Source organism: Phaseolus vulgaris, chromosome 5, assembly GCF_000499845.2.
Source record: "Phaseolus vulgaris cultivar G19833 chromosome 5, P. vulgaris v2.0, whole genome shotgun sequence".
NCBI lineage: Eukaryota > Viridiplantae > Streptophyta > Magnoliopsida > Fabales > Fabaceae > Phaseolus > Phaseolus vulgaris.
This window is the reverse complement of record NC_023755.2, coordinates 35,310,986-35,455,164: the sequence shown is the minus strand read 5'-3', so window position 1 is coordinate 35,455,164 and position 144,179 is coordinate 35,310,986. Positions and strand designations below refer to the sequence as shown.

The following is a 144,179-nucleotide window of genomic DNA, read 5'->3' as shown; positions in this document are numbered from 1 at the left end:
AAAGTTAAGTTTGAATTCAAAATCAATCTTTTGCATCTTTGAAAGTTCCACGCACTAATTTTAGTTGCAAGCCGGCGTTATTTATAGCTCACTCTCGAAGTTGGGTCCAAAATGAAATAAATAAACACATTTATATAAAATATATGAATGAACTAAAAATATTATCATCCATGCATATTATTTTATTCAATGCTAGACACTCCCTACGTGGGCATCACCAACTTTGAAACCTATTTTGTCTTTGTCTCTTTTTTTTTTTTTCTTTTTGTAAATCACTTCTCTTTTCAAAATTATGTCACTATCCAAATCAACCCATCAAGCTGCACTCTAAGCCGCCAACGTTAACAAGTGGCCTCCAACTTCATTTATACCACCTTATGTCACATTCAACCAAATATATTAATAAAAAAAATATTATTTTGACAACGATATAATTTCGAGAAACTCGTTAAGAAATAACATGTATTAAACTTTTTAATATATAAATTTTAGTAGTATTTAATTTCATATAATAATGATTTAAAACTATCTAATATATAGTTTCTATGGAGAGAGGCAAAGATTTCAGGCGTCTAGAATTCGAACACCGTCATATTGTAGTTTTTCAAACGATTACTGCTACATTTGACCACCCAACTCACCATTTAAAATGTTCAAGCATCTAGACTAGTAAAAGAAGGCAAAATGTATGTATCTAACTATATGTATGTATATATATATATATATATATATATATATATAATATAACACTTAACACTGTAATCAAGTTTCATCCACACAAAAAACACATTCATCAAAAAGTGTGGAATGCTCTGTGGCCAACACATATCAGCAAGATTTATATATTATACTAGCTAGAGATAATCGTCATTGGGGACTTTATATTCAATAGAGCCGATTTGTCTTACCAAAGAAAACAAACCCTTTTCTTCTTCTACTTCCTTTTCCTTCTTCAAATATTCCTATACCATTTTTCTTATGCTGTGTATCTGATACAATGACAGAAATTGAAATTCCTCAGTTTTTTGCTTGTCCCATTTCGCTTCAGATCATGAAGGACCCTGTGACAACTGTTACGGGCATAACCTACGACAGAGAAAGCATAGAATACTGGTTGCTCAAAGCTAAAAATTGCACGTGTCCAATCACACAGCAACCATTGCCGCGAAACTCAGAGTTCTTAACCCCAAACCACACGCTTCGGAGGCTAATCCAAGCGTGGTGTTCAGCGAATGAAGCAAACGGTGTTGATCAGATTCCGACACCGAAGTCCCCTCTTAGCAATGCCAACGTTGAGAAGCTCGTGAAGGATCTCGAAGTTCCTCCACGCTTTCAAAACGCAATCGAGAAGTTGCATGACCTTGCAGTAGAGAACGAGAGGAACAGAAGGTGTATGGCTTCAGCGGGTGTAGCAGAAGCTATGGTGCAAGTGATCACAAAGAGTTTCACGCAGGACAAAACGTCGTCGTGCATTGAGGAGGCTCTGAGGATTCTTCGTTTGCTTTGGAGCAGTGCCAATGTGATGGACAGTAACTACATGAAGCGCTTGCTGGGTCAGAACTTTGACTTTCTGAACTCGTTGACTCGGGTTTTGCAGCTTCAAACTAAGAACAACGTTAAGGTAATAAATGAAGCAATGCCTATATTGAAATTGACAATTGAAGCCAAAGATTCAACCCCTTTAGGGAACTTAGGGCTTGAATTCTTCAGAGTGGTTGTGAAGGTGATGAAAAATAGAGAACTCTCTCAGCAAGCTATTAAATCGGCATTGTATGTGCTCATAGAAACGTGTCCTTTGGGGAGGAATAGAACGAAGATAGTTGATGCAGGTGCCGTGGAGGAGCTCGTTGAACTTGCACTTGAAAACCCAGAAAAGAATCTAACAGAACTCGTATTCATCCTTTTGGCGCATCTGTGTTCATGTGCTGATGGGAGAGACCAGTTTCTGCAGCATGCTGCAAGCATTGCTGTGGTTTCCAAAAGGATCCTTAGGGTTTCTCCAACCATCGATGATCGAGCTCTTCATATATTTTCCTTGATTTCAAAGTTCTCAGCGTCTCATGAAGTAGTGCAAGAGATGCTGAGGGTTGGTGCTGTGTCAAAGCTTTGCATGGTGCTACAAGCAGATAGTGCTTCCTATTTGAAAGAAAAGGCAAGAAGTGTACTTAGGTTACACTCCAAAACATGGAATAATTCTCCCTGCATTCAAGTATATTTGTTTACCAGATTCCAAAGGTGATTGATATAATTGAAGCTCCAAATCCTTTTTTGTTCTCAAAAGTATTGCTGGGTTCTTTTCATACCCTTTATTTTTCAGCCTTCATAATCTGTTATAGTTTGTATCAAATCAAGTGTACATATTTTGAATGGATCATTTGTTGTAACCCAGTTTAATTGTGGAAAGATAGATCATTTGTGGAACAAATTTTGAAGGTTATCAAATTCTGGTGATCATTTGTTGGAGATTAATATGGAAGTATTGTTATCTAATCAGTATACTGGGAATCCATATTAGAATTGAACTTTTTCTGTGAAATTTGTTTTGGATTGATCTCAAATGGAATGTTGTATCTAAGTATGGTAGTTGGTCCTTGGATGTATATGTAAAGTTCAGAGTATAAGCCATCTTAATCTGTTCTTTATCTGGGATGCTCTTTATAGCAATTTCTAGTTCATTTATTATACAGTTCAAACTACCCTAATCTCAACTAAGATATGGAATGAAGTCTGGATAACTCATTTTAGAAACTAAGAAAAGCAATGATAAATGACATAATTAATGGGAATCAAAATGGTTCATACTTTTCAATAATTTGTGTTGTGTTAGTAGGTAGCAATTGGATACAGTTGGCAATTTTGTGTTTAAAGAGGGAGTTGATTGATTGGGCGGTTGATGAGCAGCCGGCAAGTATGACAAAAATGGTGGCTAAAGATTAACTTGGGTGGATGAATTGTTTGAAAGACAGAACCAAAATCTCACTTTAATATTTCATCAATGCGGTGGCCTTTTACATGTGCTTTAATTATCTAACCTCTTATTTTGCTGTGGTGCTGGGTGAAATCTGCTATGTTCCTTCTCTTCTACTTTCTTTCTGATAATCACTGTGAGTATGGGTTAAGAAAGGGATCAAATCCAATTGCATAAGGATATAAATTTTGGATTCCAAAAACTAAGTTTGGTTTTATTTAACCGAATTAGCTGACATGAATCAAAAATTGATTCATATTAATATTTGACTAAGAAATAATCCTTGTAGTGGATTTTTTTTTATGAGAATTAAGTGATAGTATTCCTCATTTTTGTAAAATAGATAAATTAAAATGTAAACTTATTTTAGTCAATGCCAATACAATTATTTTTATATTTTCTTAATCGACAATGAATAAATAGAATAAATTAGAGTATTTTAGAGATACTCTAGTAAAAAAAAATCCCACTCATTTTTTCAATATGTGATCCAATAAAAGAAAGTTACATCTTCAATGTACTAAGTATCCACAACTAAAATTGGGTAAACCTTGTATTACTTAAATATGGTCTTACAAAAGTAATAACAGTTATGTCTAGCTATTCATGAGATATTGAAAATATTTTTTGACAACCAATCTTTCCATACACCAGAATACAACTTCTATGAGTGTCTGGATTACTTACATGGCAAGAATATTTTTGTAAAATAGTGATGCATAGTAAAAATATTGTAATTTGGTGTATTGGTTCTCAAATAATCAGTAATCATAGTGCTGAAGAAAAACAAAGATTGTGGATGATCGTGTGTCACCGCTCACTACAAAAATATTAGTATTATTTGCGGATTTTTATCCATGGATTTGAATTTCATAGGAAAATTCAGCATTACCTACGGATATTACCTACGACCAACATTACCTACAGATATTATCTACATATCTGAATCCATAGATAAATTCAGCATTACTTACGAATATTACCTATGACCAACATTATCTACGGATTTTATCCACAGATCTGAATCCGTAGGTAAATTCAGCATTACCTACCAATTTTTACTCACGAATCTCTATTACCTACCAATTATTACGCATCTCTATACAAAATATTAAAAATATTATTATAATATGAATAATTATAAAATCAAAACTAATATCCATAAATAATAATATGTAAGTCAAAACATGAATGAACGTGAACACATACAATAATGAGTTCGCATATAGATCTTATCATATCATGATTCTCACACAAAACATAAAAGTGAGGAAGAAATAGGCACTTACCTTTCCATGAGTGATCCTAATTGAGCAGTTACTTTATCTCTTTTATCCCAATCTATCTCTTGCAATTCCGTTCTTGTCACATACTTTCGTGATGGTTAACAGTGAGACAACTATTATTTGCAGAGACAGAACCTTATAGCCTTTAGTACCCAATCTCCATCAGATGTAGGTTTTTCATTAGATATATCATCAAATATATATTTCTCACATTAACCAATGGGCCTTTATTCTATTATTATTATTAAATCATATTTGGGCCCAAAGCCCAAACTCTAAGTCATGTGAGTCACTTTATAGAAATTAATTTACATAATTTCTTACATTCTCCCACTTGACTCATATATGAGTTATAATACTTTCATGATTGAATAATGACATAAATGCGCATTTAAAAGGCCTTACATAAATTGGTTCTATCATTATTCATAATCAAGAATACAGAAATAATAAGAGTCATGGCGGTTACATGTCATTTGAATCAACACATTTCCTTCCATGTACTACTATATCATTCTTTCTCCTTAATATGACTTTATAGTGAGAAATCCATAATAGATTCAAACATAATGTCATTGTCATCAATAACAACATAATTTGTTTTCCACACCATAATAACATCATTTGCATGCATATACATAAAGTAGAAAACAACATAAATTTCAGAAACTTTATTTATCAATGAGCTCAGAGTGTCAAATAAGCATTAACAACATTCATAATTCACTAGTAGACATAATGCCCATATTTACAACATGACCAGTAAATGTTTTGGGCGGAAACCCTTTTGTTAAAGGGTCAGCAATCATAAGATCAGTGCTAATATGTTCTATTGACACTTTATGTTTCTGAACTTCTTCTTTAACGGCAAAGTATTTCAATTCCATATGTTTAGCACCTTTGGAATACTTGTCGTTTTTTAGAAAAGAAGACTGCTGCGGAGTTATCACAATAAATTTTCAGCGGCTTGGCAATACTGTCAACAATTCCAAGTCCTGAAATAAAATTTCGCAACCAATTAGCCTGAACTGTGGCCTCAAAGCATGCCACATATTCAGCCTCCATAGTGGACGCAGCGATGACTGACTGCTTCGCACTTTTCCATGAAATCGCTCCTCCGGCTAAAAGATACACATAACCAAATGTAGACTTTCGTGTATCCACACAGCCAGCAAAATCTGAATCTGTATATCCAATCACCTCAAGGTGATCAGATCTTTTATAAGTAAGCATGTGATCCTTCGTTCCTTACAAGTATCTTAAAACTTTCTTTGCAGCTTTCCAATGATCCAATCCTGGATTACTCTGGTATCTACCAAGCATACCAACTGCAAAACTAATATCTGGTCATGTACAAGTTTGAGCATACATTAAACTCCCAACAATAGATGCATAAGGTATATTCTCCATCTGTTTCCGTTCCAAGTCATTCTTTGGACATTGCATGAGACTAAATTTGTCTCCTTTTTGTATTGGAACAGGAGATGTCAAACATTTATCCATTCTGAATCTCTCTAAAACTTTATTAATATATGCTTTCTGAGACAAACCTAACAGTCCTTGTGATCTGTCACGGAATATTTCAATTCCTATCACATAGTATGCCTCACCCATATCTTTCATCTCAAAGTTATTAGAGAGAAACTTCTTAGTCTCACTTAATAGACCAAGATCATTAGTTGCAAGCAAGATATCATCAACATACAGAATCAGGAATATAAACTTGTTCCCACTGATCTTCAGGTATATACACCGATCAACGATGTTTTCCTTAAACTCAAAGGACACAATAGTATCATTGAACTTAAGATACCATTGCCTAGAAGCCTGTTTAAGCCCGTATATTGATTTCTTAAGTTTACACACCATGTGTTCCTTTCCTTCTTCAATGAACCCCACTGGTTGGTCCATATAAACATCCTCTTCTAAATCCCCATTCAGAAAAGCAGTTTTGACATCCATCTGATGCAACTCAAGATCATAATGAGCTACTAATGCCATGATAATTCTAAAGGAATCTTTCTTAGAAACAGGTGAAAATGTTTCTTTATAATCAATACCATCATTTTTTAGTAAAACCTTTGGCAACAAGTCGGGCCTTGTAACGTTCGATATTGCCATGAGAGTCACGTTTAGTCTTAAAGACCCATTTACACCCGACTCTCTTGCATCCTTCTGGCAATTCTATAAGGTCCCATACATCATTCTGTGCCATTGATTTAAGCTCATCTTTCATGGCATCTAACCACTTATCAGAATTATCATCATTGACGGCGTCTGAAAATGAAACTGGATCATTATCAATACTTAAGTCATTTTCTGACTCTTGTAGATAAACCACATAATCATTCGAAACAGCAGACTTTCTTTCTCTTTGAGATCTTCTTAATACTATTTCTTGTGGTTGTTCTGCTACAGGTTCATTGTTTTCTTCATGATCATTAATTTGTTGTTCTTCTTCATCGTTGAGTGACTCAACTACATTAGGAACAACAATACTTGAAGTAAAGGTACTAGTTAAAGGAACTTGTACTCTAACTTCCTTAATCTCCACATTTTGTGAAGTATTACTCCCACTGGTTTCACCATTTTCAATGAACCGTGCATTTTCAGATTCAACAATTCTTGTGTTATGGGCAGGACAGTAAAACATATACCCTTTTGACTTTGCTGGATAACCAATGAAATATCCACTGATTGTTCTTGCATCCAATTTCTTCTCTTGCGGATTGTATTTTCTGACTTCTGCCTGACATCCCCAAACATGCAAGTGTCTCAAAATGGGTTTCCTTCCTGTCCATAATTCAAAAGGTGTCTTTTGAACTGCCTTACTAGGAACCCTCTTCAACAGATACATGGCAGTTTTTAAAGCATACATCCACAATGAAACAGGTATAGTTGACTTACTTAACATTCTCCTGACCATATCCATTAAGGTTCGATTACGCCTTTCTGAAACACCATTTGTTGTGGTGTACTTGACATTGTGTATTGAGCACAAATACCACGTCTCTCAAGGAACTTAGCAAACAGACCAGGATGTTGTCCTCTTTCATCATACTTTCCATAATATTCACCACCTCTATCTGACCTGAAAAATTCCACCTTTCTGTCTAATTGCCTTTCCACTTCATTTATATAAACTTCCAAGGCATTCACCGCTTGCATAACGTGAAAAAAATCATCAATAAAGGTGATAAAATACCTTTCTTTATTGAAAGAACTTGCATCAAAAGGTCCACATGTGTGTATAATTTCAAGAAGCTGAGTACTTCTTGTAGCTCCCTTCTTTGTGTGTTTTGTTTGTTTGCCTTTAATACAATCCACACATACATTCAGATCAATAAAATCCAAACTTGGAAGTATTTCATACTTTACCAATCTCTCCATTCTTTCCTTGGAAATATGTCCCAAACGTTTGTGCCACAAGAAAGCAGAACATTCATTCACCAAACTTCGTTTAGTGCCAACATTATGATGCGAGGTCATAAGAGTTTCAGCATATAGTTTATCGAGATTCAATCTATATAATCCATCATAAAGAGTACTAGATCCAATAGACTTAAGTCTTGCCGCAATATTAGTCATTTCAATGACATATTCGTGCATAGTACGAGAACCATCAAATTCCATGGTGGTTAATATACTCATTAATGTCCCAACAAGAGACTTATTAGTAGTTTGGGAGCGCTCTTCCACAAATTTCATAAATTCTTTTGCACCATTAGTTTTGGGAAGAGCAGACTTAATATTACTTGCTATGCTCATTCGCATAAAGATACAGGAACAATACTTGATCACACATGCTTAACATTAATACTTTGAGTCATAAACTAAACATACTATACAGATTCAGAAAACATTATATGTATACTAATGTTCTCCTTTGGGAGATCCATTAATACACAAAACATAATGATGCTAATAGTATTAACTTTATTTGGTAAGATATATGCATTAACTAGAAACACTTGTTATCTTTGGATATACAAGCAAAAACTAATAACACATACTCACTACCAACAATCATATCCATTAATTATAAGGACAACTAATCAACCTTTGGATGATCCATAATGCCCTATAATAATGAATTTCCATTTACCCATATACTTCATAATTTAGCATTCATTCTATAGGTAATTGGAATAAAATTTATCAGTAATCTGGAATTAAATAAAACTTAAAGATTTGATTACTTTGGTGATTAACAAATCTATCATACAAATAATTCCAGAAATTATATCATTAATTGAAATAAAATTCATCCATAATTTGGAATTAAATAAAACTTAAAGATTTGATCACTTTGGTGATTACAAATCTATCATACAAATAATTTCATAAATAATATCATTATATGAAATAAAATTTCATCCATAATTTAGAATTAAATAAAACTTAAAGATTTGATCACTTTGGTGATTACAAATCCATCATACAAGTAATTCCAAAATTTCAATTTAAAATTAAATACCTAAAGCGAAAATATAATTTTTCATTCCTCACTTTCAATCAATTAATTAAACTTTAATTTAAATGCAAATTAAATTACATTATGACATAATAAAATTTCATTAAAACTTTAATTAAACTTTAATTTAATGCAAATAAAATTACATTAAAATATAATAAAATTTCATTAAAACTTTAATTAAACTTTAATTTAATGAACATAATCATTAAAACTTTAATTTAATGCAAATTAAATTACATTAAAAAAAATAATAATAAAAAATAATACATAAACAGAAAAATTAATTTTCCGCTACTCACTTTTAATTAATTAATTAAACTTTAATTTAAATGTAAATTGCATTACATTATAACATAATAAAATTTTAATTAAAACTTTAATGAAACATTAATCAAAATAAAATAAATAATAAAAAAAAAAAAGAAACATGACGTTAGGTGCAGAGAATTACTCTCACTATTTTATTTATTTATATATATTGTTTCATTATTTTATATTATAATACAATTATCATTATTTTATATTATAATACAAATATCATTATTTTATATTATAATACAAATATCATTATTTTATATTATAATATAATTCTCCATTCACTTTATCATGAAACCCTAGAAAAAAACACAACCACCATTTTTCACCTTATCATCAAAGGGTGTCAACCATAACTAAATGTGCCACGGGAAAAGATGACTGCAGTTTCATCTTTCTTCAATTGAATTAAAAAATGACATAAAGAGGCACACTCCATAAACCCCTAATTTTAAAATTAAGGGTTTTTCAATTGGGATTAATTAAAATTAGGGCTCTTTAATTTTGATGGTTTAAGACAATTAGGGAACTATCATAGAGGAATGAAAACCTTAATTTATAAACCCTAATTTTAAATTAGGGTTCTTAAATTGGAAATAATTTTTAAAATTAGGGTTCTTAAATTGGGAATAATTTTTAAAATTAGGAATAATTTTTAAAATTAGGGTTCTTCAAATTTTGGAAAAACATTAATGGAGAATCACAAAAAATGAGCAACAAGGCTCTGACACCACATGTAAGTCAAAACATGAATGAACGTGAACACATACAATAATGAGTTCACATATAGATTTCTCCTTTCCATGAGTGAGGAAGAAATAGGCACTTACATTTCCATGAGTGATCGTAATTGAGCAGTTACTTTATCTCCTTTATCCCAATCTATCTCTTGCAATTCCGTTCTTGTCACACCACACACTTTCCTAATTGAGCAGTCACACCACACACTTTCGTGAGACAACTATTATTTGCAGAGACAGAACCTTATAGCCTTTAGTACCCAATCTCCATTAGATGTAGATTTTTCATTAGGTATATCATCAGATATATATTTCTCACATTAACACCAATGGACCTTTATTCTATTATTATTATTAAATCATATTAGTCCAAACTCTAAGTCATGTGAGTCACTTTATAGAAATTAATTTAAATAATTTCTTACATAATAATCATAAGTAATAAGTATACGTATTATTAATATTATATATTTAATAATATTAATAATATTTAATAACATTAATAATATTTAATAATATTAATAATATTTATTAATATTAATAATATTAATAATATTTAATAATATTAATAATATTAATAATATTTAATAATATTAATAATATTAATAATATTAATAATATTAATAATATTAATAATATTAATAATATTTAATAATATTAATAATATTTAATAATATTAATAATATTTAATAATATTAATAATATTTAATAATATTAATAATATTTAATAATATTAATAATATTTAATAATATTAATAATATTAATAATATTAATAATATTTAATAATATTAATAATATAATAATATTTAATAATATTTAATAATATTAATAATATTAATAATATTAATAATATTTAATAATATTAATAATATTTAATAATATTAATAATATTTAATAATATTAATAATATTTAATAATATTAATAATATTTAATCATATTAATAATATTTAATAATATTAATAATATTTAATAATATTAATAATATTTAATAATATTAATAATATTTAATAATATTAATAATATTTAATAATATTAATAATACTTAATAATTTTAATAATATTTATAATATTTAATAATATTTATAATATTTATAATATTTAATAATACTTATAATATTTATTAATACATATAATATTTAATAATATTAAATATATGAATAATGTTAATAACTTTTATATTATTAATTATATTAATATTATAATCTTATTAATAAATATAATAATAATCATATGAAAAAAAAATTAAGTTTAAACATTCCGACTCTTATCCATGACAAATGAAAGTTCATGTGACAATTGAAAGGTTTTCTTTTTGCAGTATAAATAACAATTTAATTTATAAATAAAAATAATTAATCATTATATTAATTAAATATTAATTTAGGAATTAAAATATGTAAATTTATTTTTATTATTAATAAAAAAATAATAGATGAGTTGAACAAGGATAATATATAGTTGAATCATGATAAGTAGTCAATGAATTGATATGTGAATCAATTTGAATGGCTCTTATTCGACGGCATTTCTGAGGCTGTGGTTCTTAGACTATTCATAACACACTCAAACTTTCTTCTTCTTTTTTGACTTCACCAGGTCTTATCTCATTTGCATGTAGCACTTGCATCAAATATTTTGAACCACTATTTCCTTTATTAATTAATTAATGGGTTATATACAAAAGATAAATTTCCATTATTTTATGTTTCCTTATTAAATATAAATTATCATTGCAAGGCTGAAAATTAATTAAATAGTTCTTCCGTTAATTATTTATTTTATTTTATATTTTCTTAATTTAGTTACTATGAATGTTTGCAACAAACCCGTTATATTATTGAGTTTGATTGCCAAATAGTAAAAAAAAATAGTAAACTTGATTCAATCCAACTTAATTATGATATAATTATTTTATATTTTAAAAATAATTTCTCAGAGAAAAAATATTAAAAACTAATAAAATTAAAAGGACTATATATACAAATTAACTAATACATAAACTAATTTTAATTTTATAGTAAAATTATTTTTATTTTCTCTCTAAAAGGTCCTTTTTAGAATGAACTCTAAATTTGATTAACTAAAATCAAAGATTCGATTAAACTAAACCTGAGCCAGATCATTTAAACCTCTAATTTTCACTAGAAAATACGAGTTAAAGTCAAGTTTGCTAAATGATGATGTCCCTTTCCTTACCACACTTAAGTTTTTTCTATAGATATATATAATAAGTAATGTTTGATTCAATTTTTTTATCTTTGAAAATTAAAAAGCTAGATAAAACAAAATGTACTGTTGAAAACATTTTTTAAAAAGGTAGCATTTTTATTTTTTCAAATTTGTCAAAATCAACAATAACTAATTAACTATATTATCACATAAATAGCAAATATTACTTCATTAATTATTGAAATTATCTCGATTTCATTAAACGAATCTCTTATTTGGTTTATTTTAAGAATTGTGATTTTTTTTCTATAGGCAACATTTTGTTTTTTAAAATAATTTCATTGATTATGTTTTCTTTCAATTTTTAATAATTATTATTTTCAATTACTTACTAATATTTTTAAATATTAATGAATAACTTCACTATAAAAAAATCATGAAATAGAAACTAATTTTTAGAGACCAAAATAATTAGTTACAATAGTAACTAAATTAGAGATCATTTTAGAAATTAAAAGAAAAATTGGTTTCTAAATTAGTTTCTATTATTGTTAAATAGTTTCTAAATTGGTATATAATTAGCAACCAAAGGTTTTAGAGACCAAATTTAAAAACTAAATAATTGGTAGTTAAAACTTGGTTGCTAATTAGATACCAAGAAACTAATTTAGAAACCATTTTTTTTAGTTTCTAAAATGGTCAGTTACTATTACAACTAATTATTTTGGTCTCTAAAAATTGGTTTTTATTTCATCGTAGGACTTGTTTTTATTTCCTAACCTAATTTTTTAATAAAAAGTATTAATATTTTTAAAATTACACTTAAAAAACAATTTTGATATTATACTTAAAAAAATAACTTAACAACATTGATTTTCAATTAAACTTTTCACTCAAATTCATCGTTTTTACATTAAACAAAACCATTTCATTTATTTATTTATTTTCTTTTCAAATTACTTCAAACCAATCATAATACATAGAGCTAGTTCCACTCAATTTTAAAGACTCAGTCCAATTATATTTTTGTAAATTATGTTTTATTCATTATAAGTATAAATGAATCTACCTAACTCCACTACACAAAAATAATTTATATTTTATCATATAAATATTATGTATGTATAGTAATATTTTTCAATTTATAATTATTAAGAAATATTTGTTTTAAGGTAGTTTGTTTGATAAATGATTATTTTTAAAATTGCTCAACGTATTATATTGAGTTTGGCTGTTAAAAAGATAACTCGACTCATATAAACTCAATTGCCTATGGAAATATTTTTGAAATAATTTTTAGGAGAAGAAAATATGAAGAAATAATAAAAATGATTTATGGATTAACATTGGTTGACGTACAAATTAGTTTTAACTTATAGTTTCATTTTTTTTTTCTTCTAAAATCTCTTTTAGAATAAACTCAAAATTAAATTAAATTAAATTAAACTAAATTAAAAATTAGATTAAACAGATCATTTTCACTGGAAAGTACTACTTAAAGTCAAGTTTGGAATAAATGGAAGTAATTGAACCTTTACTCTTCTTAGTCAATGTTTGGTTGCAGAATTCAAACCATGGATGATCTCTTCCATCTTCCATATTAAGAAATTGTTAAATTTTCATTTTTTTTATATCATTTATATATATATATATATATATATATAATAAGTAATGTTTGATTCAAAAATTGTTATCTTTAAAAGTGACAAGTTAGATAATAAGAATTGTACTTTTGAAAGCCTTTTTCAAAAAGTTAAGCATTTTTACTTCATCAAATTTTTTCAAAACAAAAAATAATTATTAACTAGATTATCACATAAATCAAAATCAATTACTCCACTAAATGAATGCCTTTATTATTATATTTGTTTAAATATATTTACAGGTTACAAGATGAAATCACCCCATGGATCAAGCCACTAACAACATTAACAAAAAAAAGTCACTTCATATCCTGACTTTTTATTTTATTTTAATCTCATCTTAAAGATAAGTCACTTGCTAAAACTATTACATTTTAAAAAGTGAAATATAAGAATAGATTTATTCCAATAATAATTTTGAAATAATTACTCTTCATCTTCTTCATATTTTTATTTTAATCCAAAATTTTAAATAAAAAATAATAATTAATTTGTGATAGCTAGATTAAGAAAAATAAAATATGAAAATAAAGAGTATTTATTCTAGAATTACTTTTAGATCTAGTTATTTGAAGATATTTATATTTTCGTGATTTACTTTTCCATAATTTAATTAGTTTATCGAATAAAATATCATTCACTATTAGATCAGAATAAATAAAGAATGAAAACGAAGAACAAGAATTTGAAAGTTATCCTAGTAATAATTTTATCTAATGCTTCTCTTTTATATCTCGAGGCGGCGGTTAGTTTGAATGGGTCAATGTCTGGGCCCAACTAATGCAAACTACTTTTCCGTGTCCGACCCAGTGGTTGACTAAGATGGGGCCCAATATACCTACCATTGAAGTTCGGCTTCTTCTTCCTGCACCCTACATTTTTCTTCCTACACCCCCACAATTTTTAAAATCCTGAAACTGGCCTTGACCTTTTATTTGGAAAAGGGAACTGCGGTGGAGTGTGCTACGGATTCATCAATCCAGAAGTGAATATTTTTTTTGGATGAGGAGGTGTTCTGGAAGCAAATTGTTAATAGATTGTTGATTTCTAGATTGTTGAATCTAGAAACCTAATTTTTGTTACGGATTGATGGATCCAGAAGATTTACAAATTCTCCAATCCAGAATATTTATGCATTTCAAATCCAGAATGTGAAAAACCAAATGCAGATTCCTGATTCTGTAAAATTATCAAACTGCATTGTTTGGAATACTAAATATAAACTGTGGAAACGATAATCCAAAACACTATCGACCACCACCAAAATAAACACCTTCTTATGTTAAGAAATGGAGTAGTGCAGCCATTATTCAAAGAGAAATGGAATCCGTGTGTACAATCTGTGGGCAAACGAAGAAGAAAGAGTAGTGTGGGTCTTAAGTTCATTTTGAGGTTTTTAAAATATAATAGGATTATTTTTGTCTTTACAAAATATTATGGGGTGCAGGAAGGAAAAAGTAGGAGTGTAGGAAGAAATAGCCTTAAAATTTTGAGCTTTATTCAAATCTTCGTATCCTACATGATGGACTTCTAGGCTTTTCCTTCCTGCAACATATATTATTTTGGGGCAGTTTCTTCCTGCACCCCCACTTTTTTCTTCCTACACCCCCACACTCTTATGCAAAAATAAAATTACCTTTATTAATTTTTAAAATTCCAAAATTACCCTTAACCTAATAAAACCCTAAAAACTGGAAATGGGTTTCGTTTGTGCGTACAGGCACGTCGTCTTCCTTGCATTGTTGATAGGAGCGGCGCAACACTTTCAAAGGTCATTCTCCTTCCAAATCTCACACATCTCTCTTGTGATTTAGAGTGTTGTTCATAAAGGTAAGCAAAGTTTCATGTGTTTCGGATTTTCACATCCATTTTTGTCATGGATTATTGTTTCCATAAACCTTTTTTCACATTCCGAATCACAGAATCCGGTAGAATTTCGAATTTGTGGATCCGGTAGTGTTCCAAATTTGTTGATCCGGTAGTGTTCTGGATTTGTTGATCCGGTAGTATTCCAGATTTGTGGATCCGGTAGTGTTTATACTTTATGATTTATGTAGCAAAAGCTTTAATTCGTAGATGGTTATTGAAGTAGGAAAACCATTAGACCTCTGTCTCCTATTTCTCTATTATTTTTGCTTCGTTTAAATTGCATAGGCAAAAAGTTACACTTCCGAAACATCCCTTATCTGAAAAACACAATGTAATTAATTCCGGATTCATGAATCCAGAATATATTACCGGATCCATAAATCTGGGACAGTACCGGATCCACAAATTCCAAATTCTACCGGATTCTGTAATTCGGAATGTGAAAAAAGGTTTACGGAAACAAGAATCCATGACAAAAACGGATGTGAAAATCCGAAACACATGAAACTTTGCTTACCTTTATGAACAACACTTTAAATCACAAGAGAGATGTGTGAGATTTGGAAGGAGAATGACCTTTGAAAGTGTTGCATCACTGCCATCAACAATCTAATGAAGACGACGCTGCCTGCACATAAAACGGCACCCATTTCCAGTTTTTAGGGTTTTATTAGGTTAGGGGTAATTTTGGGATTTTAAAAATTAATAAGGGTAAATTTTGTCTTTGTATAAGAGTGTGGGGTGCAGGAAGAAAAAAGTGGGGGTGGAGGAAGCAATTGCCTTATTTTGGTACCTATACTATACAAAAACATTTAAATACCTAAAATATCCTTGCAATTTTGATTTGAAAGAGAACTGAGTGCATAACTTGATTTTTGGCAGTGGTTGATTTCATGGAAAGTGGAGGTAGGGATGAACTCCGACAAGGTGCATCAGAGATCGTGTAATTGGAAGGTAATTGAAGTAAAAATGGATGATTGAATATGAATTTTGGATGAAAATGACGAAAATAATGGCTTTTGAAAATTGACTTTTGAAAAGACCTTTCGAAATATTCAATCCAGAAGTATTTTTATGTATAGTTTGTGTTTTGACATTATGGAATAGATGAAATTTGCATAACGGAAAGTGCATTCAAAAAGAGGAAAAATGGAGAAAGTTCTATTCTGAAAAATCCATTCTGGAAGAGGAATATTGGCTTATGGGGGAGTTTTCAGACGTGAAACAAGACAACCCTAACAATTTTTAAAAAATTAATGAGGCTATTTCAGTCATTTCATCGTTGTGATATAATGCAGGTTCAAAATTGAATGATTGCCAGAAGCAAAAGCTGACTTCTATTATGTTATATATTCAATTTATATTTCACTTAGAGCATATACTTGGTAAAAAAATATTGAATTTCTATTAAAATTTATTTATCATTATTTTGAACTTTCCATGTCACCAGAAAAGAAAGAAAAAAATCAGTATTTTCCCTTACATTTGATACTATTCCAGAAGGGGTTTTGAAACAATTGGGAGAGTCATTAGCAAAAATAATCACCAATAAAAAATATGTAAGACTTCTTAGGAAACCAAATTGCAGAAAAAATGAACAAGATCCTTATAAGAACATTTCTAGGCTCAAGTTAATTATGGATAATAGATGCATATTCACCTTTGGAAGTGACATTGGTATGTAGTAATTAACAAATATATAATATAATATATCACCCAACCCAACCTTTAGGCAACGAAATATGAAATCTATAACTGTCAGCAACTTATGGTTAATTATTATATCAGCATTACATTGAGATAATTTATAAATGGTTTTTTTCTGTTCATATAAAAAAATATTTATTAGATCAAGTCAACTTAAATGATTTTGGAACATAAGACATTAATCTCCAACTTTCAATCAAGGAATACCCATGTGAAAAAAAGAAGTTATAGTTAACTAATACTACTGTTTAGATGAGTACAATGTTGAACAAAAATTTATCTAAGGATTTTCCCCTCCATAATAACTACGTGATTCATTTGTATAATTCCAAAACCTCTGGCACCAGACAGTTTCATGAGATGCATGTACACAAAAATTTGAAAAGCTTAGAAAGCATGACCAAATTAGATCAAGGAAAGGAAGACAACAAAGGCACAGGAATACATGGAGAATTCTTCCAAACTGAGGAATGCAATTTGAGTATCTCCTTGGCCCTCTCTCTAGTCTTGAAACCGCAATTCACTTGAAGCACCAAACACAACTTGGACACAGCACCAACCTGCAACATTTCATGAAGCACTCTGGCATTGGCGGAATACCTACAAATGGAGGCAAAAATTCTAACCCCTCTATCACTTGCCACGAGAGAGACCCTTAGAATTTTCTTGGACACAATGGCCAATCCTGCAGCATGGTTCAACAACTCTGCACGCCCTTCTGCACACCCACAAAGTTGATCCAAAGCTATTAAAATGAGTTCACATGTTCTTCTTTCAGAGGTACAAAGAAGTAGCTCAATGAGGACCGAAACTGCACCACCCTCAACCCCTTTGATCCTGTTTCTGCCCCACGGAAAGAGCTCCACAATCAGCTTCAATGCAGCCTTTGAAGCCTGTTGTGAAATCTGATCACGCAGCACGCGCAAGATTTCCACAAACAGCACTGTTTTGACACTGATCAGTTGGATAGGATCAGCAACCTCCAATGCTGATCTAAGCAGCATGGTTGCATAAGCTCTAGATTGGTAGTTTCCAAGCCTCAACACGTGGAACAATGACTCAATAAACTGAAACCCCTCGTTATATATGAGAGCTTTAAGCTGAGCCTCGGAAGGGTTAAGGTGGAATAAGACTTCGATGGCTGCTTCACAGAGAAGAACAGTTGAGTTTTCTTCTGTCTTGTGCTTCATGGTTGAGGCTAAGAATTCAACAACTCCTGCAGACTCCAAACAGGTCTTGTTCCTTTGACCCTCAAAGGCAATGGATCGAAGCCTTGTGAGACATTTGAGTTGCTTCTCTGGGAACCTCTTTGCTTCTGCGAGGAGTTTCACAATCTGAGTTCTGTCAATGGGTGACTTTGGAGTTGGAATGCGCTCAACTCCAAGTGAGGCATTGAGGGTGCACCAAGATTGGATCAGCCTGCGTAGAGTGTGGTTTGGGGTGAGATCATGGTCTAGTAGGCTCTGCTTGGTAACGGGGCATGTGTTGTTCTTGCATGAAAACAACCATTTCTCTATGTTCTCCCTATCATAAGTGATTCCTGTGCAAACAGTGACAGGGTCTCTCATGAGTTGGAGGGAAATGGGGCAGAGAAAATGAGCAGGAATTTCAACTTCATCCATGTTGAAAGGCTGGAAATGGAATGTCCTAAACTAAGAAAAAGCAAAAGTTGGGTTTGATGATTTGGTTATGTGAGAAGAAGGATGAGATATAGAAATGTGAAGAGTGTGTAGAGAATTGAATGGGGATAAGAAGTCAAATTTGTGAATTGGTGAGAAGAAGTAGCTGCTTCTGGTTGTGGCACATTTAGTTGTGTCATGAAATTTGTGGTAGAGGAAGATGCGAATTTTAATTGATGTTGTTATAAACGATAAAGTCAACACACGGAAATAGAGAGAGATGAGGAGGGTGAGTTAATAAAGGGTCTTTTCCAATGTTTGGGAAGGAGAAAAGGTGTTATATAATATTGGTAGAGACTTCTATTAGCTTCGATATGTGGGTGATATATAAATGATGAAGTGTATAGTAATTGTTATAAGGTGTTGAGGGAGTTAACGTCGGTGTAGGAAATTGCAATGCTAAGGAAAAAAAGCCTTTTATGGAGGCTTTTGACTTCCACTTATGTAATAAAATAGTATTGTTATTTAGGTACATTAGTTAACATCTCTGAGGATACCTTAATGTTTGCATGGTTGTTGCCGACAACTTCTGATCAGGCTCATGCATTTTGCCATGATTGGATCCTTTCTCACGCTTTTCTCGGCTGCATCCATTAATGCATTTTTCATTGTTTCCTCATAAACGTGTTGGGAGCTGGGATTCTGGGAATTGCTTTAGCTAAGGGCTAAGTAATGACTATTCTTACTTTTCTTGTTACGAGTACTATTAATTTCGTCCACCCTCTTTTACCCTTACTTTATACATCTCCTCAATTTCTTAAATTCATACACTATTCTCTTGCTATTAGAATTAGTTTGATGGAGAGAAATTAAGAATAACTCAGTTTTATAGAAGTTTACTTCCTAATAGTATAAGAGTAATTTAGAACATATTATACTAAACTACTATTGTTATTAAATTACTTATATATATATAATCACATGTGTAATGTATAAGTTGTAGAATCTCACTACGAGGAAATGTATTAAAAATTCTATTAATTATAAATATTTCATAGTATATAATATATATATATATATAGTATATAATATATAAGAAGGTACAAAAAAAAATTATTATAAAAAAATTTAGTATTTTTATGTTAGACTTTTAAGTTTAGGTAATGTTAAAATATGTGTAAAGATATGATTAACGAATTCAGAATTTTTTTTTATTAGAAATCAATAATGTAAAGAGATGTTAACACTAGAGTATTTAAATATAATTGATTGCAAAATGCGTAATCAAATATGAATTTGTCGAAAATATTGTGGTTTGTAAAAATGGCAAAACAGTTATTATCCATACTCTATTAAGGTAGTATTTGAAAGAGGCTATAGTAACTTGTTGAAACTTATGAAATTGTTTGACTCTAATAGGTTTTTTTGTTTAATTTATTTTTAATAAGTTTTTGTGTGTGTGTGTGTAACACACTTGTTTTTTCGTAGGCAAATATGCAGTAAAATTTTATGAAATAAAAAGTTTAGTTGTACATGTTGAATGTGCAAAAGATCATACTGTGATCACTTTTTTTTATATAGTTATTTTCTGTCTTGTATGGATGCTAATCTTTGACTGTATTTGGAGTCATTCAATGCCGTGGATTTAATAAAACCAGATGATAAAGGTTGGGGCATGCAAATTGTAAAAGGAATATCATGTTTGAAAAGTAGTAAAATAAATAACCAAATTTCTGTTAAAGTGTTAGTGTTATTTAGAGTTTAGGTTTAAAATACACTGAATTTGATATATTAAAAAAAATTAAACTCGTCAACAGGGTTATAACGCCTCAACATATTTTAATACAGTTGTCGCTCGCATTGATAGAACTGTATGAACTTTTTCTTACATTTCGACCAAAAAAAATTGCCATCAATCTTTTCGAAAAAGGTAAAGATTAAAGAAACATAATTTGGAAAACAAGTTTATGTTATAGAAGTCAATTTTGAAGATCTGATCTAGAAATCCATGTGCTAAAAATTATGATTATCGTCATTCACATGGCATTGGAAACTTCCCAACATTGTTGGACCCCTAACATTTCAAAGATGATTACCAGTTTCAGTTCATAAGATGGGTTTATACCCACTTATTTATATATAAGTATATATTATATATATGATAACACTTATCATAATCATTTTAAACACTCCGTGTTCTGTCACAGTTTTGTCCGAAAAAGATGAAAAGACACATCAGTGGATTAAGGGAGGAGGGAGTATATAAACTGTCATTGGCCTCGACTTCTGAGCGACGTGGGACTATATTAGCATACGGAAACAAGCCCCCAGTCGAGGTCTAAAGGGAGTGGATTCTCCCTAAATGAGGGACTAAGGAGCCTTTTCAGGCTCCACGATGGGCGTCAATGTTTCGACCTCAAGTCCGTTGGACAGCATCGTTAAGGTCAATCATCGCATCCAAGGTATTATCCGCTTTGGAGGTCGGTGCTCCGTCATGATTTTGTCCTAAAAAGACGTCTCGGTGGATTGAGGGAGGAGAAGTATATAAACTATTATTAACCTCGACTCGTGAGCGATGTAAGACTATATTGACATACAGAAACAATTATATAGAAAAAAAAAATATATTCCCTAAGCAAATAAAAATTGAAGTGAATGAAATCTGAAATATTAAATGTGTGTAACTAGTGGAAATTGGGTGAAGCAAGGTGAAGACAATGAATGGAGACTTAAAAAATAAAGAGAGTTTCTTAGTTGTGTGTAGTTTGTGTTTAGGTGATTTTATTTGAGAGATACATTAAATTGTGTGGAAATTAAAAGAGGGAATGGTCAAAGAGAGCTGCGATTAGGCTAAGATATATGGGTATGAGCTAACAAGGAATTATATATTCCAGTGCTGCTGAATTCGCTGTGAGCTGTGTACCTCGTGATCCTAATCACCACAACTTCATTCTTTTATTATTTTATACCAACCTAACAATTCAATACGCGGATTAATTGGAATTTTTTTCTTTCTAGGAAGAGATGCTCAAAAGATTTTGACATCAACGAATTAATTTATATAAAACAATATATAGTTTTTAATATAAGATTTTAAAAAATAGGTTTATAACTTTTTAAAATATTACTTTTCTTATTTGTTTTTAATCAATATAAACTCTAAATTATATTTGATTCCCATACAACACATAGATGTTACAAAATTATATATTTGAGTGTAGAAATTCATATTTTGAAAAATTATAGTGCTCGCTTATTTGTTTGTTTCATTCTTCTCAGATGCCTCTCATTAATGATTAATAAATAAAATTATAAACAACTTTTTTCTTTAATTTTCCTTACTCTGATAAACCAACAGTGATTATAAAAACAATAAAGAATAAAAACAGTAAGTAATGTTACTTAAAAAATTCTATACATTATTATTTTTCAAATTTTATATGTTTTTAAATATTTATATAGGCATATTTCAATTATAAAAGTGTAATTAATATTTAAAAATGTAAAATAAACTATAAATTAATTATTAACATATAAACTAAACTTATTGATATAATTAACTAAAAAATGCTATACTTTTTTAATTATAATAGTGTTATTTTTAAAAATCATGTTTAGAAATTTGATATTTTAAAGATATAATTACCTTTTTTTAGATACTCATTTTTTAATCTATATTTTTTTTTAATTTAGGCTTACTTAACACAATTCAAATAAAAAATATTAAATTATGGCAAATGTTTTAAATTATATTTTATTTTTAAAAATAAAGTAAAGTGCACATCGTATTTTAAAGTATACTTTAATTAAAAATAATGTATTAATATATAGATAAAAATATTTATGTAATTAACTAAATTTATTGATTTAAAATTAATTGAAACGTGTATATATGTATTGTTTTATCACAGGAAATCAAAATTCAAATATGGTACAATGTAAATTAATTTTACACAAGTAAAATGTTACAATATATGACATTCATTGGATATACCGACAATCACCATAATTATAACTTTCACTTGGCAAAATAACACTTTCTCGACCTATTTAAAAAAGGTTCATTTATAAGTTATAGTTGTCTTTCCTAATTATTGTCTCTTCATACTAGGGTCAAGAATAAAATGTACACATGTATACATAAACTAATAATTATAATTTCGAAGAAGTGAAACTGAACTTAATAAATCTTATAAAAGGTGTTCAACCTACAGATGAGATAAACAAATGTGTCAATTTGTAAATGAGAATCACTATCACCAATTATTTAACTTCTACTCAACTTATTGTTCATCTACTAAGTTTTAAAATTTCTAGCCCTTGAATAGCAAACTCAAAATTTTAGTGAATGTTGTTCGATGTGACACATGCCCACTCATTGTAGATTTTGCTTGAACAATGTAGTTATTTTTTAGGATACTCATTATATAATAAAATGCAATCTCTTTTTGTTTTTTCAACAAACAACGTTTTAGTTATTTTAAATATGGTTTTGACAAATACAATTATGGGTAAAGTTCTTGGGCTAATTCTCCCTCTTCCATAACAATTCAGATATACATTCAACACATTCACGTCAAATATCTATTTTGTCTTTAAAGATTTTAAATTTGTACCTTCTGGATATTCATATCCGTAAGTCAAATTACAAAGTTCTGGATATACAAATTTGGAACTAATGTCACTTATGAATTTCACCATCCAGAAGCTTATTTGGACATCATAAATAACCTTCTGGATGTCAAGATCCGTAAGCAAACATAAATGAGCTCTGGATCTCAATCCTCAACACCATTTACAGCACACCATTCTAGATATGAAAATCCAGAACTCATAACTCACTTTTGGATATGACCATCCAGAAGCTTAAATGAAATATGAAAATAACCTTCCAGATTTTAAAATCCAGAATGTATAAAAATGACTTCCAAATATTGATATCCGTAAGCAAATGTGTGAAAAGGACAAAATGGGGTTTTAAAATTTTTGTTGGGTGCGAGTCAAAATTGATTGGGTGCAGGAAGCAATTACGAAGTTCTTGTTCCCTTCAAATGGAGTTCATGATTTCTTAAAGAAGGCAAATATTTTTTTTCACCATTTCAATTTGAGCCTGCACCAATTTGCTAGTAAAATGACAAAAACATTCCTTCAAAATGAGGAAATGACCTTATATAAAAAGAAGATGCAGATAAAAAAAAAATACTTCCAGATGATACTTCCATAACTCTTTTCCAGAATATATTTATGGATTTGTATTTCCAGATAATGTGATCTGAATTTTCTTTTTAAAAATATATTTTTTATTTTGAATTCCAGATTTTTAAATTCAGAATAGAGGGTAATTTTAGAAAATTTGAAAGGTGATGGGGTGTAGTTTCAAATTGGTATGGTGCAGGAAGAATTTGCCCTTAAAGATTGATTTCGTATGCCTATATCTTTTATCTGGATTTCACTTTACCAATGATATTTGGACAGCTTCTTCCTACATCTCTACATCTCCATATAGATGTTATTGTGTCACCCTCATAAGTTTTTTAATTTCAAATATGTCCTTATGTAAAAAAGTTAAAATATATGAAATTTATGGTGTGGTGTAGTTTATATTCTAGATTACATAATAAAAGTATTTTTCAAACCATAGATTAACTTTCAGATTATGTAATAATCTTGAGACATTTTTCAAATTTCAGGATTAGATTTCGAATTACAATCCATAAGTCTTTTCTGGATATGAGATTAACTTCCAGATCATGTAATCCATAATATATTCAAATTATATAATACATAAGTTAATCCCAAATCCAAAAAAGACTTCATAGACTTCCATATCATGCAATACAAAATACAATTTTTTTAAAATATATTTAAGATTACATAATTCAAAAATTATTACGGGATTCGAGATTGGCTTTCATATGGAGAACACTTCCAAATTCAAAAATATATCCTAAATTATATAATCTGGAATGCTTTTAAAAGACGAAAAAAATGAAAAACATTCAAATCAGTGACAAACCAATGCAAGATAAAATGGAAGAAGAAAGAAGGTGAAAAAGGTGTGGGATTTCAAAAGTTAATTTATTTTTACTGAAGGGCAAAATGGTATTTTCATATTTAGAATGGGATTATGGAAGTGCAGGAAGGAGCTGATATTTGATAACCAAGACATGGCTTGGATCCACTTAGATTGTCAATTACATTATCGTGAAACCTTGTAATAAAAAAAAAGTAAATTACTTTATAAAATGTCACAAAATTAATCTAAACTTTTATAGAAGTAGAAATATACGAATAACTATGTTAGTAACTTGTCTCTTCATCTCTACATTGTTTTTGAATATTATGTTAAAAGTTTGACGCAGTACATCTAAGTCTAATCACTACATTGATATGTAAACCCTTCTAATTACCGACCAACGTTTTCAAATATTTAAGACTCATAATAGGTGTGCCTCCATATGTGTTCATGCATGTATTTTGTTCAAAAAACCGTATCCAAACATCATTTGTTTTATTTTCAACAAATGTTGGTGAAAATATGTTACTATTCTCATCTTGTAATTGCAATCAATAAAGTTGCATAATATTTGTCTATCAGAAAAATATAGTCTACTTGAATAACCGAATGGCAATGTTTGAAGCCTTCAATAACGTTGTATGAGTATGACAATTTGTGACAATACATAGCATCTTAATAAAACTCATGCATGATCACAAAAGCCCCATTCACAAATTTTTAAAATATTTTAGGAGATCCATATTTAAAATTATTGCACTAAATTTTAACACAATTATATGTGCAAGTTCTTAGTGTATAAACATTTTATTAAAACTAGTTCATAGTTTTAAGAATCATTTTCCTTATTGTCCTTAGTTTGATTAAGCCTTATGTATAATGACAAACATTTTATGATATGGATTTTGGAATTTAGCCACATTTAAGCACCCAGAGGAAAATGACACAATTAAAAGCTAATAGAAGATGAGCGCTAAGAAAATCTTCTACATTTTGGAATCAAAAGTGAGACAGGTTTTTTCAGTCCCCGCAATGGAAAGTTTTATATTTTATTTTATTTCATCGTTTTAATTTCAGAGGCGGTTGTGTGTTGGGCTGTTGAAGTTTTCGATCCGGATAGAACATAAATTATAACACTCAGCTTTTGTGGCCTAAATGTATTCTTACCTTCCACTTCCATCATTAAGGGTTTATATGATTGAGAGCTCAAACAACTATAACACTCAGCTTTCTATAGTCTGAATTTACATTGTCTTTTTTCCTTCAATTTCCATAATTAAGGGTTAGTTGATTAAGAACTCAAACAACATTTTGCAAGGTAATCTTCGAAAATACTTCGACAAAAAGAGAAGACTTACGGGAAGGAAATGTACGATTATCCCGCACAACAGTCAATCTCTGTTGGTTCACTCAAATGCTCAGCCTCAAAATTCTCCTTCTGCGGTCTTTGTTCTACACAGAGTCATGTGAATTTTAAAACGAAATCAGTAACTAATAAAATAATAAAACTGAGAAAGAAGTCAATAACACGTATACTAGTATCATACCTCTGCATCATTTATACACGTTTGGTTATGTTATATCCCATAAAAATTGTTGTTAGGACATCTCGTATTTCCAATCTGTTGATGAAGAGTACTTTTTCATGCACCGTATACTTACCATCGTTACTATTTCTATGCTACTGTTTTTAGTCTCAGCTGCTCCAGCTATTCATTTCCAAATGGATTTATTGTCTTGCTAGGATAATTTTTTGAAAAGAATCAAATATCAATTTATCATTCCAACATATCCATGCTGACAGTTTGAACAGTGCTACAACCAGCGTTATTTGAGATACTCTTAGCTCTCAATTGTTTCCTTACAGCTTCAACATCGACCCACCTTTCTGCTAAAGCATAAACATTTGACAGAGCTACATAGTCCTGACTCTTTGACGTCAACTCTGGACGACTCCATTCTTCTAACTGGAGAAGAAACTTCCCCACCTTCTCTCCCATCACAACATCCTCATGAATCTTGCATGCACCTAGCAGAATCCTCCATATTACATCATCAGGATTAATTGGCATCTGCATGACAAATTCATATGCTTCTTTTAACTTTCCAGCACGGCCAAGAAGGTCAACAATGCAACCATAATGTTGTATCTGAGGTGTCACACTAAATGTTCTCTTCATTTCATGGAACAATTGAAGGCCTTCCTCCATAAGCCCACTATGACAACAAGCAGACAAGAAGCTAGTAAAAGTTGCTTCATTTGGCTTCACACCATAATCTCCCATCTTATATAAAACCTCCAAGGCTTGTTTTCCTTTCCCATGGATGGCTAGGCCAGTAGTCATTGCCGTCCAAGTCAAGATATTCTTCTGGTTCATGCTCCAGAAGACAGACAGGGCACTATCAAGGCATCCACATTTTGAGTACATATCAACAAGAACAGTCCCAATAAACACATCATCTTCAGTACACAATGTCTTTTCTGCAAATGCATGCATGCAAGAACCAGTTTCCAGCAAACCCATTTGAGAAACTGCTGAAAGCAGAGCAACTACGGTTGTATCTGTTGGTTTAATTCCACGTACATCAACCAACATGTCATTAAACAATGACAATGCATTGACAGCATATTGCATGTTCCCTTCTTTAAGGGAAGAATAACCTGTTATCATAGCATTCCACGTAACACTGGTTCTAATTGGCATTTCATCAAACACTTGTCGGGCTGAGATAATATCTTTGTTACTCGAATAAAAGTATATTTTGGTAGTCGAAACCAAAATATTTGACCCAACCCCATGTTTTACTATAAGGGAATGTAGTTGTCTGCCTACCCACAATGTTGAAGCTGACGGAGAGCGAGCACAGGCTCCAAGAACAAAATTGTAAGTGTAATCATCAAAAAACATGAGTCCCCGAGAAAACTCATCTCGGAAAATTGTAATAGAATCATTGGGTTTAGCACATCTTATCAAAGTATTAAAGAGAAACAGGTCTGGCTTGTCAAAGTACTGGAACACTAAATGTGCATTATTAGTAATGTGTGAGTCTGGTGAGCCACAATAATTCTCAATTAACTTGGCCAAGAAGGTGGGCAGTTTAAGGCCATTAGTAATTAACTGGGCATGAATTTGCTTTATATTTTTGGACTCTTTGCGAAAAGAATATAAGAAAGAAATACATCTAAGTCTTGGAAGGCAGTTTAGCATGAGGTAAACTATGGCCCATAAAAGAATATTAAAAATGTCAGCTCAAGAGATCAGTTTTGATGTTTGATACTCCTTCCTTATCAAATTTCACCTTTCACCTTCATTTGACGCCAAACATTAAACTTCTCCTGAAGTTTAATGTGCAGATCACAAAAGGAAGATGATGATGATTTAGAACCCTACAAATCTGTTAGGATAGCACCATCCCCATACCCAAGCACTCTGATCATCTATCCAATTCTGATAAATAACTTCTACATGGAATTCATCCTCATTCATCCAACTATATCCTTAACTCAATTTAGTATAATGCTCCGAGGCTTCTCAGTCATTTCTTCGTTTGTAAACAAACTAATCACGAGTAATAACGTAAAAAATCCCTAGAATCAGATCTTAGTAGTTAGTGCCATATAAAATTGAAATTCATTTTTTCCATTAAAACGAATAAATGTGGAACATCCCCAACCCTATACAAGTTAATTTTGAATCAAAAGAACAAGCCACAGTAAAAAAGAAAATCCAATAAGCAATTTCCATCACTCAAGCAGTGCATATTTGCTCGTGCTTTCTCCCAGCCTTTTTGGGCCTCACTTCTGTTCATATACATTAAATTTGTCTATACTCTTTTTAAGCTATATACACTTAATTACTTGAAAATGACTTATTTTCATGTACATAAAATTTGTGTGTACTCTTTTTAAGTCATACACAGTCTAGGTAATTTTGCAGACTTATTTTATGATGCTTTACCACGAACTTTTAACTTCACTCAATAACTTCCTAATTTATTAGTTCTACCATCCAAGAAACATACGCAGCTAAATACATGATAACTCGTTCTTCACATGACAACAAATGACAGCATTTAGATATACGTCTACATTCCACCTCACTGAAAATGCTCATTCTGATTTTGCTGTATTATCATCTACGAATCATTACCATCACGAAACTAAAGAAAACCGGTGTTTTCAAATCCTAATCGTGACACATCCAATTAAGCATATTAACTAACTATGAAACGCAGACGAATTAAATCAACAGGACCACACAAATCAACGAACTCTTAATGCAGGCGGTAAGTGATAAATAACAGATAACAGATTGCAAAGAAGCATCGGAGAAAGAGAGAAAAATTACCTCTGTCAGGTACAAAGTATCGAGTGAGAACTTGCCAGTTGCAGCAAGGAATTGCAATGGATGAAGAAGACGATAGCGGAAGCAATATTGTTGCAGAGGAACTACAACATGTTCGAGAATTGAGATGCAGAAGAGTGTGGATGAAGCAGGGAAGGGACAAGACGGGTTTTTGGTTGCAACAACTGATCAACACCGCTAAACTTTTGTGCTTGTTTATTGTGAAGATTGAAGAATGGGCCCATCTTTGTAAGGTGTCCATTTCTCATGGACTTATGGCCCAGTTTCTAACTCATTAGATAAGCATTAATTTTTAACTATTCATTTTTTTTAAAAGACTATTGAAATTCAATTAAAGAAAAAGATAAAATAAAATATATTAAAATAACTAAGCAATTAATAATATTAACTGTACATGTTAAAGTAAAAAAAGTTTGAGATAATTGAGAGAAATTTTATAATTATGAATATAAAGGGTGAGATGCACTTCTAGGGTTGAAATATTAAGATAACAGGAGAGTGAAAATTAAAATTTTGCACTCTGATTTTTATTACAAGAATAAAATTATATATTTAAAAAATTCTTCCTATTTTAAATTTATTCTATTAACTAGCAAATACAACCATTTATCGTAAATACGGTTCCGTAATAAAATACTAATTAAAAGTAATTCATGAAAGAAAACAAATTATATTTTAAGTAGAAGGGTTCTCCCTACCAATTGTTTTGATCACATACATATGATATATTTAGTAAATTATTATTCTTATTATTTTTCTTTTTAATTTAAACTATTTATTTGATATTGATTATTTTTATTTTTCATTTAAAAATGTGTAAACAAAAATGAAAAGTGGAATATTTTTTGGAGGACTCATCATAATGGTTTGAAAACACTTTTTAATTCTTTTATGAGCTATGAGACTCAGACACTTCTCTTGAATGGACGTATCCATGTCGGACACACGTATCGGTGTCAACACTCGTAGGACACTTATCGGTGAAGTGTTCAATTCAAAAAATATTTGTTGGATTTTTGAAAATTCTAGCACGGTTTTAACACAATTTTAAAAGATATAAATACAATAATTTTCTAAAAATTCAAATTTATCGTATAAATTTTTATTATGATTATAAAAATAAGGAACAAATTCTTTTGAATTAGTCATGAAAAATATGCTCCCAAACGAATCTGAAACATACTTTTGCATATAAATATTTATTTTCAATTTATATAATTCAAAATTATATAATATATAGATCTGTGTCCCCGTATCCTACATTTTAGAAATTATACGTATTTCTGTGTCCATATCCGTATCGTGTCAGTGTACTATCCGTGCTAAATAGTTGATGAGACAATTAAGATAAGATTGCATCAGTAAATGGTTCACCAGAACCAGTAATGAGACTGTTTTAACTTTTATTTTTGTCAAAAACTAATTATTAATGTTTTGTGCAATAAGGATAAATTCTTGCAATATCTTCATCATGTCCTGGGCTATAACCAAGAAAATTATCTTTTAAGATTAAGGAGTATCCAGCATGCAACAGACATACAAAATGAGAGACAAAAACTGCACCAGACAAAGTAAAGTGATGTCTAATCTCAGCTACCCAATAATATATGTGAAGAGAATGGGAATGAATATGAATCCTTTCACGCTAGATTTTCATATGACAACACGTAAAATTATGTATTTTTTTTTATAAATATTAAAAAGTTGAATTATATTCAATCTATGAGTTTAGTAAACATATTTTATATATGTAAAAGATAACAAGAAACTATACCACCAAGAACGTAAGTAGTAAATTTACTCCATCGAGTTATGAATATGTAATTATATTAAATAAAACATTGTGTTGTAGATAATAATCTTATTCAACTAAAAGAGAATTATCTTTTCCTGTAAAAGATATCTAATGTTTTTTAAATAAAAAATTTCAAACTTTACATAATAAATTTATATTATTAATACATGTATTAATTCATATTTTTTAAAATGTTAAATAATATAGCCACAATTTTCACATGATATAATACTAGGTAAAAATATTATTTATTCCATAATGAATACTTTCATGCATAAACACGTAATGTTGAGTTTTGATTTTTGTCATTATCGGGTTAGATAATGTTCGTGTGATAACTCAAATAGTTTTGTTAATATAATCCAAAACTTTAACATATAATTAAATTATTTTAATGACAAATAAACTCTTTATTATTTTTATCATAGCTAAGTTTTAGTATGAAAAAAATGATAAAGAAGTATAAACCTAAAAAAAACGGTATGTCCTCTTAATATTATAATAAAAGATAATAAAAAGACTTCTAAAATATGTTAATCTAAAAAAAAAATTAATGGACATTACTCTTTGTTATCTTTAGGGACTTCCATCTAGATAATGTTTTTTTTATCTTCTTATGTTTATTTTTCTTTTTTTCTTAAACTCTCAAGGTAGTTACTCGTGTTTTCTCTTCAGAATTTCTTTGATTTTTGTTTTTCTTTGCATAGGTTTGGTAGATCCATGTTTATTTTTTATTTTTTTACTTTTTTGTGTTTTATATTTTTTTAAATTTTTTAATAAAAAATAAAAACAAAAACTCTTTATTAAATATTATAAAAATATATGTTTATTACACTCATTCTAAAAATTAACGTGACATAAAGAAAATTGATTCTTATATAATATTTGCACGTTTTATTTTTCTAAAGTAATGAGTCCTGTTTCTAGGTGGATGGAAACAGAATCTGGTTTTAAAATTGACGGAGTTGACTTTAATTCACCAATTATCATATATATAGAGAGATAAATTACTAATATTTCAATATGAAATTACAACTATACCCTTGATCTTTTAAAGGCATTTTCTCATATAGAAGATATATGCCAACAGAACTCAATTCTGTGCCTGTACTTAATGTTTTAAAGTGTTGAGTTTGGCTAAAAAAAACCACAGCAAAAAACACACAAAAAAATGAGATTGAAACAATATATTGAGTCAACCCTAACTAAGAGGACAAGTATCCAACAAAATCTGTTGGCATCCTCATTTTTCTCTTCGTACCACCCATAACTTTAGCCATTTTCATTTGTCCAATCCATAGTCAGCAACCACATATATTGTTCCTTGTCAATTGATCATTTCATGCACCGTGATTTCTTCGAATAATGTTTCAGAGACACGTATATAATAGATTCAAGATTTTTGTTAGATTTTGCCGTGAACAATTTGCTCATATATCCACCACCATTTCAGCCACTGTAAGATGGTAAAACCTTAGTATATATATATTGGAATCTGGTACGTCTTAGTTGTTATTCGGTGGAAAATCCACGCTGCATTTATGGATAATACTCTGTTTCAACCACAAATTTCTTCATTTTTTTTTCCTTTTTTTAATTCCCTTACAAAACATGGCTGTGATAGGCAACTAGAGCATATGTCTATTTTACCCCAAGAAGTAAAAACAAATAAAAGTTCTCAAATTCACTCATTCCTAATATCGAACACCTTTTCTAAATCAAAATTTTATATATACTGAAATAACTGAAGGTAGATAATGGGATATTTCATATCTACCAATATAAGATGAATTTATAGTATAAAGATGGATGCAAATTTTATATTAAGTATAAGTACGTTTAAAATTGAAATAAACTTATTATTTTTTAATATGATCTATCTAAACTCTATCCCAATAAGAATAAGGTTACTTTATTGGATATTAAAGTTATTTTTAAAAATGTATTCTAATAAGAATAAGATTAATTTATAATATATAATTAAGTCAAAATCTTATTTTATTATTAATTATAAAATTGAATTATGATTAGAGTTCATCTTTAATAAATTTCTATATCCAAGAAAATATTAAATAAAAATCAGTTTTAGAGATAAAAATAATTAGTAGTTATAGTAACTAAATTAGAGATCATTTTAAAGACTAAAAAAAATTCTAAATTAGATTCTATTATTGTTAAATGGTTTCTAAATTGGTATCTAATTAACTACCAATGTTTTTTCTACCAAATTTATAATATAAATAATTGGTAGTTAAAACATTGGTAGTTAATTATATACCAATTTAGAAACTATTTAACAATAATAGAAACTAATTTAGAAACCAAAAATTTAAATTTAATCACTATAGCAACTAATTATTTTTTATCTCTAAAATTGGTTTTTATTTCATCATTTTCTTGTATAATGGATATTGAGTAAAAAAGTGTAGACACATGTATATCTTTCTTCCTTTTATGTTAACTTTTTTTACTTATGTTAACTTTTTTTTATGACATATCAATGTATTCCTATCTCTCTCCCCCTCTAATTACGTGAAGACATGTTATGGACATGTGAGGATGAGAGATACAAATGTTACACAACATGTGAGATCAATTCTCTAACAATGTACGACGTTGTACCCTTTCTATAGAAGACAGTGTTCAAGCAACTGAAAAGTCGAGCTTAATTCGAGTTATCTACCACCTCTATTTACATGTATCTTCAACCCACTAGCAACCCTAAATCTTTGATAAAAAAAAAAAAACTACAGACCTATACAAAGTGCTAAAATGTTGACAAGTGGCCACTGCGTCGAACCTTTTTCTTGTTCTGACCAAACCTATCGATTTGGCTCTCACCCCTTGCACATACCTATTTTACCAATGTATCATGAGAACACAAAAGATTGTCTTGTGTAAAGGTGTACTTATCCTACTATAAAAGTGTGCACATGTATACACAAGCAATACACAATAAATGTCTTATCATGCATGATATTGGAGGAGGAAATGCAAAAATAATCATAAAAAGGAACCGAAACTTAACCAAAGAAATTCTAACGACACCGAAAGTAGGTACAAATGTTAGAACAGCAAGATTAAATATTGAATTTGTCCACTCTCTGTTTTTGTGTGTATAGAGTAAGAACAAGTGGGAATCAGGGACAGAACCCTATGCTCTCCAATTACCAATTTTCCATAACCATTGGTCTCTCTTTTTATGGCAATTGTTTATAAGGTAATGCAGCTCTGTGGCTAAAGTTTTCATGTTCTTATATTACGTGCCTCTTTCTTGTTGGTTGTTTGCTTCAATACTCTTGCAACTCGTGTGTGCATCTTACTCATTACGTGTTAGAATTACAATAAAATACAGTAAAGATAATTGCACAAGAGAGATGCTACTTTGATACCATTGCATAACTATAAATTAGCATTTTATCATAATATTTTATTAACTAAACTAATTGTAAAGTAAATGTGAGAGAAAAAGTAGCCGATAAACAATATTTTTGCATTGCATAAAAAATGAGTTATGCATATTCTTAGTAAAATTGAGAATAAGAATATAGAAGGTTGACATTTTTTCAATGTGCCTGTAATAATTATTTATTTATTGAAAGGTCTCGATTCAATTATAGTCTTCCAAATTTAATCTACAAACTTATTTTAATGGAGTGACTAAATTTTAGGTATATTTTCCTCGGTGATGTAGTGTTATTTTCAATCTAAAATAAAATATATATAAGTATTTACTTTATTTTATTTTATAAAAAAATTTACTATGCTACTTGACATCTCAAATAACAACCATCATTTATCATCACATGAAAAAAGTATTATTAAAAAAAGAAAAAGAAAGAAAATACAAAAATATGGGGGGATTAGACAAAAGTCCATATGTTAACAAAAACGATACATAGGTAGACTATACCTATTAATAAAGAATTCTAAGAACAAACTAGATGGAAACCTATTATACCAATGAAAGAATTCTCTATGAATAAATCCTAAATTAGTCAACTTATTAGCACACGCATTCCCTTCACGAAAAATATGAGTAACCCTAAACCTGATTTTTGCACAGTAATTAAGACAAGTATTTCAACGATTACGAAGCATCCAAAGAAGCATAACTGCATATAAAGGTCATTATTCCGGATTTCTAATCACATCCTTAAAAACATAACTTAAACAATACTTCATTCAGGTAATCTTTTTGTATTATTAGATATTGAACGGTTTTAGAGTGGACGATACCAATCAATCCTCATAAAAAGAATGTATTAAAAAGTATATTAACATAAGTTAATTTGTAAAGTTAATATAATCTTAATCATAGTACGTATGTAAATCTTAATCCAACATATAAATTGGTACAACAATCAAAATAATGTTATGTTATTATTACAATATTTATTGTGTTCTTATACGGAACATTTTACTTGAGGGTCGGATAATCTTCTGCAAGTACATTATTGAGCGAGAGTCGAAACTAAACATTAGGAAAGGAGTCTGAAAAAAAAAGAGATAATGATTGAAAGAATAACTTGTTTAACCGGTATGAGATATTAGTCAACCTTTTATACAAGAACACTTTCATTGCTACTTTTATAGATTAAACAATTTTTCTTTTAATTGTTTTTATAAATTATAATACACAAGCATATACAAATTTGGACTGACTGTTTAGTGACTTCTAGTACAGCCAAAAGTATTAAAAGAAAAAAAAGCTTAAGAAACAAATACAACAAATTATAAGACGAACATGCTACTTTAGCTTTATACTTCCATAATGAATAGCCATTTCAAAACAAGGTTAGGTCAAACACTATGCTATTTCCAACTTTTATAGGTTAAAAAATAATTGCTGAAAAATTCCAAGGGTGAATTAAGCAGTATTTCAAACATAGGACCACACATATTCATTTTAATGGTATTGCTTTGAGGTTTAAGTAAGATAGCACTTAGGTTGACGGAATCTTAAAGTAAAATAATCCAATTATCGCGAATGGTGTTAATTAATTAATTACCAACTTCTAATTGGTTACCGATTAATTAATCGAGACGTTTGATTAGCGCTATGAACCTTGGAATGTTTATGAATATAATATATAATATAATAAGGTGAATAGTGAATAATACATTATGCTTTTGCAAACATGATAGCTAAGTTGAAAAATAATTGCTATCCGAATCAATCGATCATTTTCATAACTATATACAAGGAATATATTGAACCAAAAATTCGAATTCCCAGAATGTTAAAATGTACAAACTGACAAGTCAAGTCCAAATCCATCCATCCATTTGAGCTATACATAATTAATGGCTTCTTTGGTAAGTGTAATTTGTTATTTATATGAATTTATGGAGATTGATTTAAAATTATCTGTGCGTATTTTGGTTTAGGTGATTTGTCTGAGGATTTGTAGGAAAATTTTTGATTGAAATAACATTACAAAGAAAATCATCAAATAGAAATAAATTTTAGAGACAAAAAATAATTAGTTGTTATAGTGACTAAATTAGATATCATTTTATAAACTAAAAAAAATGGTTTCTAAATTATTTAACAATAACATAAACTAATTTAGAAACGAAAATTTTTTTTAGTCTCTAAAATGATCTCTAATTTAACCACTATAACAACTAATTATTTTTTGTCTCTAAAATTGGTTTCTATTTGATGATTTTCTTGTAGTGGAAGATGTTTCTAAGATGAGAAAAAAGTGGTAAATTTTTGGGGATTGTTTAGTAAATTATTAATTTAGTTTTATGTTTAATATTTGGTTTTTAAATCATTTTTTATTGATTTTTTTATTTTTTATAAATATTATTGGAAATCAATAAATAATTTTTTTATTTTCTCAAGTAATTTGTTATAATAAAAAGTATTTATATTTTAAAAAGTACTTCTAAAAATAATTTTGACATAGCACCTTAAATAACTTATCAGTTTTTATTAATTAAATTAAATTAATAAAGTATATCAATGCATATCAATAAACTTTCTACTCAAATTGAATATTTTTTCATCAAACTAAACTATTCCACCTTTAATTCGTTTTCTCTTCAAATCACTACTAATCAATCATTCACTATATCTCTAACTAAACAAAGTATAACTCAAATTTCAGTATAGCATTGTAACTTTGGTAGTTTAAAGTTTATTCACACTTAGTCAATGCAAAACTATTATTCAATATTGTTATATAAAAATGGTTATAGAATTCAAGGTTAATAGTTGTACAATGATAAAATTTATGATAGTAATTTAAAATAATTTGAGAACAAATTATTTTTGTTTTCTTCTTATTCCTCTCCTATTGTTTTACTTTATCACTATAAGTCATGTCATCATTGTTATGGCTCGCCATTGAACTGGTGTTCTCATTTTTCGCCTACATATATTGTCTTCGTCGTACTTACCTTTGATTTATATGGGTGCTATTTGTGTTTCTCCTTTTATTTGCATCACCATCAATGCCTTCATTTGCTTATCTCTTTACAAGTTAAGTTCTCTTGTATTTTTTTATCATTTTTGTTTTTACATTTTTGAAATTTTTAGTTTACATTGTACCTTAGTATTATGATTAGTATAATTTCCGAATATATTTTTGTTGTATTGAGATTACTTTTATTGATTAATTTGTTCAACATATTGATATTGAGTTTGAGGAAGTCCAACTGCTAACAAATATCATTATTTCAATTAAGGAGTTTGTATTTTAAGTGTTATATCACAAAAAATTCTAAAAAAATACTATAAACTTGAAATTGCTGAATCAAAAGTTTATGTAAACTTTAAAGAGTTATTTAATATCTTAAACAAGTTAATTTTTCTTTGATTTACATATAATACAAAATATTCTTCTCATGCATTAACGCATCTCTGTCGGACTTTCTCCTCACCTATCACATCATATGTTTCCATGTAAAAATATGTTCTTCACAACAAAATGTAAGTTGTAATTAAAAAAAGTTGCATAACACATAAAAAAGACAATTCATTTAATGTCATAAATACTTAAAACATTTATACCAAACATAGGTTCATTCACATTATCAACTCAAATGTTTATTCATCTCATGTCAAAACCAACAAGCATCACTTGTCACATCCCACAACTAATCACACTATCTCATGTCAAAATCTGACATCAGTTACTACATCCTAAAGATAATCAGTCAATCCCACCACATAGACATTTACATAGACATTTGATGACTTTTGTAAAATGTATTATCTCGACTTTTAAAAAATTATATTAATTATTTATCTTTAATTTCAAATAAAAATTATAAAATCTTATGTTTTTATCTCTTATGATTAAAATCATATTTAAAATATATGCATATATATATATATTTATATATTGTGACTAAATAAAATAAATATAATAATAATAATACTAAAAAGTTCAAAATAAATAAATAATTACAAAAATATAATATTTAATTATTAAATAAATAAATAATTATTTAAGGAAACATTCTTATGGATAAAAAGAAATAAGAAAAATAAAAAGATAAGAAAGAATAAGATTATATTAATGAATGTAATGATGACTTTGAAAAATAAATTAAATTAAATTTAAATTATATATACTACAAAGTTGTGTATCTAAATTTTTAACTTACATCATAATAATATACATTATAAGTTTATAACAATTGTATTTTTTTAATTAATATATAATAAATTTACAAATATATTCCAAATTATAATATATATTTCTATATACTTATGTTTTAAAGAAGAAAAAAATAATTTGCAATGTAATAATTTTGAAATAATAATTAAAATATATTTTTTATATAATTTTTTTTTGTATGTGGTTTTTTATTAAAGAATTATTTGATTTTAAAAAAAAATAGTTATTTAAAGGGTAAAGTTGTAAGAAATTGGTTTTTTTTTTCAAATTCAAATTTCTCTAAACTTTCTAAAATTCAAATTTTCAATTTAAAATAAATAATTATTAATTTTTTTATATTTTAATATTATAAATGATAAAATTGGAAAACATACCTAGAGAAGACATGGAAAGAAATGGAGAGAATGAGAGGGAGAGAGGGATAGAAAGAGAGGGAGAGAGAGGGGGAGCGGGGATTTGGAGTAAAAAGGTTTTAAATCTTTACACTTTGTTTTACTTCTAGATATCTCTCCAATTAAAGGGAATGGAGAGTTGATCTTAATAAATTTAAGTGTTTTTTTTACTAATCATTTGATTCATATATCATTGTATTGTTTTTTTAAGTTATTTATTTATTTATATTTATCTTCAATTACGCACTGATCTTACTTATTTATTTATTTTTATCTTCAATTACATACATTGGTTCTATTTATTTATTATTTATCTATCTATTTTTATGTCATTTAATTTATTTTCAGTATTGCACCGATCCTATTTATTTATATCTCCAGTTACATTACATGGTCTTATTTATTTATTTTTATCTCTAGTTATGCATTGGTCCTAATTTTTTGTTTATTATTTTTATTATTTTATTTTCTTATAATATATTGATCCATATCTAATTGTTAAAGTTCATTTTTATTTTATTTCATTTCATATTATATTATTTAAAATATAATTTTTTTATAACTTAAATATACATAGAAAGTGAGAATAAAAATAGAGTAAAATTAATTATTATTTTTATTTAATGTGTTTGGATAAAAGAAAGTTACTTATATGATTTATGGATCATTGGTAAGACAAATGTGACATATCTTAAGAGTCATCATGTTTTGTGATTTTTGAAAGTGTAAAAGAATATACCACTTGAGAAAAAATCATTTATTACATTGAGTTAAAACCACCATGTTAATATATCTGTCTTTGTATTTAGGAAGTTACAATTTGGTATAATGTGGGATGAAAGGTAGGGATCGATTAGAGTCTAAAGGAGTTGTCAAGTAAGTGAATATCTGGATAGTTCATAATAGTGTCTTGGACTAGAATATTTCACAAGCCAAACTTAGGATTGTTCGATGCCTACTCAACATAGCCAAGATTAGGTAGTCAGTATTTTTTTTTTTATTGGCAAATGGCAAAATTTTTTGAGAAAAATGATTATGATTATACCAATGTTTTTTATGAGAAATATTTAACTACATAATCACTTCTCAAGCAACTTTTGATGTTCAGTGGGGATCATCAAAAGTGGAATATGGATCCATATGTGTCATAAAGTGAGATTGAGTCACTTGTTGATAAAGTGAGAACGAGTCATAAGTTTCATAAAGTAAGATTAAGTTTTATGGTTGTGAGTCAAGTCAAATGCCCCAATTATTACGGTTAGAGGTCAAATCATAGGTCATCATTGTCTTTATTGTGTGTTGAGTTTATTAAGATTAATATTTAAGGCTTACTAATGAATCCCTGAGAGATAGAGCATCCACTGAGCTAGCCCACCTTTTCATAAGGATGACCATGAGCATGACACAGAACCCAAGGCTATGTCAGGATCATTCCATAGCCAGTGCCTCAGAGCCTATCATTCCTGAAAGGATTACCAGAAGTAGAGCCCACATGATTGGAGCTAAGCACCAGCTAGTTTCCTTATTTTTAATTTCAGTAGATTAGAGTGTACTTAGTATAAATTGGGTTTGTGCCAAGCCCACATTTCATTTCATGTGTCGCCCTAGGTTTTAGGTTAACCTAGCTTCTATAAGAACTTCTAAATGGTGCGGAATTTCAAGGTTTGACCTAGATTCTAGAAGCCTTGGAAATGTCAAATATTGACATACATTTATATTTGAGGTTATGTTATGATTAATATTCTCCTTAAGAAAATCATATTTTAAAAAAATCTACTCCAAATTTCTAATTAAAGAACAATTTTATATATAATAGTCCAAGTGTTACATAAGATACATATATGTTGAATTTAAACACAAAAGATTTTGCACAATGCATAATATTTTCCTCTTTTAACAACTTGACTTACAAGAAACTTTATCCACTTGTGTGACAAAGTAAATTCTTATGAATTATAAGACCCAACTTTTATTTTAAGTCACAAGCTAAGTCATAGAAACACTCATCAACTCTTACCATCTAATATATTTCTCTATATGAGTTCACTAAACAATAGAACCAAGATAATCCTTTTACAAACATCCCAAAATTCAATACATTTCATCATTACATAACACTTAGTGTTACCTCTTTGATAAACATTATATTCACATCACACCATCAATCTCAAATCATATCACACCATCAACCCTAAGTCTCAACAATTTACTTTTCACAACTCATAATTGACGAATACAATTTTTATACAACAATATTTATATAACAAAAAAGTAATTTAATTAAATCATATTTTCTATATAAATAACAAACATATGTCTTTAAACAAATAAACACCTCTTTAAATTATTGTGAGTTAGTTTTTTTAGGGATTATTACTTGAGCGGAAATTAAGTCATATCAAACCTCTCTATCCTTTGAGAGATTTTTGCTTGAGTGAAAATACCTTTGCTTGAGAAAAAAAATCAACTTGATTTGAGTCTCTCCTCTTAATTGCATTTTTTTTATCTACCAAAGTGTCACTTAAGTGAAAAATGTAGACTATAAATACCTACAATCATGCATAAGACTTGTACCAAATTGATCCAACCAAAACTAATATGCTCCATCTTTATTAAAAAAAAATCTACACGTTTCCAACTCAATAATATCAAATTGGTTCAAGTTTACAACATTCCACATCAAATACCAAATACATATCATGCAACAAACCTAAATAAAAACATATATAAATTTCTAAAACTTTTAATCATTTACATCAAACAAAATTTATTTAAATACATTTATCTCTCAAATTACCACACATAACACATTCAAGTCAACCTAAAATGGTCAAACAAAATTTAATATTCACTTAATGTCATTAAATATTCAAATCCAAACTTGATCCCATTAAAATACAACTACAAAATTTAATTTAAATCAGTTTATCAATTCTTTAAAATAAATAAAAAAATATACCTTTGTCAACAACTTTAACTAATCTTTCATCCATCAACAATACAATCACATTTATTTAACATTTTTTAACAACTTTCACAATACCCAATCATAATTAAAATATAAAAATTATCATATTTTTACATTTTTACATGTTGAAAACATAAAAGTCCAACCGTCCATGTCAATATAGTATTCCTACATAAAATACATTACCATGACAAAGTCACATCCATGTAGTCCTGATCTTCTACATTAAGATATTATCAATTTTTAACTAACTTTCCTTATAAAAAAAATTCAATTATTTAAGTCAAACTTCAACAAGTCATTATTTTTTTTTTAACAAAGAAAACTTTGATCATCAAACTCTATGACTACAACTCAAAACTATCATAAATTCATATTTATCCATAAAAGTTCACATGCAAACAAATATCCTTAGACATATAAATAAATCAACAAGCAACTATAAGAAAAAGTAAAAAAAAACTTATTCTAAGTAAAATTTTGATGGATAGACTATTTTCTCACTAATAAGAAACTCAAAATTTAAAAATAATAGACAAATCACTCAAAAATTTAGAGAGAAGACAATCGAAATATGTTTTTTAAAAAATAATAATTTTTTTATGAAATAAAATTTGAATACTTACATTTTTTTAACTTAATTAATAAATAATCAAACTTTACCACGTTGAAACAACTTCTACTCTTCGAAAAAATTATCTTTACATTAAAATTATATGAGTGAAAAGAAATGAATTTTTTCCATGTTCTAATATCATATTTGCTACACAACAATTCCAAAATTCATATGAGACATAGAAATAAAGTTAACAAAATTTATATATTTTAATTTTAATTTGAGTAAGTTCAAAATGATGAGTTATATTTTAATGTTGGATTTCATCTTACACGAGGATGTCAAAGTATATCCAAATATCTTTAAATTTATCCATTATATTTTTAATCATGTTTTTATTAGTAGAATCTTCCATGATTACCTAATTTTAATATATTCTAAATGCAATGGTGTAGTGTTTGAAACAACAATTAATACTCTGTTTGCTTTAAATTCATTGCTAACGTTCTTAAGTAATATGGTTGTTTAAAAATATAAATATACATAGCAAAATTATTTTAATAAAAATGAAAAAAAAAATCCAAACTGCGATTGAAAATGTAAAATATTTTTCCTTCAAGCTTTTATCACACATCAAAATAAGTAGTACATTAACAAAACCTTAATTATAAAAGTGATAAAAGTTAAGAAATTGAATTTATATAATTAAAAATGAATAAACTAAATTCATAGAATAGATAAATTTAGGATATCAATAATTAGGGGTGGGTGAGGGAGTGGGATGGTCAAAAAGCTGATGATCATCCCACTTTTTGTAATTTATTTACTATATCATGTACAACAAATAATATGATTTTCTTAATATTTTAATTCTATTTTAGATTTAATACGTTGATTAGCATGTTTAATTTTAAAGATAATATTTTCTTTTTCTTTTATAATATTTAATATAGTTGTATATTTTTCTGCTCATAAAAAATATATTATTTTTTTTATAAATATCATGCATGGGAAAATTGATTTATTGTAGTCATATTGTTTTAGGCTGGTCCTTTAAAAATTCTCTTAGCTCGGCCCCTGCAAATAATAGTAGAAGTTATTCCTCATTTTTTTACGTTATTTGGCATTTTATAGTTTTTTTTTTTTTTTTATCAGCTGGCATTTTATAGTGTATTATTCTATTCCCCAAGTCTGAAACCTTGATCAACGTCAGCACCTTTTTGTGTGTATTATTAATTTGTGCATGTAATTGCCATTGTTATACGTATATTAGAGTATTAGACAGATGAGTTTCCACGAGGAAGGAGAAGGAATTTAAAAGGGTTTTTCTAAGAAAAGTGGGGCAATTTTCTTTTATTAAACTGAAGTTGTTTTTCTAAAAATTATTGACATGGAAAATTTATATTAATAAGATATAATTTTATTATGAAAAAATCGTATTAAGGTGACATAATTTTTGATAGATTAATGTGACTACTTCAATTTAAACTGATTACATTAAAAATTATGTTATATTGAAACAATTTTTTTATATTATTAAAATTTAAATTTTAAATTTAACTTAATTTTATAAAATATACTTATAAAATAATATTTATTTTTATTTATATATTATAAAAATCATAATTTATATTGATGTGACATTTCTAACACATAGATAAAAATATACTTATTTTGATAAAAAGAAAATAAAAATTGACCTATTTGCCAAAAATTCCAATTTAAAGGGAGTGAAAGACAAATGAAGGAAGTATTGTAACGAAAAGGAGGTCGAAAAAAGCAAGACATGACGCGCGTTCATTCGTTTCCACATACATTATTCCTTGTGATTAAAATATGTGAGTTTAAAATTAATATTGATATAAGTGTGAGATTCTCTCTGAGACAGTGGGATTGTGGGTTTCTAGCCGCCCAATCATATTGCTCTCTCCCAAAGTTGATTCCTTTGCTTCCTTCTTAAGCCATTTTCACCCCCATAAATGTCACTTTGTCTTTCCTAATTCGTATGCTACCAATGAGATGTGGATTTCCTGCAGTCACACAAAAATAAGAAGACAAGCTAAATAATAAAAAAAATGTTATAATTCTTATACCATTTTGTATACACACAAACCTGAATCCAATTTAACGGTTACTTTTTTCTTTCTTATTATTCTAGTTAAGAGAGATGTTTTTCTTTATTGTTCTAGTCAAGAGAGATTTCTCTTTTCTAGAGTATACAGTTAAAACACAAAGAGTGATTTCTAATCTTAAGAAATGTTGTCTCTTGATAATTGCTTTCTGTTGTTTTTTATGTCAGGTCGTTCCTTTTCGTTTCCTAGTCGTATTAAGTTATAATAATTTTAATCCGCGTATCTGTCAATTAATGATTTGGGTCCCATCATTCGTAAATACTATGATCGAAAATGATTCGGCCATAAATTCTACCAGACTCTATCCATGACCATACAATCCCTCAACCTCTGACGTAAAAGCTCCTCAAAACTCAAATTTTTACCCTGTCTGGATCAGTTCCTAATATGATAAAAATGATTCAACCATAAATACTATCAGACTCGACCTAAACCATACAATATGAACATTTTATTATGTCCCAACATATATAAATACAATTATCATTTCCAATCATGGCATGTTCTTGTTCTTATATATGATGGAATAGCTTTTTACCTTCCTAATAAAGTAAGTTTATGATATTAAACCACTAGGTCATCAACCATACTTTGTTGAATAACATAATGAATGAAAACGACATTGCATGTCACATACAAATACATATATTTATTAGACACCTCTTCTTCTTTTCTTCTATTTTTTTTTTCTTTTATCACATCATAAATTCTATAAATGTGTAAGAAAAAGAAATTTGCATGAGCATTTTAACTACCATGAACTATTTATTTTGTTCTTAGAAGTTGAGGATTGATTTTTTTTTCTATTTTTTTTAATGTCTCAGGGTTTCTAAGTTCATTTCAACATGTTTTTATTTTTAAGGGGTGCTACATCTCAAAAGACAATTGGTTCAAGTTAGTGTTTATGTTGCAATTAAAATGAATAATAATGTTAGTAATATATATCATTACCAATTATATTTAAATTGTTCTGATCTTAAGTTCGATGAGATAGTATCGATAAAATCAATCATCGTATTAAATGAATTGTCCACTTTGAAGCTTGGAGCTCTATCCTTGGAAATGGAAGAGTGATTCCAAGACGAATCCTAGTTTCCTTAATCCCCAACAGTTTGTTCCAGTACAACAAAGGGAAATTTAAATTAATCCTCTAATGCGTTTTAAGGACAAAATCTTGACAGAGTTTTGAACTTCTGAAAAATATCTCGGATACGGTGATTAACCCTATCGATGTCATCTAAATGGACTTGATATCAGAATAAAAACTAATTTAGTAACTAATTATATAGAAACTAATTTAACAACCAAATTTATTGAAACCAAATTTATTGAAACCAATTTAAAGACCAAATATATAAAAATTTAAATCTCTAATAATATGATAATTAAAAGCTAAAAAATAGTTTTTAATTTTATTATTTTTATGGACCAAAAATTAGTCTTAAAGTAACTAATGAAAAACTAAAAAACTTGTTTCTCTAGGATTCTAGTTACTGAAAATATTATATTTGTTAACAATTATAATATTTCATGCAAATTTGTTGGGACATAATAAATATTATATTCTAATTTGTTACTGAAAAGTAATCTCTTAAAGTAACAAATATTTGTTTACAATTACTAGTTACTGAAAATATTATATTTAATTTTATTATGAATTTTTATTAATAATAAAAACTATTTTATATATCAATAATTTTTAGTTTATAAAATATATTTAACTTAATCAATATAATGAATAACTATTTTTATCATTCCATTAGTTGATATTCAATAAATTTTTTAATATATATATCGAGTATACTAAATTCTTTCTATAATGATTTCTTTTTCTTCAGCTTATGGTTCTCTCAACCTCCAAGTTTAAGGTCTTTTAGCCTTTTAGTTCTTCTGCTTTCACCAAATGACGAAGGATGAATATGTAAAGATATTTCGACGTTCAAGTCAGTTCGAGTAGAATTTGCAGGTGTGTTTGTTTGTCTTTTCTATTTATACATTTTGATTGAATCTTTGTTATCATGGTCTATTCATAGGGTTCAAAAAAATTCCAATTATGCGTTAATCACGCTTTATAAATAAACTAACTTATTATTAACTAAATAATATTTTAGAATATTGTTTGAATTTAAATGTATCGAAAGTATGTGAATAATCCAGCAATCCGGCCAACCCAGTACACCGAGTAAAAAGAAGAAAATGTTGGGGGTTGGCTAAGCAAATTCCATATAATCCAATAGAATGTATTGACTGTTCTACAAGTATTTTTTAGCTGTACCCCGCTTATATTATTCCTGTTAAAGATTTCACACTGATTAGAGTTCATACCACTAAATTAATCACAGTATCTAGTAGTTACTGTCAATTAGCCATATTTAACTAATTGTTATTGATCAATTTGTAGAAGTTGAATTCTTGATATGACCAATTTGTTATGCCAGAAAGTATGACATGAATATTATATTGTGTAGTGATACATGATTAGATAATATGAGGATTTATCTCATGATTGTTTTTTATTAAGTGTAATATTACACTGCATACATGTTATTAATTCCTACAATAAATAATGTCTTATAAACTTCTTCTTTTTTACGTTGAACGCAAAAATTAATTTATCCATAAAGTTTGACCAACACTAAATAAATGATATTTTTTTTAATTTGATTTTTTTTTATATTTTCAAAAACTAAAAATTAAATTTCAATTACTACTGATTCATGTTTCAATCTAATCACTATTTTTTTTCTCACATAATAGCTTTCTAAAGGCAAATTTATTCCCTTTGTTTTTTTTTTAATTTTAAGATAACATTTTTAAATATATATTTTTCTATTTTTATTATACACAGAAAATTATTTTAAAAAATTAAATAATTTTAGGATTAAATATGTTTTCTGTTATTGTAACTTAAAATTAAAATTTGTTTTTATCCCTAATTAGTCTTTAGAGTCCCCTGAATACTTGTCTTAAAAGAAGTATAAATGAGTTCTTATCGTTTTTATTTTAAATGATAATATATTATAACATTATTACATTTACGTCAGCATGATATGTTAACATAAAAAAAATTACTATAAATATCTCGTAGATTTAAAATTTTAATTTAGAAAATCAATTTTGCATGAAAATTTTAAATTAGGAACATTTAAAATATATATATATATATATATATATATATATATTTAAACCATATTTTTATAAGTTTAGGTAAAAGATCTTGAAGAAGAAGTATTAAATAGGAATGATAATTTATAACTTGTGTATTTGAGTTACAGTCGTTAGTAGTATAAGTATAAATCAAGTATTGATATAGATTGAATAGTACATATACATATAAATAAGAGATAAACATTTTGAAGGTTTGATAAGACCCAAGTAATGATTCTAATTCTAACTAAGTTTGAATGTTTAAATTAATCATTGATACCCTTTTCATTTTAGTTCATGTCTCAGTGGTGTAACAGTCAGTACATTCTTTTATGGCTAAACAGCAAAATTATGAACCAATAAGAGTTTGATTGCATGAAGCCTTTTTATGAAATGGGAAATAATGAAAATATATAAAAGAATAAAAAAAGGAAAGCAATAAAGGGATCTTTTCATGGTGGCGTAGGGTATCAGTTGAAGAAGCTTTTTGGCACCTACAAATACCCCCCATTTCCCCTTCTTTCACTACCATCAACCACCACCATTCCTCTAACATCATCTCAAGCGTCACAACCCTCACCCTTTCCACCTTCTTCACAACTCTCACCCCCACTCATCTCAAAGTAGACCTCTGTTGAATGCTGTTCTGTTGCTTAAGGTAACTATTCATCCAAGAAATTGTTTTTTTTAGTGTTTTAAGCTTCCCATTTGTTTTTTTTTTCTTTAAATTTGCATGCGTATGTACCTAATATGTAACTTCAAATTCTGGTATCATCACTAGTTTAGTTTACCTGATTCTCAGGCTATATACATTTTGTTTGGCATTTTCTTATTGGTTTTTCTTGCCTTTCATGCAGATAAGTAAGTGTTTGTGCTTCTGTTTGTGTTTGGTACTAAAGATGTCAACTTGTACGAACAAGAAAATCCAATTACCTAAGTCTCGGAGAATAGACGAAGAGACTCTTCTGATGCAGAAGCAGGGCATTGTCACCATTTTGGGATCTAACAACGATTCTGCAACTTCTCTTCGACGCACTCTATCCGCAGACATGTCTTCCAAGAAATGGCTTTCTCAAAATGGGTTTTCTCCCAAGAAAAAGATCGCTTCCTCGGAAGAAATCTCTCGCTCGCTTACAGAAGCCACTGCCGCTGACTCATCGTCTTCGTCAGAAGATGACAACAGCGAAGAAATGAAACAAAACCGGTGCCAGATTTGGAAGACAGTTCAAAAGAAGGAGGAGAATGTGGACAAACTGGGAGAGTTTGACGTATGGAGTTCAATTTTGTCGAAGAAAGGAAACGAAGAAAGCTCCAAATTAACAACCCTTCCTTATGTTCATCCACTTGTGAGAAGGTCAAAGAGCTGTCTGAGTGAAAAGAGTCTCCAGATATGCACGGAGAGTCTAGGATCCGAAACTGGTTCAGATGGGTTCTCTTCTTATTCACCGTCTGAGACAGAGGATTCAGAGGAAGAGAAGGAAGAAAAAGAAGAGGAAGAGAGAGAGAAAGTGGAGCTTTCACACGAGGAAGATTTTCAAGTGCAAGAACAAAACCATGCAGTGAAAAAATCTTCTCCTCGTTCTTTTCCTCCGCCACTCCCTTCACTTCACATGCGATCCCACCGTGACAACGGAAGGTTGTTCATAGAAGCTGTGTCTGTTCCTTCTCTGAACCAATTTTCTGCTCAACGAGAAAATGGTCGCCTTGTCCTCAGTTTTGCTGAAATCTCCGAAGAAGAAGCAGAAGAAGAAGAAGAGGAGTTCGAGGAAGGTGATGATGAGGCAGAGGAATTTGAGTGTTGTGTGAAGGAGCAAGAGCATGCACCCATGTTGTTGTCTAGTGGGTTTGGCTTAGCATTAATGATGAACAAACCAAGTGGAGTAGGCGATTCTAACAGAAGTCCAAAATGGTCGGAGAAGTTCAACAATGTGGTCAATTTTAAGGATGTTGATGTGGCACAACATAGTCCTCTGCCACCAAGGCCAAGGGCTCGGATAGTTCCCTCATCTTCGGGTGCTTTCAGTTCTTATGAATACTATTGCAAAACCAAGCCCAACTCAAAAACCATTCCTTCTCCTACCACGATTACCTTACAACACAACAATTTCAAGAGTTGCAAGGATTCTAGGAGGTCTTTTCTGTTCGGGGAACCTTATTGCATTGCTACATAACCTGAGATCCTGATTTGGTCTCATTGCTAATTCAAAACTTGTTACTCAACTCAATCACTGTTTACTGCTGTAGCATTCTCTCTCCACCTGGTTCCACTCATTCAGGGAACTGTAGTCAAATAATACAAAATTGAGAGGGTGAGAAAAAGATAGTGAAAGAGTTTTAATACTTTTGTTTGTAATTGTAAGATCAGAAAAAAAAAATTTCTTGGACAGTGTCATGAATTATATCTGTGTTGTCTATGCTATCAACAACTCCATAACCAAAGTTTTTCTTTGACCATCCTTTTGCAAAATATAGACCAATGGGGTTTCAAAATTGGTCGTGCCCTTTCTAAGTGGTCTTATGTTTTGGGAACAACGTGATCTGTCCTGTGATATTTTTGCCTCTCCACCACTCCTGAGATTAATCAAAGATAGTGGCTGTTATGTGCTTGATTAGAGACATGAAAGATCGCAAGTGATATTGAACTTGATCTTTATAGTTTTTTCTCCTCAATTTCTCTAATGTGTGTCATCTCTAAAGTTAATTATCACCACTTGAACTTTCCACCATCTTTTAATGATGTGATTAAATGTGAAAAACAATTATGGAGAGAACAATGACCACATCATCAACTTTTAATTCAATTATATCTTAACTTCTATTTTTGCGGGTGGAAAAACAATACCACCACAAATTCAATTAGCCATGAGTGTGATTTTACTTTTTAAATATTTGAAATGATTTTTAGTATATATTATAAAACAAATTATTTTACCATCATTCAAAAGTAATATATAGAAAAAATAAATTGTAAAAATCTCAGCAAGTCATATTTTTTAATGAAACACAATATAAAAAAAATATAATTGTTTTGTCTTGTTTTTATTAAATAAAAAAATATATTACTTAATTGAATTACGTAACTATATATATTAATTTCAAATATTATTTGCTAGCTTGATTATATTAATTAATTAATTAATTTTAGTTTTAGTTTTAAACTAACTCTATTAATTAAGTAATAGTGTTTAAAAAATATTGAAAAATGTCAGGAGTTTAAAACTAACAAAAAAAATATTTTTTGTAATAATTAAAAGCATACATGTGTATTTATATAAAGAATTAGCATAGGAATATATTAAAAAATATTTTTATTTATGAGAAACATTTGTGAACAAGTCTGTTAGATAGACTCTTAATTGCATTTTACTTTAGTGATCTCGAATACCAACATACCTATGTTAAAAGATCGTAAGAGAAAATTTTATAACCCGTAATATTTATTGCTGTTTAGGATTAATGAGATGTCTAATGGGATTTTAAAATCGGTAATAATGCATTAATTATTTTTTTGTTTAGTTTTAAAATGGCAGGATATATTATTGGAAAATAAAGTGTAATTACTTTTTGTTTTTTTAACCCACCCACCCAATTCCCTTCACCAATAATGTTGGTCCATAGCACCCATTTCCCCCACATTATCATTATTTTTTTTCTTTTTCAGCCTTTTCAGTAAAAACAAAATGGATCTGACGAAAGAAAAACAACTACTACTCAATAGTAGTGCAAAAACTAAATACTGTACATTGGGTAATAAAAACTAATATATAAGTGTTTCGAGAAGGCTCTCTTAACAAAGATTTTGATGCCCATAACTTTGCTTTATACTAGTAGTATCCAACACGAAATTACACAAAATAGTATAATTGTCACACATGTGTAAAGCAAATTATATTTTGCTAGTTTGCTTCTTCAACTTTACTTTTAGTATAACAAAACTATATATTACTTTTGTCCAATTAAATGAGAAAAATATGAGCAAGTTTTATTTTTTTTATTCTTTCATAATATCTATATCTAATAACTAATCACATATCTCGATTAATTGACCCACCTGCTCAATCAATCAAGAAATTTTTCAAAAATATCTATACTTCTTTTTAGAAATGTTGCATACTAATCCACAAAGAATGAATCAAACAGTTAAGACTAATAAACACTAAAATGCTCTTACTTTGATATAAGTGAAAAAGTCTTAAACCTCCAAAAAGTTTATAACTCAGTTATGAATGTATAATCGTTCAATAATAAAAGTGTTTTTAGATTATTTGGAATGTCCAAATTAATTTTCAGTTTTAAACATTGTGTTTATATTTTATATTTTTTATATTTAACTAAGAACACATTTACATGTTATCTTCAAATATTTTGAAGTAAGTAAGATCACAATATGATTGAATTTCATTATTAGACCAACATCTACTGTCAAAATTGATAGGATTTTGCTTAAATCTTTTATAGTTATTTATGTTAGAATTTTTATTTAATTTTATCAAAATATATTTTCAATAACTTTTTCATGTATCAACAATGTTAATGTTAGATAGTTCATATAGACCAGAAAAAATATATTTTAATCACACTCATGCACAAATAAATAGTCATATTTCATTTCAAAATTAATTTTAATTATAAGGGTAAAATTGTAATATTATAATTTTATCAATAAAAAACAATTCATCAAGTACACTCATCATATCACTCATAAAATTTTCTTTCCTTACTTTTCAATTTTTTTTCTTAATTCAAACAACCTCGTTTTTTTTTTCTCAAATTCGTCATTTTCCTCTTCCTCAAATTTATCCCTTAATCCAAACAAAACATAAGTGCTTTAAAGAGGGGGAGGAATTAAAAATTGTTCTTGTTTCTTTTTTTTAAGGAAAATAAATAATGAGGAGGAAGAAAGAAGAAAAATGTGAATATATATATATATATACTTATTATTTTGTATCTTTCTATTTGTGAGTTAGGGTGATTTCTTTCTACACCTAATGATGTTGTCCGACATAATTTTTTTTTTAAATATTTATCCAGATTGTACAATCTAAAATACAAAATTTTCATTTTGAAATATACAATACTTATGCAATCTAGATATATTTCAAATTGTACAATCTATATGCATTTCATATTGTACAATTCAAAAATGCATATTTTGCACAATCCAAAATATAAAAAAATCACAAATTTTAATTTCGAATTCTATAATTAGGAAGTCTCCAAATTTCAATTGTTTAATTAAAAACATTAAAGAATAATTTAAATATTTTTAAAATATGGTATTATTGAAGAAAAACATGGAAGTGCAGAAAAAAAAAATCGTCATGAGTTGGCAAATAAAATGGGTATTTAATACCAGTTGGCATGTGCCCTCAAGGCACATAACCATTTTAAAAATATAATAATCTTAAGAAACACTCAAAAGCCCAAATTCAATTGAAGTGGGCCAATATACCATTGCTTTAAGAGTATTTCTTTCATGACTTTCATACATTTCTTTTACACTCTCTAAACATGTTTGTCATTTTCAGATTTTTTTTTTTCATGTTTATCGTTTTCAAATTAGATAATTTGAAAGTTAAAAATGTCTTTCGAATGGTATAATTTGGAAAAAAAATAATTTTTGCAATCTGAAGATCATTTCCTTTTAAAAAATAATTACATAATCAGCAATTTATTTTTGGTTTTTCGATTGCACAACCAATTCAGAAACCATATGATCTTCATAAAAAAATGGGAGTGGTGCCAGAGGTTGGTTCTAAAGATTGGTTTATCATTTATAAAAGAAAACTGTTATATGTATCATCTAATTTATAACTGATAAAATAAAATGGGTAATGTCAATTATATATAAAGATATTTAATGAGGGTAATATGATTGTTTAAGAAACAACTACACCAACCATTAAAGTGTTTCCTTTTTCGGAAATAAAATAAAAAAATGAAATATTAATAAGAGATATTAAAAGTGCATATTAATGTTTATCTCTTTTTTATAATAATTACTTGATACTAACTTGAACCAGCTCTAAAACGACGTTTCGTTTTAGTGATATAGGAGACGGAAGGGATATAGAGTAATAAGCGTAGTTTGATTGTTGAACTAGAGATAATAAAAGCCCTTTTTCAGGAATAAAGGGAAAATAAAACAAACACTGCGCTAGAATATTATGTAATTGTAAGCCATACATACGGCGTCAAAAACTGTGGTTCGTGAGTAGAGAGGTTCCAGAGGATTCTGAGAGTTACGATCGGCGAATCTCGTTTTCAAAGCTAAAATTGAATTGAATAGTGAATTCCACCGAAGCGAAATGGGAGACAAAAACCACGCGGCTACCGTCAGCGACGATTTGCTTCTCAAAAACTTCTTCGCCGAAGTTAGCGAAGTTGAGAGGGACAACGAAGTCCTCAGGTACTTCTACGTCTTTCTCTGTCTGCGTATGTTTCGCTGTCTCGTTGTGTGCTTCTGAATTTGTTTTTCTGCAATCTCTCTTTATTTCGTGTATTTTTTTTAATGTATGCGTGCGTTGATGTTGCATGTTTAGGTTAGGTCATGGTTAGGGTTTCTGGATAGTTGTTCCTGTTTAATTATTGTATCTGTTGGAGAATTTATGTTGTGGTTTTGAAGTGTTTGCTTTTTTAATTATTTTGATTTGGACCGCCGAAGCTTCCAGCTGAGATTTTTTGCGTGATACAAAATTCTGTCGGTTGATTTGTTGGAACGTTGATGATATGCGTCCGCGTGAGGATGGAGATATGTGATTGGCATTTTATTTTGCTTTCGTGTTTGAATTTCAGTTTTTCATAGATGCGATATTTTTGTCAGATTTTTCGTAATACCGGCGAATTTTAGTATCAACGTTTGGTCTGCCGTTATGTATTTATGCCGGGAAGAAGCAAATTCATTCGCATGAGTATATGATTGGCCTTTGATTACAACTTGAGAGAATTATTTGAAGTGTACATAATGCTAGCATTGTATGTGTTGTGCTCTTCGCTGGCTGGAATAAATTGAGTATTATCTTTGACGGAAGATGTAACAAACTTGCAAGGAGGCCTGAGGATGGAGCTGAAATTAGTAATTGATGGTTCATTCATTAATGATGAACAATGGCTGAAGAAAGGGCGCAAGCTTGTGTAGTTGTGAACTTTAAACAAATATATTCTTCAATCTGCAATTTTAAAGATAGTCTTGATTCGTAATCGCTATTACCAAATATTTATGTTGAAAACAATAAATTTGGTATTGTTTCTACTTTCTAATCAACATTCTCTGGGTTTTGATTTTCTTCACAGGATTCTCTCTTGTTTTAAGCTGAATCCATTTGAGTATCTAAACCTATCATTTGATTCATCAATTGATGATGTGAAAAAACAGTACCGCAAGGTAATGTCTTCCTCGTACTGAGGGCTGCTTCAACTCGTCTGCTGGCTTATCTCTTAACATATTTTTGCCAATCTTGTGTAGTTATCATTGATGGTTCACCCTGACAAATGTAAGCATCCACAATCAAAGGAGGCTTTTGGAGGTACATGACTACATGCTTTATGATAGCCTCCGAAGAATTAAATATTTTACTTGTTTATCTTTATTTGAACTTGTTGATTGTCCCATATTTTCTATGAACGTTGCCATTGTAGTCCTTATAAGACAGAAAATCCTCACCCCGTGAACTTGCTTCTTTGGTTAGGCCTAGTTTATATCTATTATGGTATCGCGGCATACTCAATCTAGATATTGAGCCACATTTCGATGTCCAGTGGTCTTGGAGTTGAGCTAAGATGTCCCACATCAGCCAGGAAAATAGACAAAGTAACCTTTGCATTAGACTAAGCAATTTTTCGCTCTTGAACTAGCTTTTGGGGTTGAGTTGGGCCCCATTCATTTCAAATAGAACTATGTTTTGTTACTTTATTGTTTAAAACATGTCTTTTTTATTTACTATCCAGAGTCCTGAAAGCAATTGCTGTGATCATACAGCAGAGAATGGTAAAACACTAGTAAAGTTCTACATACCTCTCCAATCAAAGACATAATTTACTTAGGGACTATAGCTTGAGTCCAAAACTTGTAATTTCCTTCCGGAAGACAAATAAGTGCATAAATGTACTGAGCCATGTTACTTTTAGAATAATTATTGACTAAAAGCTTTGACATATTGGGAGAGATTACTTCTTTCCTCGGCATATATGATGGAAAATAGGGTTCAAAATTAGTAATAGTGTGTGCCCCTATGAATGCATCCTTTTTCTCACAGTTACTTTGATATAGCTTCAGGAGACATACTACTGTGAATTTATAAACAGTTCTTTCAACGTATTCTTGTACTTACCTTTTTGTAGTAGATACTGTTATTAATTACCACTTTGTACTATCTTCTGTATCTACTTCAGCTTAACCTATTACCATTGGTATTTTATGTGTCATTCAACTGCTATTTGGTTCGATATTTACCCCTTTACTTACTGGTTACAACTACAATATTGGAGAGTCTGAAGCTGGATCCTATTTTTTTACTCTGTGTGTGATCAAATTGATTCTGTATTTTGAATGTGATTTCTAACATAATGATCTAAAGTAGTAGTTTTTCAGCTATAGGGTTCAGAAAAATAGAAGTTTATATTTTTTAATATTTGCTGTGGTATTTACTTGAATGGATGCAGCATTAGCAAAAGCTCAACAGTTATTACTGGATCAAAATGAAAGAGATTACCTTCTTAGCCAAGTTAATTCAGCCAAAGGTTAGTTTTATATTTGTCTTTTGTGCTTGGAATCTAGTTCTGAATATGTGTCTTAAAAGTGCTTATTGTTTCCGCTAAGCTTTGTAGCCTGTTCTGAATTATTGTGATACCTGGTTTACTATCTTTGTCGTTCTACCAAAAGTAGTGTTTTTCCCTCATTGCAAACCCCAAAATTGTGACTTGGGATCAAGCTTTCTTTTGTTGTGTTTTCTTTTCCCATTTATCTTCTTATTTTTGTTTCTTTTTATGCGCCCCCCCTAGAAGAAATGCTTATTCATGGGAAAGCTAGGTACATATTAAAGAAAAGAACTAATTTTATCATCGATATGAACTGCAGAAGAACTTAGAGCAAAGAGGAAGAAACAGCTCAAGAAAGATACAGCTTCAAAAATTAAGTCTCTGGTTGAAGAGGTATGCATAATTTTATAAAGGTTCTTTTGCAATTTTAAGATCTTTAACACCAGAATTTGCAACCTAGAATATTAGAATAGTCTCCCCTTGTGTGTGTGTTGCTTATTGGTGGTGTCTGTCTGTACCTCCCTAGTGATCCGATTACACACTCAATGCTACGATTACTAGACTTTGATATTGAAAACTCAGTCTATCACTATTTGTTAAGAGACAATACCCTTGCTTTTTAAGAAATTCATTTTATTTTTTTCTCAGGGAAAATATGATAAACAATATGAACAGTCAGAGGAATTCAAGCAGGATCTCAAGGTCAAAGTTCGTGAACTATTAACAGAACAAGAATGGAGGAGAAGAAAAATGCAAATGAGGGTATGCTCTAATCCACCCTTTCCAAATTTTCACGTGTCTTTGAAAATGTTAGTAACAAGTCAGCGGGATCATTTGGAGATAATTTATTCCTTTTAAGTTATTCGATATTATTTAGATATCTGAGGAGGAAGGCAGATTGAAAAAGGATGAAGAGGAACAAAAAGAAATGTGGAAAAGAAAGCGTGAACACGAGGAGGAATGGGAAGGAACACGAGAGAAGAGGGTTAGTTTTCTATGACTTCATCTTTAAACTTCATTTTATACATCAAACCTTTGGCTAAAGCATTTTTTTTTCTGATGTGTTTCTTTGATATCTACAATGAAGTTATAAAGATTTCCAGAATTTGGCAATATTTTGTTCACGTTCAACATATTCTTCTGGTTTTCTGTATTATGCTTATCTTTAAAGTGCCAGTATATCTGGTAAAATAATGAAAAGAATTTTTTAACATAAGTAACACCATCGCTGGGGATACAGTAGAAAATAGTTAAATGGTCTAGTAGTTATTACTAGAAAAATGATACATTCACAACCTTGTTCTAGCATACAACCCTTTTTCTTTGTCTAAAATTTCAACTTTTGTATGATATGACAATACCCTTTTTTATATTATCATAGAGTTTTTATATCATCATAGAGGTTGTATACTGAAGCAGGTTGTCAATGTATCATTCCTCTTATTACTAAGTTTAGTCACAACTGATGAGCAGCCTCTCCTCTCAACTGATACAAGGGTTCCGTTTTTAATTCTTGCACTTTAAGCCTACACCTGTCTTTTATCTGAAGCTGTTTAAAAGATAATCTGAATTTTATAGGCATGACTTGTTTTGATTCTTGCATTTACTTGCCTTGAAGCTGTTTAAATATTATCATGCTTTTTCATCGTCTGTTTAAAAAATAAGCTGAATTTTCTTGGCATGCCGTACTTTTTTCTTATAAATTAATGCAATTCATCATCAGGTATCCAGCTGGAGAGATTTTATGAAGGGTGGAAAGAAGGTGAGATATCTCGTATACTTGACTATTCTGTCTGACATGTATTGGAACTAAGATTAATAATATTATGTACCATTTTGTATGTATGCAGAATAAGAAAGGGGAAATTCGCCCTCCGAAGCTTAAGACGGAGGACCCCAACAAATCCTACGTTCAAAGGCCTGTAAAAAGAGGTTAGGGGTATGGGTTCTTCCATTTGTTAGAAGATGATGACAGCTATCAATTAAACCAGGTTATCTTTTGTATCAGTTTGATTGTTACCTGTATACGATTTATGTTAATGGAATGTACACCTCCAGCGAATGAATGTCCCTTTTTCGTGGGATGCTAGGACGTCGTTACATCCCCATACTGACACATAGGAATTATTAAATATAAAAAACAAACTTATGACTACTGGCCATCCGCACTGAAGCATTGTAATGTTACGTTAGACGTGTTTATGGAGAATTTCATTTATACGATGACAAATCAACGTTTGCGCACAAAGTAAGATGAAAAAACAGTGAGAAAAATTGAAGATTTTGTTTTTTGTATCCTATGAATGGATAAATAACTTTTATTTGTCGGCTGAAAACTCGATCATTAGCTACCAGGCACAGCAATAGTTAATATCAAAAGCGCAACTGGAAGATAAGTAAAAATACAGAGGTTTAACAGTGCAAAAAAAATGCAAAATCTATTATCAAAATTCACATTCTTCGTAGGACAATATCGATCCACGCAAAAATTAATTGTACAAAGATGAAAATTACAGAGCAACACCTATGATACATGACCCTCCAAAGAAGATTTCTGATTTATATATCTCACCATCACATAAAAAAAAATATAACCCTCCTGTCCTCTTGATTAACAAAACCTCAACAATAGCCTAAGGGCAGTAAAAAATATGTAAGAATAGAAGACAAAAATAGCCTTCATGACAGAACCATAACCTTGATTTGGTAACCTATGCTCAATTTACAAACGGGTGGGGGAACTGATAGCCTGGTCAAAGTAAACGTAGCGGTGGCTGCCAACCTTGCACACCGAGCGTGTATCTTATCAAGGCCTGCTGACGGAGTAGTGAGAACCAAAACTTTTGTGCGGGGATTAAGTTCACAGGTTCGGAGACTCCCGTAAATGGCATCATGCTATTTACAAAACACTAAAAACTAGGCTGATTAGCACGAGCCAGTAGGGCATAAATATTCTGGACACATTCTTTAATGATCGATCATTATATCCAAGCCAGCGAACCTCGGTCGTTTGTTACTGGGGGGCGGCCCCTAGTTGGTGTTGGTGGCCTGTTAGCATTCAACTCCTGTGTGCATTAATAAAAACGTGTTTATTTTACAATAAAAGCGCCATTGAAATCACATCAGCTCAAAATTATTATTAATTAAATATCTGCAACACTATTAAAAAACACTACTATTTAATGAAAAATATTTGAGGGAGTACCTGCATCCATGTATCTTCAATATGACGTTCTGGTGACGTTTCTGGTGAGGAAATTGCTGGTGGTAATGGATGAATCAGTTTAGGAACCACAACAAGGTCTCTACCCAAAACTAATATTGCCCCGGCATTATTTGCGGTACCTTTTGGAGCAAGCAGTGCCAACATTTAGATGAGAAGATAATCAAAGGAGTGAGAAAGTGCAATACAGAAGTCAATAACATACCACAATAATTTGTAGCTGAAAAAAGCGTGATCAAATGTCCCTGGGCAAAACGCTCAAACCCATCCATCACACATTCATGTGCACGAACAATTAGTTGAAGATCATTGTTGTTGCAAAATTCCATCACCCGATCAGGCTGAAGTAACAAATAATGATTAAATGATCACAAAAGATGTTCAAGAAGAATATCAGGTAAGATAAGTCAAAAATTACGATAGTCATTCAACAAGACCATGTGGAAAATACCAAGTGACGGCATTCATTACAAACAGCTGTTAGGATATTACTTTCTATTTACATTTTTTTTTTATTTCATCTACAAACACAAACAACCAAATTACTGAAGAAAATTGAAAAATTATTTCTAGAATGACAACAGGTAAGGAGCACTCACCCCAAAAGTAACTAATCCAGGACCTCTAGCATTTGGCCGCAGTCCTTCCACGCTGTCATTCTCTGTCGGATCAGACCTAGAAACAATTCATGATGTTATCAACCAGAAAGGCGAAACACAGTCACAATAAACTTGCAATAGCACACATGCACTAACCACAATAGATCCATAAGCACAATCGATCCCGCTTCCATTGGAATTGGACGCTGAATGTTTTCAATCTGCTCTACATGATTTATTGAACGACCAATACCACCATGCATGCAAATAATTTTTTTCTCAATTAAGGCTGCTAGAGGAAGCCAATTAAACAGCTTGTTTATCCGATGCCAGGTCCAAATTCCGTCTCTCTCACCCTGATAAGCAACAAACATGATTGTTGATGAGTTCAATATAAACAAGACATAATTTCTGGTACGTTAAATTCCTTACCATCCTCTCTATGCACTCAATTCGGAAACCAAAGAGTGCATTTATATCTGCAGCTTCATGATTTCCACGTATTAGATGTACGTTGTTGGGATACTCAACCTGTAATATTCACAGAACTATGCATAAACATGAGGCCACCAAACTTCACACAAAAACAGAGAAAGACAACCTAAACAATCAAGAGTACCTTTAAAGCAAGAAGAAGGGTTATAGTTTCCAAGCTGTGCTGTCCACGATCAACATAATCTCCTAGGAATAGATAATCGATATATCTGATAGTCGTTTATACAAAATTAGCAATAGAGAAAATCAAATGCCCAAGTAACTAGTATTATAATAGCCCTGTTGGTGTTATATTAACCAGATTAGATATAAATTTTTTTACAGAAGATGTATTTTATTAATGAGATTAAATATTGTTCTATAAATAATCTAACTCCTGTATTTATACTAAAACCATGTCTATGAAAAGACAATTACAAACTTTGGGCGAACTACAATTAGAAAAATCTAGAAATCTGGAATAATTTTAATATGAATTGAAATAAAATCTAGAAAAATGCATTATATCATTGTAGTAAGGTTGGGATTTGGTGACCGGTTGATCATAGTTTTGAATCCAGGAACAACCTTTTTCCATATACAAGACAATGACTTCCCCCCTTAACTTCACACAACAAGAAGCCTTCTACATTTAGTTTAAAGGGAATACGCGAATCATGCATTTTTTTGCTAACTAGGCATGCAAGACAAATTACTACACCCCACCAAGAAGCATAATTCTGGCAGACTAGAATGAGGTAATTGGGGGAAGAAAAACCAAAAAAATTAGATCCAATTTTGTGAAATGACTTGTAAGTTAAGGATTGTCTCCACTTATGTATTGTAAATCATTCTTATGTTTAGTTAACATGAGATCTCCAATACACTCTTCTCACGTCGAGACATGTACATATTGTGCACGGATCTAGATATTCGTGGGTGGTCCAATAATGGCCCGATAACGAGATTTGATGAGTCTATCGGACCACCCATGAATATCTAAACCCACACACGAGATATACATTCCTTGACACAATGGGGTATGTTAGAGATCGCACATCAACTTAAGATAATGTCAATTTATAGTATATAAGTGGAGCAATCCTCACCTTACAAGTCGGTTTTGTAAGAATGAGTTAGACTTCAACTTACTTCTTAATATGATATAAGAACCTATCATAATAAGTTTTGATGACCCTATTGTGTCACCCACAAATATCTAGTTCAATGCTCGAGATGTATATGCCTCGAGCTGAGGGGAGTGTGTTGGAGATTCTACGTCGACTAGAGATTAAGTCAATTTACAGTATATAAGTGGGGGTAATCCTTCCCTAACACGCCAGTTTTGTAAGGATGAGTTAAGCTTAAAAATCAAATGAGACATCTATATACTGTAAAAATTGCTCAAAGATTTCAACAATGCACCAAGAATAAACAACTACAGAAACAAAATGGTGGTAAATATAGAAAGCTGGTTGTGGTTTTGATTGAACATCTTTTACATCAACAAACAAGCCCAAATAAAATAACTGCCCTTATTGACCCAGAATAGCCAGCTAAATGAATAGTTGTCACTATCAGTGGCGGACCCAAGACCAGTGGGGACTATATATAAAAAAATATATATTATCATATAATATAATGGGTCTGCTCAATTTTTACACAGATTTTTATATTAATATATGAACTTGTCACTTGATAGTGGGGTCAATATATAAATTAAAAGTTGCAAAACGTGAAAATTTAACTTATTTAATTGTAAATTCACAAAATGACAGGGTGCAACTGCCCACCCTCATCTATATATGGGTCTGCCACTAGCAACATGATGCCACTATAACCATATCCATTATAAACAAATAACCATTAATGGAAGCTATGAAACTTACGCAATGTCACCAGCAGTTGATGGTGCACCATACTCGTCAAAAAGGCGCATGAGATCACCAAACTGTCCATGTAGATCACCAAATATTTTAATTGGTGCCCTAAGTTGTAAAACACTTGGTTCACCAGAAAATATCCGCTCAGCACTGTCACAAAGATCAGCAATTTCATTACAATCCAAAAAAAACTGTCGCCGTACTGGTGGTTTCCATCCACGAGGCTTTAAGAGGTGTGCAATGACCTGTAAAAGTGAGGAAAATCCATTACAAACAATTCTGAATCTGAATACAAGCCAAAGCAAGAATGCTTCGCAATCCAACAAAAGAGAATATAAATGTAAACATAGACAGAACCCCCTAAAAATAATAATCCAAAAAATGCAATGCGGAGTAAGCAATGGAAATGAATGAAAGATTAATAAACTTGACCAACCAAGTGACAAATTACAAAGTATTTTTCTAATATTTTTAATATGAAATACAATTATTTTATGTTCATTTGATAACTCGTTGTAGAGATGAATCTGTACCTTTTTAGGTACACTGTTGATAGACATCTGCCGATCTAATAACTTCCTGGCAGCAGTTGCACTTTCTGGAGTCCCATAACTAACCCGCCTGCCTTCATTTTCAAATTGATCAATTGAAAGCTGTCTAACCATGCCACCTAATGCACCGCCAGTCTCTGCAGCAACAACCACCTGGAGAAAATTCAACACAACAAAAAAATGTGCCTAAATACTTTATGTAAACTTCTCCGCAGAATACACTTTCCCTGTTAATGAAAATATATTACGCACAGCTCTGTGATGCAGCCGAACTCCACCAGGGGTAACGTTATTTGCACCAGCAGAATCAGGCTTGATCAAGGAAGATGTTTGTTTCCCACTTGGGGTAGCCTCTGCCCCACGGTCTCTATCAGGCACTTCAGCCTCTCCATTCTCCTGCCGTGCCTTGGCAGCAGCCAGTGCTGCACTGATAGCTTCAGCTTCTGCAGCTGATGCTTCAACCAGATACTCCACACCTTTAGCAGTTCGCCTGTTCAAAGTCCTTCAGATGAATGAAGCCAAACAAGTAACACAAAATACTTGCCCAATAAAATGAAAACAGCTATTATACCGAGGTCCCTGAAGCATGGCATTTTCGGTGCTGATATCTGTATAAATGTCACCATTCATTGGGGGTGCAACTGGATTTCCCAAAACAACAGAGCCATCAGCAGCTGCCTCAGGAATTGCTTGCCTCGTTCTATCATCAATAAATCCATATCGTCCAGGTAAGCGCCCAGCTTGTACATTAGATGCAGCTGCAGCAGCAGCAGCATGTGAAGCAGCAGCGGTTGTTTCAGCAGCTGCAAGATCTTCAGCAACAAGTAGGTCATCTAGCAAGACTCCTGAAGCATAAACACAATACATTGCAGTCAGTCCAGCTCTTGAAGTTATGAATTGATTAGATAATTAAACTATCATACAATAAAATTTAAAGTATATGTATTTACTAAAAACGATTACAACAAACATAAAGCTAGTAACTCAGATGAAGTCGTACATTTCAGCTTGCAAGATGAACATGGATTGAAGGACCATTTTCATGAACAGTAGTAATTGGGGCAAAACTTTTATCCACTTGATCAAAAGGAAAATCACTTTCGTTGTTAGAGAAAGTTGATAAAATAAATCTTAGGCTAAAGCAACTTTAAAGTTAAAGCTCAATAACTTCATAAATTTAAAAAATAAAAGTCATTTGAGAGCTTTAACTTGAAACCTTGTAAAACTAAAAAAAAAACAATTTGTCCTTCCTTGGCTAATTCTTGATGAGAGGGAGAGTAAGGCTAAGAAGGTGTAAAACTTATTTTTAAAAACCCTTTCAGTTAGCTTTTTTTTCAAAAGTTACTCCCTCCTTTTTTCTTTAAAAATTAAGATCCTTAATTTTTTATGACTTCTTCAAATGTCTTTTGCCCAATTTCTCTTATAGAAAAGGAAAGCTAGGAAAAAACTAGGTAAAACACAATCATGGTCAAATTATATCATAAATCTGTAATCCCAGATCACGAGGTTTGTTTTTCATCTAAGAAGAAATTATCCAGCAACTCAGATTATTGGAATTTTCTCTCACCTAGTTTTATTATATAACAGAACATGTAAATCAAAGATAACAGAAAAATAATCTCATGCAGTATTTGTAAGTAGGAGCACAAAGTAATAATTTGATAAAAAAATATCAAATTTCTTTTTCTGCTGAAGTGATAAAAATATCATATGATATCAATCAAATTGGAAATAAAATTCAGTAGGATGAACCCACAAAATGTTATATTTATATCTTACCCCCACGTAAACCACCATAAATAAAAATTAAGTCACCAACTGCAGCAGCTGCATGCCTACAACGTCGAGTCAACTCTACTGCAGCATCTCCTCCTGCTGCATCAGCACTGTACCTACCAGTTCTTGGACTGGTAACAACAGATTTCGTATCACACCAAACACCAGCAGCAGTGTCCAATACTATAAACAAGAAAAGGAATCCAAAAATACAGCTTAAATTAGAATAATGCTAAAAGTTGCCTCCAAGTAAAAATAAATTAAAATAATAGTCCATTAACACACAATCCATGTTATATCAAAAAAAGCACAGAAGTAGTGAACAAACAAAAACTTTAAGCTACACCATGATCAGCACCTGCAACACTTGATGAGTCTTCTACCATCCTTCCTCCACCAAGAGCCCCACCAGACACATGGAGCCTTGCATTGACAAATACCTATAATCATTAAATTAAGCATGATCCCTGAATGTATATTCAACTATGAAAAATGAGAATAAAATAAAATAAACTGAATCAAACCGCTGCATGCTGGTATCTTGATGATGGTGAGACACCTGGGGCAATTGCCCATTCCCAACGACCATCTCTATGTTTAGCAAGTCCATATGCACTTGCCAATGGCTGCAAACACAAGTGGTAAAATGATATTCTCAGCAAAGTATAGGAAGAAATAATTCAGCCACAACAAATAACTGACATTAAATAGGAATAAAATTAGAGTCAGTCTGAATAAGGATGGGCCCAAAACAGAAAGCAACAATGATAGGAGCAATTGCCTGCCAACATTTGAACTCAAACATAAAATGATCACAACTATGAATGCCATTTGTAAATAATTGAATTCTACAATCAGGTAAGAAAAGCTACTGGAACTTGAACACTCAATAACTCAAAAAGCACTCCAGTAGTTTTGGAATGTTTGAATGTTTCTCATCATTTAAATGCAAACATCAATATGAAAAACATTCAATTAACCATTAACAGATTTTGTTCTATTATGGACCAGTTTCATTAAACTTAAAATAAGTGTTTCTGAAATAAATTAAGAAAATCACTAACTTAATATGCAGATAGGATTTACTACTTTAAAAAGCAGAAAACTGTTTATTTTTAAAATAAACAGATTAGATAAACACATTAAAAGGTAAAAAAAATCTGCTTATTTTATTAAAAAAACTTATTTTAAAAAATAAAGCACAAACAAACTCAATCCTATATAAAGGAAAGTCGAATACTAGAAATATATAAAAAAAATAGAAGTCTCATGAATCAACAGAATGAATAGATAATAACTCACAACACTATTGGCATCTCTCCCTCCACAGAGCAGAAGAAGTCCATCCGAGCGTGCACTTGCAGTTGCGTACCTAGTCATGATTAAATGGAAATTAAGACAATCACACCATGACAAGTTGCACCAAACAATAGCCAACTTCATAAATATATGGTAAGTCTACACTACACATAATCCATTTGCTTATATGTTCTAAGGTAAGATATTTAAGTGTTCTCTTGTACTGATGAAAAGAAAGCAATAATGAGATAACTTCCTTTCAGAGAACAGTAATACTAAAGCTATTCAAAACTACCAAATTAAGATGAAGGTTCAATTCAAACAACCCCACTTGAGCTGCAGTTTAACTCTAGTTTTCGTACATAAAACCAACTAGAAGAGGAATGTGAGCCTACTCTATAATCACATTGCTCACACAAGGAATAAAGATTAAAGCAAACCCCAAATAACACCACAGTCCAACTTTACAAAGTAATAATAAACAAATGGACATTATTGCCACATGGAAAGACTACTTAATATTTCTGACAATTCAACTTTCATTAATTTTTGTATAAATATAGCCAAATTTTACTTGAAGAAAAGAGAGCGGGTGAAAAATATCAAATCCAGGACTTGACATGAAAATATTAAAAAAACTATGAATATGAAACCAATTTAATGAATAAAAAATAGATCTATAAAATCATCATTTAAATCAATTAATATAAAAGCAAACTGGAATGAAGTGTTTGATTTAGCCACTTAACAGTTTGGCTAATGCAGACAGTCTTCACAACGTATTTCATGATGTCAAAGGGTAAAAAGTACAGAAACCCTATCACGTGTTTTTAAGAATTTAAAATTATTATGCAGATAGGGACAACAAAATATCAGTCAAATAAAGTAGAATTCATGGAGGTAGAAGCACACATGCATGGAGGTGGACCCTCTCCTTCTGGCTCTAACTTGCGCCATTCATAAGGCTTGGCAGCTGTGTCCAAGGCCCATACATCCGCCAAAGGTCTCTTTCCTGGAAAGCAAAGACCAAGAAGTGTGACACCCAATAAATTTTTACTCACAAAAACAACCAAGGCACACATTGCAAAAGGAGTGGCATTTGAATAGTTACCATCATTGCCTCCAATTGCCATTAGATACCTCTGCCCCACCAAAGCCATTACATGTCCATAACGTGGTCCGGGTCCAGGGCCCTGAACAGACACTCTACATGAAATTCAAAACCCTAGATTAGATAAATAACATTGGTCACATTAAGTCGATAAGGGAAAAAACACAGGTTACAATCCAAACCTATGCCAGCGTGGCCATTGCTGAGTTAGATCAAGAACATGAAGGTCCTCAGCTGACAAACCAGCAGGACCAATGCCACCCTGTGTAACATTGCAATATTCCCTTATGAAGTAAGCTAATCATTTAAAGAAAGGAAATAAGTTCAGAAACAATAAGATACCCTTTTCATGCTACCTGAATAACCACCATAGTTCCCACAGCAGTCGCCACATGTGCTGCCCTTGGAGTCGGAGGTTCTCCAAAGGGAGTTAACCTGCATGATATTTCCCTTATTAAGCACTAATGCAAAGTAGGTAAGTCTATAAAAACACTAATTAAGTCTTAAAGGAGGTGAGAGAGAATGAATTGGTTAAGCTCACCTAGACCATTTATTAGTCAAGACATCATAACAGTGGACATCAGCTGTGGCACCAGCTAAACCTGAAAAGCAAATCATATACCATGATAAATTTTAAGAAAACACATTAAAACACTCAATTGTTAAAGGTAATTAATGCCATTTTATCACAGAAGAAGCTCCTCTACTCCAATCAAAATGAACTCTTCTTAAAAGGGAAACATGCAAAAATCTATATAAATTATAGCTTGTCTTGTACCACTCCTCTCAGGAAGATCCGCAGATGTAGTCAATTACTAAATAATCAAGAATGTTGGTGTGAAATCAAGGTTTTTTACCAACATCGATATGCACCACAAAAATAAAACATTGTTCTGAACATTTTTCTACTAGGATGACTAATTTTGAGATTTAAGGAACAAAAACCATTTGGCGCTTCAAATGAATAAAAACACGATATAGGGTGTGGAAACAATAATCGATTATTACTTCCATGAACTACTACTTACTTAGAACATTATTTGAAATGTATACTTTTCACAACACATACTGAAACAGAACCATTCTTTCTTTAATAAAACAGGGTTCATTGAGCTCCTTATACCACTGAACCAAAGATAACACTTCATATGGTTTATCATATATGATAACCAAAAATATTATATGAAAAATGAAAGGTATCAATCGAAACTCATTGACACATTCACGGACCTCCACCTCCTAAGTGCTTAGCTTTTAGCCCTTTAGTAGAGTTGGTCTTGATAAGGTACCAAAGCTTTTACAGTTCTACTACCACGTGGCCAAGAATTCAATCCTTGCCAGTTGCAATCACCATTCTCCAAAATTAGAGTAATTTATAAGTAAATTGAATTTGTGCATTGTCTAAAATTCAAAAGTGAGATTCTCTTGCTTGTAGGGCGCGTTAGATATAAAACCATCCATGGCCTTCCACCCAAGAGAGCTTATCTGCTAGGTGCATTAGTTCTTGACATCTTGTTTGAGTGAATGCAATTGCTATGAAGTGGAACCGAACAGACACTAACAAAAGTGTTCTCTACGACATATTTTTCCTTTACTTATTGTTCCCCTCAAAAATAGGAAAACAAGTGAGATTTATGGAAAGTCTTGTAAATAATTTTTTATGACATTTCAAATGACAAACAACCATAAAACAGAAACAAAGTTGTGATATAAATAATTCAATTCATTCCATTTAATTGCATCGCACAAACTCATTTTTTCCCTAAGATTGGGAATGAAATATTTGCAAAGAAGTAGGAGTTTCACTTAATATATAGAAAACAAGATAAACTAGACGGAGGTGGTTAGATCATGAGAGCAAAAGAACAACAAAGGCTAATGAGAAAAGTAAATCAAATTGAAGATAGTTTCATTAAAAGGGGTAAAGAAAATCCAAAGAAAACTCTACAATGGTTTTACTTCAAAACACATCAAGCATGCAAAGCCTGTAGTTAACAAACTAACAATACCAAAACTCAATTCTCAGCCACAAAAATACGGAGGAATGTTATATTAACTTCATAACATATGCTGGGGAAACTGAAACCAAGGTATAATAATTAAATACATACGTATGCCCGCATTTCCAGCAGATGAAGGAGTCCCTGAAGCGGCAGAATTTCCTTCAAGAGCAGTGGCACCGCCGAACAAAATCAGCCTCGGGCCAATGTACCCCGACGTCCCCTCCTCTCCGACCGCCGCCACCGCCGTCAATGTGTGGCCGCACCTCGGCCCCGGTCCGTCCTCTTTCTTCTCCAAAATTGCATTCACCACAGTATAAGTTGGCGCCAGCCTCGGTCCACCCGACGGACTCTGCGGCGCCGCAGCAGGCGCCGGAGATCCGCCTCCAGACGACGGAGGCTCCTCTAGCTGCTCTCCTTCCGTCTCAGCCGACGGCTGAGCAGCGGCGGCGTGGTTCTGCACAGCCGGATCGTGATCGGTCTCCGGCACCATCGAGGAATCGACATCCATTGCTTCAACCCTAAGATTCGAGCAATTTCAAAAGATCGGAGCTAAAATTCCGGCGAAATCAAATTTCGAACCAACATTTGAATTCGCTTCGCGGAATCCGAACGCCTCAAACGAACTCTCTACCTTCAATAACACGCACAGCGAACAAATAAGCCAACAAAATCAATGTTCTCAATAGAAAAGCCTCGGCTCGGACGATTCTCCAATTCGAAGACGAAAATCCGAAACGAGAAAATTTCAGAAACAGTAACCAGCGAAAGGAAATTAGTCTCTAGGTTTTCTCTCTCTCTTCTTTCTCTCTCTTCTGCGTTGAAAGTTGAAACTCTGAGAAAAGAAAAGAAAAAGAAGCGGTCGAAGAAACGGGGACGGAGACAATATCGAAACCACAGCAACAACGAAAAACACACACTCGCAGCCCCAAAGCCGAAAAAGGAAAAAAATTAAAATAAATAAATAATTCAAACACTTTCTTTGGGGTTGAGTTGAAGGTGTTGTGTCTTTCTCTCTCTAGAATTTATTTTTATTTGCCTTTTTGGTTTTCTACTTTTTATATAAAATATTTTTTTATTGTGTATATTCTGTTTTTTTAGAAAAGTTTAGAGGGTGACCCAAATGAACCGATTGGGACGTGTAGAGAGGGGCTAGCGGTGGCGGCCCCCGTCTCACGGCGGAGAATGGGAAATGGGTTACCGGGGATTGCTTAAACCGTTTATTTAACGGCTCAGTTAGCAAAGCTGAATGTGAAAGCACGCGCTGAAGAAAGCGCTATGCTGCTATATATTGCTTTTGATTCTCTCTGTCATGTGTGTTGTTGGGTTGTGAGTAAGTATGCTTCTCTTCGTTGTTATTATTAACCTGCACCTGAATTGATACCCTTTTTGACTCTTTTTCTATACACATGTTTGCCTGTTTGGATAGCTGGTACCATCTACTAAAATATTACTATTCAACAAAAATGAAGTTGCGCATTAAAATTTGAATATGTGGGTTCATATGGTGAAATACCAAATCATTTATTCTCTTTTGATTTTATAGTAAAAGTTTTAAAAATTTGAGAGAGTGAATGTATGTGGAGTTTGAGAGAAAAAATGTAAAAAATATGAAATACTAAATCTGATTGTGTTTGGAATTGAGAATAAAATGTGAGGAATTGAGAGAGTAGATATTTAAATATTCGTGAGAAAAATATAAAAGATTAATTATGTTCAGATTGAAATACCTTAAAAGTGAATATATAAAAAAATTGTGATTTAAAATTAATCGGTTCACAACCATTTATCTTAATTTATATAATTATTTTAATTTAATATTTTATTATTAAATTGAGTTGTTAATTGCTTGTATGAGAAAACAAAAATAGGTGTTAAATGCTTTTTTTTCCTTCTAAAAAAAAGTACAATACACATAATAAATATATTCAACTTTGTGTAAATCATGCTTGAAAGTTCTTGTGTCGGTGTGGGTCGTATAACTGATGTAATGTCTCGGTCCTCATTATTGGACCGATCGAGGTTAAGGTTCACGTCCATAAGGTCGATCGACAATACAAGTCCAATTATGTTCAATCAAGGTCAGCGAAGCTAATCCATGATTAAGAGCTAGGTAATGCAACCCTAAACGCAGTACAACTCCTTAACCTGACCCAATAAGGAAAGTCCACCATAGATAATATAAATAACACATATTCCAAGAATCAGGTTCGTCATTATATACGGTGCTCTGAAAACCGAGTACCTAACGTCTTTGCTGACTTGAGCGTCAGAGTGCATTCTGCAGATACTATCCGAGTCTGGATTACAAGAAACCCAAAAATCAAGATTAGGAAATAAGAGCGAGAAATTTACAAGGAAGGGAGCTGAAGGACCATACGACCGACTCATAGACAAAGAAAAAAGAATCCTCTTAAAACTTCTCTATACCCCAACTCCTGTGCTGGAACAATTCTTTGATAAAGTTACAATTCAAATTACACTATTATGGTGCTTTGTGGGAGGGAAGCAAACCTTCCTAAATGAATGGATTCATTATAAAATATTAATGTTTTATATAAAAATAAAAATAAATGTCATATAATTACAAAATAGTTTATGTATTATTAAATTAAAATTATTTATACAACAAATATTAAATAATTCTTATATTTTTAATACATTTAATTTAAATTTAAATTAATATTACAATAACATGAAATTAAAACCTGGCTTCTCATTGTCTGTAATTTTCTATTTTCAGTTAATTTATAACAATTATTAATTGTATTCTGTAGAAAATGAGATTTTTTTATCATTTTTATATAACGCTAATTTCCAGAATAAATAATTTTTATTATATAAAATGTCTTTTAGATTTATAAAAGTTCATATAAATTATTATTTACAGTTGCTCTTCAGTTACTAATGATTTTAAAAAATACTGAAAATTACGTAAAATAAAGTTGGCACGAAAAAAGTTATAAAGTGAATATGACATAAAAGAAATTATAATATACAAATAAAAATGTGATAAAGTTGAGAGAAGTATTACTATTGTGAAAAGAACAGCAAAATGTACATCCTTAATATATATATATATATATATATATAAATAATATTAAAGAATATTTTTTATTTAATCAATGGTTATATTAATTAAAAATAATTTAGTAGACCTATTTAATTGAGATTTCAAAAAAAGTTAAAAGATTTTTTTTTAAAGTCTGTGGTGGTTTTTAATCTAAATTTTAAAATATTAAAATAATCAAATGGTATTGAACACGACTATCGGGATATTTTTAGAACATTAAATATTCGAATTATGTTTTAAAAGAATAAAACACTCATCCTACAAAATTTAATCTATTATTTTGTTATTTGACTTTTTGTGAATTTTGTATAAACTTTTATTTGTGCATATAAATATTCTTTTTGTGTATATTAATTTTTTTATTCTCATTTAAATTATTTTTTTCAATCAATCTCAGCAGTGATAGCAAAAAAATTGTTTTTTCAATTTCCAAATTTTCTCATCCACCTGAGTAATTGTTTTATGTCATTCACATGGATAAATTTGTGTTCTTCAATTTCAAACATTTTCTCATCCACCTGAGTAATTGTTTTATGTCATCTACATGGATTAAATAGTAATAAAGGAAGTAGGTCAAATAATAATTAACTATATGAATTAAGGACGAGGAACTTAATTTTAATAAAATAATTATAAGTTTAAGATGTTATTTGATTATAAATAGAACTGATAAACCCTAAAAAACGAACAATATATTCGGTGTTCTAATAAAAGAGATCATTATATAATTTAAAGGAGAGACAGAATAGTTATTACTGGTATTACATTATTTAATTTCTTTATGCTACTACACCTGATTAGGTATTGATATTTTATATTTTAATTAACATTTATTCCTTTTAATTATTTATGTTTGTTTTCTTTACCCAATAATTAATTTGTTGAAGGCAATTATTATAAAATATAATTAAAAATATTAAAACAAAATTACTTTAATTTTTTTATTAAGATTAATGAAAGTTATAAAGTTGATTTCTTTATTAAACACGCATATATATATATATACACATATTATTATTGTGTTAATAAAATTATAAATAGTTAATGAAAATAATAAAATTATTTTTTTATAAATAGTTTCATGTGCATACAATTTTGGGTCTCCCTAAATTGTCTTTGTAGCGTCACAGTTAACTATCTAAATTTACACTACCGGTATAACCAGGACTAAATAGTACCTGAAACTGATTGTACAATTGTTGACGTGTAAGTGATCTTTTTGCTCCTTCCTTTAAGTTTCCTTCCTCGATTGCTGGTGCTCGGTTTGGGTTGACATAAAAAAGGTACTCTAACGATTAAGTAAGCACTATGTAAAGAGTGTATGTTTGTAAATTGATTAAAGTGTACCTTACACCTCTGTAGAGGATTTATTTATAGTGTTTAGTCGAGAGGCCCTTGCTGTGATAGGCTGAATCAATCAAATATCAATTGCTAACTAATTTATAGCATGTCATCGATTTATAGGGAGGTACATTGGTATATTAAAGAATATCTGGAATATATTTTAGTTGATCAATGTTTGGTTGATTTCTCAGAACATAATTTGGGATCTTATTATTACTCATCAAGAGCTCTTCGTAACTATCATTGTCACTCCTGTCATTATTAGCTTCAAAGTACGTTTAAACACGATTGATCGGTCATCGTGACCGAGTGACTAACTCGTCTAATACTGACTAGTACACTTGCCCCTTAGACTTGAAGAATCGCTAGTTTCTGAAGAGTCGAGATGTGACCATTGGGTGCCCCGAGGTGAGATCTGACTTGTGCTTTTTTGAAACGTTGTTTATTGGACACTATTCAATCCAAACGATCTAACGGTCCCTGATCCGTGCTGGTTCATATGCCAAGTGTTGGGTACCCTTAGATGTGAAGTGATCTAACAGTCCGAGAGGTGACTTTTCGTATTCTTTATCCTTTTTGGGGTTTTATAAATAGAAGTGTTTGTGAACGTTGATGAGTTTGTTGTTTTATCTTCTATGCTAGAGTTCATCAAGCATGATCCGAGTGCCGAGTCTCAAGCAATTCCTTGTCTTTTCCATTTTTTACTCAAAAGGGTTAGTAATGTCTTCCCTTATTGAGTCTTCAAGATCTATTGTGAATCTTGAGTCTTCTGAACCTACACACTCCGCATCTGGTGGCATGAAAAATAATTTGGACCATTTGATCGATGTTGTGTCTGATATTCCTGACTATGAGTGGGTTGACCCACGCATATTAGACGTCGCTACTTGCTTTAGAGGTCCTACCGCTTTAAATGGTTTTTTTGTCTAAAGTGTCCATTTTGAAACCTAACGCTCCCTCGGATGCGGTTGCAGCTGATAGTTGCAATCACTCCAACCGAGTCTGTCATGGTCGGGAGAATTCTCCTCAAGAGTTTTTTTATGTATATATTACTTTTCTCAATGATTTACATGTCACTCTTCCATTTGATGAGTTTACGATGGGGGTCCTTCAGATCCTCAATGTTGCCCCAACTCAATTGCATCCCAATTCATGGGTAGCCCTTCAAGCCTTTAGAGCGATTTTTGTATTTTTAGGTTGAGGCAAACTCCTCAATGCTTCCTTTTCTATTATAATTCTCATTCAAACTTACCCCCGTGAGTTGGTTATCCTTGACTAGTCGTCTAGGTAGCATCCGTTTTGCTCCTTACACCTTGTCCTATAAACACTTAAAAGAGAGGTATTTTAAAGTTTTTATCGAATCGAACGAGAAACCATAATTTTACGATTCCGAAGGGAGGTCGAAGTTCCCGTTTCAATGGACTCCGAATCCTAGACGTTACGTCTCCTGGGTGAGGTCCTCAATGACTCCCCAAGATAAAGAAATCTTTTTCATTCTCGACCAACTTCCCAATAGGAGTGGCAATGCGGGTTGGCCCGCCCCACATAGGCAATGCCTACTTTGACCCGCAAAATGCAAGTTGATTCACCCCGGGCTAGGAGTGGGGACTCATTTCACTGGCTCGCCTCGGATAAGAAGTAACCTGCGGGCCTACGGGCCAACCCACATAAGTTTTTTTCTTTCAAAAATTAAAATTTCATTAATTATAAAAATAAATCATTTTTACTACTGAAAAATTCAAGTATGAGGGTTGTTAGAAGGCTTGATTAAAAATAATTAAAGTTTTGTTTTGCATGTAGTTTTTCAAATATATGTATGTAAATGTATAAGAGTATTTTATCAAAGTTTTGCTACAAAATATTTTGATGAAGATGACTAATTTTTTAACTATTCTATTGAAATATCTTTTTTATATTATTTTTTTATTAACAAATTTTAAATATAAGACTTTACTTAAAACTAAATCCACTGTCACTCTTAATACTAACTCATTTAGATTATTAAAATAAAACATTCATTTTTTTAGTACATTAAATTCAATTTTTTAAAAATAAAACAAAAAAAAGTTACATTGCAATAATGGATGAATGAGATATGATTTTTTTTACAAAAAAATAATTAAATAATTATTTTTTTATTTATGCGGGTCAGCGAGACAACTCGCCCTGCCCCACTGTTTGCTTGCACGGGTTATAAGTTATGCGAGGCGGGCCAAAACAAGTAAGCTGGCTAGATTAGTGAGCCCGCCTGCACTTTTTAATAATGGGTCGTGGGCCGGCCCGCATGGCTCACCCCGCATTGCCACCCTTACATCCCAACAGGCTTCCAACTAGGAAGTTTGTTTCCTTGTTTGACTCGTCCAAGAGGTGGACGGATTTGACCGGTATGTCACATTTCAATGTATGTACAACTTTATTCGACATATTGACTGGATTGTTAATTCTTTTGTGTCTTGGAGAAATAATGTCTCATGTCGACCCATGATCGACAAAATATTTAAAGCAGTTGAAACGTCAAGCGCCAAAAGATTTCGTTGAAGGTACTTGGTGCGGGAACCTCGTCCCCGGTCGTTGAAGTGGTGCCTTCTAAGACAACCGTGCCTCCTCTTAGCTTGAGAAAAATGGGTCGTTCGGGCAAGATATCCCAGCCTCAAGTGGATATCAGGTCGTCTTCCACACCCTCAATATTGGGCAGTTGTCTACAGTTAGCCCAAGTTGTTCAAATCGGGATGACACCTGAAGAAGAAAGCATATTAACCGTTATCTCGACAGATGACTTGGTAAAGGGACTGATTGAGATGCTAAGTCGCTCCCTGGTGGTGACCCATATATTGGGGGCAAACTAAAGAGGAACTTGGTCGCTGTGGTGGCTGATGACTTTTTACGTCAAGTGCACTGCATTGTCATAAGTAATAATTTGTTCTTAAAGACGGATATCGATCCTACAAGGAACAATTGAAATATCAAGTACAATGCTTGCTAAATATAAAACAGAACAATAAAAAGTGTCTTGGAAATGATCAATAAGAAAACATACAAAGAATTGGTTGCTTCAAGTTGGGAAAATAGGGAATATGTTTCATCTCTCTCACTCTCATGTATTTTGATTAGAATGTTAATATTAAGTTCTTTGATTGAAATTGATGCCCGTAAAATTCATTTATATCGACCTCTCGCATATAAACATATAAAATTATTAAGAATGTTTCCTAAATATCGATCTCTCGCACACTTATGAAAACAACTTAGAGTCTCACTCAAACGTTAATAGCAATTAACATTTCAAGTCTATCTCTAGCACTCAAATATGTTATGTATTGTTGTTCAGGTTAGAACCCTAAAAATACCTCTCAGTTAGATTTAAGATTCTAGATCAAAAGTGAGAAACAAAACAACAATATCAATACTCAATCAAGAACAAAATATTATATCATATTCAAATATCACCTCAATACATAAAAGCTCGAACAAATTACTTTCAATCTCAAAGGGTAGAATTAGTCACTCATACTTCTAGCACCTTCCATTCTTCCAATTGGTTACAAATCACTCAATGATGTTTTCCTTTCAATCTAGCACACTAGGATTAATTCTTTAGCCCCCTATTTAGCCTAATTTAATAGGGTTAGGTGACTTCCTGCGTTGTGTTGATGGGATGGTTCATAAAACATAAAATTAGCCTAATTAATCTGATGCATTCTCACAGGCATTATTTTTCAAAAACTTCACGGGAGTATTTTTCTCTTTTTATGCATTTCTAAGCCTTCCAGTTTTCTCCTTTTAGCTTATATCATTCTTCTTTAGTCCAAATCTCAATTTTTTCCTAAAAACCTGAAATTAACACCAAATATGGGAATAAATTGCTGTTATTCAAATAAAGATCATAAAAATGTAAAAATATATAAATTCATAAATTAAGGATTATTTTATATGTATTTTAGCAATTAATACTCATAAATGTTTATATTTTAATATAAAATATTACTGAAATTAGGCACTTATCAATGGTGGACCCATATTTCTTCGCTAAGGTTTTGAAATTGTCCATCAAGTTTGGTGGGAGTTGGGTAAACCAACTGAGTGCCTCTTCTTGGAAAAAAAATGGGGAAAACCTTACATCACACGACTTTGTTTTTGGTATAGAGATTTATCTGCGTCTTGTAAATGTTAAGGTGCTCGTCAGGATCTGTGGAGCCATCATAGAGTTGATGCTAAATCCCTTCCATTTGTAGGGGAGTTGTGCTTCCATAATCTCATCGGTAGAAGGATGTCCTTTGGGATCCTTGTCATGTGGATCCGCTCGAGAACTTTGATGACTTTGCGTCTGAGTTGTCGTCGTCTTCTCCTTGTTGTAAGTGTGATCACCCAATCGAGATTGATCTTCTCGTTCGGTTCCATCAAGTTGTTGCTTCAACTCTTTATTCTTCTCTTTGAGAAGAAGCACCTCCTCCTCATTCCTTCGCTGATCTTCGATGCCTTTTTGACTCATCTACTCCATTTGTGTTTGGAGTGCTTGAATTATTGCAATTTGCTCTTCAGTGACCCGATCATGGTTGATTGTGTTCCTTGTTAACACCATTGTTACTTATATGAAATTAATTGCTATCTCAGCTCCATGGTGGACGCCAATTGTACCTGTATAGGCAAAGATGACCTATATAGTACCTGGAACTGGTTGTACAATTGTTGGCGTGTCGATGATCTTCTCACTTCTCTCTTCAAGTCTCCTTCCTCAATTGTTAGTGTTCGGTCGGGGTTGACATGAAAAAGGTACTCCGACGATCAAGGAAGTACTCTGTAAAGAGTGTATGTTTGTAAACTGATTAAAACATATCTTACACCTCTGTAAAGGGCTTATTTATAGTGTTTAGTCGTGGGTCCTTGTTGTGATAGACTGAATCAATCAAATATCAGTTGCTAACTGATTTATAGTATGATCCCGATTTATATTTTAACACGGATGTGACCGAATGACTGACTCATCCAAACACAAAAGAACATATTAATCAAAAACATAAATGGATGGATTATTCCAAAATCGTGAACCCTAAACTTCAAATCTTAAACGCAACAAACTTACATTTTTAATAAAATAAGGTATAGAAGTCAATGTAAAAGCAATCAAGAGTCCATTTTTTTTACTAAAATAACGTATACAAATCAATTTAAAAGCAACAAGAGACTTACAGAAACTAAAATAAGACAAGATAATATATGTCAGAATTTAAAAGATAAACAAGTCAATTATGTTATATTAATTTCAAAATTTTGAAGGTTAGAAAAAAATAGTAATTACTATTTTTTAATATTGCACGCAATTTAATATATTATAATTATTAATTCTAAAATGTAAAATATTTATTGCCCTTAGAAATAAAATTCCTATTTATAATATATTAAAAAATATTTTATAATAATTTAATATTATAATATCAAAATTAATATGTTGAAAAAAAAATAAACTTTTAAGTTAAATATATTGTTTAATTAAAAAATACAATATTTAGGTAAAATATAAAATGATAAAAGTAAAAATTCTGTTTTATTAATCATACTAACTAATATTTAGTATTGCTCGTATTAAACTAAATATAATTCGCAGTATGGATTAAAAAGATGGTTGGAAAATATCATAAATTCAAAACTTATATATTTATGCAAGACTGAGAATAGACAGAGGCGTATTTGCAGAACTAAACATTTTTTAAGCTAAACTATTGAAAATTACAAAACTACAAGTGACCGTTCATTCCACAATTGTCATTTGCAACAAATTTCAACTAAATATAGATAAATTGTTAGAAAGAATAAATTAGAAAAAGTCTCGTTAGCCTTTCCTATTAGTCATTAATATCAGAAAGCAGTCCAAATAATTAGAAAACAGTGTCATTCAAAATTCAGGAATAAATCCTCTGCAACTTAAACATGAGACTTATGCAGGGCTTCTTCAGGTAACAAAACCCTGAAAACAGCATAATGATGGTTTAAGCTTTTCTGTCCTTGTAATCTGTGAACACTGCCCAAGGCACCCGCATTAGGATTTGGAAAAGCATAAAATATTCGTCTAATTCTCTGATGAACAAGGGCCATTGCACACCTGACATACAGTGGAAAGCAAATTAAGGTCAGCATGTCATAAAATAACTACTTCGGAAAAAGTTAGCTATTTGAAAGGGAAACTCAATGTAAACAAGGGCGAATCAGAATTAAAGAATTTCCTCTATTCTATGAATCAACAAGGGGAATTCCCTCATGCCATTCAAAAAGAAAGGAGAATCACTCAGAATGAATTGACAGCCTCTTTTCTTGATATTCCCCCTTCTTTGACGGGTGTAAACGAGGCCAATTTAGACCTCAAAGGAATTCACCAAATACATACAAATGATTCAAAGTTATAGAACTGTCTTGTCTATAAGCTTACATAGCGCATGGTTCCCAAACAAGATATATGTCATAACCAGTGCATAAGTACGGTCGCGCTGACGGCTGCCCAGAAGGCTGAGTGCAAGCATTCAATTTATCATCATCCACATCCTGAAACACCATAATTGAACACAAATAAAGCTTTTCACAAAATATATTCAACGCAATAATCAACACATATACTCCAGGGAAATGCCAATGGCGAATTAATGGATTTGGTGTGAGATGCTTCATTAGGGGTCTACATATGAACAATTCCTTATCATAGTTTTCACCCGGAGCATTATTTGGAAAGTTGTTTTGTAATGATATTAAACACACCAAGTAAAGATATGAACAATTGATTATCATGGTTCTACCTTCTTTGCCTTCTGCATAATATAATACTCTTAGAACTCGGGCTTAAAAAGAACCAACTTAAAAAGAACCTAATCCCGATCAATATCTGCTTAAAAAGGCCTAACTCAACATACACCTATCCACCCAAACAATATTGCAGGCTTGATAAAACCAGGAACACCGTGATCGGTTAAGGTCACAAGAAAACTCCATAAAGCTTACGACAGAATAAGTTACATGAACTCAAACTAAGAAAGTCACACAAGGAGTTTAGCGAGTTTTTAATATTTTTATTGGAGTGACGTGGTTAACACTAAAAACAGATGGTAGCTGCAATTGATTATTAAATTATACACCATCCAGATTCCTTAAATTATATCAGGTGTAGGCAAACTTACATTTCCACACACAGTTTTCTGTCTCTTTGCAGGAGAGCTAGTCCAAGAAGCATTCTCACTATCCAATTCCTGATAACTTGCTTCATTGGTTCCCTCACTGGGAAAAAGGTTTCTATCCCTGGCAGCAGATGATTCTATAGCTACAGTGGCAGCATGTCGCAAAGGGTGCCAAAAATATGAACTGTGTGGATGAGATGGATGCTCAGCCCATCGCCGAATATATAAACAGGCAACACCTGTATATGGTTGTTTAAGCCAATTGGAGGAACTGTTTGAATGCAATGGTTCATGGGGATCACATGTACTAGAAATATTGAGATGGGAACTAAATGATTCCGGCTTTCCATAACAGCTGTCATCTTTGCAAGAGTTCCAAGCATAAATCTGATCACATGCACTTGAAATGATTTCCTTAGTTGAAGGATCCACTATCACTGCAGCATTGACTACCTAAAACATCAAATTTAGTATGCAACAGTTGAATTTGAAATTTACTAGTAGGACCACTTTAACCAAAGCTAGCCTTACTAATTCAGCAAAGAATAAAGGGACCAAATTAAAAATAACTCTAGCTATTACACATCAAGCAAAAACTAATAAGAACAAAAGCATTATTTCATGTCCACAAATTGTTTGAAAAGGAAAAAATTTGCACACTTACCAAGTCGTTAGATTTTGCCAACTCAACAGCCGATTGCATAAACTTCAAAACTGATTGTGAGTCCTCCTCGCTAAATCCAGTAATGCCATCAATGTTGCTGTAGTTGATTAAAAATGTCAAACCCAACATGCAAAGACAGCTATTACCATACAAGAGAAGGTTTTTCTTCTCATTCAATGAGATTATTAACTAAATAGGAACCAAATAGAATGTTGAGACTTGAGATATGCAACACATGTTATCAACAAGATTTCATTCCCCCCTCCCAAAAAAAAACAGCACATGTTGATGAGTTTGGTAGAAGTTTGATGATTATCATAATTTTTCCAGTGTATCCAACAACTATAAGACTATAATATCTCAATGCACCAAAGGGTTCTATAAAATCCAGCCAAAATCTAAACAGTCCAAAATTTCTAAAATCCCCTTTTGGCACTTGCCTAGTCAATACATAACACCCCTGTTTTTACCCATAGTATATACATCAGATACTATAACTACAAGAAATATAAAAAAAAATGTAAGCATACCTAGGTTATTTATGAATCTTTTTCAGCTATAAAAACTAAAAGTAATAACTACAAAGTCGATGTTATAAACACAAGGATGCTTGTGCCACTTTATAGTTTTCATCTAGGAAGTGGCCGATAATTATAACTATTGTATACTGAACCAACTACACATAATTGCTAAATACCTTTTAAAAACCGCTTGCGTGCATTTAGTGCCTAACAGATAAGTGTCTGAGCATCTTGCAAATCAGCTTATCAAGTCGAAGGATGTTTTCCATGGACTTTTCATTTAACATGGATTGGTCAGTTCATTTGATAAAAGATTCCACCACATATACTACTTGACTTGAATATACTCAAACTAAACCAAACAGTTTATGAAATTTGATACAAGAAAGCGATGTGTTTGAAACAATATAAATGAGCAAATAAATAAAGAGATAGTGAAATGAAACTTACTAGGTCCTTGGGTGATACGATGTTGGCCAAAATTTGCATTGTTCTTGCCACTCTTCTTTTGATGTTGCAACATATTTGCAGACCTAATGTTGATTAAATTCAAATTTAATGCACACTATAACTTTTGCAAACACAATAAGACCAAGATTCCTAGAATTCTAACCAGAATTGACCATAATTTCAAAAATTAATCAATAATCTTAGTCTTCATTAATAGTGGACCATCAAATGATGGCCATTTAACTAACACAGTTCTAGATATTTGTATGCGTCATTTGATCAGCACAGAAAACTAAAACTCCACTCGCATATAGACCAATGATTTCCAACATCAAGGTTTCTTGTTTCTTTCAAATCTAATCATTTATCCTCTGTTTTTGTTTTGTTCTATGGTAAAACTGATTTGTGATTGACTATGATATTTCAGTAGTGAGTTCAGAATGGGTTGTTTAGTAGGTAAAGTAAAATTGGCTTTAGAGTGTAGATAATCATTTCTGGGTACCACCACACCCAGCACCAATATTTGATACTGCCTAATGGAAAAGTTAAAAAATTTCAGTTCACACAAAATCAATTCTACTCATCACAGAATTGAATTTGGAATTTATCAAAAAACTAAATAGAATTTGCATTAAACAAAATCTATTCTAATCACTCCAACCCAATTTTTATCAACACAGCAGATCAAACAAATAGGTACTTAGTGAGCTTTAGAAGACAAAAAAAGGAAGAAAAAATGTTGGTACTGTCAGATTATATTTTAATAATAGATGCAGAACCGAGAATGAACATATGGAATTATTTTCACATAAAAGCTACTGATCATCCACTCTGCTATAAATATCAGATAGCTTTGAAGCTTCATTATAATTACAACAATCAAACCAAAACGACAAAACTTTTCATGATTGTTTATATATCAATATAAATATATGATAAATTCATCCTATATTTTACCTTAGAGCAAACCATAATCGAAGAATGCATTAATTAGAGTAAAAAGAAACACCAAAACAAAGAAAGACCCACTTTTGTGATAAAAGGACTCAACTGATAGGAACTTATCAACTCTTGAAGATGAGGTGGCATGCTATCCAACTGATTGTTGCCTTCAGAGGCCACGCACAAGATCACCAATAGCTGTATTTCTCCTGACAAACATTCCCCATGTCACAAGCAACTTTATTGGTGGTTTCCAATCCATATCCCATATTAACAAATAATAAAGCAATTTAAATATGCTTATACAAATAGGCACATAAGGACACTATATAACAACTATAAGTAAAAGTTAACCTTTATGTTCTGAATAAAGCAATGAAGACCTAGCTCTATGTGCAACGATGAAGAATGTTGTGTTAATCAAACCATCTAATATACATTTATACATCGCTTCATTAAAATTTACAACAACAAAAAGATTCCATAACAGTTGATGATTTTTTATAAGCATAGTTTAGTAGGACTCACATTCAAACCATGTTTTAAAATCAATGAACTTTTTCTATTTATTTCACTTTCACATAGTTGGGAATGAGTGTGCAAAAAATATTTGACTTATGTTTGTAAGCTGAAACAAAAATAAAACACTCTAATCTTACATTTTCTTAAAAATGAAAAAAAGAAAAAGACAAATTTTCCTTGCACATAATATTGTGGGTTGGAAAGGGGGAATAAGAGTTTCTACAATGACAACCATTCACCTCCTTCAAGAACATTCTTTTGAATTCGTTTCACATGACGGAGATCATCGAGCGGTACTATCTGATTCAGACGCCTAACAAGAAATTCAAACAACTTCCATTGATCAGCACACAAAACTGAAGCAAAGACATGAAGATTTTGGTGGGGAGCTAACCTCACAATTTGGTTGGCATGCTTAGGGTTGATGGCAGAAGCAAAAACACTCTCTGCATAGAAACAAAAAAAATGATTTTTTCAATTCAATGAATTCCAAATAAAGAAACCAAATCTCCAACTAATGGGTTTTGATAAAGTGACCAGTGGGTTGGTGGTGAAGGTCATATGGCTGCTGGTCCGGGATGTGCACAATCAAGCAGTTATTCGTCATTCCCTGATCTTGTTCTGCTTTTCCCCTGGAGCCTGAAGCCGAATGGAGTTAACAGGTAGGTTGGATCACCATACATTAGATTGTCAAAATTTAGTCTACATTGGGTTAGCTCACTTTGGTAACAAGCCAAAATATATACAACCTGGCTAACTCACCATAGTTGGTTGATTAAACAAGTTGGCCCACCAACCATAAGCAAAGAAAAGAATAGAAAAAATTACCTAATAAAAGTACACAAAAAATAGAAAACATTATGAAAAGTATACAAAATATAAAACTGATCACTCTTTAACCATCAACATTATGTTAGAAAATTTGACAAAGTGAATATTTAAATTATGCGAAGGTCTGCAGAAAATGAAGTCAGCACAAAAAATAGTTTGGCGACATAAATAAGAAGAAATGAAAGACAGAATAATGGAAATTTCCGGTAAAGTAGATTACATTGTGCAACTTTGACAAAGTTTACTAAAATGAGTAAAGTTGATGTAGTAGAAATGTTCATGGAGCTGCATAGACATAGTGTCATTTTCAGTCATCTTTCTTTATGATTATATTTAAACATGAAAGAGCCATAAAATTTGGTGACATTCACTTATAATGTTCATGTATTTGCCATTCCTATTTATCTAGAAGTCATGAAATTTTTTTGCATATTTTTTTATATCCATAAATAATTATAGATATTTTCTTAATTTTAAATAAATTTATTTAAAAATAATTAGTTAAAATATAAACTCAAATAAAAATAATAATTTTAAAATAAAATTATCATCTATGCCTCATTACCATCACGAAACTAAAGAAAACCTAAGGAAACTTAAATAAACAATTAACCTGAGGAATAAGTCAATAACACTAATACTAGTAGCATGCCTCTGCATCATTTATACACATTTGGTTACGTTATATCCCACAAAAATTGCTGTTAGAACATCTCGTATTTCCAATCTGTTGAAGAAAATAGTACTTTTTCCTGCACTGTATACTTACCATTGTTACTATTTCTATGCTATTGCTTTTAGTCTCAGCCGCTCCAACTATTCATTGCCAAATGGATTTATTGTCTTGCTAGGATACTTTTTTGAAAAGAATCAAATATCAATTTATCATTCCAACATAGCCATGCTGACAGTTTAAACAGTGCTACAACCAGCCTTATTTGAGATACTCTTAGCTCTCATTTGTTTCCTTACAGCTTCAACATCGACCCACCTTTCTGCTAAAGCATAAACATTTGACAGAGCTACATAGTCCTGACTCTTTGACGTCAACTCTGGATGACTCCATTCTTCTAACTGGAGAAGAAATTTCCCCACCTTCTCTCCCATCACAACATCCTCGTGAATCTTGCATGCACCTAGCAGAATCCTCCATATTACATCATCAGGATTAATTGGCATCTGCATGATAAATTCATATGCTTCTTTTAACTTTCCAGCACGGCCAAGAAGGTCAACAATGCAACCATAATGTTGTATCTGAGGTGTCACACTAAATGTTCTCTTCATTTCATGGAAAAATTGAAGGCCTTCTTCCATAAGCCCACTATGACAACAAGCAGACAAGAAGCTAGTAAAAGTTGCTTCATTTGGCTTCACACCATAATCTCCCATCTTATATAAAACCTCCAAGGCTTGTTTTCCTTTCCCATGGATGGCTAGGCCAGTAGTCAATGCCGTCCAAGTCAAGATATTCTTCTGGTTCATGCGCCTGAAGACAGACAGGGCACTATCAAGGCATCCACATTTTGAGTACATATCAACAAGAACAGTCCCAATAAACACATCATCTTCAGTACACAATGTCTTTTCTGCAAATGCATGCATGCAAGCACCAGTTTCCAGCAAACCCATTTGAGAAACTGCTGAAAGCACAGCAACTACAGTTGTATCTGTTGGTTTAATTCCACGTACATCAACCAACATGTCATTAAACAATGATATTGCATTGACAGCATATTGCTTGTTCCCTTCTTTAAGGGAAGAATAACCTGTTATCATAGCATTCCACGTAACACTGGTTCTCATTGGCATTTCATCAAACACTCGTCGGGCTGAGATAATATCTTTGTTACTCGAATAAAAGTATATTTTGGTAGTCGAAACCAAAATATTTGACCCAACCCCATGCTTTACTATCAGGGAATGTAGTTGTCTACCTACCCACAATGTTGAAGCTGACGGTGAGCGAGCACAGGCTCCAAGAACAAAATTGTAAGTGTAATCATCAAAAAACAGGAGTCCCCGAGAAAACTCATCTTGGAAAATTATAATAGAATCATTGGGTTTAGCACATCTTATCAAAGTATTAAAGAGAAACAAGTCTGGCTTGTCAAAGTACTGGAACACTAAATGTGCATTATTAGTAATGTGTGAGTCTGGTGAGCCACAATAATGCTCAATTAACTTGGCCAAGAAGGCGGGCAATTTCAGGCCATTAGTAATTAACTGGGCATGAATTTGCTTTATATTTTCGGACTCTTTGCGAAAAGAATATAAGAAAGAAATACATCTAAGTCTTGGAAGGCGCATGAGTTAAATTATGCCCATAAAAGAATATTAAAATTCTCAGCTCAAGAGATCAGTTTTGATGTTTGAGAGTTCTGCCTTATCAAATTTCGCCTTTCACCTTCATTTGACACCAAACATTAAACTTATCCTGAAATTTAATGTGCAGATCACAAAAGGAAGATGATGATGATTTAGAACCCTACAAATCTGTTAGGGTAGCACCATCCCCATACCCAAGCACTCTGGTCGTCTATCCAATTCTGATAAATAACTTCTACATGGAATTCATCCTCATTCATCCAAGAATATCCTTAACTCAATTTAGTAGAATGCTCCGAGGCTTCTCAGTCATTTCTTCATTTGTAAACAAACTAATCACGACACGAGTAATTACGTAAAAAACCCCAGAATTAGATCTTAGTAGTTAGTGCCATATAAAATTGAAATTCATTTTTTCCATTAAAACGAATAAATGTGGAACATCCCCAACCCTATACAAGTTAATTTTTAATCAAAAGAACAAGCCACGGTAAAAAACAAAATCTAATAAGCAATTTCCATCACTCAAGCAGTGCACATTTGCTCGTGCTTTTTCCCATCCTTTTTGGGCCTTGTACTTCTGTTCATACACATTAAATTTGTGTGTACTCTTTTAAGCTATACACTTAATTGCTTGAAAATGACTTATTTTCATATACATAAAATTTGTGTATACAAGTCATACACCGGCTAGGTAATGAACTCGGTGCCAGTTCAACTGGGTTTTCGTTTTAACTCACAACAGTGTCCTTCTGAATGGGGAAAATTAAATGAAATAAACTGACCTTTAGGATTTCGCGTTTCGTTTTCGTTTTGGTTTCACTTTGCGTCTTCTGTGGAGTGCGCGGAGGTGGTGCGTCTTCTCTGAACGAGTGCGGCGGTGGTGGCGGTTAGGTCGCGGGGTGGTGGCGGTTCGTACGTTCGTGCGGCAATTGCGGTGTGATTTAGGGTAATAGGATTCTGTTTTTTTTTTATTGCGCTGCAGAATATAAAGATGATTCCAAATTGATTTTTTTAAATTTTTTTATTTAATTGAGGTGCAGACTTTTTGTTGTTTGGAATGCTCTCTGTTTTTTTTCAACTGAGAAAACTTACTATGAAGTTTATTTTATTTTAACAGAAATTAGATTTGGAGCAGGTGAAATTCAATTAGGTTAATCCAAGTGCATCTTCTATTCTATCACCATAGAAGTAAAAATCTCAAAAAATAAAAATAGATGGGATATTAAATGTAAGTATGAATAGATATTGATGAAAATGGTAAAAAAGTAAAATATAATTATTGTTCAAAAAAATATGAGTAGAAGAATATTTAAATTCAAACATATTTTTCCAGGAATTAAAAAATACTTTAAATACTCTGAAAATAACTTTTATGTTAATAGATTCTGATGAAGATGGAGATGATGATTGAGATGCATCAAATCTTAATCGTCGTGACACATCCAATTAAGCATATTAACTAACTATGAAACGCAGATGAACTAAATCAACAGGACCACAGATATCAATGAACTATTAATGTAGGAGGTAAGTGATAAATAACAGATTGCAAGGAATCATCGGAGAAAAAAGAGAAAAATTACCTCTGTCAGGTACAAATATCGAGTGAGAACTTGGCAGTTGCTGGAAGGAATTGCAGTGGATGAAGAAGACGATAGCGGAAGCAATATTGTTGCAGACAAACTACAACCTGTTCGAGAATTGAGATGCAAAAGAGTGTGACTGAAGCAGGGGAGGGTTTTTGGTTGCAACAACTGATCAACACCGCTGAACTTTTGAGCTTGGTTATTGTGAAGATTGAAGAATCATGGACTTATGGTTATGGCCCAATTCTAACTCATTAGATTTTTTAAAAGACTATTGAATTTCGATTAAAGAAAAAGATAAAATAGATTATATTAAAATGAATCAGCAGTTAATAATATTAACTGTACATGTTAAAGTAAAAAAAAAGTTTGAGATAATTGAGAGAAATTTTTATAATTGTGAATATAGGGGGTGAGATGGAGAAGGGGAGAAATATTTAGTGTAATAGGAGAGTGAGAATTCAAATTCTGCACTCTGATTTTTAATACAACAATAAAATTATATATTTAAAAAATTCTTCCTTTTTTAAATTTTAATTGAAAGTAATTCCATGAAAGAAAAAATTTCTACTTGAACTGGAAGGGTTGTCGCTAACAATTGTTTTGCTCAGATACACACGTACGATATATTTAGTAAATTATTATTTTATATTATTCTTTTTAATTTAATCTAATGGGCCCAAGCTTTTTACAAAGGCTTCTTCTTCCTGCACCCCCACATTTTTCTTCCTGCACCCCCACAATTTTAAATATTCCAACATTAACCTTGACCTTTAATTTCAAAAGGGGATACTGGATATCGGGATCCGGTAATATAATCAAGATTCATGAATCTGGAATTGATTAAATTGTGTTTTCCAAATGAGGGGTGTTTTGGAAGGTAAAATGTCATAAATTGTTGTTTTTCGGAGTGTTGAATCCGGAAGCCTAAATTGCATTACGGATTGGTGGATCCGGAATTGTTTTTTTGTGTTATGGATTCCTGAATCCGGAATGCATCACTTGCATTATGGGTTTATGAATCCATAATTATTTTTTTGTGTTATGGATTCCTGAATCCGAAATGGTCTTTTTGAATTATGGATTGTTGGAAACCGGAATAATGTTTTTGACTTATGGATTCATGGATCCGAAATGTAATGATTTTGTTTCATTTTTTATTTTATTTGTTGAAGCATGGACAGTAGTGATGAATTTGAACAAGAATTATATGATGGGGTTGATCTGTGGGATGATGATGATATTGAGAAGTCATTATCCATGTTCTTCATGTTTTTCATCTTCATTAACATGTCTTCTTCTAACAGAGACTGTGGGACGCAGACGATCACCTTATGAACCTCCTCCCCTAGTCTTAACCATTAATGTTCAATTACATCATTCAAGTTAAACCAAATTACAAACTAATGAATAAGATGTTGAACCAATACAAACAAAAAACAGCACATATAAAATTCTATTGAAACCAAAAGAGAGAAAAAAAGCATTGTATCATTTCTACTAAACAAATATAAATAAACTATAAACCAAAAAAACATATTAAAAGAAGAAAAAAAGAAGTTCATTGCAAAATCATATTTGAAGATAGAAAAAATCTTTTGATGAAGTTTTATATGTTGAAGAAAGGATGACCATAAAAACACAAATCCGGATCCACAAATTCGGAAGCTTCCTGGATCCACAAATTCGGAACCTTCCTGGATTCACAAATTCAGGATTTTACTGGAAGCAAAAATTCGAGATTTTACCGTATTTTGTGATCAAAAATTCTATCGGATTCTATAATATAGAATGGAAGAAAACACTTACGAAAACAAAATTCCATAAAAAAAAACGGATGTGCAGATCCAAAAGCAAAGAAATTTACTTACCTTTGTCAATAACACTCTAAATCACCAACAAAAAATGTGAGACTGAAGGAGAAGGATTTGGAGGTGTCGCACTACTGCTAGAACATGAAAGTGTGTTGTTGTTGGAACATGAAAGACACGGCTGCGCAAGAGAGCATCCTTGTCTGCGCCTTTTTAGAGTTTTTTTAGGTTAAGGATATTTCTGGAATTTTAAAAACTAATAAGGGCGATTTAGTCTTTTCACAAGAGTGTGGGGGTGCAGGAAGAAACTGCCTTTTACAAAAGGCAAAAGCTGGTGGGATGTGGATGTAAAAAATGCATGTGAATTGGTAAAAACTATGGGCCAAACAGATGGGCCCAATAACTCTTATAAAGGAAGTGGTGTTTATATGGAATGGTGTTTCTTCCTGCACTCCTACATTTTTCAAAGACAATTGTTTCCTGCACCCGACGAACTTTTTAAAATTCAATTATGTCCTTGTCTTCTTCATTTTGAAAAAGGTGTAGGGTGCAGAGAGAAACTTTGGTTGGTGCTTGTTAGAGTTGCGTAGGTGATTTTAGTGTGGTGGTGGACGTGCCGTTTTTAGTGTAATATGGATATTAATATTCAGAGTTAAGGATTTTGAAATAACTTTCGGACATATACATCACAACACAAAGTTACACTTCCGGATAACCCATATTCGGAACAATGAAAAAACTTTCGGACATAGGCATCCGCAGTACAAACTCACACTTTTGGATAATCCACATCCAGAACAAAAACCAATTCCAGATAAAATTATTCGCAGCACATAAAGGTATTCTGCATAAATATATCCAGAAGGCAATGACAACAAGAAAACTCACTTTTTTTGTGTGTTGTCTCTTCTTTGGTAACTTCGTTCTCTCTTGCCGTCCAACTCCGTCACAGACGATGCCGCCTCACTGATCACCACCACCACAATCGACGTCGTTGTTTGGTTGGTCTTCACCACAGGTAAGCACCGCTACTGAACGGGAAACGACACAAAGAAAAAAGTTGCAAAAAGATTGAAAATGAAGGGGGTTGCAGTGTGTTGGGTGCAGGGAAAACTAAGGGGGCTACAAAAAACCTTAATTTTCATGTTATTAAGGTTAGTTTGGTTTTTTCACATAATTGGGTGTCAATCATATTTGATTGGGTGCAGGGAGAATCTGCCTTTTTCAAAATACCCAAATAATCCTTGACAGTTTAGGGTGATTTTGGAATATGGGACTTTTTGTAAGCAAATGGTGTTTTGGGAATAGAAAATCCAAGACAAAAATATATTTATGGAATACCTTTTTCATAACACATTTTTTGAATTTCGGAATGAAAAATCCATAATTCATAAAATGTATTATAGAAAATATATTCTGAAATGATTATGTATTGTCCTTCCTATAAATAGGTTACGGACATCCCTTTTTGCAATATAATATGCATGTATTTTCCCATTTTATTCTGAATTTGTTATTTCCACAAATATTACGGAATATCAATTTTAAAATAAAAAAACCAGAATTACTTTCTTCTCTGACGGGATGACACCTCCATACATTCTTATGGTACCCCACTTTATGTGAAAATACATTTTAACCCTTCGGTAAAAAAAATACATTTCAAATTACATAATATGGAAGTTATTTTTGTATGTGGGAGAGGCTTATGGATTACGTGTCCATAATGTTTTTTTAATTCAAAAATTATTTTGGATTATGTAATCCATAATGTGTGTTTTCAAAAAAAGTTAGAGATTCTATCAATCTAAAAAAGGCTTTCGAATTATAAATTGGCTTTGTGATTACATAATCCAAAATATATTTTAAGATAACACATGTTTTGAATTAGATAATTTGAAATATAAATTTGCATTATGGATTGATTAATCCATAACATTTTATTGGATTCAAGAACAAGTTATGAATTGCCTAATCCAAAATGTCCACAAACATTTCAATTAATTATGGATGGTGTAATTCAGCAAAGTTCATAATATATAAAAAAGCACATCTCATTAACCAAACCTTCAAACATTTTAACTTTTTACATAAAAGTAACTTTGGAATTATAAAACTTATGGGGGTGCCATAAGAATCTATAGAGGTGCGGAAAGAAGCAAAATTTTGAATTTTATAACTCTATTTGCTTCAAGGGTTCCACTCATGAAGAGGAAGAATGTGAAGAGATATTCATGGTTTGGATAAAGGAGCGTGTAGGAAATGAGGGAGAGTGAATCCGCGTGAACAGTGATTTCTTTCTCCCTCCTTAGATACAAAGATTGGAGGGGGAAATTACGTAGGATGGTGGTGTTTTCCTATTTTATCCTTAATTTTTGCTTTGCACGAAACAAGTTTAAGGACCAAATTTGTGTCTTGTTGATTTTGAGTCATTAGATGAAAGCGAGTGGCGACGACTTAAGGTCTAAAATGTTCTAACTAATTGGAAGGTTAAGAAAAATTGTATTATTTATTAATAACTAATATATTGGGATGACACAACACCTAAAAGAAAATGTTATTATAAAATAGATGTGCCATTCATGCAATAATATCAGTTTTCCAATCATTGTATGATATTTCATTTGTTTTATATATTTTCTTTTATTTACAATGAATTTATTGTACATTTCACTATACACAATGTCTTCTAAAAATCTATATGGTTATGTATACAATCTAATTCAATTAATAATAAAAAGCTTTCAAGATGTATAAATAAATATAACGATATATATATATGTTTGGATAATATTATTTTTATGTTTCGACAATATTAAGTAACTCATTTTTTAAAAATAATCATTCAACGATACTAAAATAAATATTCAACTATACCGAAAATAATTTACAATATTTTAATTAAGTCAAACCTACACAAAAATATATAATATTTTATTATTTAAATATTTTTAAATATAAAGGTAAATTTGTAAACTTACATTTTACATCTTTTATAAAAATTAAAAAATTATCCACAACCATTACATCACTCACAAACTTCAGTCAACTCTTCTCACAAATTCACTCTAAAATGCCTCTAACCTAAGCTCACCCACTTTATTTACACTTTTCTCTTAAATAGTTACACATTTACTCTCTCAAATTCTCAAACTTTCATTGCACAATCCAAACACAACCAGAGATAACCATAATCATAACACAATATTATATACTATCAAATTCACATAATAATTACAAATTACGATGACCTAAAATACATAATAAAAAGAAAAACATAACTATTATAAATTATCGAGTAGATAATAAAAGTATCGTATCAAAATAAACTATCTATAAATCCAACATCACTTATAAACATTTTAAAAAAATTAAATAATGATCAAGTGTCATATAATCTCAATTTTAGTTTATTAATATTTAAATACAAGACTATAGTTTAGACTATTTGAATATTCATTTATTTGATAATTATTGTCTCACACGTAACATGATTTATGTTTTTCATTTTGTAGCAAATGAGAATGCGACTCTATAAAAGACACTTATTCATTATTATAGTCCTAACTCGTACAAAATAACCTAAATCATTAAAAAAAAATTAAACTTTTATTAAATTCAATTATCATTCTCCAGTACACCTCAATATTTTGTCTCCATATTTATGTACAAAAGAATTTATAAATTTTATTATAGTTTTGTTAGATTGTAAGATATTTCATTTTTTAATTTTTTTTTATAATGTAATTTAATCTTATAAAAATAATTTATAAAATTATATGTATAGCAACTTATATACTATTAAAAAAATTTGTATTTAATGAAATAAGCTAAAAAAATAGCATGAAAAAAGACTTGATCCTACGACATCATATATATGTACTAAAGTAACCTCAATTTATTAACAATATACACTGATATAATACTAATTTTGCTCTTATAAATAAAACAAGATAGATGAATGTCAATATAATAAAAGCAAGATAAATATTATTAGTTAAAAATATAAAATCTGTTAGTATTTATTTAAAAAATATAGAATGTGAGTGTTCTTTTATTAACAATATAAAAAGAAATGAAAAGTATAAGAAAAATAAGTTTTTATTTTAAAATTAGAAAAATATAAATGTTATTTAGTACACTTTTAAAGAAATAGGTAATTATACTCTCTTCTTTTTATTGAAAAAGGTGTAAGAAGACTTTTTCATGCTGAAAGACTAACAATAGTTTGGGAGCAGTTTTTTTTAGAAAAAAATTTCAAATGGAATAATTTGGAATCTATTTTAAATTTTACAATAAGAATTCAAAAATATACTCTTATACATTTTTTAATTATATAATCTAAAAATTTATTATGAATAGTAGAATTTGAAAACATATTTTAAGTTGTATAATTTAAAATATATTTTTAGATGGTACAATGCACAAACAAATTTGAATGCTACAATGTAACATACTGTTTCGAGATTACTTAATCAATAAATGTAGAATATATTTTTAGATTTAGAAATATATTCGGAATTATATAATCTAATTTATATATTTTTTTATAATTTTAGACACAGGAATGTAGTTCGGAATGTCACAATTAAAAAATTTAAACATGAGCAATTTAGATATTTTAAAGTCTAATGGAGGTACGCTGGAGAAATTATGGGGTGGAAGAAGCAATAGTGAGTTTGGGCAAATCTAAGGCCCAAATAGCAACGGGAGTGTCGTGTCACGTGCAAGTGCAATGGTCGTGGAGTGTGGAGAAACGAAAGGGATAACAGAAGTAGAAAGCTAGGAACAGAATAAACACGACACCGTCGTTGGTTGTTGTTTTGCCAACGTTACGGAACAAAACGGTGCATTGTCTCTACTATATAATCGTTCTAACATTTTGGGGTGTATTGTGTTGGCCCAATTATTGTGTCTTCAATTTAATGGTTGATGCGTGTTTGATGGGATGGGAGCTCAGAAGAGCATCCATGCTGGCAAAGGTTTAGACTTAAGATGCAAATTGCAGAAGCTTTCATTTCTTGTTTTTTCGTTCCATCATTTTGCGTGACCGTGTTTTTTCTCTTCGTTTGAGTGGTTTTACAGCAAAGATTGACGTTAATGTTGATTTTACTCACAAGCTATGCGCTTCTTTGATGCTCCCTACTCTCAGGTTTCCTTTCCTTCTGCACTGTCTTTGAAAAAATAATTTAATTTGTTTGATTTTTGAACTCACAATTATCTCTGTGGTTTTTATTTGGCATTTCCCCCTAATAGGAGTTCTGGCAGCCCATTTTCATTGGTAATTGGGAGGTGAGAAGAGTCTCAGTTTGGCCTTTTTTGTGAGAGGAATCTTGGTTGAATCTAAATGGCGAAATTTTGAAACTTGATGGCTTTGTGTTATGCATTGGTTGGAGGGTGTTGGTTGGTTTTCTTGTGATTGTGTAATGAATAGTTTAACTTCGTTTGCTGAACAGTCTTTGCATCAAACACCCAAATTTGTTTGGTGGAAGTGAGAAGCTCGATGTTTCGTGGGACAAAGGTCTATATGATTCAAATGTCTTGGTTGCGTATAGAAGGCCACGACCAGAGTGGCTTGCACAGCAGTCTTTTGTATTACAGGTTGGTTTTTATAATTATCATTATATTTTATGATGATGATGCAAGGTAGTGTTGTGCAACGAGCCTCTTTTTAAATGGGATTCTTTGTTTCAGCTGGTTAAATCTACGTTATTTAGTTCATGTTTAGATCATCTTCTCTGTAAACACTTGTAGGAGAAGAAATTAAGAAGGTAAATGAATTCAATTTCTTTCTGAAGTTAAAATCAACTTTTTCCTCCAAAAGTTTCAGAAGATTAGATGAAAGAACTTATATAATAGTTAAAGTGCATAAATTGATTTTAACACATTAGAGAAGCTCAATTCATTGTACTTTTTTTTTCTCTCTCTCTTTGGAAGTCTTTGTAAGTGTTTAGGAAGAAGTTTATTAGACCGTACCTTAATCTATAGCACATTCTTAAATACTAATTGTTGTCTTTTTCCTCTTCCAGCATTCTCTTTCACCTGAGATTGGAATCCATGGTATCCCTGTAAACAATTTCTCCCGCTCAGGTAGTGGAGGAATAAATTTATCTCGATTGTCAGTGGGAATGGATCTGAAGGAACCAGCTAGTTCAAAATGGAGCAGCACAACCAGCATAAAGTTTGAGGTTCAGCTGGACATTTCATGAACTTGTCATGATATTAAAGCCTTACTTGCTCTAGTTTCTTTGGTTTACGTATTCTTTGATTTGGTTATAGGAAAATGGGAAACTAATACTGTGACGTAAACCATTGTGCAGCATGTTCGTCCATTGAATGATGATGGTCGCGCTATAAGTAGAGATTATGACGGATTTCCTTTGACATGCAGGTAATTAAGGATTCTAGTATTCCAGTTCTCTTGATGTTGAACTGATTTTGATCATATGATGTACATTGCTTGATGCAGTGGCAATCCACACGACAGTATGGTAGTGTTAAAGCAAGAGTCTCAATTTGCGAAGGCGAATGATAATAGCTTTTTTCATGTAATAAGATATTTTCTTATTTCCAGTTTGCTTCCAAGTTCCTTTTGATTTGTGATTGTGGATCATTTAGAGTTGCATGTGGGTTTATCACAATAAATTATTGTGTCTGTATTCCACTGATTTAGTGCCTGTCTTTTTCAGTTTAATCTTCAAATAGAACAGGGTATTCCAGTTCTTTCTAAGTGGATAATCTTCAATCGATTTAAATTTGTTGCTTCGAAGGGAATCAAACTCGGACCAGCATTTCTCTTGTCAAGGTTGGTATTTGACATGGTTGAGTTGAGACATGAAAGGGAAAACATTATGTGCATTCTAAGACACAACCATGTGGAGCTGGGAAATACATTATAATGCATTGGTGCTTTGAAAATTCCTTTTTTATTTCCTCTTCTGGTTGTTTGACAAACAGTTGGCTATCATCCAACCCTTTCTTGTGACAGACTAACAGGTGGCTCAATTGTCGGGGACATGGCTCCATACCAAGCATTTTCTATTGGAGGGCTTGGGAGTGTGCGAGGGTACGGAGAAGGAGCAGTTGGATCTGGGCGATCATGTCTGGTGGCTAATAGTGAACTGACACTCCCTTTGGTATGTGGTAGCATAATTAACAGCATTCCTATAATGTAAAACCAGTCAGATTTATAACCTCCTTTGCCTAAAATATACTGGTGCTGCTAAACTGCACTTCCTTTGATCTTTCTTCAAAGTTTTGTTTTGTCTAGTGCTACTGTATCTGGTAAGCATGATCCCATATTCATCATCTTTGGCAAGAACTGCTTTTACTACTTTAGTTGTTGCAATGTTGGACTTCCCTGGTTTTAGTGAATGTTTGGGCATATGTGGGAATATATTCCCCATCTGGTAAGAAGTTGACAGGATCATAATCACCATCTTCTCTGATGTTTTGTTTGTGCTTCTGCTAAGCTCATGGCATATTGGCTTTAAAGGGCTATGTTAAGTGCAATTTCCTAATAAGTTAGCATTTTTTGGATTGTCATTTCTATTGAAAATTTCACTTTTTCCATATGACTGATGTTTAATATTCTTGGATCTGCCATTTATGAGCATACCTTACCTTTTAACAAACATGAAAGTTATTGACAAACTAACCTCGTCACTTTCCTTTTAAAATTGTTTCTGCTATACATACACAAGCAGATAAACAGAATTGAACGCATGCACCTTTCCTTTCTATTTTATTACATTTATTGTTGAAATTAAATGCAATGTACTTGATGTATTTTTCTAATGTAGAATAAAATGTTGGAGGGTGCCATTTTCTTGGATTGTGGAACAGACTTGCGGTCTGGTCATCTTGTACCAGGTGAGTAATATCATTCTGCTCAAATTACTTGCAAATTTACGTTTGTGGTAGGAGTAGGACACTTGATTCCTGGTCTTCCTCATATTATTCTACTGTGTGTTCTGGTGTCTAGGACTGAATTGTGTAAGTCCATTCTATGGATTTAGTGGAATAATACCGGAGCTAGGATTGGACAAAACAAAACTGTGCTAATGATTCTTATTCTTTCTCTCCAGTGGTAGGAGGAAATCGCTAAGAATAATTTATGTAGTAAAATAAGGGCTACTATCATAAGACGAAAAGCTAGACCATAATCTGGGGTGGCAAATATTCCTCATTATACAGAGTTCCATTACTGAGTTTTATGATGAGTGTGGGTACTCAATAGCCTTGAAAGTTGAAACAATCTCTCTTTTTAAGTGGGATGGTCATATAAATTCTTAATCGATGCAAGTGATCCAACATCTGTCAGTAAAATTTATGGTCTGTTCGGATAAACTTTACAGTAAAATTTAAAGAAAAAAAAGTAATATTTTTTTTATAAACTAAATTCAGCTCATGCATAAGTTAATTTATGGAAACATTCTTGTGCTACATTTTTTATTAGCTGGTTTCTTAACTTGTGCATAAGCTATTATGTGAAATGAACTCTGACTGTGTTGATGTCATACAAATTCAGGAAATCCAGCTTTGAGGCAGGGTAAACCAGGATCTGGAGTTGGATTAGGATATGGGCTTCGATTTAAATCACAATTTGGTCATTTTCAAGTTGATTATGCTGTTAATGCATTTCAGCAGAGAACTCTGTATTTTGGACTCAGCAACCTTCCTTCATGAGGAGATTCTAGATCTCTCGTGCATTCCTCCTATGGAAGATGGAATGGTGAGGCTTCTGAAGCTACAATATTTTTGCCTTCAGTTCTAGCTTCTCAAAGTTAAGAAGCAGCATGCATTCTCACCTTTTCTAACTCCAGGGTATGTTTTTCATGTGGAGTGGGAAATCACTATCATGTTATTTTTCTTACAATAGTTGGAAATTTGGTGGGTAGCAATTTTGTAAGGCTTTTGGATTTTGGCAAATAGATGCAGACATGTTGATTGTTTATTGTAAATGGCTTTCATTGGAAAGGAAATAGGATTGCATTCTTCGATATGAATAAAAGCACACAAAACTTCATACAAGATTGAATTCTTTTGGTTAAAGTTCGTACCATGAATTAAGAAGTACTGAAAGGGTACCTGTGAGATAAACAGAGTGCATGTTTTACATTGTTTTGTTTTGAAATTTATTTTCATCGAGTTTTACAATGTGCTTCTGAAAAACAGGTGCTTATCTTGAAAGATGCAAACATGCTAAAAAGTCCAATGCTAACGTAAAAATTATATTAGTAGGTTTACGCATTAGTTTTACTTTATGGAGAAATTTATTATTATTATTATTATTATTATTATTATTATTATTATTATTATTATTATAAATGCTTATAGATACGCTTATTCCAATAAACTCTAAATTTGGAATTCAAACTTAATAAGGTTAAGCTCTGAAAACAAATTAATTAAAACGACTTTTTCTCCATGCACCTTCATTCTCCAAACACCCAACAAAAATACCATTTTGTCCCTAAAGAAATAAATTTTGGATTGTAAAATTTGGAATACCTTGGAAATATTTTTTGAATTCTGTCATTTGAAATATTTTTTTTCCTTAAAATAAATATATTATATGGATTATAAAATTTGGAATGTATTTTCAGATACAGAAATATTTTTTGGATTTTTTAATCTATAATGTATTTTTTTAATTTACATTTGGAAAGATATTTATGAATTTGGAAATATCTTCTAAATTATTATTATTTTTTTTAAAAAAAATATTTTGATTATAGAATTCTAAAGATATTTTCAAATTCAAAAATATCTTCCAAATTTTGTCTAGATCATCCATTCTGAATTGAAAAGAGCTTATAAAAGATATTTTTAGAAATATTTGAATAAAATTTCATCAAATTAAGATGTCGTTTTTGCTGTCAAATAAAAGTTCGCTAATCATCTTAATTTGTGATGAGATTCTATTATTTTCTCATCATTTGTCTCAACATTTTTTCTAAAGGTTGGTTATTTAAAAGTAAGAGGAGTAATGTTAGACTGCATAAATTGTTCTGCTTATAAAAGTATGAATGTTGCTGCAAATACAACTCACTTAAAATTATAAATTTATTCAGCTAATTTTCTTTCCATTTTAGAATTTAAAATAGAAGAGATATGTAGTGGAAAATAGAAGAGATTTGTTTCTACAATAATTTAAATCTTACATAAATTATTATTGTTTCATCTAATTTTTATTTATTATTGCATCTAATTTTTAATTTATTTATTTATTTATTGTAGATGTACTTTCAAGAATAATGTTGAATTACGTAATCTATTTAATTTATTAATATTGTAATAAATGTAATATTATAATTTTTTATTATCATATTTGTTTATATAATATCACGGGTACAGAGCTAGTAATAATACGTTTGTATCAACTTGGTTTGTCATGAGCTGGAGTATCCAAAGATTGATTACTGAAAATCAATTGCTAATTTATTACTGTATTTTTTTTCATTTTATTTTCTTGTATATCTTTATTTTGATTATAAAACTAAGTTATGTGTCAGTACCTACATGACATGATAACCATTTATTCAACAAGTCTTCAATTCTTACGACCCCTACTAAATGAAAATACCATTTTGTTCTTTAGTAAAAAGATAAATTAATTTTTAAAATTCCATAGACCTTTTCCATCTTTTTTTTTCTTCCATTTTGTCTTATTCCGCCACTCCAAAGACCCCCACTCTTTTTTTTTTCGTTGGTTTCTTATTGAATTGAGTATCTTTCATTTTTATTTTTTTTCAAAAATATTAAGATATTTTTGGATTCCCAAGTGTTCTCCAAATTTATAGAATCTAGAAACAATTTGAAAAAAAATATATTATAAATTATATAATCTAGAAGCTAATCTCATATTCAGAAATTTTTTTCAAATTATTTAACCTAAAAACTAATCACAAATCTGGAAAAAAGTTTTAAATTACATAGTCAAGAAGCTAATAAAAATATCGAAAAAGATTCCCAGATTATATAACCTGAAATATAAGTTACAGTTTAACTTTTGTACAAAAGACATTTTTGAAATACAAAAAATTATGAGAATGACACAATAACGTACGGAGGTGCTGGAAGAAGCGGCCCACTAAGAAATGCTAACACTACTTTGTTGTTTGGGCTGGCTTTCTTCATATGGGCTGCTTCTTCTTGCACCTCCATACCTTCTTGTGTCACCTCATAAATTTTTCTTATTTCAAAAATACCATTTTCAATATTCTGGATTACATAATCCAGAAGTCTTTTTCTAGATTCAGAATTAGCTTTCGGATTATATAATTCAGAAGTCTTTTGGGATTAGCTTCCAGATTACATAATTTAGAAGTTTTTTCTATACATAAGATTAGCTTCCGGATTATGTAATCCGGAAGTCTTTTTTTCAGATGTGTTATTAGCTTCCGGATTACATAATTTGAAAGTGTTTTCTAAATATGAAATTGACTTCCGGATTATGTAATCCAGAATTTATCCGGATTACTTAATCCATAGGCTTATTATTTCAAATCCAAGGGATGAAAAAAAGAGGATAAAATGATATTTTCATATTTAGTATGGAGTGACACAATAAGGTATGGAGGAGGTGTAGGAAGAAAAAGTCCTTCATATGATATACTACTTCACATTGCGATGAAAACAAAGGAAAATACTTACCACAAGCCATCAATCATGATGTAATTTGCTTTCAAATTTTAAGGACCTTTGAAGGGTATCTTAGACAACTAAAAAATAATTAGATTCCATCGTACAGAAACTAAGGTACACATGTTTTTCAGGTTAGAATTTAGAAAGCATATATAATAGCCAAAAATATTGGGGTTAGATTTCCTCAAGACATTTTTCTAAAAAATATGTACTTTTCATTTTATTTTCTTTATTTGTACTCTAAAAGTTCAGATAATAAACACTTAACTCACTTTTATTAGACAAGTGTTATGAATGAAAAATATCCTTACTTTTTCAAAATGCCTATCTGTTATTTAAAACTATTTATTGAGCAGTAGTAATTTATTTATTTAACACATGCTTTTAAGTAAATTTTCATTCCACTAATGTGAATAATGTGAATATTTTCTATTAATGTTTTTAAGAATAATTATGATTTGTCAGAACTACGAAAAGCAGAATTGTCAACTGTGAACAGGACTAATGATTAAATGCATAAATGTGGATGTTTTGCTTCTGTTTCCAGGAATGTGAAGATCACATGTGCATCTGACAGAGCCATACATTTCTTTGAGCTCAAGGAAGTAGCTAAACACGACAAAAAGGTGAGAGATTATTCTTCACCCCTCTCTTTCAATTATCACTGCAATCTAATGTTAAAAAAATTCCTAAGCAGCCAAGCCAACTAATTTGGGTACCTTTCCTCGAGCTAGCACTGCACCTACCAACTTTTTTATTTAGATGTAAACTACATTGAATAATGCTTCTTTTTTCAACCAAAGTTTGGTGGTAAGCTAACAACTTACTAACTCCCTCTTTTATGCTATTATTATCCCCATTCCTATCAACAAATAACTTATCAAGAGCATCAGCTGATTAAAGTATTCCATTATTATAATATTAAAAATCATTTCTTCTTTTTTATATGAACGTTGCAGCTAAAATGTCGCTGTACAGAGGGGGTGGGGGTTCAATCATATTAAATGCTGTATTGAGTAGATTAAAACATTTTAATATAGTTCGGATGAACTAACACCAACATCCAAAAATAACAAAATACCTTACCATATTTTTGTCAGGTTGCAGAATGAGGTTAAAATTAAAAAGGAAATCCCAGTGAATTTACAGACATACAAACTAGAAGTTTATCTAGTGTTCGTGTACACACGTGTCTAGATAACTCAGAAAAAAATGGAAGCCAAAAGTGTTTATGTGGGCTGTGGTCCCGCACACACAAAAAGTCTGAGACTTTTCTGTCCTCTGGGTCCATTTTTTATTGAGAGAGAGAAAAGAATTAACCAGCACCGACAAGTTCCAATTTTGTCGCGATTATAGAAGCCAACTATGCATATCTATGACCACATGATCATCAATCATATAATAATAATATATGAATTTGAACAGTTCATAACTAATAACAATTATTGGACTGCCACCGACTCCTCTCAAGCAAAATATGTTTAAATGAACAAAGTCAAATCTTGGTAAAGCATAGATAAATATTAAGACATAGCAAGAAACTGATCCCGTGACTACTTCACACAAATTCTACAAGAATATTTATTTCTTTTCTTTTATGTATGTTATCTAGCGGAATGAAAGTAAAGCAACTCTGTGACACTTTCCACAGAAGAAAGAGATCATAGACCAACACAAAGACACAATAGGCACACAAAAAAAGAGGTCAAACGGAAAGAAGAAACAGGCGGTGGAAATTACAAGGTTCCAAAGGTATCAAAATAGAGAATGGGGAAGCAAGCAATTGGCCAAATGTGGACAGAATTCTTTTTTTCCTGTTATAATTGCAGTCACTGTTGCCACACGTTTAGACAACAGCTCCTTTTTTCTTTTTTTTTTAAAGTAGTAACACTGTAGAGCTTTTAAACAATGTTTTACACAACTCTTATGTACAAAACCATCCCACAAAAGGAAAAACTACCTACATGATTTTCTATGACAAATTCGCAATTACTTGAGCACTTGCACCATACTAAATACACTTTACTAGGGCACCCGCCTTTCTTTTTCAACTCAAGCATGTGTTTACCTGTTTCTTTGCTCTTTCTATTTTCATTTGATTCCCTCATTTGTGCAGTTCCAAGACTCTTAATTTGAAAGTACAAGGTATATAGGATGTGGGCTGTACGTGCCTCTTCAAACTACACACCACCATCAAGCTATAGTCAAAGCAACATGATCTTTTCACTGACCTTTTCCACCTGCTAGAATAAAATTTGGTTGAACAAAGTTACTCAACAGAAGAAACAGACAAAGAAATTAATAAGAAAATCTACCCATAATAGCATAGACAAGCCTCCATATTTTGTGTATGAGAAACCAAATTAATAAGAAAAAAAACCCAACAGGCCGATTAGAATTTAGGAAATGACTACATAACACTTTAGATTAGACTCACCCCCGTATTCATATATCATTAACCCGTGTGAATGTGAGTTAGGTATAATCAATACTTGTATATTACCTATCATTTAAGTCTTTACATTCATAACCAGATCCAAACTCACATCAACATAAAAGACCAGGAGTCCCTGTCCTTACTAAACGCCGTAACTAACTAGTCTAGCACCACCATGATTTTGAAATTAAGAGGATAAGTAGACGTCATAAACCTTTCTCGCATCACAAAGCAGAAAGGGCATGAACACTGCAAATGCCAAAAGCAACATACCCTCCATAAACAGCGAGAGAATCCCATTCCCTAGAAGCACCAATGCACCCATACACACATATGTTGCTTAAAAAAGCAACTTGAGGAGGTCGCTCTAAATTTTGCAGCAGTGCCCTCCATTTTATTCCACCTAAGGACTAAGAGCATGTTCAGATTTCCGTTGAGAGATATCAAAATTACTTTTACTATCATAGCAACAAATTATTCCTCCTTCATTTTGTGCATTGAAAATTCACAAAAGTTAACTCTCAACTTTAAACCCCTAGAAATATCATCATGCAACATTTTGATGCTGCAAACGTAAGAAAGCACATAACACAAGCATCAAACTCAGATTCCAATACATAAAGCTGAAGATGGAAACACCCACCCTCCAACAACAAAGATCCAATCCTTTTGACTATTCTACCACAAACAAACCCCAACTCACTGTATCTATTGCTAAGTGCCGGTAACTCAGGTAAATCACAAAAACTAAAATAAAATAAATTAACACAAGAAAAGAAAAAAAAAGTACCGTGGTTGAAATTTCAATCCCTGAAGATGACAGATTTAGCAATGCGCATCAAGGGTTCCAAGCAATCCGGGGTGAATTTCCTCGCGAATAGGTAAGACTCGGAATTATTGGACTGGCGGAGCCGGATAATGAGTTCCGACGAAACTTCCGGTGGCCGGTAAGTGTAGGGATGGCCGTTGACGGTGCCGGTCCAATTAACTCTTGTGAGCGTGTATTTGGTGCAGCCATCAGGATCTGCCATGGACAAAAGCGTGGGAAAGTAATGCTCCTCGGGGTAGCATTCCTCGTCGCGGTAACAGGGGATCTTGAATTTCCTCCAGAGCGTTCGATCCTTGACGACGAGGAGGGCGTGGCGGCGCGTGAGGGCGAAGAACTGGGAACCAACGCGGAACTGTTCGAAGGGGATTTCGGGCATCATGGCGTAGCGGCCGCGGGAAGTGTAGCGTTTCCAGAGCTTGGGAGCGTGGGAGATGATTTCGATGAAAGATTTGTACTTGAGGCGGATGCCGATGCGGGAGGATTCGGGATCGGAGGAGTCGAAGGTGGGGGAGAGGAGGAGGGAGCGGTAGGTGTAGGGGAAGGAGTGGAGGGGGACGCAGTGCTGGGAGAGGAGGGCGAAGTAGGCGTTTGAGGGGTCGTCGAGAAGGGCAGTGGCGAGGAGGCGGCGCGTGGCGGAGATGAGGGTGGGGGAGGCGCGGAAGGTGCGTTTGGAGGGGATGAATTTGTTGGCGAAGAGGGGGAGAGGAGGGAGCGCGTGATGTTGACGGAGGGGTCGGCGTGGATGTAGATGTTGAAGAGGTAGGAGGGGGTGTCGTGGAAGAAGAGGTCCCAGAGGGGTGAGAAGTGGAGATCGGTGTTGGTGAGGAAAAGGAACGCTATTTTGAGAGAGGGGTTTTTCGAGGAGAGGTGGAAGAATTTGGAGGGGTTCGTTGTGGCGTGTGAATTGGCCAGGGTAATGGCACGGTTGAATAGGTTGATGTCATCGAGTTCATCGGAAGGGGAGATTGGTAGGGAGTGGGGTTTGGGAGGAAGGATCCTTGGAGCGAGGAAGAAGAGGATTGGGAGGGAGAGGAGGAGGGAGAAGGTTAGGACAAATGGGGTTGAGAACATTGAATTTGGGGCTATCCTCAATTGAGGTATAATGCTCCACTGCAACACTCCTCCTGCCCAATTCCTCTGGTCTGGAATTGTGATTGCGAACGATCGATTCCTCTTTCCCTCCACAACTCATCAACTCTCTCTCTGTCTGTGTGTGTTTCCGGGACAAAAACACACACTGCTTTTCTAGGGTTAGAATGTTTTCTCCTGAGGAAGACGAAGAAGATGAAGAAGAAGAAGAAGAAGAAGAAGAAGAAGAAGAAGAATAAGGGTTTGGGCTTGGCTAGAGGGTTTGTTTGTTTGTTTGAGGGGGTTGGGGTTGAGATTTTTCTTGTTCTGTTATCTTCTTTCACGATATACTGTAACTGCTAGCTGTACCCTACCACATCTAACTTTTCACAATTCAAAATTCGCAATGAGGAATGCATCATATCTGCAAAACAAAATTTGCAGTTTTTTTTTTCCAACTCTGCCAAGTAACTAGTTTGCTTTTCTTGTTAACAATACCAAACTAACTTCAAAGAGGAGTTAGCCTTAACAATATCCGCTAACTCACCACCTTAACATTCTATTCTTAGATAAAACCATAGTAAGAGATCAACTGTGTTACCCGAAAATTCAACTATCGTGTTAAAAAATAAAAGGTTTATTATACACTATCAAAATTATATATCATCAACTACTAATAAAAAATAATACTTTGCCTTTTATAATTGGAGAATAACATATTCATTCTTTATCCACCAATACATTAGTTAGATAATAATATATTGATTCTTTATACACCAATAGATAATAATGTATTGATTTTTTATCCATCAATTTATTAATTTAAGGATTTATTTAGCATGATTCACTATTTAGACAAAAAAAACATAAAAAAATTCATAATAGTCAATTATATATAGACACACGCGTAAATAATAATAAAATATTTATTATATTAAAAATATATTCAATTATTTATTAAAAAATATTTATTACTATTACAATAATTATACGTAAACTTTTTTAGTATAAAATTATTTTAAAATATTTAATTAACATAAAAATATTTAAATAATTTATGAGTATCATTCACATTTAAAGTCTTAATTATATATTTTTAGACTGTAACAGTGAATAAATTAATTGTTTTAATTAAAATTTATTTAATTAAGTTTAGTTAGATCTTGTCCGTTATTTCTATTAATTCATTATTTTTAGGATACACAGTCTAATATTTACCATAACATACGTAATCGTCTACTCATAAGAATGAACTGAATCATGCAAAAAAATCCAAATTGTGTCCTTAAATTAAAATGGAAAATGAAATGTGAGTTAAAGAATTGTATAGTTAAAGAATTGTATAATAAAATTTGCAATACCTCATAAGCATTGAAAGCAAATATTTTATAGAGATATTATCTCGAATTTCTAAAATTAAAAATTCGTCTCAAACTCACAAAATAAAACAAGATATTGTTCCAGTAAATGTTATGCCAATATCTCTCCCAACAACGCTTGGCTTAATTATAATCTAAATGAGTTTGGAAATATTTGGAAAAGAAGCTTGAATGAGATTTGAAACTTACAGGAAATCCCCTTAATATATAAAAGATATAAATAAGAAATCTTATCATATATGTTTGTGTATTATATATATATATATATATATATATATATATATATATTAATTAGATTATATCAGATGCCAAATTATATTTTCAATAAATGTTTTATAAAATATAAATTTTACTATTTTAATTACTTAATTTTATATTTTTACTTATTGAATAATATCTACAATTGTTATATAATTTTAAAATAATTTAAAATTTATCAAAATTATTTAATTTTAGCAAATAATATAATTTTTTACTGATAAAGAATATTTTTATAAAATTATAAATAATGTGAAACTTGATAGATATAATCATTAAGATAATATTACAAATTTCTGAATTGATTTATACTATTCACATAAATAAACGGAAACGTCATGTACCAGCTTTACTGGATCTACTTTTCATCATGATTGCAGGGAATTTAAACAATTTTAACCCCAATTTCAGGCTTTCAACATTTGGTAACATGACACATTAATCAGAATGAGAAGTGTACATAGAACAAGCCATAACCAATTAAGATGAAATAAAATCTAGGTAAAATACGCTCATCAAATAACAACTGGCAACAATAATACAATGCCTCAAAGGGCTATCGCACACTGAAAGGTGTACATTTTGATATAAATAAATCATGTTCTCACATACATTCTGACCACAACAAATACTTCATAAATAAAAACAAACTTTTATCAACCAGGCAAATCTTATTCCTATCACCACCCAAGCCAATCTCAAAACTGCAAAACCACATCACTGTCTTCAAGGATGAAATTAGAACAAAGCCCTCACCGCTTCCCATTATATGCACGGTATATAACAATGGAGAAAAAGAGTGATTTCCCTTGTTCGAGATTCTCGAAACTACATTTACGTCTGCTTATGTTCATATCCTTTCTTCCATTGAGCTATGGATCTGATTTTGTATTCATGTCCCTTCTTCCATTGAGCTTCGGCTTATCCCTACTAGACTTTTGTGTGCTTAGCGTCCCTTTCACGTTAGTAGTACTAATAGGGTGTTTGACTATTTGAGATCCTGCACTACCCCCTGCTTAGCATAGATAAAAAATAATATTTAGCAAAGGCTGGTTCTATCCTAACATATAATCCAGACAACTGGATTTTCAGATTCCTTACTGAGCTTTCGACAACACACTAATCTTAGAAATAAAGATTATTACATAAAACTTCTAATCAAAATTGCAAATTAATTTCAAAGGAGGTTTACTAAGAAACATCAGAGATGTTATTCCAGAGAGTAACATTTTAGAATGGATAATTTAAACCATGGTGAATACAGCGGAAGAGATTTCTGCTTTCTATAATGCTGGCCAACATTTTTTTGCAAATTAAGAAATGCTGAAGTTTGGGAAAACTTCTGTACAACATTGCCATAAGAATCAACTTGGGATGTAGTTATTTAGAAACCTTCTTTTATGGCTTAACATAACTCTTCCAAGTGATTGGTCATCTTTACTTCCGTAAAACCCTTCATGAAAAAAACTCGTAAAAAGTAACATTGCTATTGCGACGGGGTATATGTTATTAATTTAATTTTAAGGTTTAGGGTCCTCTACAATGCTGGCCAATCTCTGTAAATGAGTGAATGCACCCAGGTACACTTGAACTTTAGTTGTCAATCTCAAACTCAAACTAGTCGGAAGTGGAATGCATCGATTGGGTTAGTCTATTTATATTATAGTTCACCTAACAATTGCTCCAACCTAGTGAAGCGGGTGTCAGACCCCCAGTGTACAAAAAGCAATAAAATGATCATAAATAGAAGACTCACCATTGTTAGGCAGAGATAACCGTTTTTTCGCCTGCTTATCTGCCTGTGATGTTCTCTCCTTTGGATTACTGTGAGATCTTGACCCAATTCTAGGTTTTGAGTTAACTTCTTCAGCATTATTTTCAACATTTCCCTTAGAAGTTAGCTTAACAGATTGCGTTTTTGATGATTCTAGCAAACCAGCAGACTTGCTAGGTGAAGAATCACACTCATCAGAAATAGTGGGACCAGATCCATGATTTGCTGGGTTTGGATGAGTGTTTGAGGAGAATGGTTTCTTGTTAGCAGAGCTCAACTGAGGTGTAGTTCCACTTTTACCATCCTTAGCTTCATTTTCATGCACCGTTACCCCATCCTTCACATTAATGTCAACAAAGCGGTTCTCCCAAGGCCGCACAGCCATCCATCTTTCCAACCAATTCCAACCCCAGCTACTTTTGTCTGGTTCAAATCCAGAGGAAACTGGCTGTTGTCTTGATCCTGCCTGCCACTGCCAAGGGGAAAATTTGAAAAATCTTACACCAAGCCTGTCGACCAAAACGATGTATCAAAGGAAAATGGATACTATAACCAACGCAAAAGCCATGGACCATGTGATTAAGGAAATTGTTGGATAAATTCTGAGTTCACTTTACTTCTAGAAGTTCAGTAGCATATGATAGTACTATGTTACACTATCAATGTAAATCATTACTAGTTACAAAAACTAAGTGGCTTGATTGAATAATGTTTGAATTGGTCTAGTATTTTTCTTTTCGGGAAAAAACAATTCCAAAGTTGTTAGTAGTACTCTTTTCTATAATTCTATATAAAAACTTGTGTTTGAGATGGACCATTCAAAACATCCGATTGAGTTTACAACACTATAATAGGATGTAGAAACTAACTTCTTATGTCTCCTGATGGAGAATAGCTAGAAACCACACCCTCCTGTGAATTAATGAAATTACAAATTTTGTATAATTCTTATTATGCACATTGCAGAAAAAATAAACTAATGCATAATACTCACTACAACAGACACAATCAAACAACATGCTATTGTAAACTCACCTGATGAGATAGAGCATATGCCATGGCTCTCTCACGTTTTGCTGCGGCCTCCTGTCTCTTCAATATCTTAGCCTGAATATCTTCAACAGATCCTACACTATCACACCATCCTTCCTATATGTAAATTTTAAAAATTTGATTATTAATCATCATTATTAAATCACAATGTCCCTCAAACAGATAAATTTGATAAGAAACTGCAATATAATCACATTATATATGATATAATATGTATCAGAGGAGCTGCAGAAAAACAAGGAAATAATATTGAAAGAAGAAGAATGGGAAATGGAATGAGATCAATACCCTCCAATATCTATTCCCAAATAAGACATAACCCAACAAACGATTCCCCAATCCCAATATAAGAGAACCACAGAGCACTCCTTCTCTCTCTTCTAACTAACTCTCCACTAACAGATAATACTAGGCCTCATGATGTTTGGATATCCGATGATATGTCTTAAAAGGCCTGTCCCACTTAGAAGGTAGATTTCTTTCAATAACATACCAAGAACTAGAACATTTATGGAATTACTTCCTTTATGAAAACTTTCTAATAGAAATTTGAAGCATAGGCATTTTTCACCCCTTTCCAAATTCTATGTCTCTTATCCTGATACACCCCCATCAGAATGCCTCAAAGAAATTAAACCAGCTCATTACATTCAACTGTTATAGGCACATAGTTTGTAGCAGTCTTAATTTAGTATCCTGCTTAAGTAAATCATGAGCCATATGATAATTATTGAAAATAAATTGGTAAATAAGAAACAAGAAAGCATGTAGTCGCAGTAAAGTGAAACTAAATATAGAATGACAGGTTGTTCAGAAAATAGCATCGAACTGATGGATCCAAAATACTACATTAAACAGAAATTTATTGCAACTAGACCCAAGTGACAAGTAGCAAGGAGGAAAAAGGTATATCCTCTTTCTTAAACTTACTATCAAACAGACATCTCAAATTCATGCTCAATTTCATCACCCGAGAAAATGGATAACAAGGAAATAATAGTGAAAGAGGTGAAGAACTACACAACAAATAAAAGGTAATGTCACTTTCAGAACAGTACTACTTAGTCCTTACTTCTATTTCTCGAACTCGAGCTTCATTTGCAAGGTTTTGCTGAAGTTTCTGTTGTGATGCTTGAGTTTCTAATGCCATGCAAACACGTCTTGCCCGAACACGAGCTTGAACCCTCACCAAAGCTTGCATACAACGGAGTGTTATTGCTGCTTGTTTTCTCACTGCATGGCCCCTTACAAGGGCCTGGAGCCTTACCACACCTTTCAAAGCCCGTAATGCTCTTCTGGCCTGATACATAAAACACAATTTTCCAGGTAAGTCAAAGTCGATATCATGTTGGCAATAAAACTGCTGAGTTTTGATTGTTAACAACTTTCAAACAAATAAAAGAGTAAAAAGAAGAAAAAGACAATAAAAAAATATCCAAAGTGCATCTTAAAGAAATTAAATTCCAGAAACAATGCACCTAGAGGTAGATAAGTCACTTTTGTCAATTATGACAATATCTGATTCTTCAACGCAAAAATAATTTTAGAGAAAAAGATAGTTTCCTGAATTGGGGGGTGGGCAGAACTAAACAGCATCATATAAACACTGCCGTAAGGTCACATTGAAAAATATAATAACAATTTCAGTTTGTACGATTTATTGTAATAAAAGATTTCAGTTCAGCTCATGTAAATTAAGACGCATTTAATATGAAATTTACCAGAAACCCTCGAAACGCTGTTTGAATGTGTATTGCAGCCCATTCCTCCCTCATCTGTTGATCATGTGCAGCATCAGGTGCTTGTTGTGGAGAAGAGGACGAATAATGGGCATCAAGGTTTGCATGGGCATTATCATCTCCAATAGGTGGAGTAGCTTCACAATCCAATTCGTTTAGAAGTTTACCATTATCAAATTCAACAGCTTGCCTTTGTTGATGATGAAACTTGCCAACCTTCTAACAGTTGAAAAGTACACAGTTATTTAACAATATATAATATGTAATATTTTATACAGGAACGGAACCAGAAGTACTTATTTGGATAAGGACAAATCCTGAGTGACCTGGTCTCTCTCATATGGTAAATGTGCCACCTCCTTGGTGGCTCTTTCAGATTTAATCTTAAACCTTATTGACATTATGTTGCCCAATAGGTATTTAAATCACACCCCAGTAATTGAGGTAAGTCATGTGAGACTTTCCAACAAATCTCTCACATGCTAAGGCTTAACATTGGCTTGCTATCAGGTTTGGGAGATGGCGTATCCCATCTAAAAACCAATTGGTATAAACTGAAATTACACTACAGGTATTTAAACTGCGCCCAAGTTACTGACACAGGCAATGCACGAATTTACAATAACTCTCTCATGTGACAGCAATAATATTGGCTTGCCATCAGATTTGGGGGATGTAGTATTCTACCTCATCTCTGGTGGACCTGGTTTAAATTTTACTAACAGTTTATATAGTTTTCAAGAGGAAAATTCCTTGAGTGCATACTAACATTGAAACTATCAATAACAAAACTAGTTAAACAAGGTGAGCCATGCTCTGATGAAGAATCAAAACAACTATACTAAATGTCCTCTGAGAATAAAACTCGCAAACACAAAAAAAAAAAACACTTTTTCCCACTTAAGATGGAACCCAAGCAACAAAAATCTTGCTTTTCTTTTGGGGTACTGTGGATACAAATAACTACATGGTAATACGGAACCTTAGTTAAGAAGCACCGTATCTGATGGTAATTTTTGCCACCAGAACATGAAAAGAAATACTAAAACTCAGGAATACGAGTATGAAATGTTATGAGAGAGAGAAATTTACATTTCCATCCTTCACGGAAGACTCTGGCTTTTCTGATTTCTTTAGACCAATCAATGCTTTAATCCACTTCCCTGATACACCCATAGCCAGTGCAGGTTTATCTCAATCTAGCACAAAACCTGGCACAGAAATATATGGCAAAGTCAATGCAAAAGTAGTTGATTATACACAATCTTAACTAGCCTATGAGCTATGGAAACAAAAATGGCAAGACAAGCACAAAGCATCAAAGTGAGCAAGCTTAACATATAAAATTTATTTTAAAATGACAACTAATTCAAATATGTCACAGTAATATCCTTATTATGACTTGTATAGTCTATATTGGTTATTATGATTGGTCTAATTTCTAAGTTTATTTCCAAAATACTAGTACTTTACTGAATTGGTTACAGCTATAGGAACAGACTTTTCACTTCTAAGCAACCATGAACAGTGGGGAAGTAAAGCGTGAAAAAGAGGATCTGGAAATCTGCCAGAACACAGTTACTGCATATTAAGTGATGAAAATGCACCTTTTGAAATTACTAGTGTTTACTCTTTTATTTCCATTTTGGCTTCGTGACTAATACTACTTGATCAAGATATTGACCTCGTATAAATTTGTGTGGGCGCGCTAAATTTCACAAAAAAGTGTACTTGAATACCGGGTTAATCGGAGTTGCGAAGTCAGTTATAATGCTAAATGTTTTAAACACACACACACTAGTAAATAGAATTGCTTAAGAACTTGCAGAAAATGTGTTTTCAACTCATGGGAAAGATGAAAGTACTTTCGAAGCTTGAACTAGTGCACTAAACCTGAAGTAAAAACGACCACGAAAATTGAAAAACGACATATGCTACAAAGATCGAGATTCTGTGTCAAACAAAGAAAATAAGATGAGTAATGATACCCAAGGATGTTGACAATTGCCCTGAATTAAAGTTGACTTGGTTGCTTGAAAAAAGAATTTCGTGCAACATAAATGCGCAATAGATTTGGTAACTTCGCAACAATTCAATTTAATGGCATTAAAACCTAGAATTCCGAACAAGAAAAACTCAGATCCAGAAAAAGAAGAGTTGAGACACAATTCACCTTAAAGTCAAGCAAGAGGGATGATCACAGAGATAAAATTCACCATCAGCCACGAGAATGTGGCGAACCGTCACTGAGTTTAATGCCGAGTTCTCGTTCACGCAAACTCGGTGCCTACTCAGAAGATTTCCATGTGAAGCTCGTTCTCTATCACTCCGCACTGATTTTCAATAGAAAATAATAATAAAAATAATAATAAAAGCAAAGAAAGTAGATAACGATGTAAAACAAAACTAGAAAAAAAATAATTGTGTGCGAAAAGGAAATGAACCGTGAATGAAGTAGGATGTAATAATTATTAGAATAAATTATAACTATGATATAAATTATAATTATGATAATAAATAAGGAAAACGTTGGATACTTTATGCTAATATTTTAATGATGTTGAATAACAAATATTGGTTTAAAAAAGACTGGAGGGAGCACGAGTGTAAGATGAGGATTTAGGACAGGTGTGGTCTAACGTGCACCGGGACGGTAGCAGCACGCAAAACGACGACGTGTAGCTGTCTACGGAGTGATTTAAGGAGAGTTTAGTGCGTTATTCCCCCAACTTATGTACATCATATTAATCATTTGTTTGGGTAATGTATAATCAAATCAACTATGACTCTAAGAAAAGAATGATATAGGGAAATTTTTAAAATACTCATTATTATTTTGCTGATACATGTTTTTTTATGGATTTTTTTTATTATTTTGAAGGTTGACTTTTCCAAAATGTTCATCATTATTATTATTATTATTATTTTTTATTTTTATTTATTTATTTTGAAACTTGTCTTTTTATTGGTTTTTTCTTTCAGTATTCCTTTTCTTACTACTTTTATGGAAAAAAAACTCCAAATGATTCATTCTTCCTCTTTTGACACTTGTGAATTTTTTATTTATTTTATTATCTATTTTCTTCTTCATAGTTTTGTAAGGTCTTTTTCATTCTTCTTCTCCTTTTTCTTTGGTGTGAATGTTGTGTATGCAACCATACACAAGAGCTTACTCCATTGTTGTAAGTATTTTTGTTTGGTTCATTCTATTTGAGGTTAATGTGTTTTATGTATCTCAAGTGGTTGAAAAAATTGTTTTACAAATTCATGTGTTCACTTTCTACTTTTTTTTGTTCTACGTGTGCTTTTGTTCTTAGAATTATTCTAATTTAAGTTGAAGAAAAGGTGATATTTTGGGTTTTTTTTTAACATATTTGGTTGTTGAAGAAATTGTGTTCTTGAAGTTGTGTTTCTCATATGATTTTATGGGTTTGTTTATTTTTTACATAAATTCCTTCTATTTTTTTATTTTATACGAAGTATAATATTTTTCATGTTTTGATACTTACATGGTTTTTTATTTATGCTTTTGTTCTTAGGAATATTGTCATATAAGTTCAAGAAAAAGTGTGACTTTATGGTTTTTTTTGTTTGGTTAGTGTGTTCCGTTGTTCAAGAAAAAAAAAATACTTGGATGTTTATTATGTTTCTATTTATACTAGGTAAAGAAAATGTTTTCATGTTCTGATACTCACAACATTTTCTAGGGAATGTAATATATGTTGAGAAAATGTGAGACTTTAGGATTTACTCTTGAAGAATAAATGTTTCCATGTTGTGCCTCTTACAATTTGCATATGATTATTCTCATAAGTGCGTCATTTTGTTGTTAGGAATGTTTATATGGTGACAGTTTGCTTTACTTCGTGTTCCCTGCATGATAAACAATTTTTATGTACGTACTTTACTTTTGTTTCATGATTATAAGTGAAGTATGAACTAAACTATTACATTTTGTGATTATAACAACTTTTGGTGCTTATGTTGTTAATATACGTTGATTTTGTCTTGATTTTATAAAAGGAATATGTTTTTGAATTTGTTTTCATGTTAAACTACTCATATGAATTGATTATATTTTAATTTTTTTAGATTGACTTGATTTTCTCTAATTTTACATGGAGAATAAGTTTCAGAATATGTTTTTCATTTCAAGTTGATAATGTATGCACATTTTTTTTTGGTGATTTAAATATGTTTCATAACTAAATGTTTGCATTTTAAGTTGTTTATATGTATTTGTTTAGTTTAACTGTTTTCAGTTTTTGACTTGATTTTCTTTGATTTTATATGGAGACCGAGTTTTGATGTATGTTTGCATTTTAAGATCCTTATATGTGCGTGTTACTTCTTGATTTTATCCTTTTAAAATTTTATTATATTTTTTGTATTGATTTAAAAAAAATTAATCATAAGTAAAAAACATTTTAATAGTTCAATTCGAATTAAATATTTGTTTAATATATTTCAAAATGATATCTTTTAATAAATAGATGATAAAAGTATTAACTATCTTTCAGATCCTATTTACACGTTTTTTAAAAAATATTATAAAAATAAAATATGCACACCATGTACTGAAAATTGAAAATTGGGGTGTGATCTATGAAGCTCGTACACTCTTCTTAAATGGCGTGAATATCGGACACTGATACTCGTAGGACACGTATCCGTGAAGTGTCAAATTCAAAAAATATTTGTTAGATTTATGACAATTATAGTAGGACTCTAATACAATTTTAAAAAGAAAAAATACATTAATTTTCTAAAAATTCAAACTTTATTATATAAATTGTTATAATGATTATAAAAATAAGAAACAAATCCTTGTGAACGAGTCATATAAATTGTTATAATTTTATATCTATGTACGTGTCATTTCAGTGTTCGTATCAATATTTGTGCTTCATAGGGTATGATACATCCAAAACAATTGTTTTACTCATTATATGTATGTATTATTAATCCAGGGATAATAAGTTTATGATGTAATTAATTGTTCTTATAAAACAAATTCACAATAATATTTATTTAAATACTTTTCTAATTAAGATATATATTATCAAACACAAATATGTAAAGTATTTAATATTTTTAAATCTGAATGTTTAATGCATCATCGCTTCCAATTTTTTTTTTTAAATTTTCAATTTTACAATTATAGTATATAAAATATTAATACAAATATCGTTATTATATTTTTTAAGAATTGGTATTGATGATACTTTATAATTAATACATAATTAATTAGTTAATATACATATGTATTGCCAGTAACTTTGATAAAATGATGATGTTACCATTAATTAGTTTAATAAAAAAAAAGTTTAAAGTAATTATTTATTAAAAACAAATTATTTTATTAAAAAATTATAACGCCTTTCTTTTTCTCTAACTAAATATTATAAATTAAAATACATTGTATAAAATATTAATACAAATATTATACATGATGAAGTTGCTCGCTCCGGTATATTTCATGAAAAAAATAACATTTTTTAAATTTTTTTTTAAAAAGTGAGAAATTAAAATTACATTTTTTTATTGGTACTAATGATAATATGGTTAATACGTAATTAATTAGTCAGTGGCTCTGATAAAATGATACTCCTAAAATTAATTAAATTTAAAATTTATTTTTAATATTTTAACTTTTTAAAGTAATTATTTATTAAAAATAAACTATCCTATTAAAAGATTATAATAAATAAGTAGTTTTTCTTCTCCAATTAAAAATTACAAATTGTCGATTTGACATGTGTATTGTATAAAATATTAATATAAATATTATAAATTTTTTATGTATAGAAATATATTATAATTTATAATTATATTTATAAATTTATCATATATTAATTGAAAAAATATAATTGTTATTAAATTTATAATGAATATTATTACGATATACATAAGTTCATTTATAATAAATTAAAATATTACAATATAAATTTATAGTTATAAATAAATATATAATGAGAAAAATAAAATACATGAATACATAGATATTAAAAAAAATGTGAATACTTATAAATTTATGATAAATTAGAATATTATAATATATATTTATAATTAATTTTAATAAATATTATATATATATATATATATATATGATAAAGATAAAGATAAAAAATATGGATATATAATTTTTATATCCATATGTACCGGTACGGGGCGAGGCCGGGACCCACCTGGCTGCCCGATGCCCAATCAACCTGACCGAGACCAGGGGAACCTGGCTGAGACCTTAGAAGACTTGGCCGAATGGCCGAGAGGCCGAGACGACTAAGAGGCCATGAGAAGACTTGGCCGAAAGGCCGAAAGGCCGAGACGACTAAGAGGCCATGAGAAGACTTGGCCGAAAGGCCGAGGGGCCGAGACCCTATAAGACTTGGCCGAGACCTTACAAGACTCGACCAAGACCCGTGGAATTTGGCCGACGGCCGACCCACACCATGGGAACTTGGCCGACGGCCGACCCCTACTACAGCTAACGCTCAAACCAAGATCAGTGAAGTTAATCTATCATCAAGAATTAGGTAATGCAACCCTAAGCAGTATCCACCTCGATAAGCGGGCCCAACAAGGTAGGCCATTAGAATAATATAAATAGCACGCATTCCAAGGAGTAAGGTATGTCATTTATTACTGTTCACCTACCTGAGAGCTGACCACCCGCTTTACTGACTTGAGCGTCGGAGTGCCTTCGCAGGTACCCCACCATCCGGTGTTCACCCGACGACCGAGTGCCGAAGGATAAGCAGGAGGACGAGAAGAATCCCAGTTCATCACCCTGTCACCTGCCCGACCGAAGGAAGGAGAAGAAGACTTCAATAGTTCTCTAGGTCCCATCTCCCTAGCAGGAACACCATATTTTTAGTTTTATGATAACCTTTTGATAGTCTCCTATTTCTAAAATATAGCAGAATAATCATTTATTCAAATTTTAATATTAAACATAATTATAGATAGATGTTAAAAATAAAAAAAATCAGATATACATGTGTAAGTGTATAATATTTATATAATGATAATGATATTTTTTATTTATATGGATTTGAATCTTCATTTTTAATTCATCATTTGTAAATATATGAATAATTGAATAACGTGTTCTATGAATTTACTTGATTATTATTATTATTATAATTAATAATAAATATATTCATTTATAAAAACTTTACTTTTTTGAATGATATAAAAAGAATACAAACATAGAATATCAATATTTATTTAGTGTATTAATATTTATTATTATAAAATTTTGTAAATGATTTATATATTTGTAAGATTAATATAAGTATATGAATAATGATATGATTTATTTAAATTTTAATATTAAATATAAATATATGTAAATAATAAAATTAAAAAATACAGATACTCATACATGTATGTATTTTCGATAGTAAAAGATAAAAGTGAAAAAAATATGTACACAAAATATGTAAAGAAAAATAAAATATATACACTAAAATAACAATTACAAAATTTATAATTATAGATAAAAATAAAAATAATAATTAAAAGACAAAATAAAAATTAAAAAACTTATGATTTTTTCGCTAAAAAAGCATTAGAAGAATAACCTAAATCCGTCAAAGCTTCCGATAGATCCAACGGTCCACAATTACTCACAAAAAGTTGGCGAATAAAAGTTCTAGACCCTTCTGCCAATCGTGGCTTTCTAACCAATCAAGTACGGATACTATATAAACACGGGAGAAGAAGAGTTAGTGAATAACATTTGTCTCAGAGAGCGTATCTCTCCTTCCTCGTATTCATTGGAGATCCAGTGCAGAAACTCGTTGAAAATTAGGGTTACGGATTCCTAGGTTGAAGAACACAATGTTTGGGAGAGCGCCCAAGAAAAGCGACAGTACCAGGTACTATGAAATTCTTGGCGTCGCTAAGAATGCGTCGCCGGAGGATTTGAAAAAGGCTTATAAGAAAGCCGCCATAAAAAATCACCCCGACAAAGGTGGTGATCCCGAGAAGGTAACCGTCGTCGATTTTTCTGATACATGAACATTGTTTTGTATTTGATTTGGTAATTCCGAATAACAATGTTGCGGTTTGAATTGTTATTGATTGATTAATCGATTACAGAATTATTCAATTTATGATGGGATATGTGGTGATGAGTTTTTCTGATTAATTTAGGGTTAGGGGAATTTGGAGGGACGAAAGAGGGTTAGAAAATGTGTTTAGTGGTTTTGATGTGATTGGATGGTGTTGTGTTTCTATTTCGTGATGTTGAGAATAGGATGTTGTGGTGATGAATTTTTGTTTTTTTTGTGTAGTTCAAAGAGCTTGCTCAAGCCTATGAGGTTCTGAGTGACGCTGAGAAACGTGAGATTTACGATACTTACGGTGAAGATGCTCTTAAGGAGGGAATGAGTGGTGGCGGTGGTGGCCATGACCCGTTTGATATCTTCAGTTCGTTCTTTGGTGGAAATCCGTTTGGTGGAGGTGTGGTTTCTTTATTGTTGAAAGGTATTTCCTTCAATTGATAATTGTGTGAAGTGTGTTAAGAGGAGTTTTTTTCTTGTGGAGTGTGAACAGGTGGTAGCAGTAGAGGAAGGAGGCAGAGACGGGGAGAAGATGTGGTTCACCCTCTAAAGGTCTCTTTGGAGGACCTTTACCTTGGAACTTCTAAGAAACTCTCTCTTTCACGAAATGTGTTGTGCTCAAAATGCAATGGGTATGTGTCGTGCTTTTAGGTTTTATATCTTGAAGGGCATGTTTATTGCTTTGCTTTGTTTTGCTACCTTATGGTAATCGGTTTCTAATTTGTTGTATGTATGGTTGCAGGAAGGGTTCAAAGTCCGGGGCTTCAATGACTTGTGCTGGTTGCCAGGGTTCTGGTATGAAGTTGTCCATTAGGCATCTTGGTCCTTCTATGATTCAGCAAATGCAACATCCTTGCAATGAGTGCAAGGGCACTGGAGAGACTATCAGTGACAGAGACCGATGCACTCAGTGCAAGGGAGAAAAGGTTGTTCAGGACAAGAAAGTACTTGAAGTTGTTGTGGAGAAGGGAATGCAAAATGCGCAGAAGATTACATTCCCTGGGGAAGCTGATGAAGCAGTATGTGGAGAGCTATTGAGTATAAATTTTTTATACTGATATTGAACTGCACTATGGGACTTAGACTGACTTTGAGCTTTGTGTTTTGCAGCCTGATACAATCACTGGGGATATTGTATTTGTCCTGCAACAGAAGGAACATCCAAAGTTCAAAAGAAAGATTGAAGACCTTTTTGTTGAGCATACTTTGTCTCTCACTGAGGCTCTATGTGGCTTCCAGTTTGTGCTGACTCACTTGGATGGTCGACAACTCCTTATCAAATCAAACCCTGGGGAGGTTGTCAAGCCTGGTATGCAAAATTGTGTCTGTCTTGGTTGTACTTGGTGATTGAAACTTGGATGTTTTTGACCTGGAATATGTTATTTATTGCATGCAGATTCTTACAAGGCTATTAACGATGAGGGAATGCCTATGTACCAGAGGCCCTTCATGAAGGGGAAGCTTTACATTCATTTTACCGTGGAATTTCCTGATTCTCTGAGCCCTGATCAGGTGACGGCCATAGAGGCTGTTTTGCCAGCGAAAACTTCACCACAAAAGTTGACAGAAATGGAGCTAGACGAGTGTGAGGAGACTACACTTCATGGTGTGAACATGGAGGAAGAGTTAAGGAGGAGGCAACAAATTCCGCAGGAGGCATACGAGGAGGATGACGACATGCATGGCGGTGCTCAGAGAGTACAGTGCGCTCAGCAGTAATGGATGAGCCACAGGAGCATAGCAGGAGTAGGACCTGTGGTGTGATGATGATATTGATTATGATTTTTTTAGCCGTATATTTACGGGACTAAACATAATTAGTGTTTGCTCAATCGATTTTGACAACCAAACACTTTACATTTATTCTTCAACAAATTATTTTACAGAAGAAGACAACTAAATACAACTTTTTTCTTCTTGTACTCACTCTGCCTGCATCGCTATCTCTTTCATTCTTTTCATATATGGCTATGCTAGGAATTGTTGTTGTTGTGTTGCTTTCAAATTTCATATGCGTATTGCATTTGATGACCAACATATTTTAATTAAATTTTCAAGATTACAAATAATATAAATTATCTATTTATTTAACTTTACCTTGGAAATAGGGGGGGAAAGTTATTTATATGTATATATATACACACGTACATATACATTTTCTTACACATTCTTAATTGAAACCCTTTTTTTTTTCTTTGAATACAATAAGGGTCAGAGAAATTTGAACTAGTTTTTCTTTTCTATTTTTCAAATCAAAATAAAGTTTAGAGAATTTTATTTAAATCTTTTACATTTAAAATTGAATTTTTGAATCTCTCAAACTCGATGCCCTTTAAATTTAATCTTATTGTTTTTAAGTTTTTTAATTTTGAAATAATTTGTTTTATTTTTAAAGTTGAAATTAATAAATATTTATAAATATAACTTTACTCTGAAAAGACAATTTTAATTGTGATTTAATATTCTTCTTCATTTTTTTTTCGTAATAGTAGTTTAAGTGATTAGTATTATAACTGATGTAGTATTTTTTATCTTTTACTTTTTATTATATTATCTTGAATAGTATTTTAACTTAAAATTTTACTTTGAGATTAAAATAAAATAATTTGACTAAAATTGCGAATTTAAATATAGTCTAGTAGACTGTAAACAAATAACTTAAGACTAAAAGTATATTTAAGTAAAATTTTATTTATTAATTTAAAAACAATCTTCTGTTCGATATACTTAAGAATATATATTTTGGATTGTATTAACTTATCAATTTTGAATTTTTCTAAAATGTTTTCTAGCTGTCAGATCATCAAAGAAATACCATTCAACCCTTTTTAAATTTTATTAATATTAAATTGGCTAATTGATTATTTTAAGGATATAAATATTCTTAAATGTTCCAAATCTATTTATTAATTTTTTATATAAAAAATATAAAAAATTATTTGTTAATTCTATATGGATAAAAAAATAAAAGTATTATCAATTTTGGTGAAACAGATAAGAGAATACATAATAATTGAATATAAACTAGAAATTAAATAAAATCCTTTATAGAATTTCTTTATAATTTCACATACATAAATGGGGATATTTTTCAAATCCAGCAGAAATTTTGTGTAAATAAACATTTTATCTAATTTCTCTTAAGAGAAAAGAAATGGCAATTTTAAGTTACAAAATCCTTTATAAATAAGTTGTATAATAATACCAATTAAATAATTTCTTTATTCATAAATCAAAAAAGCGAAATACATCATGTTTTATTATAATCAATATCTATTCATAAATATATAATATTATGTAATATGCCGTGTGTTATGACAATACAAAATAATTTTTAAGCCAAATATACAATAAATTAAATATGTTTTCGCTATCACAAATTCTAAAAATATTATCAACAAATTTGAAGTCATATTGACTTTTAATTCTCCGTAGTGTGTTATTGGTATTTTAAAATCATTTATAAAATATACATGTCAATGAAAAAAAAAAACTTTTGAATTATTAGATTTATTCCTGATTTTACTTGAAATAGAAAAACTTAAAAAATTATGAGACAATATCTATACCTATATATAAATGAGATTCCCCTCTTAACTGCTTTTAATTTTTTTTTCTATTTTATCCTTATATTAATATTTAATTTTATTATTATATTATGGTCATTGTGTCATTTCTTATTCCCCTCTTAACTGCTCTTAATTTTTTTCCCATTTTATTCTTATATTAATATTTAATTTTATTATTGTATTATGGTCATTGTACCCTTTCTTATTTTTTCTACAATATTTGGTATACGTAGTGGGGCGGTTTTGAATGGAAAGAGAGGTGGAAAAGCGGTTTTGAATTGAAAGAGAACAATTATGAATTAGAAGAGAGGTGGATGAACGGTTATAAATTGAAAGAGTGGTTATGAATCGAAAGAGATAATTTATTTTGAAAATTAATTGCATAATGAGAGAGTGTCTGTTGTATGAGAGAAATAAATTTAATAAAATATGAATTGAAAGAGATAATTTATTTTGAAAATTAATTTCATAATGAGAGGAAGTGTTTGTTTTATGAGAGAGAAATAAATATTAGGAAATGTGAGAGAGGGATAATTTATTTTGAAAATTAATTGCATAATGAGAGAGTGTCTATTGTATGAGAGAAATAAATTTAATAAAATATTTGAAATAAATGGATTTGAATTGAAAGAGATAATTTATTTTGAAAATTAATTGCATAATGAGGGGAGTGTTTGTTTTATGAGAGAGAAATAAATATTAAGAAATGTGAGTAGTGGCCAAATGTGAATAATTTCATTATTACTGAGCGGTTACCACTATCTTCAGTAGTTTTCACCGTCATCATTTACATTCACTTTCTTACGAAGGAATAGTTTTCACCAGTTACATTCACTCCCTTATAAGGAGTAGTTGAGCCGTTATCACTTTCTTCCACTTCCTTATGTAGTTTTCACCAGTTGCATCAAAAGAAAAAAAATGTTCATAAATTTTGACACATTTTGAACCTCTTCCTTCCCACTCTATGTTCTTCTTCTACTCTCACCCATCTTAGTCCCTCTTCAATCACCACTATACAACAACAACCACCATTGTTTCCTCCTTCTCGCACTTCCCAAAGCGTTTGAAGTAGAAACGTGTCTCATTGTTATAGGATTTGTACATTTTTGTTTCTATTGCTTTCTTAATTTTTTTTTTATATTTTTGTATGAATCCTAAGCCCAGCTTTGCGGGCAAAGTTTTTATGTCTACTAATGCTTTAATCTATTAGATATTACATAAGTTGGAAGTTTGGTAATTTGTATTTAGTTTATTATTTTATTTTTTTCAACTTCTTTGTCATGGAAGATGTGGATTCAATTGTTATGGTGATAGATTCTACCACTTCCAACATACAAGCATTTGCATTATGTTTTGACATTGTTTGCTGGTCCATTTTTTTAAACCTTAATTTTAATCTTGATAATCTTACAAAGTTCAAGATAAACACCAAGTTAAATCAAAATTTAATATTCAAAAACAATAAAATAAAAATATAAAAAAATTAACATAAAATCTTAATAAAACTATTATCAATGGTGCATTTAGATAATTTACATATCTTCTCATATAATTTAATATTTATTAAAATTATATGAATATATAAATAGTAAAAATGAAAAATACAGATACACAGACACTCACATGCCTGTGTTCCCGCTAGTAAAGAATAAAAGAAATTAGTTTAAAAGATTTACAAGAATCGGAGGAAGTCTAATGTAAATTTTAGTTTTAATACTCAATTACAAATATTATACTATTAAATATTCTAGCATCTGAACTAAAAATTATGAAAGAAATTCATTAGAATTGAAAAGCAAGACAAATAAATAAATATTTCAGTTTTTTACCAAAATAATGTAATTTTAAAAAAAAAATCAAGACATATAATCAAATTAGTATTTAAAATAATCTTAATTTTAAAAAAAATTAAAAGACCTAAAACTAATAGTGTATAAGAAGAAAATGTTAGCTTAGACATTGTAAACATACAATTTTTTTCAACTTTTACGGGGATGTTTTTCCCCATTTTCACAGGTAAAACAAATCCTAAGAATAGTTTTCAATATTAATTTACAAGAATATGAAAAAAATTATAATGTGTTTTTTGCATTACCTATTGTTTTTTCTTTTCTTTTTTCTAACATAATTTCCAATAAAAAGCTCATCTTTTTTTTAGCTACTTTAAAATACAATAATTTTATAAATTAATTTCTCAAATATACAATGGAGTACTGTAAAATATTTTAAAATACATTAATTTCCTAAATTAGTAGTATACATTGAATTTACACTAGTATTGACAATTGAATTCATTTTTTTCTCATACTTAAAATTGCGACAACTATCAACACTAATTTCTAAATATATATTTTTTGAGCAATTTGATCTATTGTTGTTTTTATGTTTAATGTATCAAGTGATTAATAAAAATACTAACATAACTTTTACGCTAAATTGATGCAATTTCATTTTTAAACGAGACATTTCTATTTTTTAATTATTGATTATCAATGTTATATTAATTTTAATTTTTGTACGTTCACTAATTTACTTAATTTAATTTATATTAAAAAATAACCTTAATTTTTGAGAGAAAATTTTATGGCAATTTCTCTTTCTTTTATAAGATTACAATACAATAATCTTAAATATACTTTAAATTATTATAAAACATGCTAAAATAATACGCTAAGTGCTATGAATTCTCCCTTAAAAAAAGTTAATAATAATTATTTACATTTACGCGACATCATTGATGAAAGTTACTTGAGAAGTAAATAAAACATAAAAAGAAAAATAAAGAATATTTTTGGGAGTTTTTTTTTTCAATTCGAAATTAAATAAAAATAGGAGGTAATAAACATATTAAAAAAAATAAAAAATAATTACCTAGTGTTTTAAATATTTTTTGTTTTGTAATTAATGTATTGAGTAATTATAAAAATACTTATCTATTTTTTTGTCAAATTAATAGAATTTTCTTTTTATACGCGACGTTTTCATTTTCAATCAGTTAACAATATTTTATTATTCTCAATTTTGTTATATTTGCTATTTTATTTATTTATTTATTTAATTTGATGTATATTTATAAAAAAAAAAATCTTACTTTTTTAAGGAAATGTATTTATCTAAACTTCCTTCCTTTTATTTTATAATATAAGTTAGAGCTTACATTGAATTTCACACTACAGCTTCTTATAAAAATAGTCTACTAACATTTTTTTTTCTCTCTTGATGTAATTTCAAATGAACATCACCGCAGTTATCAAAACCGACACGAAAAGTGAAAGCATGCACACAAGGGAGTGGTAAATATTCTCCCAAGAATCCACAAGGTTTTCAAGCAAATCAGATAACAGTTCTATTCGTGAGTAATATCAATCTTCTTTTGGAGATGCCGGAATAACTGAGGAATTGTAAATGAGGGCTTGTCCCATGATTTGATACATAGTTTTGCCACAGCGAGAAGACTTTTAAGCTCCGTACAGTCATAATTGTTACCAAGATCAGGGTCTATCATCTTATCAATGGAATTGTAAAATCGTGATTCTTGGATCCATTCAATTAAATCGGAACCTTCCATCTCTGAAGACTGACCCGTGACCAGTTCCAGTATTAGCACTCCAAGTTGAAATATAATCCTACAACTTTTCTGCTTCAAGCAATCTGAAATAGACGACCATGGTGAGCAAAAATGAGAAGTAACAAATTTCAAATTTGATTTTGATGAAACTTGTAAGAGTAGTTTACAAGAAGTGACCTTCTGAATATGGCAACATAATAGAATTTCCACCGGATGGAAGAAGGCCAAAATCAGATAGCTGTAATTGCAGAATTCAATCTAATTTAATACGATTCTAAACCAGTGTTTTATTTGCCCTTGGCATGTCAATCTGAAACGAGATATAATATAAAGAAGGCAAGAGTTTACAGTGAGAAAGGGAACTATTTCCTTACTTTGGCTGTGAAGTTCTCATCTAACATAATATTGCTTGAGGTGATAGAGACATGACATACAGGTGGTTCACTGAAGAGAAACAAATATTCCTGCTTACAGAATCAACATATGGACAAAAATCAGATAACCATGCCCGAAAAGAGACTCTTAATCTTTCAGCCAAATATGAAAAAAATTGTTTTTCATCAAGCAATTATTGTTGGAACCACAATGTTCTTCGCTAATACTTTTGTTTTTCTGCTCACCCTTCTTATTATCGCAGTGTTTTTATCCTGTCTCATTGCTGTCCATCTCTACTTCGTATTCTTCACTCTTTCACTCCTTCAAGGCTTTAGATTAAAGCACCAAAGGAGAGTATAACTATCACCCTACTTGACTTTAGCACGTATGATTCGTTAAGCATAACTTTCATAGCCATCACAATGTAAGTTCAGGTAGAAGTGAGAACACCATTTGTGCAACTTGCTACTTATGCAACAAAGAATTTCGTGATCTTAGCATTGAGCAATTGTCCCCGTTTATTTGGGCTTTACAGAGTTGCCGTTCAAGCTTATAAGGAGTTTTTGACATGGGACAATTTTTGCCCTTTATTACCAAAATGTAATAGCTTTTTAAAGTTGGGGAGTGTCACGTTGCCAGTACTATACAAGGAAAAGTTTTCCATTGTGAAGAAGTCGTTTAGAGTTCAAAGTAATCACACTTCTCCAACTTTAAAAAAGATCTCATTTGGTAATAAGCGAAAAAATTGCTCCAATTTGGTAAAAAACCCGCTTATAATACTTCAACCTGTCCTTCCAATACTAGAACCCCATACTCTATACAGTGTCAGTGTGTTACCAATTAGAAGAGTTCTATGTTTTTAATACAGTTCTAACCTCTAATGTGTGTTGTTTTTTTAATTTTATTATGGTTAAAGCAATAGTAATAGTCAGGATAAGCAACGAGTGGAGACCTTCCTCTCTAATGTGTGTTGTTTCCTAATAAAAAAATATTTATAAAAAAGTATTTCTTCTCCCGAAGTTATGGGATCATGAGTTCATTCAACATGACTCTATTACGATCCGTCGTTTTACCTGTTCAACTGTGTTGGTTTAACCTTGTTGACCATGACAATAGTCAGAAGTCTCACGTCATATTTTTAGTAGTTAGCAGAAATACTAAAGGACACTGATCGCCAATTGAATCCACACAGAAGCTAACTTCTTCCCTGTGTATGGAGAACAAAGTGAGCGAGTTTCCAATATTCACTTTGCCATGTGACTATGTAAGTTATCATGAGTTTTCCCCGCATCAACAATCAATTTTAAAAACTCAACAACACATAAGAATTTCAGGTTCTTCAAATTCATTGCCATGAAAATTTAATAAGATCGCAATTTCTTGCGGAAAATATTAGGCTATTATGGTCTCAGACATGCTTTAGTTTGCAGAACTTACCAGTGCAGCCACAACGCCATTGGCTATCTGTAACCTCGTTCTCCAATTTAAGGGAGTCTTCAAAGGGTCTGCCAACACCCAATCATTGAAACAAAATCAAAACTTTTAATTGAGAAGCTCCTCAAAAACATTTTTTTCTCAGCTTTCTAAATTTACCATTTAGATGATCCTTCAAGCTTCCATTTTCTATGTTGTCAAATATGAGCAATCTGAAGAGATGTCCAAAAAAGAATCACAAAATTGCTATACTATTCCACACCAATACCGAGAACACTAACTATACCAATGATCCACATCCACTTCTTACACAAGAGAATTCAACAAGTACATGTTGAAAAATTAAATCAAGAAGACAAAATATATCACATTTTTCAAGATTTATAAAAAAGCGGTCCATGGCTATAATTTCTGCCGCAACGTTGATTGATCCTAATTTTACATAATATCAAGAAACAAGAAAAAAATTATGATCACAATTTAAGACCTACATTTCTTTATATATATCACAATGAGAAAACAGAGCATGGTCAACGAACCTCTTGCGATTACGCCCGACGGAAAAACCCTTAAGCGAGAGAAGGTGGCGATGTCGCAAGCGTCCCAAGAACTGCACGTGTCTGTAGAAATGATCGCTTCCTTCATCGAAGCCTTTCACTTCTCTCACCAAACAAACGCTGCCACTCTCTTCAAACCTGGCAGCATACGCAGAAACATTGGAATTGCTATAAATAACTCTGAGGAAGCCATCCGTTGCTCTTCGAACATCTTTATACGAAACTCTCCGAACAAAAAGCACTGAACCTGAAGAATTCAAGACAGCGATGGAGAACTTCGAGCGTGGAGTTCAATTTGATAATTGAATTGAAATTGGGTGAAATTGAGAGAGGAGTGATTGAGAAGAAAGAGTGTGGAGTGAGAATTGTGATTACCGGAGCGAGATCGGTGAAGCCATGTGAGAAGGTGGCGACGGAGCCTGTGGATGAAGGGATCCATGGAGATGTTGGTCTAGGATAACGGAGTTAAGAGGAGATGTAACACCGTCAACTTCCATTCGCTTTGTAGGTGTTTGCCAAACGGGAAGCACGGACTTTTTATGAAAACGAATCTGCGGATTCCTGTTACCTTTGGTCTTGAGGAGAGAGAAAAAGCGCGTGGTGAGACACATAGCCGATAACAGAACTGTGGAACGGATTCAACGTGCGTCAACGTCACCGCCCAAAACTAATAACGGGAATCTAATACAATCACTTTCTTTCTTAATTCAGTTTTTAGTCAGAGTAAGAGTAAACAAAAACTAGCTTTCTTTTTTTTTTATCTCCAACGATGTTCTCTATTATTAATTGCAAATAATTAGAAGTTATATAATTTATGAATCTAATTTTTTATTCAATAACTTTACTAATAATTATATGATTTTGAATAAATTTTAATAAATAATAAAAAGAAATTAAAAACATATCATCAACATATTTAATAAGAAGCATTTCATCACTTAAAACATTTTACTAATAATAGCGAAAGTACAGGGTTTCCTTATACGTGTATTCACATCTTTATTACATTAATATATATATATATATATAACTTTTACTATTGTATTATTTTTATAAATAATTATTAAAATAGTAATAAAATTTAATATATATATATACATATTTTTGTAAAAATAATATTAAAAACTATATAACTATTATTTAAAAAATAAAAAAAGATTCAATTATTTATTTCATTAAAATAAATAAATTCCAAATGATATATCATCTATATAATGACTAATGAAAATTCTATTTTTTAAATATTTTTAAAAGTTTGTTATGTTTCCTTTGTTATAAATATTATATTATAAGTTTTTAATAATTGTAATATTATTAAATTAGTATATAAGTAAATTTATAAATCTCATTAGAAATTTTAATATATATTTTTATTCTAAAGAAAAAAAAACACTATTTTATATTCTTATGATTTTGTAACAATAATTTTTTTTTAAGTGGAATTGTAGTATTCAGGATCTATTTGAGTTTCTATGTAATATAAAAATTAAAATCTATGTAATATAAAAAGTAAAATTTGTTATTATATTATAATAAGTGAATTTATATTATGTCAGTAGAAAATATAATTTATAAATTGAGGGATTGGTTATTATTCTTTCAAGTATTGTCTTACAAATTCAATTTATTGTGTAAGAATATTAATTATTAAAAATTACAAAATATAAAAAAATATATATTGATAATTATTTGTGTAGATAAATATCGGAATGTTTTCTTTTTATATTTTATTTTCATTGAATTATAAGGTCTCATTGTATTTTATGTTAAATTTAATATAATAAATAAATATGATGAAATTTACTTATTATTTTAAAAAATATGTATAATTAAATAAAATATTAAGGCATACGTTTATATGTCATAAATAAACAAAAGAATAATACGTGATTTTCATATGACTAAATTTTTTTATAAACATTTTTTTAAAAGTTTCATATTCTTTTTTAAGGTATCCTTCTTTAATGAAGATTTTTGTGTAAGTTTGAAAAACATCCCTTGACAAAGCAACATATAGTTGACCATGTTAAAAACATAAAGTGGAAGGTAAATTCAAACATTTAGTATAATTTGTCCTTGTGAATTATTTATAGTAGTTGCAAAACTTAACTTCATGGTAAATTGTTTCCTAATAAGCACAAAGGGAGACCACCACTTTTTATTGTTTTATGTTTAATTTTGGTAAGAAAGACCTTTTATCCAACATGATGACCTCTCAAAATTTCAGCATCCAACATCTTCATTTAGAATCCACGACACAATAATCTTGTTCATTACATAATCATATTTAGGGTTTATGTTTCGCAACAACATTAATAATACACCTATTTTAACCTTTAAAATGAGGTGGTAAGCCACCTAGAACAATGAGGCAGAGGTACTGTTATTTGTATAAATGATGTGTGTCTCCTTCAACCTCATCAAATACAAACAATTTATGTTGTTCAATAAAAAAATGATTGATAATTATGTCATTAGTTTTTTGAACATCTGCATTTTTGAAGTTAATATGACTCTCTGAACCACATAAAAGGCGTATCATTTATGAAATTCTAACTGGGGATATGTTTTGTATTGGTCGGCACCGGACGAGTCAATCACCCGACCTCGATGACTGATCGATCGACCATATTAAAACACACTTTAAGACACTTAATAAATGACAACAATGACAGTTACAAATAATCACATCCTGGATTATACGGATGGCACCTCTGAGAAATCAGTTAATACTGATTAACTCAAAGATATTAAGATATTCTTCAAATATACCAACATACTCATATACCAATATACCTCCCTATATATTAGGGATCCTGCTACATATCAATTGACAACTGATATTCAGCCCATTATAACAAGGGCCCACGACTAACACTATAAATAAACCATTTACAGAGGTGCAATGTACGTTCTTATCAGTTTACAAATATACACTTTTTACACAGCTTGATCGTCGAAGTACTTTTTTCAGGTCAACCCCAACTGAGCACCAACATTTGAGGAAGGAGACTTGAAGGGAGGAGTTATGAGATCACCGATATGTCAACAATTGTACAACCAGTTTCAAGTACTACGTAGGCCCACTTTGCCTATAGAGGTACATGTTTATGGTATAAGTTCTTGTATTCAATCATCTTCTTCCCATGATATATATTGCTAGTTCATGGGTTATTTTTACCATGTTATCAAAATTTGTAAGTTCAATTTCATCTCCAATGCGCATGAGATATGCAACAAATTGTGATATTGTAATGATCACATATTTTGTTGTAAAAGCAATACATTTGTGTTACTCAATACACGTGAAAATCATTTATGCCTTTACCTTTTTGAACAACTCCGTACTTAACAAAATTCTACTTCTTATATCATTACTTTTAATCTCAAATGAAATATCACAATCTAGAATGTCCTTTAATAATCAATCTAATGTCTTCAAAGTATATTTGTTAGTCATGAATATTTTCTCCTGAATTATTGCTTTGAGAGTAAATTCATATCAATATTTCATTTTTATCACCAAAATTTAATTTATAATATTTTAATAATCTAATTATACTTCTCCCTCATTTCTTTCTAAATGTTACAATATTTCATAACATAAAGTTGGAGGATATGTGGAAAGCTTAATATTATGCTATAGATGTATTACCTTTAGATGTTATGCTCTTTATGTTGTATAGAAAGACAACTATGTGACACAATTAAAACTTATGTAGATGTTATTTAAAAAAAAGTTATTTAATTAATTTTAAATAAAGGAAACATTTAATTATTTATTTTATTAAATAAATAATATTATTTCTTATCAGATAAATGTATAAAATATTCTTTAAACACATTAAAAAATATATTGCAACCTAATAAATTGTATTGACTTAAACATCTACTTTTTATTTATTAAATAATAAGCTATCTATATTAAAAGGTAAATTATTACATATATAGCTGTTATTTTTTAAAAAGATAACTAATTTAATTACTTTAAAATAAAGAGAAATTATTCAATTATTTATTTTATTAAATAAATTACTTTTTATTTATTAAATAGTAAAATTGTCTAATTAAAAATTATGACATAATTATTATTTTTTGTATGTATTAATAATTATAGTAAAGTATATTGGAAAGAATTTAAACTAAAAGTATTTGATATGTTTTTCTTACTCTTTTTTATGGAGGTTGTTGGAACTATTTACATGTTTAAACAGGGTTCATAGCTACTTCATTTATAGTAGTGAGTCAACATATTATCCAACTTAAGACTCTACTTTTAAACAATTACATAAATTTCACAAAATTCAGCACAACTTCTAGATCACTACTGTTTAGCAGCAGCTAAATCGTCAATTTAATAATATGCTTAATCCAGTTGAATGATTTCTTAATTCAAAAAACCTTATACATCTTTATAAATTTCTACACATTTATTTTTTTAATTTTTTAAAATTTCTCTCCCTAATTTAAATACACATTTAGTTTTTTTTTCTCAATATACTTCTTTATAACAAAAACTAAAACTAAATTCTAAATTATTAAAATAATTATGACAAAAAACATCATAATATTATGCATATAATAAACATTTATATATAATAATAATAAGAAGAATATTGAAAATATAATTTTGTGTATACCAAACATAAAAAAATATATTTAGTGATGTGCAACTAGATCTGGTATATATGACAATTGATGGTGAAATTTTGAAAACCCTATAATTGATGGAGAAAAGAAATTGTAAACTAAGAGATTTTGATTTTCAACAAAAAATTAATAACGAAGAAAGAGAATTAGAGAGGAGAATATGAGTCTCTTAACTTCAATCTATTTTTTTAAAAATGTGTTCAACTGTTGTTACACTATTCTAGAGTTTTTTTTTTTTAAACTTTTTTTTTATCATGAATTGGTAAGTTAGATCTTTAGTGAACCAAATTTAATTTCGTTCTGTCCAGAATAAAATTTATAACTTAACTTAAGTCCATGATAATTTAGGTTAACTCACGAATTTTGATGAAAAAAAAGTTTCTTCTATTTTAAATAGAACATAAAGTAAATATTATGATAAAAAAAATATAGAAGATAAAAAAAAGACTTCCCTTATATTTTTATGTTTATTTAATATTTTCTACAGTTTTCGTTTATTAATCTATACAGTTTAATACATCATTTAATATACTAGAATGATATAGGATTCTTATTTAAATATTGAAAAAAAAAACTAGAGTATTAAATACAATCAATTAGAATTAAGGAAAAAAATTGCATATAGACTAAAATTTGAGACATAAAAGTGAAATTATGCAAAAAAATATTATGTGGCTTTCTTAGGCTTTCATTTAGCATTTTTACGCATATTTCATTAATTATTTCTAACATTCTGGAAGATTTTAAATCTGTAAATATTATCCTTCGTTTAATTTTCAATTGAATTTTAGTGTATTAGTTCAGCAATAAATTATTTATTGGAAACAAAATGGTCCACAGCATATGCCAGCCCAACACAGTTAAGGAGTTTTAAAAGAATTTAGACCTACTCTCTTAAATTAAACAATATATATATATATATATATATATATATATATATCACTACAGCTGCATAACTTATTTGCGAGACAAATATTCTTTAATATACTTTTAACATAAATCATACAACAATGAAAACACTTAATTTAATTTAATTTATCAATATATTAAAATATTTTTCAATATTAATATTTTAAAAACTTATTTTCACTACTTCTTTATATTTAAAACACAAATACTCGTCATATTTAATAGGGTAAACACAAAAGCAAAAAATTATAATTTTAAATAACTCCATTATGTTGGTGTTCTTTTTATACTAAGTACCTAATAATTAAAAAAAATATCACAGTTTTATTATTACTTTACTTCCTTATATTATGTGTTATTGGTGAATTGAATTGGTCTAATGCTATGCAACTCCATTAATGTCAACTTCTCCTACACCAACCAACCACCAACACCTTTTATCTTGTATCCACCTTCAAGTTAAAAAAACTCACTGGATTTTAAAAAACTGTAAAGTAACTTTAAATTGGTTACTCTAGCTATTATCCAAATTAAATTTGGATCCAACTAAAGTTTATATGCAAACTTCATCTAAATTGTGATAAATGTATAGAATGATGAACCAATATCTTTATTAAATTTAAATACATGCTTATCGTACATTGTAATTTACTTTGATTATAGGTAGAATTTAAATTATGAAATATGTGCAAATAATTGTTATTGTATTTGATTCTATTAAGTTGAATAAATTAAGAGATACCAATAATAAAAGATAAAGAAAATAAAGAGCTTTTTAAATTACTTTTGTCAACTCATTGCATAAATATAGATAGTCGGGTATGAATAAAGACACGTATAAAGTATATAGAGTAAGACTAAAACATGTTTAACATATGTTAAATTAAAAAGCAAGTTAAATCAAAATAGATTATTTAGATAATTTATTTGAGGTACACATGGAGAAGAAGTACATGAGAATAATTTGAATTTTTCCTTTTTTGGTTTAGCCTATATATTTATAAACATGACCCTCCATCCTCTATATTTTCAAATTGATCTTGAATGAAAGGAGATAATTTTTTTAGAGGAAAAGTTATTTTTCCAATTAAGTATTGTAATGTCTGTCTCCTTGATGATTATATTTGATGATGAGCGGTTATTACTGGTTATAATTGATGATAGAGCAGCTAGAATTGATAAATTTATAACATTTATAACTGATGATAGATCAACTATAACTGGGTATATCTGATGATAAAAATTGATAAATTTATAACATTTATTGATAGATAAGCTATAACTGGGTATATCTGATGATAGGGTCGCTAGAACTGATAATTTTATAATTGATGATAGAACAGTTATAACTGGTTATAACTAATGATAGAGCATCTATAACTAGATATAACTGATGATAGAACAATGATAGAGCAGTTATAACTGACTGATGATAAAGTTGTTATAACTCATAAAAAATGATGATAGAGCGGCTATAACTCGTTAAAACTGATGATAGAACGACTATAACTAGTTAAAACTGATGTTAGAGTGACTATAACTGGTTAAAACTGATGATAGAATGACTATAATTGGTTAAAACTAATGATAGAGCGGCTATAACTGGTTATAACTCATGAGAGAGTGGTGGTTATAACTGATGACAGAGTCTCTATAATTGGTTAACGGATGATAGAGCAGTTATAACTAGTTATAACTGATGATACACTCAAAACTGGTTATAATTGTTGATAAAACAACTATAACTGATAGCCGATAGTTGATGGTCGATAGATGATGGCCGATAGCTGATGGTGGCTAATAGCTTATGTGATGGAATTATGCTTTCATGCCGAATTAAATTCTTGGATGGAGAGTGACGAAAGCTTCAATGGAGGTGGCGTGCAAGGAGGCTCACATGGAACTTGCGGAGAGGTGCATGCTAAGTATGGAGAGTGATAGGTGAGACCTAATCACTTGAGCTAGGTGGGGAGTTGAAGACTAAAGTGTCTATCATAAAGAGACAAGACAAGAGTGAGAATTGGCTAGCTATTTTGGCAGTAATTTCACTCATTCATTAATCTTAGTAAAATGAGAGTCAAGCACCTCAATTTATAGGATAGAGGGCTGAACATTTTGGAGCCAAAATTTTGAAAATTCTCCAATGAGAAGGTGCCATGTGGAGTCATGCTTTCCATGTTTAGCTCACACCTTCCATGCTAAATCCTCTCCACTCCTAGGTTGCCATGTGGACGTCCATGTGCTCTATCCCAATGTTTCATTCTCCAATATACCTTAGACATTTTAGGGTTACATTGGGCTCAAATAAGTCCAATTGTTACCCTAACTAGTCACTTTTAACCCTAACTAGTCATATTTTACTATTGGCCCAAATACAAGTCCAAAAACCTACGCTACTTGGCCCAAATATTTGGTCCAATTATTTTATGCTACTAGACCTAATACATGACCCATGAAATCCTAAAAACCTTTATACAATTTATACAAGGCTAAGAAGAAGAAAAAGACTCTACAAATTCTTCATTAAAGTTCGATCTTTGTCTATCTTGTTAGCCGAAAGTTTTGAAGTTTGACGGTTTCCATCTTTATAACTGATAGCTTATGACTCCTAGCTTATAGGCTTATAGCTTATAAGCTTATAGCCTTATAGATTAATACTTATACCTTATACCTTATTGTATTTTAGTAAGTTGATTTTTTTTTCCTACAAAATAATAATTAATATTTTTTTAAAATATGTATATAAAAAATTATTTAAAATTCTTGCTTCATATCAAGTGAATATAATTTTAATATATATTTGTATTAAAATCTTTTATTTTATATAATTTTAAAATTAACTTTTAATTAGGTTTTAAATTGTCATTTTAATTAAAATACTAATTACTTTGACTATAAAAATCATGGTTTATAATGTGTTTTCTTTCTTTCTAAATAAAAATATGAGATCTGCAACCAAAGACAAAAAAGAATTATAAAATGAGAAACTAAGCAAAAATTACTTATACGAGGAAGTTGTCGTGAGACTTCGACCTTTTCAAAATAATAAAAAGTCGGTCATTCTCCAATACGAATTCAATTAAAGTCTTTTAATTGAAATCGTCCCTGATAAATTCAGTATAAATAAATTACAAAAGAATGTACTAGACACTGATGTTTTATTTATACTCAAGAAGTCAGGTGAATTATTTTTTCACACAAAATTACAATTAATAGTTTTTAAAATTAAAATATATATATAATAATTTAAAAATTATTTAAAATTCTTGCTTCCCATCAAGTGAATATTTACTTGTATAAAATTTTTATGGCACATAATTTTAAAATTAAATTTTAATTAGGTTTTAAATTTTTATTTTAATTAAAATACTAGTTACTTTGACTATAAAAATCATGGTTTAAGATAATAATATATATATATATATATATATATATATATATTTGTAATTGGAATATATACTCTTTAAAAAATTATAATAAAGAATGTGTTATTACTTTTTTTAAAATTTAATTTGTTTTATTTAAAAAATTCACTACAAGAAAATTATGAAATAGAAACTAATTTTTAGATATCAAAATAATTAATTGCAATAGTAACTAAATTAGAGACTATTCTATAAACTAAAAAAAAAATGATTTTTAAATTAGTTTCTATTATTGTTAAATGGTTTCTAAATTTGTATCTAATTAGCAACCAAGGTATTAGAAACCAAATTTGGAAACTAAATAATTGATAGTTAAAAATTTGATTACTAATTAGATATCAATTTAAAAACTATTTAACAATAATAGAAACTAATTTAGAAACCAATTTTTTTTTTAATTTCTAAAATAGTCTCTAATTTAGTTATTATTGTAACTAATTATTTTGGTATCTAAAAATTGATTACCAATTTTTTATTTAGTTTCTAAAATTGTCTTTTAATTTAGTTACTATTGTAACTAATTATTTTGGTATCTAAAAATTGATTTCTATTTCATGATTTTCTTGTAGTGATTATATATAAAGTTAAATAATTAAAATTATTTTTTTATAAAAAATAAACTTCCCCTAAATTAAGTTTAATATATTAAAAATATATATGAAGTATTTTAAATAAATGATTATTTTGGGTGAAATTTTTTCATTAACGTCATTGTCTAAACCCTAAAGCAACTTCAATTAAAAAGAAAACAACTTGACAAATTAAAGGCTTAATTAAATTCGTGACAGAGGACTACAGCTTCTATTAAAGTGTGTTTTACTTTTCTGCAAGTTGAAATGTTAAATATCTCCAACTCAGGAATCTTGCGTAATAAATTCTTTGTGAAGAAGAGTATGTATTTCTACGGCAATGTTTTCCAGAACGAACCTCTACACTTGCACCCATTAATAATAAGCTGATAAAGGAGGACAATTATGACTCATGTGCAGTCGAAGAAGGTTAATTATTAATTCAGATTTTATTATTATTAATTTTAATTTTATTAATTTTAAACTATTTTACCGTTAATAATTAATTTACAGATATATTAGTATTCTTATTTTATAATTTTCAATAATTATAATTTTATTATATATATTATCGAAATAAATAAAATAAATAAAATGAGTTTAACAGTGAAATTTTGTGTTATTATGTTGAATTAGTTTCTATAACTTTTAGTCTTCTGTTATTTTCTTTATATTACTTCCTACAGTGTATATGTGTAATTTTGAGGAATCTCTCTCCCTTCACCCAGTCAACCCTTGAACCCCCTATATAAGTCAATTCAATACCCAACTTCAGATGCATATTCTCTCATTTTTTGCTCTTTCTTTCTCAAATCACTCCTACATTTTCAAACATAATTGACATAATTTGAATGGGTAGACCTAAAGATGAGGAGTACTGGAATCAAGTTTCTGAAGAAGAAGATGGTAGGTTGAAGTGTAACCACTGTGGACTGAAATTCAAAGGAGGAGTTTCAAGAATTAAAGCACATGTTGATCGAATAGAAGGAAAAGGCATTCGTATATGCTCCTTTCCTCCTAACCATGTCACATCTTCAAATCATTCCCACCATGTCATCACTGTATCACAAGGTACAACTATTTTTTTATTTCTCACTCACACCCACTCTTTTTTCTGTATCTTGTTTAAGCTTTATTAATGTTTTTAATTAATTAACCCAAGGAATAAACTTTAAGAGTTTATATATATAATATCTATTGTTTTTTTAATATCTAAGGTTTTATTGAAGTGGCTGAAAGGGCTGGGGAAATGACTGATACTGTTGGTGGTTTAATTAACCATGAAACAGTTAAAGGATCAACATTATTAGGTATGCAACTTTGTTACATATTTATTTCCTTTTCTTCATTCTTGTGCTTCTATTTTCTAGGTGATACAAGATAAATTGATTTCTACTTTGGATCATCAATTTTAATGTTGTTTGTCAAGAGGGATTTATGTTTTGATAAACTTACCTTAATTACTAGCTTTATTGTAAAAAAATTATTGATTTTCGTTGAAATTTAAAAAATAAATAGATTTTATTTTTATCTACATCTCTTTGTGTATTGAAATGGTTGAAGGTGGTGATCTAGAAAGGATTGATAATGCACTTAACCCTGAAAGGACTGCATCATTAGAAGGTATGCATTCTACCTACCATTTCATTGTCTTCTATTTCTTGTTTTCACAAGTATTTTTATCATTTTATTTAGGTCATGCAACATATATAGTTTTTCTTATTTTAATTCTTAATGGTGAATTAATTTTATTATTTTACTGAATGAAGATTTTGGTGTTTCAACCTATATAATTTTAAATTTATTAATGTGAATATATATATATATATATATATATATTAAATTAACCACATTTTTTATGTGTGTGTTGAAATTGTAAAGCACAACCATTTGAGGTTATTTACTATTTTTTTTTAAATTATCAGGCTAATTAAGTTTTTGATTAAATTTTTTATTTTAGTACCTATAATTTTTTTTATCATTTCTAACTTTTGTTTAATTTATAACAATAAATGGTAATCAAATTTAGAAATATAAAATAATTACTCAAATTAGATATTAATTTAGAGACTAAAAAATTATTGATACCTAATGTGATTTTTATTATTAATAGAATATTATAAAATGGTTTCTAAATTGGTATTTAATTAACTAAAAGTTTTAGTTACTAATATTCTAGATTCTAAATTAGTTTATAAAAGACTAACGGAGACTACTCTAAACCATAAGTGAACATAAGTTTTTTAGTAGCTAATAATTAAATATCAATTTAAAAACTATTTTGTAAATTTTTATTAATAATAAAAACTATTTTAGATACCAATAATTTTTTAGTTTATAAAATATATCTAATTTAATCAATATAGTGACTAATTGCTTTGTTCTCTAAATTTAGTTTCTATTTAATGATTTTTTTTTTTGTGGTAGCATTTGTCATGGTTTTTGCTTATTTCAAGTTTCTCATGAAGTAATATTGATGAATAAATTTTTTAAAAATGACTAAAATTAATAAGTAAAAAGATAAAAGCATAAACTATAATACTTTTAATTAAATATTTTTGCTGAAAATAAATAAATATATATTTTTTATAAAGTAATATATATATTTCAAACTTCGATTCAAAAATTGAATAAAAGGAAAAGCCAAGAAATAAAATACTGTTTAATTAGATTTTGTACTTTAAAATGTATTTGTATTTATTTTCTTTGTTTAAATATATGATTACTTTAAATGATTTAAGTTTCACCAAAACAATGAAACAGATTATTATGAAGGTGGGAATGGTAGTTTGACGAGTACTTTGCAAAGTAACTTAGATGTGATTATATCGGATCTGACAAGTAAAGAAGAGGACATTCAGACACAATTACAGGTGTTGGAGTCACGTGGCAAGAAGCGCAAGAGAGAGGTTGATCATTGGTTGTACCGATTGCAGGAGATGAAACAATTTGCCATTGATATGAAAAACTCATTAAATCAGTTTGAGTGTTTATCTGTTGTAGAGGAAGAAATATATTTGCCTGAAATATCAGAAGAACATAACAAAATACAATGGTTGACTAAAAAAGTGGAAGAGCATGAGGTAGAGAAGCCTTCGGTGTTGTCAAATGAATTTGTTGGTAGCAAATTTGGGAAAAATGTTAGGAAGATTCAAAAGCTTCTGAAAGATGATAGAGTTTTGATTATTGGCATATATGGAATTGGGGGAGTGGGAAAAACATTTCTAGCAACTTACATGCAGAGTGAGATAAAAAGAAACAAAACATTCAAGGATGTCTTATGGGTCACTGTTTCCCATGATTTCACCATTTTCAGATTGCTACAGCAAATTGCAGAAATAACAAAGGTAAAGCTTTACGAAGCTGATGAGAGAAAAAGAGCAATGGTTTTGGCATCAGAGTTGGAAAAAAGAGGAAAGATAGTACTTATTTTGGATGATGTTTGGAAATATATTGATTTAGAAAAGGTGGGAATTCCTCTTGGAGTAAAGGATATTAAATTGATCATGACAGGTCGTTTGAAACATGTGTTTGAACAGATGGATTGTGAGGCAATTAATATGATAAGTGTGAGTCCTTTCCGTGAATATTTTGATGGTGATGAAGCTTGGGAGTTGTTTCTGCTAAAACACGGACACTTTGGGACACCTTCAACACTTCCCCCTGAAGTGGAAAATATTGCAAGATATGTTGTAAGGGCATGTGATGGTTTACCACTTGGAATCAATGTGATTGCTCGAATCATGAAAGGAAAAACTGACATCTATTGGTGGAGACATGCGCTGAATAAACTTGACACATTGAAAATGGGAGTGGAGATGCAGGAAGAAGTTTTAAGTGTAATACGACGCAGTTATGATAATTTAACTGAAAAGGACGTGCAGAAATGTTTCTTGTATAGTGCATTGCTACCTAATTATTTGGACATAGATGATTTGATTATGAAGCTTGTTGACAGGGGATTGCTGAATGGAAAGAGAAGTTTCAAGGAAATATTCAATGAGGGGAATGTCATGGTGGATAAACTCATAAACCATTCTTTGTTATTGGATAATTCGTCGGATAATTCATTGTTGTCGGAGACAGTAAAAATGCATGGTTTGGTGAGGAAAATGGCGTGGAATATCTTGAAGGAGAGTGGCAGTAACATGATGGTAA

The 144,179-nt window shown here is 30.7% G+C and overlaps 13 protein-coding genes across 26 annotated transcripts in view; 6 read left to right on the top strand and 7 right to left on the bottom strand.

Annotated features, from left to right (window-relative positions):
* Positions 1-770: 770 nt before the first annotated feature.
* LOC137835595 (E3 ubiquitin-protein ligase PUB23-like) lies at positions 771-2,425 on the top strand. The gene has a single exon (XM_068644179.1). It carries the CDS (start codon positions 998-1,000, stop codon positions 2,237-2,239), a length of 1,242 nt encoding a protein of 413 aa, XP_068500280.1. The 5' UTR covers positions 771-997; the 3' UTR covers positions 2,240-2,425.
* Positions 2,426-17,388: 14,963 nt separating this feature from the next.
* On the bottom strand, positions 17,389-19,615 carry LOC137835593 (E3 ubiquitin-protein ligase PUB23-like). Its single transcript, XM_068644177.1, has one exon. The coding sequence runs from the start codon at positions 18,796-18,798 to the stop codon at positions 17,587-17,589; it is 1,212 nt and encodes a 403-aa protein (XP_068500278.1). The 5' UTR covers positions 18,799-19,615; the 3' UTR covers positions 17,389-17,586.
* Positions 19,616-25,953: 6,338 nt separating this feature from the next.
* On the bottom strand, positions 25,954-29,378 carry LOC137835594 (pentatricopeptide repeat-containing protein At3g18970-like). Of its 2 annotated transcripts, none has more exons than XR_011085102.1 (2): positions 29,161-29,378; positions 25,954-26,263 (listed from the first exon to the last, which is right to left on the bottom strand). XR_011085102.1 is itself a non-coding variant. In XM_068644178.1 (2 exons), exon 2 carries the CDS (start codon positions 28,018-28,020, stop codon positions 26,590-26,592), a length of 1,431 nt encoding a protein of 476 aa, XP_068500279.1. In that variant the 5' UTR covers positions 28,021-28,400; positions 29,161-29,375; the 3' UTR covers positions 26,359-26,589. The 2 variants fall into 2 exon arrangements, 1 of the variants encoding a protein (XP_068500279.1); XM_068644178.1 differs by lacking the exon at positions 25,954-26,263 and adding an exon at positions 26,359-28,400 and having other exon boundaries at positions 29,161-29,375.
* Positions 29,379-48,329: 18,951 nt separating this feature from the next.
* Positions 48,330-50,204, top strand: LOC137835592 (protein FAF-like, chloroplastic). Its single transcript, XM_068644176.1, has 2 exons — positions 48,330-48,463; positions 48,663-50,204. Exon 2 carries the CDS (start codon positions 48,705-48,707, stop codon positions 49,974-49,976), a length of 1,272 nt encoding a protein of 423 aa, XP_068500277.1. The 5' UTR covers positions 48,330-48,463; positions 48,663-48,704; the 3' UTR covers positions 49,977-50,204.
* A 3,652-nt stretch (positions 50,205-53,856) lies between these two features.
* LOC137835591 (J domain-containing protein spf31) lies at positions 53,857-58,717 on the top strand. The gene is made up of 9 exons (XM_068644175.1): positions 53,857-54,214; positions 55,099-55,189; positions 55,271-55,331; positions 56,467-56,544; positions 56,882-56,955; positions 57,211-57,324; positions 57,440-57,547; positions 58,286-58,324; positions 58,413-58,717. The coding sequence occupies exons 1-9, from the start codon at positions 54,114-54,116 to the stop codon at positions 58,497-58,499; spliced, it is 753 nt and encodes a 250-aa protein (XP_068500276.1). The 5' UTR covers positions 53,857-54,113; the 3' UTR covers positions 58,500-58,717.
* A 256-nt stretch (positions 58,718-58,973) lies between these two features.
* Positions 58,974-70,835, bottom strand: LOC137835590 (serine/threonine-protein phosphatase BSL3). Its single transcript, XM_068644173.1, has 21 exons — positions 69,590-70,835; positions 68,020-68,080; positions 67,835-67,913; positions 67,661-67,740; positions 67,479-67,573; positions 67,280-67,379; positions 66,371-66,440; positions 65,593-65,694; positions 65,427-65,508; positions 65,072-65,251; positions 63,864-64,137; positions 63,545-63,782; positions 63,275-63,445; positions 62,748-62,986; positions 61,004-61,088; positions 60,817-60,915; positions 60,541-60,740; positions 60,385-60,460; positions 59,991-60,126; positions 59,768-59,907; positions 58,974-59,627 (listed from the first exon to the last, which is right to left on the bottom strand). Exons 1-21 carry the CDS (start codon positions 69,987-69,989, stop codon positions 59,544-59,546), a joined length of 2,991 nt encoding a protein of 996 aa, XP_068500274.1. The 5' UTR covers positions 69,990-70,835; the 3' UTR covers positions 58,974-59,543.
* Positions 70,836-79,577: 8,742 nt separating this feature from the next.
* LOC137835588 (tRNA-specific adenosine deaminase TAD3-like) lies at positions 79,578-89,131 on the bottom strand. 8 transcript variants are annotated; one of them, XM_068644170.1, is made up of 11 exons: positions 88,897-89,101; positions 84,914-84,979; positions 84,689-84,790; positions 84,546-84,597; positions 84,391-84,464; positions 83,717-83,838; positions 82,688-82,770; positions 81,717-81,813; positions 81,056-81,505; positions 80,317-80,429; positions 79,578-79,992 (listed from the first exon to the last, which is right to left on the bottom strand). In XM_068644170.1, exons 3-11 carry the CDS (start codon positions 84,756-84,758, stop codon positions 79,815-79,817), a joined length of 1,239 nt encoding a protein of 412 aa, XP_068500271.1. In that variant the 5' UTR covers positions 84,759-84,790; positions 84,914-84,979; positions 88,897-89,101; the 3' UTR covers positions 79,578-79,814. The 8 variants fall into 8 exon arrangements, 7 of the variants coding, with proteins under 7 accessions (XP_068500271.1, XP_068500272.1, XP_068500270.1 ...); XM_068644171.1 differs by lacking the exons at positions 84,914-84,979; positions 88,897-89,101 and adding exons at positions 85,752-87,642; positions 88,096-88,362; XM_068644169.1 differs by lacking the exon at positions 88,897-89,101 and adding an exon at positions 88,096-88,362.
* A 6,307-nt stretch (positions 89,132-95,438) lies between these two features.
* Positions 95,439-99,743, top strand: LOC137835587 (outer envelope protein 39, chloroplastic). 2 transcript variants are annotated; one of them, XM_068644164.1, is made up of 11 exons: positions 95,439-95,692; positions 95,796-95,862; positions 95,967-96,002; positions 96,167-96,311; positions 96,740-96,898; positions 97,031-97,101; positions 97,180-97,258; positions 97,400-97,515; positions 97,699-97,846; positions 98,513-98,582; positions 99,241-99,743. In XM_068644164.1, the coding sequence occupies exons 1-11, from the start codon at positions 95,659-95,661 to the stop codon at positions 99,396-99,398; spliced, it is 1,083 nt and encodes a 360-aa protein (XP_068500265.1). In that variant the 5' UTR covers positions 95,439-95,658; the 3' UTR covers positions 99,399-99,743. The 2 variants fall into 2 exon arrangements, with proteins under 2 accessions (XP_068500265.1, XP_068500266.1); XM_068644165.1 differs by lacking the exon at positions 95,967-96,002 and having other exon boundaries at positions 95,469-95,692.
* Positions 99,744-104,153: 4,410 nt separating this feature from the next.
* On the bottom strand, positions 104,154-106,914 carry LOC137835586 (glycosyltransferase BC10). Its single transcript, XM_068644163.1, is given in 3 exon segments — positions 104,154-104,599; positions 105,587-106,333; positions 106,336-106,914. Coding segments are annotated over 2 exon segments (1,095 nt in total). The 5' UTR covers positions 106,697-106,914; the 3' UTR covers positions 104,154-104,599; positions 105,587-105,599.
* A 1,952-nt stretch (positions 106,915-108,866) lies between these two features.
* Positions 108,867-115,569, bottom strand: LOC137835585 (protein IQ-DOMAIN 5). 4 transcript variants are annotated; one of them, XM_068644159.1, is made up of 7 exons: positions 115,070-115,569; positions 113,989-114,107; positions 112,879-113,115; positions 112,230-112,457; positions 111,140-111,253; positions 110,087-110,576; positions 108,867-109,342 (listed from the first exon to the last, which is right to left on the bottom strand). In XM_068644159.1, the coding sequence occupies exons 2-7, from the start codon at positions 114,070-114,072 to the stop codon at positions 109,203-109,205; spliced, it is 1,293 nt and encodes a 430-aa protein (XP_068500260.1). In that variant the 5' UTR covers positions 114,073-114,107; positions 115,070-115,569; the 3' UTR covers positions 108,867-109,202. The 4 variants fall into 4 exon arrangements, with proteins under 4 accessions (XP_068500260.1, XP_068500259.1, XP_068500263.1 ...); XM_068644158.1 differs by having other exon boundaries at positions 108,867-109,345; positions 115,070-115,347; XM_068644162.1 differs by having other exon boundaries at positions 112,879-113,112; positions 115,070-115,321.
* A 5,003-nt stretch (positions 115,570-120,572) lies between these two features.
* LOC137835584 (dnaJ protein homolog) lies at positions 120,573-122,891 on the top strand. The gene is made up of 6 exons (XM_068644157.1): positions 120,573-120,891; positions 121,197-121,365; positions 121,459-121,597; positions 121,708-121,984; positions 122,076-122,274; positions 122,362-122,891. Exons 1-6 carry the CDS (start codon positions 120,742-120,744, stop codon positions 122,682-122,684), a joined length of 1,257 nt encoding a protein of 418 aa, XP_068500258.1. The 5' UTR covers positions 120,573-120,741; the 3' UTR covers positions 122,685-122,891.
* A 4,751-nt stretch (positions 122,892-127,642) lies between these two features.
* LOC137835582 (probable receptor-like protein kinase At1g49730) lies at positions 127,643-131,177 on the bottom strand. 2 transcript variants are annotated; one of them, XM_068644156.1, is made up of 7 exons: positions 130,844-131,177; positions 130,451-130,715; positions 130,071-130,123; positions 129,915-129,982; positions 128,477-128,566; positions 128,280-128,340; positions 127,643-128,185 (listed from the first exon to the last, which is right to left on the bottom strand). In XM_068644156.1, the coding sequence occupies exons 1-7, from the start codon at positions 130,905-130,907 to the stop codon at positions 127,881-127,883; spliced, it is 906 nt and encodes a 301-aa protein (XP_068500257.1). In that variant the 5' UTR covers positions 130,908-131,177; the 3' UTR covers positions 127,643-127,880. The 2 variants fall into 2 exon arrangements, with proteins under 2 accessions (XP_068500257.1, XP_068500256.1); XM_068644155.1 differs by having other exon boundaries at positions 128,477-128,569; positions 130,844-131,154.
* Positions 131,178-140,872: 9,695 nt separating this feature from the next.
* Positions 140,873-144,179, top strand: part of LOC137834386 (probable disease resistance protein At4g27220) — a 4,681-nt gene continuing 1,374 nt past the window's right edge. The window contains exons 1-4 of the mRNA XM_068642443.1: positions 140,873-141,092; positions 141,239-141,331; positions 141,585-141,644; positions 142,785-144,179. The exon at positions 142,785-144,179 is cut by the window's right edge and continues 1,374 nt beyond it. Coding sequence (XP_068498544.1) covers positions 140,873-141,092; positions 141,239-141,331; positions 141,585-141,644; positions 142,785-144,179 — 1,768 coding nt within the window. The remainder of the gene's footprint in view (positions 141,093-141,238; positions 141,332-141,584; positions 141,645-142,784) is intronic.

Bases quoted from the DNA above. Each gene is read 5' to 3' on its own strand.
- LOC137835588 (XM_068644166.1), bottom strand. From the start codon at position 87,292: ATGCGCCTTCCAAGACTTAGATGTATTTCTTTCTTATATTCTTTTCGC.
- LOC137835582 (XM_068644155.1), bottom strand. From the start codon at position 130,907: ATGGATCCCTTCATCCACAGGCTCCGTCGCCACCTTCTCACATGGCTT. The intron at 130,716-130,843 runs GTAATCACAATT...TGAATTCTTCAG, and splicing joins GCTTCACCGATCTCGCTCCG to GTTCAGTGCTTTTTGTTCGG. The intron at 128,186-128,279 runs GTCACTTCTTGT...CGTCTATTTCAG, and splicing joins TATGTTGCCATATTCAGAAG to ATTGCTTGAAGCAGAAAAGT.
- LOC137835593 (XM_068644177.1), bottom strand. From the start codon at position 18,798: ATGGATGAAGTTGAAATTCCTGCTCATTTTCTCTGCCCCATTTCCCTC.
- LOC137835592 (XM_068644176.1), top strand. From the start codon at position 48,705: ATGTCAACTTGTACGAACAAGAAAATCCAATTACCTAAGTCTCGGAGA.
- LOC137835590 (XM_068644173.1), bottom strand. From the start codon at position 69,989: ATGGATGTCGATTCCTCGATGGTGCCGGAGACCGATCACGATCCGGCT. The intron at 67,741-67,834 runs GTAGCATGAAAA...AATGTTACACAG, and splicing joins GAACTATGGTGGTTATTCAG to GGTGGCATTGGTCCTGCTGG. The intron at 62,987-63,274 runs GTACAGATTCAT...TCACTTTTACAG, and splicing joins TCAACAGTGTACCTAAAAAG to GTCATTGCACACCTCTTAAA.
- LOC137835584 (XM_068644157.1), top strand. From the start codon at position 120,742: ATGTTTGGGAGAGCGCCCAAGAAAAGCGACAGTACCAGGTACTATGAA. The intron at 120,892-121,196 runs GTAACCGTCGTC...TTTTTTGTGTAG, and splicing joins AAGGTGGTGATCCCGAGAAG to TTCAAAGAGCTTGCTCAAGC. The intron at 122,275-122,361 runs GTATGCAAAATT...TATTGCATGCAG, and splicing joins TGGGGAGGTTGTCAAGCCTG to ATTCTTACAAGGCTATTAAC.
- LOC137835594 (XM_068644178.1), bottom strand. From the start codon at position 28,020: ATGCTAAACTGCCTTCCAAGACTTAGATGTATTTCTTTCTTATATTCT.
- LOC137835595 (XM_068644179.1), top strand. From the start codon at position 998: ATGACAGAAATTGAAATTCCTCAGTTTTTTGCTTGTCCCATTTCGCTT.
- LOC137835585 (XM_068644158.1), bottom strand. From the start codon at position 114,072: ATGGGTGTATCAGGGAAGTGGATTAAAGCATTGATTGGTCTAAAGAAA. The intron at 111,254-112,229 runs GTAAGGACTAAG...ATTTACATATAG, and splicing joins CTCGAGTTCGAGAAATAGAA to GAAGGATGGTGTGATAGTGT. The intron at 109,346-110,086 runs GTGAGTCTTCTA...ATCTATGCTAAG, and splicing joins GTTATCTCTGCCTAACAATG to CAGGGGGTAGTGCAGGATCT.
- LOC137835587 (XM_068644164.1), top strand. From the start codon at position 95,659: ATGGGAGCTCAGAAGAGCATCCATGCTGGCAAAG. The intron at 96,003-96,166 runs GTGAGAAGAGTC...TTTGCTGAACAG, and splicing joins TTTTCATTGGTAATTGGGAG to TCTTTGCATCAAACACCCAA. The intron at 98,583-99,240 runs GTGAGTAATATC...ATACAAATTCAG, and splicing joins GTCTGGTCATCTTGTACCAG to GAAATCCAGCTTTGAGGCAG.
- LOC137835591 (XM_068644175.1), top strand. From the start codon at position 54,114: ATGGGAGACAAAAACCACGCGGCTACCGTCAGCGACGATTTGCTTCTC. The intron at 54,215-55,098 runs GTACTTCTACGT...TTTTCTTCACAG, and splicing joins AGGGACAACGAAGTCCTCAG to GATTCTCTCTTGTTTTAAGC. The intron at 55,332-56,466 runs GTACATGACTAC...GAATGGATGCAG, and splicing joins ATCAAAGGAGGCTTTTGGAG to CATTAGCAAAAGCTCAACAG.